General features: G+C 38.5%; 8 protein-coding genes, 1 long non-coding RNA gene and 3 pseudogenes across 10 annotated transcripts; 6 read left to right on the top strand and 6 right to left on the bottom strand.

Annotated features, from left to right (window-relative positions):
• Window positions 1-1481: 1481 nt before the first annotated feature.
• On the bottom strand, window positions 1482-6158 carry LOC145469454 (fibroblast growth factor receptor 1-like). The gene is made up of 8 exons (XM_081453174.1): window positions 6013-6158; window positions 5516-5700; window positions 4959-5051; window positions 4405-4569; window positions 2974-3188; window positions 2635-2675; window positions 2427-2523; window positions 1482-2350 (listed from the first exon to the last, which is right to left on the bottom strand). Exons 1-8 carry the CDS (start codon window positions 6110-6112, stop codon window positions 2155-2157), a joined length of 1092 nt encoding a protein of 363 aa, XP_081309300.1. The 5' UTR covers window positions 6113-6158; the 3' UTR covers window positions 1482-2154.
• Window positions 6159-24579: 18421 nt separating this feature from the next.
• Window positions 24580-29972, bottom strand: LOC145469453 (fibroblast growth factor receptor 3-like; annotated as a pseudogene). Its single transcript, XR_014042323.1, has 8 exons — window positions 29868-29972; window positions 28061-28245; window positions 27453-27543; window positions 26417-26583; window positions 26030-26244; window positions 25124-25164; window positions 24916-25012; window positions 24580-24839 (listed from the first exon to the last, which is right to left on the bottom strand). The product of XR_014042323.1 is annotated as a fibroblast growth factor receptor 3-like (transcript).
• Window positions 29973-36555: 6583 nt separating this feature from the next.
• LOC145469435 (uncharacterized) lies at window positions 36556-45815 on the bottom strand. The gene is made up of 13 exons (XM_081453156.1): window positions 45528-45815; window positions 43814-44131; window positions 42952-43122; window positions 42289-42603; window positions 41587-41757; window positions 40943-41117; window positions 39973-40193; window positions 39296-39480; window positions 38716-38808; window positions 38019-38150; window positions 37639-37853; window positions 37314-37354; window positions 36556-36602 (listed from the first exon to the last, which is right to left on the bottom strand). The coding sequence occupies exons 1-13, from the start codon at window positions 45667-45669 to the stop codon at window positions 36592-36594; spliced, it is 2190 nt and encodes a 729-aa protein (XP_081309282.1). The 5' UTR covers window positions 45670-45815; the 3' UTR covers window positions 36556-36591.
• A 4564-nt stretch (window positions 45816-50379) lies between these two features.
• On the bottom strand, window positions 50380-59589 carry LOC145469438 (fibroblast growth factor receptor 2-like). The gene is made up of 11 exons (XM_081453159.1): window positions 59082-59589; window positions 56236-56406; window positions 55710-55860; window positions 54909-55123; window positions 54385-54569; window positions 53829-53921; window positions 52047-52211; window positions 51499-51713; window positions 51072-51112; window positions 50865-50961; window positions 50380-50786 (listed from the first exon to the last, which is right to left on the bottom strand). The coding sequence occupies exons 1-11, from the start codon at window positions 59425-59427 to the stop codon at window positions 50591-50593; spliced, it is 1875 nt and encodes a 624-aa protein (XP_081309285.1). The 5' UTR covers window positions 59428-59589; the 3' UTR covers window positions 50380-50590.
• LOC145470418 (uncharacterized) lies at window positions 57080-58755 on the top strand (annotated as a pseudogene).
• Window positions 59590-69158: 9569 nt separating the features above from the next.
• Window positions 69159-70533, top strand: LOC145470787 (uncharacterized). Its single transcript, XM_081454626.1, has one exon. It carries the CDS (start codon window positions 69159-69161, stop codon window positions 69996-69998), a length of 840 nt encoding a protein of 279 aa, XP_081310752.1. The 3' UTR covers window positions 69999-70533.
• Window positions 70534-74404: 3871 nt separating this feature from the next.
• LOC145469273 (uncharacterized) lies at window positions 74405-75388 on the top strand (annotated as a pseudogene).
• Window positions 75389-77807: 2419 nt separating this feature from the next.
• LOC145470204 (uncharacterized) lies at window positions 77808-79832 on the bottom strand. The gene has a single exon (XM_081454036.1). The coding sequence runs from the start codon at window positions 79127-79129 to the stop codon at window positions 78347-78349; it is 783 nt and encodes a 260-aa protein (XP_081310162.1). The 5' UTR covers window positions 79130-79832; the 3' UTR covers window positions 77808-78346.
• Window positions 79833-81496: 1664 nt separating this feature from the next.
• Window positions 81497-85399, top strand: LOC145469881 (pyroglutamylated RF-amide peptide receptor-like). Its single transcript, XM_081453689.1, has one exon. The coding sequence runs from the start codon at window positions 83470-83472 to the stop codon at window positions 84493-84495; it is 1026 nt and encodes a 341-aa protein (XP_081309815.1). The 5' UTR covers window positions 81497-83469; the 3' UTR covers window positions 84496-85399.
• A 99-nt stretch (window positions 85400-85498) lies between these two features.
• LOC145469879 (E3 ubiquitin-protein ligase TRIM45-like) lies at window positions 85499-89942 on the bottom strand. The gene is made up of 2 exons (XM_081453688.1): window positions 87971-89942; window positions 85499-87668 (listed from the first exon to the last, which is right to left on the bottom strand). The coding sequence occupies exons 1-2, from the start codon at window positions 89375-89377 to the stop codon at window positions 86700-86702; spliced, it is 2376 nt and encodes a 791-aa protein (XP_081309814.1). The 5' UTR covers window positions 89378-89942; the 3' UTR covers window positions 85499-86699.
• Window positions 89943-91201: 1259 nt separating this feature from the next.
• Window positions 91202-102982, top strand: LOC145469498 (lupus La protein-like). The gene is made up of 14 exons (XM_081453239.1): window positions 91202-91421; window positions 92487-92556; window positions 94038-94078; window positions 94294-94359; window positions 95416-95517; window positions 96912-96974; window positions 97539-97684; window positions 98456-98527; window positions 98626-98671; window positions 99172-99249; window positions 100026-100085; window positions 101112-101229; window positions 101394-101459; window positions 102538-102982. Exons 1-14 carry the CDS (start codon window positions 91344-91346, stop codon window positions 102723-102725), a joined length of 1194 nt encoding a protein of 397 aa, XP_081309365.1. The 5' UTR covers window positions 91202-91343; the 3' UTR covers window positions 102726-102982.
• An 8815-nt stretch (window positions 102983-111797) lies between these two features.
• Window positions 111798-114950, top strand: LOC145470219 (uncharacterized). Its single transcript, XR_014042457.1, has 4 exons — window positions 111798-112760; window positions 113553-113620; window positions 114048-114116; window positions 114309-114950. It is a non-coding gene; the product is annotated as an uncharacterized LOC145470219 (long non-coding RNA).
• The last annotated feature ends 50 nt before the right edge of the window (window positions 114951-115000 follow it).

Raw genomic sequence — 115000 nt, 5'->3', positions numbered from 1 at the left:
ATACTCTATACTCGTCACACAAATTATTGCAGCAAACCAAAAACGAACTTAAAGATTTTGGCAGAAAATTCAACGCTCTCCAAATCTATAGGTGATTGTGAAGCATATGGATACCATACGCTTCACAATCACAAAATAGATTTGGACAGTGTTGAAACTGTTGACAGGTCATTGGCATGGCGACAAAGACTAATCCTTAGTTGAAGCTTGGCATTCCATGCGGGATAGGAAAGCTATTGTTAAAAACGAACACAAAGCGCTTCCAGACATTAACAATAATGTTAAGAATTTTTAGAGTCATTAAGAATACCCTAGAGACTATTGTTACACTCCTTCGGAGCGTGAGTTAGTTTTATCACACATTGTCTACATATAGCAAGCAGGACGCCGTAAGACATTTGCATTTTTATCTTTGTTGAAGAAGGCAACAGTGGTAGCCGAAACGTCCAGTATATATTTTTAGCTGGTGTCAACTTCTTATTTCTTTTTACCAAAATCTTTGACATGCCTGGCTACACATCGAATATTTTTAACAAAAACAAACTTCCTGTGGTTCGTTGTTTTAAAACAGGTGATATCGGGAAAACGATTTCTTAATTTGGGTCGGCTGGCTGAGTGGACAGCTATCAACAATAATGCAATATGCTGGTGAATTGTTTGTTTAACCGACTACAAGACGTCCAGTATCAAAGACATTAATATTTTAGTCGTTCATTTCTCAAAGATACTGAGGTGTTACCGTCGACGCGCTTTTGAGATCTTACTTGAGAGCGGAAATAAAAAGAAAAAAATTTGACAAGTGGATATTGAGTGGCCATGGCCAATATTACTAGTTCTCTAAGGATGGTGGCTTAATGGAAGTTTGCCTGTTATATGTTCAAACCTCATTATTTAAAATTGATTAGCTAGTTTTAAAAGTTATAAAGGCAGAAGCCCCCGCAAGAGAGGAGATTTAAATCCTTTCTGGAGACAATAACAGCTAGAAATGAATGAAAGCATCCTACTGTTACTTTGCGCGAGAATTAACTTCTTTAATCAATACAAAGTGAAATAAAGATAGACTGAGAGGAGTAAAATGAAGAACTAATACAAATACTGGTTATTCATGTGTTTTTTACATTCTATTATTATATCTTTGGGAGGCGCAGTGGCCTCATTGGTAATGCTCCTCTCCGGATCGAGCGGTCCTGGTTCGTGCCCTGGCCGGGGACATTGTGTTGTGTACTTGGGCAAGACACTTTAGTCTCTCACAGTGCCTCTCTCTACCCAGGTGTATAAATGGGTACCGGCGAACTTAATGCTGGGGGTAACCCTGCGGTGGACTAGCATCCCATCCAGGGGGAGCAGAAATACTCCTAGTCTCTTCATGCTACGGAAACCGGGATAAGCTCCGGCCTGATGGGCCACTTGGCTCGTACACATACTTTACCAATATACCTTTCCTGACACCCTAAGAGAGTGATAAATTCCAGGATGGTGTATTCAAGATGGCGTATTATCACCTTGCAGAGCAAGTTGGGGACCAGTAAAAACCCGCAAATAAGAACCTAGTGATTTAATAGCCTACAGACTGAAATTTGGCATTTAAATACTCAGAAATATAAGAGCCTGTTCAGCATGGCCAAGAAAAGTAGCTTCGTATACAAAAAAAAAATCACTCCAATATTGATGGTCTAAATTCTGGATTTTAACTCAGTGTGAAACTTCTGACAAAAAGTTATTCTGCATCAGTTTTCTTTGATTTACTTTTTTTTTTTTTTGGATTTTTACTAGAAATATGTTTCCCATAAAGCTACGGTGCAATAAAGACAATTTAAAATCTATAATCTTATGAAATAAAATATAGAAATGTATCGGTGTTCCTCTGGAAAGTAAGAACCTATTAAGAACCTAATCAGCCTGAATTGTGAAAAACTGCCCTAAAAGATAAGAACCTGTTCAGCGTGACCTGGAAAATTCTAGGTTCTTGGGTCGGGATTTTTACTGTACTGAATTTGAAGTAATCTTGATATGTCTAGAACGAAAACTCAAAAACCGAACCCCCTATTTTATTCTATTAAAAGTATCAATTTACTTGTGCTGCTGAGAAAAGTATATACAAAATGCCAACTTCTCATCATGTCGAAAAATCTTACACTCAAATCAGCACGTAAGTTACACGGCAGTATTTTCGAGTTCCGTTCCTTTGTCAGTGTCAACGTCATAACAGGGTGCGTAACTATAGTTTGCGTCAGCCATATCCAAATAAGGACAATGCTTTAACATCATCCGTTCAAGTTGCTTCCGGATGACAGTAAATGAAGGACGTTCAGCCGGGTTTTCTTTCCAACACTGTCGCATCAGTTCATACCTGGATGGGAGAATGAGTGGTAAGTGTCAGTTATCATTTCATGAACAGAACGAGGCGAGATAAAAAGAAAGCTTACATCTCATCGGAGCACATCTGTGGTTTGTCCATTCTGTATCCAGATTTAAGAGCCCTCAGAAGTTCATGATTACTTATGGTAGGGTATGGACTCCCACCTAGAAACAAAGAAGAAGGAAAAATTAGATGTCATACTCTATCAACTTAGCTAGGAAGCCAAAAGGATATATCTTCCAAACTGGCAAGGCGAAAGTGGAAATGCTACTCACCGATTGTTAAAATCTCCCAAAGTAGAATGCCCTTCGACCACCTGTTGATATGAATGACATCATGACACTATAAGATTTATGGTTATTGGTAAACAACTCCAAGCAGAAAAGAAAATGAGTACCATACATTAAGCTAAGCACCTTACCTAAATTGAAAAATTTGCCTGAAGCAAACTTTTGTCCCCAAATTATTCACAAAGATTAACTGCGAACCAAAACTAATTTTGTTTGAGCACCTGTACAAATCACTAGATTTCCCTAAACAGCGGTTAACTTGGATTTGCTTAACCGCTTATTAGAAACCTCGCCGACTCCTCTCACGTGATATTTTTAACTTACACGTCGCTCTCTGTCGTGAATACTTGATCATGAATTGCTTCCGGTGACATCCATTTGATTGGCAATTTTCTGGTCTTTGTAGCATGGTACACTTTCGCAACGTACACGTTACGCGACAATCCAAAGTCGGCTGTCTTCACCAGCTTGCCTTCAGAAACGAGAACATTTCTCGCCGCTAGATCACGATGGACGAATCCTTCACCTGACAAAAACTCCTATGTGAAATAAGAAAGGGGCGTTTTGGTCACTGCTACAGAAATTGTTAATGAAAGCTATATCTTTCAGCGGGAACTTGAACCAGCGATATGTTAACACGTAGGGGCCAAACCACCCCCCAAATGTTTCGTCAGTTCTTGGATATTTCACATTATTTCGCATTACTTAAAAAGTGTTGACTCTTTCTACACCAAACTTGGCAGATGAGCAGGAGACCTATTGCCAATTATATTTACGTGAAAAATGTCAGTAAATGTCAAAGTTGTGACGTCGCAGTGATGACGTCATGTTTTTTGCCACTTTTGAAGTTTTTAATATGCATATTTTTTACAATTTGTTCGAAAGAGCACATCAAGGGGAGTTGAAACCTGAAAAAATTTTGTCCATATCACAAAAATTGAATGAAATATGGCATTTTTAAATATGAAAAATAACTCTGCAAAATATGGGTTCCCCCCTTGACAAAAATCCCCAAACTGGAGCCGTAGTTTTGTTCCAGCAAATGCAGCTATGTTGCACATGTGATGTGCCAGATGACTAAAGCAAAAATAAAGAAGAAAATTGGAATAAAAAATTATCCCTCTAGTGTTATTGCGTTAAAATTAGTTTTGTTACGTCATAACCTGTGACGTCACCCGTTTTTTTACTGTTAATACCATCCTAACAAAGCCGAAAATCAAATTTCTAAAACCATACGATTTTTCACAACATCAAGCTTTCTATTTTTCTAGATTATTAGCCTTCCTAGAATAAAACTGAAAAAAAATAAACCAGAGAGACTGACTTAAGAAGGACAGTATGGTTAAGCAAATTCCGGGGAGACACCAAAAAAAATATTTAATGTACCATATCTCAAAAAATAATCATCATAGCAAAAAACGGTTTCCGGCATTTTACCCCTCAAATCAAGGCCTTTCCAATGACATAATCTTTACATCAGATTTTACAAAAAAGTATAGCACGTTTCGGTGACGTCATCAATGATGACGTCATAATCTGACATTCTGTCACAGCTTCCACATTAAAATAAATTGGAGAACAAAGAAAGCTCATCTGCCAAACTTGGTTCAGAAATATATAAACCAAGCAAATATAGCCTTTATGAAACATTAGGGGGGTGGTTTGGCCCCTACGTGTAATATAGGACGGTCAAAGTATCAATCTAAATATTGCAATTTGCAAACACATTTATCTCTACAATCATTTCAATCATACCATTCCCTTCGCTATCTGCCATGCGAACGTCATGAGGTCAGCGGGTGTGAGAATATCATCGTCATGTAAGTTGTCTCTGTTAGTCATGAATTCCCTTTCTGGTCCATTGTTATCCCGAATACTCCGATGAGCGATTGTTTCACATCGGTTTTTGTCGCTGGTGCACTGAAAAGGGAACAAACACTTATTTAAAGACCGCTTTTTCTTTTATTAACTGTAGTCCCCCTGTAAACTCAGTGTGGCTGCCTATTTCGTCTAAATAAATGCATGCAATCAAAGTAGTTTCCAAATGAAACGAACTTCCAGTTTTTAAACAGCCGAGAAACGTCTAGTCTTGCGAGTTTCACTGATTGCAAATATCGAGCCGACAAGGGTCGATCTCAAATCCAGCATTTGGATAGTCATCAAGCCCAAGCACAAGGTCTAAAATCTCAAACATTCAGTGGATTATATAATTTGAGTCCAGCGCCCTAACCAATTACCACCTCCGTCTCTCTTCTCTGCAGAAGGTGCAAATTAAAGCGAATACAATGAGTCAAAAATGTATACTTTACCTCATATAAGCTCACTTCTTTTATGACCTCTTTGTTTTGATATCTGGAGTTGAGGGGTGCTGCTTCTGCTGTCGCTTCAAAAGCTTGTTTGATCTTAAAAGTAAAACAATGTAAAAGAATTAAGCTCTATGGCGTGTGAGGCGATCTCTTCGACATGCAAGAGTCTGTACTTTCGCAATGTCTAGCTCTCTCCATGCGCTTAAATAAATGGGTAAAGGCAAATTATATAATTTACGGCAACCTTTCTATGTTATACTGGCGAGAAGTTATCTTGAAATTCATATTTATAAATCTTGCTGTATAACAAGCTCAGAGATATAAACTGTTTCTAAAATGTTTTCATGTTCCCCCCCCCCTCTCAAAAAAAAAAGAAAAAAAAAACTATGATTAAACAATCAGATGGAAAAGGAAGCTCAAAACAATTTGAAGCACAGTCTGAGGGATCTTCGTGCCTTATCTTTCTCATTTACTCGTGTTCGAATAAGAACAATACAAAGAGTTGCTCAGTAGGTCTTTTTACCAACAAGGAGGTGAGATTTTCAGTTATCTTATTGCACCTGCTCTCTTCTTTTCCTGAGGTAGTGAAGTAAATCGCCATTCTTTGCGAACTCCACTACAAGGAACATGGGACTTGTCATAGTACAGCAGGCCAATAAATTCAATATGTTCAGGTAATACCCGATTTGTTTCATGAGCTGTATTTCCTCGAGGAATTCTTGAATTTGTTCTTCTGTGGCGCCATCTAGTAGACCAAAAACAAAACTTGCAGTGACTACTCATCTGAAGATCGTTTAAGCAAACAAGAATGGAGGAAAAACCGAAAACCAAGCTTATAGGAAGTTTCAGAAACGTATATCAGACGATTTTGACATGCGTATATACTGCGAGTTGTCTAGCCACATAGATGAGAGGGAGCTTTGCCGGAACTAATAGCTATACCTTGTACACCCGCGCCTGCACGCGAACACGTCGGAAACCTCTTTAGAGGAGAGAATAAAAAGCTATATACAGTTATATTTATAGGTTCTAAAAAGCTGACAAAAGCAAATCTTACTTTGTAACATTTTCACAGCAACGGTCAGGCCCTTATTCGTTTGCTGTTGTTCCTTGTCCGTTTTACGCTGCAAAGATTTCCTTCCTTTTCCAACCTCCATGAGTTCTTTTAGAAGCTCGCCCCTGTATACTTTCCCAAACGCTCCTTCTCCGATGATTCTATGCAAGGAGATGTCATCAAAAAGGACTTCCCAAGGATCCAGGAGTTGTGACTTAGATCTGAAAAATATCCATATAAGAATCAAGAGCTCAAGCCTTCCTAAGATAACATCATCTAAAGAATACGTCCTTGAAATTTCTTTGGGTATCCTTCTGAGAAATTTTAAATGCCGAGGCTGGGAATGTGTTGAAATAACGAGAAGAACACAATATCACAAAATCTTAGAAATAATATAAAAAATGTCTTAAAATCGCGGTTGTTCGATATAAAAACTGTTAAAGTCGATGTATATTGTAATGTAAATGAACCTTCTCTGTCGTCTGTAATATTTTGAAAAAAGTCAAATTGTAGCACGAGAATTGGATCAATATTCATTTTTGCTTTTTTTTTATTAGCAACTGGTATTACCTGTGTGATCTAGACCGCAACTACTGTACTGTTCATTGCACTATGGCTTGCTTTACACCTCACTCAAATGAACTTCTTACGTGCAAGAAACAATGGTAGGTAACCGTCTTCCGTCCCCTGAACATGTGTTAATAAATCATATTACAGATTATGCAGCCCTGTAAATTCATTAACTTTTTCTTAGCATTGCAATCTAAAGGAGACAAAGAGTATTCTTCATACTCACCGACTCTTTCTAAGATATCTCAAAGCAAACCATAACACTCCACTTAAACATAGCAAAGCCAAAAGCGAGCTGCCCACAATCTTCGCTACCAGTGGCAAAGAGGATTCCCCCGTGCTCTGATCATCAGAAGTTTCATTTCCACCTGCGGAGGTTAGATACAATAAAGAGGGAAATAGAACAACGCCATAATGACAATGAATTTAATTTTTTGACAGGAGTATTTTACCTTATATATATATATATATATATATTTTATAACACAAACAGGTCTGATTTAACTTGTTGTTTTCACTACTATTATTGTTATCATGATTCTTATTACTATTATTATTATTATTATCATCATCATCATCATCATCGTATCTACAACAAATTTTCGATCGTAATTGGTTCTCCGCGCGCCTATTTGTCATGTAATCGGCGCGCTATCACGCGGGTGTCTAATTACAGGTTTCCAGTTTGAACTTTTTGTAATTGGATACCTGTAATGGGATAACCACGTGAATCGCACGTCAATTACCCGCTTTGATGAATTTCTTCTTAGTATTTCCTATAGTTATGGAATGCCCTATTCCCTCTTTTTCTCAAAAGAAGTTTTCAAAAGACTTTTTTAATTTCGAAATTTGTTATATATGCGATTAATTAGTAATTGGACCTCGAGTCGTACAATTCAGGAAGTAATCGTGCTTGTAATTTGTAATCGGTCTCGCGCTTCGCGCTCGTCCGATTTTGAAATAACTGGCGCACTAGGCTCAATTATTATTAGTAGTAGTAGTAGTAGTAGTAGTAGTAGTATCATTACTGTTGTTATTATTACTATTATTATTATTTTAGCGTTGCATCTTTTATTTTACTATGGTACAATATTTAATAGACTATTATTGTTTATAAGAGGAGGAGCTCATCATGCATTATCATTAATTAATGACAGTTTGCTTTGTCAGAAAACAATATGAATTCTGAACTGGTTACTGTGGCAACAATATTTATGCTAAAAGAATTACAAACGCTTTTGCTTCTACATTCATATTGCTGTACACCCTAACAACACTTTGACAAGCACATAAACAATATACAGGCAAAACTCTCCTTATGAGTATTTATAATAAAGTTTCCATATAACGCACGCTCTGATTGGCTGAAACGGCGTGCTTTATCAGAGAACAGAGCACGGGTCTATGACGGCAAGCTGGCTTTCAAATTTTTGCTTGGTAATCTTGACAAATTTGACCCAAATTAAGCATCCCCTGTGACTCAGACAAACGCAATGGAAACGAGCTGCTTGTCTGAAGCAAATATGGATTTTTCTTAAGTCTTTGTTAAGTGGCATATTAATGTAAGTTAATATAATGTTAGGATTTGGATTTTTAGTCACCATTATGTAAATTTTTTTGTACCTGATGTTTTACCGTGTATAAATAATGATTAAAGATTAAAGATTAAAGATTAAAGATGAAAGAAAGATGGCTCATAGAGACCATTGTTAGCAACAGTGGTGCTAAAACTGTACCAAAATAACAAGTTTTGCTAGATTCCCGCCGACAAAACACGTAGCGAAATAAACAAATTCTTAACCTACAGTCAAGGTCAAGGTCAAGGTCAACTTTATTTAGGCAGGGTGGCCCAATCAGCACTTGGCTGGTATCAAAAGGGGCCCTGCGTAAATTAAGACTACATTCAATTTCTATACATAGAGATTAACGTTTACAATTATAAAAAATTAAAAATAAAAACTACTCTCTAAAATAAAGTCTAAGAAGATTTTTAAAAATGGGGAGCGATGTTGCTTCTTTTATTGTAGTGGGTAAATTATTAAAATGAAGCGCACCAGAGTATCTGAAAGTCCTTTTCCCTAGCGTTAACTTGGGTTTCGGCAAGTGCATGTCGTTCCTTGTCCTCGTGTTGTAAGAATGAACGTTGCAATTTCTAATAAAATAATCCGACAAATATGGAGGAGCTAAATTATTTAAACATTTAAAAACTAAAATGCATTTGTGGGCTTTTCTTTGGGTTTCCAAATCCACCCACCCTAACATTTTAAAAGATCCTTCGGTTGTTGCCCTCCTTTGTATAATGCGTGCTGCTCTGTTTTGCAGACGTTGCAAGCTGTTACTGCAACCGATTGACAGCCCATCCCATACCGTGTTAGTGTAATCAAAAATCGGCTGAACTAAACAATTATACACGCATTTAGCAGCTTTTAGAGTAAGGTAGGGTCGTACAGTGCTTCGATGAAAGACAATATCTTTGTTGCGAAGGCAGAAATTATACTTAAGACGTAAAACAACGACAGAAAACAACAATCGAACTGTCTCTGTTTATGATGAGAGGCTTTATTTTTGTAAAAATGCTCAATTGCTGAAACAACACTCACATGCAGTGTAGTAACGCTCGTTCTCCGGTCATCTCAGCGAAGTGAAACGACGAGTGGTCAGTGTGCAAAGCTTGCTCTGATATTCTCTTCTGTGCTCGGAGTAGAACCAGTGGGAGCCGTTTAGTCTTTCTAACTTTTACGCTAGTTCGGGTAATCTTGCTGCATGCGGCTACAAGCCGTAAATAACTGTAGCTCCTTTCAAATTCAACTCGGCATTTCGCATTTTCATCCACTTTTCCACTGGAAAAGTGCACGTATTCATGGGCCACAATATGGCCGGATTCCTCTGGACTATGAACCTTTACCTGCCTTTAGATCCGTATTTATAAATTAACTTAAAAGCGAACTTTGAAGGCACCGTTCTTCTCTCGAAAGCCGCTCAAACTACTCAAAACTGAAAGCTTAGCTGAAGTCCAGCTGGTGATTGACAGCTGGCGCTTCGTTAACTAATCAAATTATTTGAAGAATTCTAACAAGGATTGTGATTGGCTTATTTCAGCGTGCTTTATCAGAGAACAGTGCATGGCTGAAAATGCAGCCGAATGTGTGGAGAAATTACCGAATTCTTTATCATAAAACAAATAAAGAAGCCTTGACTGTGCTCTGTTCTGTTGTAAAGCACTTAGGACGCGGTACAGCACTCAAGAAGTAGAGAAAAACACTCGACTACGTCTCGTGTTTTCCCCTACACTTCTTTAGTGCTCTACCGCTTCCTGCGTGCTTTACAACAGAACTGAGCACAGTCGAGGCTTCTTTGTTTGTTAACTACATAGTACGAACGCTCAGCTCTGGCCCTATTTGTGACCGTATTAAAGAGCTTCGGGGTCCGTCACTAGGAGCGTGAAACTACCCCATGTTCCTGTCACGGCGTTTGCACAGTCCGATCTATTTTAAGCTTGAAGTTAAGGCGAATTCAGACCCCCCTAGGAACCTCAGTGGCCAATCACAAGCACGGACTTAATTTTTTACTGACGTCATCATTTTACCGAAATAATTTTGAAACAATGAAGTCGCCTTTTTTTTTCCTTACCGATAGGGGCTCGTGACCGGAACTGACCTATTTTGCGGGAAAAGAAGCATAAAAATAGACCGGTCTGTAAAAATGCCGTGACATAGGCTTAGTATGGGAGTTGTAGGCTCCTAGTGATGGGCTCGTAAGAGGTTTCATTGTATTCTTAAGACTCAGAAACACTACCTCAGCTACCAGAAACGAGAAGCAAGAAACACACTAGAGTATCAAAGTAAACCAGGATCAATTTCAGGAGAGAAAAAAAAAGCTCTCAAATAGGGACATTTACCAATACATTTCTGCAAACTACAGCTCTCTGTGGACAAATTTGTCCCAGGGCAATCATTTCTCCATTTTGGCGCTGGATTAGAGCATGCTCGGGTACGTGTTCTGTTTCCCACTCCACACGTCACACTGCATGGTTGCCATGACGACCACTGGCTCCACTTTCCGTTCGCTAATGATTAAAAGAAACAAAGAAACAAGGAAACCAAAAAAACGTACTCAAGTATCAAATGCATTTAGCACAGTTGAGGTAATTGGGGCATTGTTTAACAATTTGACGTCAGTTTTTCATCCATCTGTCCCGTTACTGATCATGAATTTCGTCATAACATTCTCAAAGTAGCTGTGGATCCGTAGACATAATTTGACAATGTTATGACGAAATTCCTTGAAAAAAAAATTAACAAATATTGCAAATATAGAACATAACCTATTAAGAACCTCATTTTTGGATCCTGCTTTGGACACTAGTAAATTAAACTGAGATATCATCTCATTTACAGTGAATTGTTATCTCAAACGTAAATTTACTACTCTTGGATGTTATTGTTCACTCATCTATGGTTGATTATTTTTGATCTCCCACTTCTTTATACTTGTTTTCCTTTCAATGTTGCTAGTAGTGGGAGACTTCAAATAGGCTTAAATCAATAAATAATAAGCTTTTTATGTGTATTACACAAAAATGTAAATCCACCTAGAGGCATCTTCAACAAGAGGACAAAGGGAAACTAGCTTTGTATTATCAAATGTGCAAAGATAAATTATATACCAGAACCATCCAAAATGTTTAAAGCAAATGCTAAATTACCAACTGGTATTTTGACAGACCATGGGCTTGGCGTCAACTTTGCTATATTTCTCAAGAACTAAATTTATTCACCTACACTGTAGTTATCAAAAAAGGAAAGCTACAGCCTGCTTCAGTTTACGATATTGAATTTAGAATAGAATAGACCAAAACAGAATACTTAATGACATAATGCAAGTCAGACTACTTAGAAAGCTACATGGCAATCCCAAGTTTTAAGAGCTAATGCAAGTTTTCAATATGGTACATTTGTTTTTATTTCAAAATGTTGCTGCAATTTAGTTATCTCAGTCAAGATATCCCAGTATAAATGATCTAGGATACAGCTATGTACTGATTATTCTTAATTCATTTGGTTACAGTCATCGCGAGTCGACATGAGGAAGTGCTGTGGAGACTGTTTTTGGCAAAATACAATGTAGAAAATATTAAAATGATCACTATGCTGTTACGTTGACCACAAGACTTACAGTGAATAATAAAATTTTAAACTGACAGATACTAATCGCATATCGTACCTGACGCTGAAAATGATTTTTCCCATTTTAGGGCGAAATATCAATTTTGTTGTTTTTAAAAAATAAATCACACAGCCATCAATATCTCTATCTGCCCAAAAAGTAAAAGGATTTTGAGCAAGTTGGAGATTTTACATTCTAGCTGCTCTTTGCGGATTTCTTTTGATTCTTGCAGATAATTATTTTTAGGTGTTTTGTTAATCCTAACATTATTCCAATGCTTACCACAATTTTCCCAGGCTCCGTTGTAGACAGCGTCCAGCGAACACCACAACTTGTTGTGATCAGTTTTGGTACAGTAATGGTATGTTACTCCTTTGTAAGTGAAAGGTATACTGCAGCATCGGCCAGACGTTGTCTTTTGGACACATTCTGCTTCATTTAATACAAAGATGAAAGGAACATATATTAATACAGCGTGAACTTAGCTGTCGAAGGAAACGGTCTTGCCAGAATATTATTAGCTATTATTTTGTCCTTTGAAAATGCCGAGATACCAATTGCTTTTACTATGAACTACAAAGCAAGTGGTAAATCCCACTAAGAAAGTGCCATGTTTAAGGACCTCTGCGCAACTTTTGGTGCGTAACCGTACTGTGCACGCAATATATTATTAAAGGCGGCTGCAGAGAAAGAGTAAATGATTGTAGGGTTAGCGACCGTTGCAATAGCTTAGCGTGGATGAAATGATTTTCAAGACCCGATGGCCACCGATCTTGGCCTGAAAGAGTCCGTTACCTCTTGCAATTCTGTTAACTCCTTTAATATCAAACTTTCAAATGGTGTTATATACTTTTGAGCTTGGCTTACTTTTGATCTCTTTGCACTAGCTTTGACTATGTTAATAGGTAGGTGATGGCATATCTAAATTGTTCAGTTGTGCAAACTTCAAATTGTGTAATCTAAACTTTAAAACATTGTCTAACTGAAGAAAATGTTTTTTGAAAATAAGGGCGTCTCTGGATTTTTAGCGCCAACTTCGTTACGCTTGATATTACCTAGATGTAAATAGGACTCCTTTTAAAAACTGTCAAATGTTCATGCCGGCTGGTTTTCTTTCTAAATGTCATTTAATTTCTGATAAACAATTATTGGATAAGGTCTTTGTGATCCAGAATAATTAAGGTCGAGGTAGGGATTATCAGCCGAAGCCGAAGGCTGAGGTTGATAATCCTTACCGAGGGTCCGTGGGTCATTCGTCCAATCGTATTCAATTTTCGTTTAAAATCAAAAATTGAAAATTGATGTCAATTTTTGATTTTCATGCTTTTTTGTCATAAAAAATAAAAGTGGCAAATTGAAAATATTTGACTTTTTTCCTTTTCAGTAGAACGTTGAAACAGGACTTATATATATTTTTACTTTAATCCTGTTAACAATGACAAAAACGAAATACGCTTATACGTATTCTTATGTCACAAGAACTGAACAACCTTAAAAGTAAATTATTTGCATGATATATACAAATTAAAGAAACAGCTCTCGAGCGTCGACACAAGATGTCTTGGATATTGAGTCGGCCTTTGTTACCAAAACGTCGAATTCAGTGGCTTGAACTATATCGTCGTCTTTCTCAGTAACAGCCCTCATCGCTGACATGTCAATATTATTCCCAATAGTAACAGCAAAGATATGAGCAGCTTTAGAACGAAGGAGCTGTACTGTATCCTCTATTGGAATATAAGAGGGGAAAGGACTTTGTTTTCCATCAGTCAACAACGTTACAAAAAATCATAATGTTCTCCCAGTTCTCTTGCGTATAAACTTCTGATATAAAGAAAGGAGCTGGATATCACCTTGGTCATAAAAAGACCTAAATTTGAAAACAACAACCTGCTCGATGCATGCTTATGTTTGCTTACCAGCCTTATCCTGACGTTGACGCTAGACTTTATCCGTTTATTAGGCATTTGCACTTTTTTGTTACTCTTCTTGTAATTTAGATTTTTAGGTATACTGAATAATTGATGGAGTTTATTGATGGCTTTCTCCTTGTATTAATCGGAAACGAAAGACGGTAGAGTAGCCATTCTCATTCATATTCAAGGCTCTATATTGCAATTCGCATACCTAAGTCACTCTCGATAGAGGACTCTAACCATTCGGAGGACTCGCGTCTCAAAATTACATAGAATAGAGTGGTGAAATCACGAATATCGGTTAATTATTCAAGTTCTTCACGGGTCACGGAAAACCTTCAGGTCACGGATCACGAAGAATAAATTCCTAAATTTACGTTTCACGGAAAATAAAATCAGCTAATCACGCATCACGAGAATACCCCTGTACGACCCTCATTGAAGTGGGGCATGCTTCTGCCAAATGCATCTACGCGAGGTTTGGCTTGTAAAAGATTATAGGGTGCTCAAAGATGAATTAGTCTACCACAGGACCAAGGTTGTTTTAATAAGATTGCTATACTTTCGACGAGATAGTCTAGACTTCATATGAGCTATCTCCTTAAACGAAAGTCAAGAGTTTGAGCGAGAGTGGCCTCCTTCTTGTTTCGTTTCGCAGGGTACTTTATTCTACTTGTCAATCCTTATAACTGTGAATCTTTTGTAAACGAAACTGTAGTAGTACTCGGTAGTTTCTGTAATATTCATTCCCTTTTATAAAGATATTAAAAGTCGCTTACACATCGGAGGTCTCAATCAAGCGTCAGCATTACATGTTTCAAAAGACTCGTCCGGCACGGCGTGTAAAGTAAGAATTTTTTGTCTGAGAGTTTGCTTAAAGGAAGAGGTTTTAGAAGAAAACAAACTTCGTCGTAAAGGAAATATTCTTCAGTGTATTATGTTGAAAAATGTTTTCTTTATACTTCACCTGCCTTTAAATATTTGTTTGACGTTTTCAAAGTTGAATATTAATGTTATCAAGCAATAACGAAGCGAGCAAAGTCTAAAACTTGAAGGCAAATTATTGAAACCCAGCGAGAGTCAGACAACATTAGCGTGTTCTGAGAGAAATAGGAGGAAAATAAAGTCCAAATTTTCGTTTTAAAAATTGTTTTAGGAACACTTGCTTACGCTTAGAGATATTGACGTTTTTCTATTATGCGAATTATATCAGTGATGACGTCATATTGTTTGCAACTAAAAAGTGGTAAAATACTGAATACTGGAAATATTGAAGCAGTGTTCTTGAAACTGGGCACCACATTTGGCATTTCCTTGTAACTTGTCTCTTAACCGCACCACAAAAAAAAGCAAAGCACTTAAATGTCTTCAAACATTCGAGTTAAAATTATTAAGTCAACAAAGATCTAGCATCTAACCTGGAGAACAATTAGCCCTTGTTATCAGAGAGGACAGCAAGGTGAAAACGCAATGGGAGGAAACGGTAGGCATGATTGATCACTAACACGAGGAAGGTCGGTAAATTGCCAAGTTTCAAAGAAAACGATATGTTTGTGGTTTACAACTGTAAAACATAAATGGCAATTTATAACTCGTTCGTGAATTAGTTTCCACCTACGTAGGTTCTACTTTAGCCAATAATTTTCAGTTAGCTTATAATATCTTAATCTCATTGGCAATATAGACAAAGAGCTGTCTACTGTTGTGGCTGGCATGGTTGGCTAAATAAAGCAAAAACGAGCATCGTCATAAGCTGGAGATCAGATAATTCATTAAATATTAAGAGATGTACCGTTGTTTAAATTTTGTAAAATGTGTTATTAAGAGTGAATGTCGGTAAGAATCGAAGAAAATTAATTTAAAAAAAATGTAGCCACAAGGATCAAAATCCGGTGGTATCTCAAATCTGCTGATATGATTTGAAAATCAAGATCTTTAAGAGCCTAATTCTGAATGCACAGGCCTTTGCCTAATTCAGTTTTTATGTTTTTATTCCTTGCCTTGTTTCTATGCGCTGTTGACTGGAGCGCGGTGGTTGATGGTTAGGTAGCAACCGGTAGTAGCAAGCGTTCTTGTACAAACACTCAGCATTCTGCTGGCCACGTGAAAATTGGGTCTAGAAGCAAAAATATCGAAAAGCTACCCCCCTTCTCCATCTGTTTTTTTTCCCTAGTTTTTTCCCCTAGTTTTGCCCCTAGTTTCGTGCGAGCCGGACTTTACTCGGCCGCAGTTTACTACGGAATCTCTTGCATTCTGTGGAATAAAAATTCATGGTAGGAAAGTTTGAGGCTAGCTCCCAAAGTCTTTCTAGCAAAGAGCCAATTTTACTACGTTTCATGTAATTGATTGGAGGCTCGTAGCAAAACAAAAATAAAATGAAGGAAAACTATTTCTGGTCCCGAAGTCGAGTGGACCGCTTTTAGCGGAACTGCGACTTAATTTTTGAAATAATTGTTTCTGATTATTCTATTTTATCTGTGTTCCCAATTAGTGCCCTTGTCGCTAGAACGACCAGACACTTAAATAAAGAATAAGTATGTATGTATGTTTTACCTCTTGATCATAGTTTTGTAGAGAGCGTCTATGTCATTATGACTCAAGAATATATTTGTGTCGTCTGCAAATAGTATAAAAGATAATCATTGAGAGCACAGCATATAGCTCTGCTTTCTGATATAGATCAAGTAACAAAGAAACTAGAATTTTTCATCCTATTAGTTCTGTTTTTCAGTTTCCATTTTTTCTCGTTGTCACTACTAAGTCAATATAGTTCATAAATGGACACGATACCGTCTAGGAGATTTTGCCCATTTTTGGCCAAAGCGAAAATACGCTTATAGACATCAAGTGAACTGTCTTAAGGAGAGCAAATTGTAACTAGCGACGTTTCCAAGACAAAAAGGCAGAATTTGATGAAATCTGCCCTCCATTTTCAATTTGAGGTCAAAACCTGTTACATGCATCACTCAACTTTTTAACATAGCTTTAGTCTAGTACCATATAGTAATTGGTAACCATAAAAGATCACTATTTTAGGTCTCTATATATTGAAGTAAAACGTCTGTTTGCTTTCGAAAATTCGAAGTAGTTTTCACGATAGTCCCCTTTGAGTTGTTTGCTCGAAATTAATCGAGCGTCTTTGTGGTAATATAAACAGACCCATCAAATGACCGCATATCTAAAACTAAAAATGACCGCCACTAAGTTAAACTTCGTCGATCTTTATTCGTGCCCTAAATGGATTCGAGGAGCCCCTGTGGTGTGCAACCAGAGACTTATCACACAAGAGTCTGGCCCAAAAAAATGAATGAAACCAAGCCACACAAATCCACAGGGAATCTAGGCTTGAATACATACTCAGTGTTTGATCGCTTGTGAACGTACAGCACCTCAAGAGTCTTCTAATTTGAGAGCGTTCTAATTTGCAGCCACATAAACTGCGTACCTCTCGTGAATGGTGATCTCTGCTGAGGTCAGAAAGCGGAGCCACACGACAACCAACAATGGAATAAAACTAAGACTAGGTTTCCACTAGAGATAATTGTTCCGGATTCGTGACGAATCCGGAACGTTTTGGTACCGGATTGGTTTTGCCGTTTACACGCAAGTGGACGAATCCGAAATACAAACTTCTCGGTTTGAATCCGGATTTTGAATCCGGGATTTAAGTGGGAACTTTGAATTCGGACACTTGTGAATCCGGAGAGTTTTGTCGAGTAAACGATTTTCTCTCGAATCCGGATATTTTTCCGGCAGCCAACTTTCGAGTTTGCAGTAGAACCAAAATGGCGGATCTAATAATGATATCGATGGAGTCACGGTCGTAGCCAAATTGATGGCGATTGATAGCGGTCGCTGGCTGCCTCATTCTGTGACAGCTCCAGAGGCAATCTCATATAATGGGTTAATGATGATATTCCTCAGAAACCAAAATTATCGTCGCAAACAATGTTGGCGACCTCCGCAATTTATCGGGATGACGATGGCACGATCGACCGAAAACCTCGACGATTCAGGATAAGATCAGGGCAAATGCTTGGTGGGATAACATGATTGCCAACAATTGCGTGGTGACCGACTGGAAAGAAAACTTCAGATTGTCTCAACCTAACCCTAGCCTTTTTTGGCGGCATTTTGTTTCTCGTTGTCGAGGCAACAAACAGCTTGTTAACCATTTCATCATGAATGTTCCTAGAGTTGTCGTTGTATGTAAACGTCCAGGAATCCTAATTTCCTTTCAGTGTAAACGTCTACGAATCCGAACACTCTAAAATTGATGAATCCGGAAAAATTTACGAATCCGAAAAAGTCTCCTCTAGTGTAAACCTAGTCTAACAAGACAGACCCCTACACACCATGAGGAGCTTCAGAGTTAAAAAAAAAAAAACATTCCCAGCAGGGAAGATTACAAATGTGTTTGGTTGCGTCAATTTTTTTTTAGATATGATGATCATATTGGTACTTGCGGTCAAAGGTGTTTTCTCAAAATGACATTTTCTGTTTCATGTTTTAGACATCCAAGTCTTTCCTTTTGTTATACATCATGTCAATTATACAGAGGCCTGCTAGAATAAATTAATATAGAACAATATGTGAAAAAAAAAAAAAAAAACATCGCGGCTGGGTAAGGCTTTCTTTAACACGAAAACAAGAACCAGAGCCGTGATTTCAAAAATTCTCATAGTGTGTCCATCTTTTTATAGGACACTGTTTAGAAACCGAAGCGGTCAAAAGAAGGCTGGCGTATCATCTAATATTAAAAACAACTGAATGGAAACGTGAGCCACGAGCGAGGAGCGACAGAAGCCCCACTCGGTGAAATTTTTGCGCCGAAGTTAATAATAGAAAACCGCCCTGGAGATTATCAAACAAGTAACGCAGTGTTTCCGCCAGTTTCCCGAATACTTTCTCTTGCTACTTGAAAACAGAAATATAAAACAATGATGCAAACAGGTATGTTTAGTGAACTTGTTTTAGTAGGGATCGACTAACCCCAGATTATTTTATTGTTTTGGACAATTACTGGTGTAATATCAGCCACCGAGAAGTTAACTATTAAGTCAAAAGCGCGCCACCTTTTAGGGCGGCATTTCGATCGAGTGTTCGGCGCAGTGCAGTCGTCATTCTGTTTCAAGGGTACATGTACAGCACACTTCGACTTGACTGAATTGAAAACTGGTAGGTTTTGAACGAAAACGATTTAGCTCAACGTTTCGAAATCACAAAGATAGCGCTTGATTTTGCATCTTTCAGAAGTAGTTCAACAAGAATGGTCTTTACGGATTGAGGGATAATAACTGAAATGCTGTTGACATGAACCTGATCGGAGACAAATACATTGTGCCGAAAATGCGCCGTTTTGGTTGCTTCAACCCATGGGCCTTGGCAAGTTAAAAAGCTAAAGCGAATTATACGATCAAAGCTACTTGGCCAGTAATTCTACCCTGCGCGATCACTGCTCCACGACGAAATAGTGCAAGTTCAAGTTATGTTGACATGAGGTCAAGAATGAAGCCAAGAAGAACGTCAGCGAAGTGCAAAGCCTTCTGGGTATACAAAATCCCATATCCAGGCAGCTATTGTGGGTAGAATATACTTGCCATCATATCAACATGATGGCGTGACTGATCGTAATTCAATGTGCAGCCAGGTAATTTGCACAACATTTTTTCGCGCCTCAAAGCTCCTCACTTGTTTCCTAAATCTGTGTTATGGTGCAACAGGGAAAATAACCCCACTAGCTGGGCTGGGCCACTCCCGTCATTAGAAATGTTTGCTGGGGGCCGAGTTTTCGCTTCTCCTGAGATGCTTTGATTTCGTCTTCCAGTTTTGTTTGTGGCGGGAAACCTTACCTTCTATGAGAAAAGTGAAATGAGGAACCCCTCTCTAGCTTTTCCTTAGGGTTTGTTGGGCTTTAAAAAGGGGTTTTTTAAGTTTTAGGGAAAAGTCTCTTCTGTGGTCCTATCATGGCCCGCAGGCCCGTAATAAGCGCTAGCTCCTGTTGCAGAAAATATACAGATCCTAGTCAGAGGCTGATACTTTCCGATATTTTTCATCAATGAAAATGATAATTGCCAAAGTAAAGCAAAGTGCTAAAGTAAGCTATATAAGCACTGGTTCACTTGTAAGCGACCTACATTTGTTGTACTTTCAGAAAGTACAACAAATGACAACAAACTTTGAGAAAGAGTTCATGGACAATGTTTCCGAGTGAGCGATAGAATAAATATACCCACGACGAAACTTGCACGAGAAGCGTTTTATAGGAAGTTTTCTATGGCTGAAATATGAACTTTGTTGCTTGCAGATGCGGATATCGACAAATAACACCTACTTGATGTCAGCGATGCCTGTAGTATAACAACTCCGATGAACATCAATCCGCAATGAACGATTCCTTGCTTGAAATGTTCTCGGGAATGAAGCCTCATCGCGTTAGCTTTGAGAAGAAAAATACTTTACTTGTCACAAATTATTGCAGCAAACCTAAAACGAACTTAAAGATTTGGGTAAAAGATTCAACACTCTCCAAATCTATCATGAAGCATATGGACACCATCTGCTTCAAAAACTCCAAATAGATTTGGAGAGTGTTGAAATTGCTGACAAGTCATCGGCGTGGCGACAAAGACTAATCCTTAATTGAAGTTTGGTATTCCATGCGGAATAGGAAAGCTATTATTAAAAACGAACACAAAGCGCTACCAAACATTTAATATAACATTAAGAATTTTTATAGTCATTAACAATACCCTAGAAACTATTGTTACACTCCTTCGAGGCGTGATTTAGTTTTATCACACATTGTTTACATATACCAAGCAGGACGTCGTTAGACATTTGCATTTTTATCTTTGCAGAGAAAGGCAACGGTAGTAGCTGGAACGTCCAGTACAGTTGTATATATTTTTAGCCGGTGTCAACTTCTTATTTCTTTTTACCAAAATCTTTAACGTGCCTGGCTATACACCGAATATTTTTAACTAAAACAACTTCCTGTCATTCGTTGTTTTAAAACAGGTGATATCGGGAGAAGGATTTCTTAATTTGGGTCGACTGGCTGAGCGGGCAGCTATCAACAATAATGCAATACGCTGGTGAATTGTTTGTTTAAGAGAGAGCGGAAATAAAAAGGAAAAAAATGTGACAAGTGGATAATGTTGACACTATGTGGAAATGTAGCAAAATTCAGCTGTGTTACCCGCGGAAAACTACTAGCTTCTCATATCTTCAGGGGAAATATAATGTGATCTTTTTTGGGGGTAATTTTTTCTCCGGTCCCATGAGATTCGGTCCCCCCCCCCCCAAAAAAAAAAAACTATTAGAGTATTGGGTTTAGAAAAAAAGGAGAAAGGGCTAATTACTCATCATGCGATCACGATTCACAATGGCTGGTGATCAGTTAAAATAGTCAGATATATCAGTAAAATTGGGCACCCGTTTATTATGATAAAAATTATCTATAACTTTTACCGTTGAATTTCAAACTTTTTCAAATTTTAAATTTTTTTGTTAATATGTTATAATATTTACTTTCAAATTTATTTTTCATTATGTCAGTCAGTCAGCCCGTTAGCCGTTAGTCCGTTCGTCAGTCAGTCAGTCAGTCAGTCAGTCAGTCAGTCCGTTAGTCAGTCTGTTAGGCCGTCCGTCAGCCAGTCAGTCAGTCTGTTAGTCTGTCACTCAGTCAGTCAGTCAGTCAGTCACTCAGCCAGTCAGTCAGTCAATCAGTCCGTCCGTTACTCTGTCAGTCAGTCAGTCCGTTAGTCTGTCAGTCAGTCAGTCAGTCAGTCCGTTAGTCCGTTAGTCCGTTAGTCCGTTAGTCCGTTAGTCCGTTAGTCCGTTAGTCCGTTAGTCCGTTAGTCCGTTAGTCCGTTAGTCCGTTAGTCCGTTAGTCCGTCCGTTAGTCATTCAGTCATTCCGTTAGTCCGTCAGTCACTCAGTCAGTCAGTCAGCAAGGTGGTCCCCGACTTTTCGGAAGCTTTCGGAAGAATCTCGCTAAGCGAGGCCGAAAATAACTCGAGATTCACTCGGGTTCTTTTGACCGATTATCGCCTTTAAAACGCGAGTTAGTTGTAATGAAAATAACTACTTCTACTGTTTAAAGTTGGTTCCGTTTAATTTGATATCACTATTGGAGTGAAAAAAATTACGAATTTACTAGCAGAAACACAGCGTTACGGAGCATTACGAATGACAACGATCTCCAACCGGTGAGCGCACGTAGGACATTGGAGACTCGTTTCCCGACGCTCTTCGAAGTGACGCAAATTGATGATTAGAATACGTTTTGAATTTTTTTTCTCATATAACCAGACACAGCTATCACCGAATGTGCCAAAATATTGTTCTCGAACAATCTTGCAGGATTTAAATTTTGTGCAGGTTCCGAAAGGTTTTGATCGGAAATACGATTGTTACGTGCATCGAAATTAAAGCAGCTATCGAGCTAATAAAAGGCACATTTGCAAATTAAACTTTATTTCGTGTTTTTATACTACCAGAACTTAATTTAAGGTTTATTTTACTATAAATATTTGTTTCAGTTACAGACAGGATCGATTCTAAAACGCTCCGCTGGCGAAAAGATATCTAAACCAGGTCGATATAAAGATCGTTCACATAATTTCTTCATACGGAAATTCTGGATTCTTTCAATATCAACTACCTACTGATCAGGAATGTTTGCTTCACATATACACCTGATTGAAGAAACGTTGTCCGCGCTAAAGTACCAGCCATAAACTATGCGACTTTATAGAATTATAGGAAGACTGAAAAAGTGTGCACATGACCACGAATATTCAAGAATTTTAATTTTCCTCGTGGCATTTAATAATCATTGGTCAGCTGCCCGAAGTGGTGATTTAGAAAAACATAGAAAATTTCCATGCCTTCCTAAAGGTAGCTAACCTAGAAAACAAAAGAAAATTAAACGCTAAGAGCTTAGAGATATGCTTAAGTTTGCAACAGTTAGTGAATACAAGATCCGTTTTGATGCCTTCACACAGTCCGTAAGAATACAAATTACTCTGAGTTCGCAAGTTTCCCAGAAAACCACTGTGTTGTATCGTTTTTGGTTTATACCTTTTTCATGACAACGTTTCTTCAATTAGGTGTACACAGACGAGTAAGTTCAGTGTCGTCTGTTCACCATCGTTTAAGCTTAACAGGATAATATTTCTGTACTATCTCTAAGGGATGTCATTGGTTTTATGAAAAGCCTTTATGAAGCTAGAGCTATTAACGTCGCCGTCCTATATGAAAATCACACAACTTTAAGCATTTTGTCTTTGGCGACACGCAAAAGCTGCCCGCGTCCCACTGCCGTTTCTATCTTGGCCTTCCCGTCCTTGCATCGTATAAAGCTAGGTCCCTAATGTTGTTCACAATGATACAGAGGACATTCATGCCAAGCAATCAAATTTTAAAACAATACTTCGCAATAAGACCAAAACTCCGCAACTCTTTTTTTGCACTCTTGTGCTATTCGCTATCCAATAACCACATGTCCTCTTAGAGGGCTCTTGTTTAATGTTACGTATGTAAGTAGTTTATCGATCGTCTGCCGTAACTGTTGTTATAAGCTTTATTTTGTTTTTTTTTCTTTTGTCAATGACAAACCGATATTGAGTGGCCGTGGCCAATATTACTAGTTCTCTAAGGATGGTGGCTTAATGGAAGTTTGCCTGTTATATGTTCAAACCTCATTATTTAAAATTGATTAGCTAGTTTTAAAAGTTATAAAGGTAAAAGCCCCCGCAAGAGAGGAGATCGCAATCCTTTCTGGAGACAATAACAGCTAGAAATGAATGAAAGCATCCTACTGTTACTTTGCGCGAGAATTAACTTCTTTAATCAATACAAAGTGAAATAAAGATAGACTGAGAGGAATGAAATGAAGAACTAATACAAATACTGGTTATTCATGTGTTTTTTGCATTCTATTATTATACCTTTGGGAGGCGCAGTGGCATCATTGGTAGTGCTCCTCTCCGGATCGAGCGGTCCTGGTTCGTGCCCTGGCCGGGGACATTGTGCTGTGTACTTGGGCAAGACACTTTAGTCTCTCACAGTGCCTCTCTCTACCCAGGTGTATAAATGGGTACCGGCGAACTTAATGCTGCGGGTAACCCTGCGGTGGACTAGCATCCCATCCAGGGGGAGCAGAAATACTCCTAGTCGCTTCATACTACGGAAACCGGGATAAGCTCCGGCCTGATGGGCCACTTGGCTCGTACACATACTTTACCAATATACCTTTCCTGACACCCTAAGAGAGTGATAAATTCCAGGATGGTGTATTCAAGATGGCGTATGTATCACCTTGCAGAGCAAGTTGGGGACCAGTAAAAACCCGCAAATAAGAACCTAGTGATTTGATAGCCTACAGACTGAAATTTGGCATTTAAATACTCAGAAATATAAGAGCCTGCTCAGCATGGCCAAGAAAAGTAGCTTCGTATACAAAAAAAAAAATCACTCCAATATTGATGGTCTAAATTCTGGATTTTAATTCAGTGTGAAACTTATGACAAAAAGTTATTCTGCATCAGTTTTCTTTGATTTACTTTTTTTTTTTTTTTTTTGGATTTTTACTAGAAATATGTTTCCCATAAAGCTACGGTGCAATAAAGACAATTTAAAATCTATAATCTTATGAAATAAAATATAGATCTGTATCGGTGTTCCTCTAAAAAGTAAGAACCTATTAAGAACCTAATCAGCCTGAATTGTGAAAAACTGCCCTAAAAGATAAGAACCTGTTCAGCGTGACCTGGAAAATTCTAGGTTCTTGGGTCGGGATTTTTACTGTACTGAATTTAAAGTAATCTTGATATGTCTAGAACGAAAACTCAAAAACCGAACCCCCTATTTTATTCTATTAAAAGTATAAATTTTCTTGTGCTACTGAGAAAAGTATATACAAAATGCCAACTTCTCATCATGTCGAAAAATCTTACACTCAAATCAGCACGTAAGTTACACGGCAGTATTTTCGAGTTCCGTTCCTTTGTCAGGTCAACGTCATAACAGGGTGCGTAACTATAGTTTGCGTCAGCCATATCCAAATAAGGACAATGCTTTAACATCATCCGTTCAAGTTGCTTCCGGATGACAGCAAATGAAGGCCGTTCAGTCGGGTTTTCTTTCCAACACTGTCGCATCAGTTCATACCTGGATGGGAGAATGAGTGGTAAGTGTCAGTTATCATTTCATGAATATAACGGGGCGAGATAAAAAGAAAGCTTACATCTCATCGGAGCACATCTGTGGTTTGTCCATTCTGTATCCAGATTTAAGAGCCCCCAGAAGTTCATGATTACTTATGGTAGGATATGGAGTCCCACCTAGAAACAAAGAAGAAGGGAAAATTAGATGTAACACTCTATCAACTTATCTAGGAAGCCAAAAGGATATATCTTCCAAACTGGCAAGGCGAAAGTGGAAATGCTACTCACCGATTGTTAAAATCTCCCAAAGTAGAATACCATTCGACCACCTGTTGATATGAATGACATCATGACACTATAAGATTTATGGTTACTGGTAAACAACTCCAAGCAGAAAAGAAAATGAGTACCATACATTAAGCTAAGCACCTTACCTAAATTGAAAAATTTGCCTGAAGCAAACTTTTGTCACCAAATTATTCACAAAGATTAACTGCGAACCAAAATAAATTTTATTTGCCACCAAATAAAAGGCGTTTATGGCTTCTACCCACGCTTCTGTCGTTACTGTAAACACTGTTAATTTTCAACCAGGAGTTTAAGATAATGAGGAAAGGCTGGGAGTACAGAAGGGTCGAACTAAATGGGGACGGGATCACCTAGTACAAACTTGATTGGGCAATAATCACAAGACCATGACAAGACAATCTTATGGCTTCGATGACAATAGCGAATTCATTGGTAATAGTCACGAGTTTCACTGGAAAATAACTTAGCTTCGCTTTCAGCGATCGGTATAAGACGTGGCATGTTTTCCGAGTTCGTCCTCTTTGTCTCCAGACCTGACACACTCAGCGAGTTCGAAAAACAAATAATTCGTTATATCGTATTTCATATTAGTTTTAATCAATAAATCGGCCATTCTGCGTGGCCAAAATTTATCCCAACAACGACTTGTCTGGTTTCGATTTCTTTAAGCGCTCTAGCAAACAAAGCTCGACTGTTGACCTAGAAAATTTGACATAGGTACAACTTCATAGTTACAATTTCGAAAACAAGGGAAGAAGATATAAACTAATTTTATTTGGGCACCTATATAAATCACTAGATTTCCAACACAGCGGTAAACTTGGATTTGATTCACCGCTCATTAGAAACCTCGCCGACTCCTCTCACGTGATATTTTTAACTTACACGTCGCTCTCTGTCGTGAATACTTGATCATGAATAGCTTCCGGTGACATCCATTTGATTGGCAATTTTCTGGTCTTTGTAGCATGGTACCCTTTCTCAGCGTGCACGTTACGCGACAATCCAAAGTCGGCTATCTTCACTAACTTGCCTTCACAAACGAGGACATTTCTCGCCGCTAGGTCACGATGGACGAATCCTTTACATGACAAAAACTCCTATGTAAAATAAGAAAGGGACGTTTTGGTCATTGCTACAGAAATTGTTAATGAAAGCTATTTCTTTCAGCAGGAACTTGAAGCAGCGATATGTTAATATGGCACGGTCAAAGTATCAATCCAAATATTGCAAATTGCAAACATATTGATCTCTCAATGATCTAAATCATACCATTCCCTTCGCTATCTGCCAAGCCAACGTCATTAGGTCAGCGGGTGTGAGAATATCATTGTCATGTAAGATGTCTCTGTTAGTCATGAAATCCCTTTCTGGTCCACAGTTATCCCGGATACTCCGATGAGCGATTGTTGCACATCTCCTTTTGTCGCTGGTACACTGAAAAGGGAACAACCCTTATTTAAAGGCTGCTTTTTCTTTTATCAACTTTAGTCCCCCTGTAAACTCAGTGCGGCTGCCTACTTCGTCTAAATAAATGCATGCAATCAAAATGGTTTCCAACTGAAACGAACGTTCAGTTATTAAACAGCCGAGGAACGTCCAGTCATGCGAGTTTCATTGAAAAAATTGAGCCGAGAAGGATCTCAAGTCTAGCAGTTAGTATAGTCATCAAGCCCAAGCACATGGTCTAAAATCTCAAGCATTCAGTGGATTATATAGTTTGAGACCAGCATCCTAACCAGTAATTGCTTTTATCTCTCTTCTCTGCACAAGGTGCAAATTAAAGCGAATACATACATACATACACACATACACACATACATACATAATTTATTTGATAAAGCAGGTTGGAGATCAAAATTGGCAAGACGCTAAGTCCTGATGTGGACCTGCACTATCTCAAATTATAAATTAATAAAATCCTACGTAATACATAATCCTACTTAATTAAGACAATGGCTGAATAAATAGTGATAGCTAAAAATAGATAAGTAGTAACAATATACAATAAAATTTTAAAAGTAATTGAAGTCTAAGGATTTGTTTGAAATACAGCAGGACGCTTTTGTAAAACTGATAGATTTTAGAAGGTTCTTGTTTGCCTTAAGTTTTTTCTTGAAAGAACCCAGGTTAGAGCAGGTCTTGATGTCAACGGGAAGGAGATTCCAAGATAGCGCAGCACGGTGTTTAAAGGAAGATCTTCCCATTTCTGTTCTTGGTTTATCGACCTCAACATTGAAAGATTTTCTTAAGTTATAAGTAGTCTTGGGTTTCACTAGTAAGTTAGTTAAAAGTGTATACTTAAGTTCATATAAGCTCCCTTCATTTATGACCTCTATGTTTTGATATCTTGAGTGGTGGGGCGCTGTTTCTCCTGTCGCTTCGAAAGCTTGTTTGATCTTAAAGGTAAAACAATGTAGAAGAATTAAGCTCTATGACGTGTGAGCCGATCTCTTCGTCATGCAAGAGTCTGCACTTTCTCAATGTCTAGCTCTCTCCATGCGGTTAAAAGTATTAATGGGTAAATGCAAATTATATAATTTAAGGCAACCTTTCTGTGTTATACTGGCGAGAAGTTTTCTTGAAAATTCATATTTATAAACCTTGTGGTATAACAAGCTCAGAGGAATGTTCTTAAATGTTTGCACTTCCCCCCCCCACCCCCCCCCCCCAAAAAAAGAAAAAAAAACTATGACTAATCAACCAGATGGAAGGAAGGAAAGGAAGGAAGGAAGCTCAAAACAATGCAACTTGTCTGAGGGATCGTAATTATGTTTCTGTATCCGTTCAACGGTGCCTTATCTTTCTCATTTGCTAATGTTTGAATAAGATCAATACAAAGAGTTGGTCATGCAGTAGGTTTATCAAAACTTACTTACCAACAAGAAGGTGAGATTTTCAATTATCTTATAGTACCTGCTCTCTTCTTTTCCTGAGGTAGTGAAGTAAATCCCCGTTCTTTGCAAACTCCACTACAAGGAACATGGGACTTGTCATAGTACAGCAGGCCAATAAATTCAATATGTTCCGGTGATACCCGATTTGTTTCATGAGCTGTATTTCCTCGCAGAATTCTTGAATCTGTTCTTCTGTGGCGCCATCTAGTAGACCAAACACAAAGCTTGCAGTGACTACTCATCTGAAGATCGTTTAAGCCAACAAGAATGAAGGAAAAACCGAAAACCAGGCTTATAGGAAGTTTCAGAAACGTATATCAGACGATTTTGACATGCGTATATACTGCGAGTTGTCTAGCTACATAGATAAGAGGTAGTTTTGCCGGAACTAATAGTTACACCTTGTACACCCGCGCCTGCACGCGAACATGTCAGAAACCTCATTAGAGGAGAGAATAAACAATGGTAATTGAACTGAGTGGAGTGCAATTTGGTCTGAAATCATACGCGTCATTTCAAAATCGAACGAACGCGCAGCGCGAGCTCGATTTGAAATCACAAGTATGATCTCAGGCCAAAATTGCACGACCCGAAGTTCAATTGCCACTTTATTAGATCCATTTTGAAATCACACAATTTTTTTTTTAGATTTTTGGTTTATTGTTCCAGTAGCCGGTTTGTTAAAAAAAGCGGAACCGGAAACGCCTTTACGTCTCATTTAGTACGCAAAACGATGTCATGTAACGAAAACTCATTCGAGCATGACAAAGAAACAAGCAGTTCTGAAGTCAGAACGAAAATAGTCTACTTCAGGTATAAAAGTTCAATTCTCGTCACCTGAATCAATTATGGAAGGCCTTCCTTTCTTCTGTGGTTGAGGCTCAGGCTTTTGAGTTGTGAGACTTTTGAGGCTGATTTCTTTTGAGTTGTGAAACTCCCTCGAGTGCACGATGCCCAGTGGATAGTACGTTTTTTCCTTTTAAAAACTCTTCAATGGCATGATTTTAAGGGAGTCCAGCTCGTTATCATCTCCGTTTCCTTTTGTGACCTCCGTGTAAGACTAAATACTCAGGACCTTGTTAAGTTCTTGCGGCGCCATTTGTTTTAAGATATTTCCAAGATGGCGGGACTGGCACGGGCTTCGTAAGACGTTCCTTCATTCACTATTTTATGCACTGTGGCATATTTTGACTATGTTTATTCACAGCGATGGAGTTGAGCTCTTTCGTTGCTTCGTTTGAAACTACCGGAAACCTGGAAACATCAACCTTCTTGAGATGGCTATCAATTTGTTGTTGTGTGGTTTTCGTTTGTGTTTATGTTTTACTGGACTCGGTATCATACGGATCTTGAGCAGATGTTGAAGAAAAATCACCAAAATATTCGTCAAAATGGACACTGAAAGTTGGAAACTTCCATTAAAGTAGGTCTTCAGCCTGAAGGAGCTCATAATCGTCATTCAGAAACTGTAATTAATTAAATTCGTCAATTTTTTTGGAAAAAACTACAATAACAACAAAGTTTTGGCAATAGCAATTGCAAAATTCTCCACACAATGGCTTTTTGCCTTTCATTTTCCTGAAATTTTATCGATTACTTTAAACCAATCTTGAAATCTGATTGGTTGTTTTGTTTTACTGTCCCATTCTCATTGGCTGAGAAAAAGATGCGATTTAGAGCAAAAAATAGTGCGATTCGTGAATAAATCGCACCACTGAGAGCCGATCAGATTGCAAGGATAACCAGTGATTTCAAAATGGATTTAATAAAAAGCTATATATAGTTATATTTATAGGTTTTAAAAAGCTGACAAAAGCAAATCTAACTTTTTAACATTTTCACAGCAACGGTCAGGCCCTTATTCGTTTGCTGTTGTTCCTTGTCCGTCTTACGCTGCAAAGATTTCCTTCCCTTTCCAACCTCCATGCGTTCTTTTAGAAGCTCGCCCCTGTATACTTTCCCAAACGCTCCTTCTCCGATGATTCTATGCAAGGAAATGTCATCAAAAAGGGCTTGTCACGGTTCCAAGAGTTCTGAATTATACCTGAAAAATAAGAATCAAGAGTTTAAGCCTTCCTAAGATAACATCATCTATAGAATACTTTCTTGAAATTTCTTTGGCTATCCTTCTGAGAAATTTTAAAAGCCGAGGCCTGGGATGTGTTGAAATAACGAGGATAACACAATATCACAAAATCTTAGAAATAATTAAAAAAATGTTTTAAAATGGCGGTAGTTCGATACAAAAACTGTTAAAGGCGATGTATATTGTAATGTAAATGAACCTCTTCTGACGTCAGTAATATTTTGAAAAAAGTCAAATTGTAGCACGAGAATTGGATCAGTATATATTTTTGCTTTTTTTTTAAATTGCGATTGGTATTATTTGTGTGATCTAGACCACAACTATTGTGCTGTTTATTGCGTTGCACTATATCTTACTCTACACCTCACTCAAAGGAACTTCTTACGTGCAAAAAACGATGGTAGGTGACCGTCTTCAGTCCCATCATGTGTTAATAAATCATTCTACAGATTATGCAGCCCTGTCCATTTATTAACTTTTTCTGAGCATTACCATCTAAAGGAGACAAAGAGTATTCTGCATACTCACCGACTCTTTCTAAGATATCTCAAGGCAAACCATAGTACTCCACTTAAACAACGCAGAGTTAAAAGGGAGCTGCCCACAATCTTCGCTACCAGTGGCAAGAGGGATTCCCCCGCACTCGTCTCATTTCCACCTTTAGAGATTAGATACAATAAAGAGAGAAGTAGAACAACGCCATGCTGAAAATGAATTTATTTCTTTGACAGGAGTATTTTACCTTATATTTTTGTGTTTTTTTTTTTAAACTCGAACAAGTCTGTTTTAAACTTGTCGTTTTCATTACTTTTATTACTATTATTACTATTATTATTACTGTTGGTTTTGATGAACCACAAGATATTTTTGAAGTTCATTATTTAATGAAAACAATACATGTTTCGGATGAGACATCATCCATCGTCAGTTGTACAGTGAAAAAATATAAAAATATATGCAATAAATAGTGTAACAAAGTGAGATTCTGTTGTTATTATTATTATTATTATTATTATTATTATTATTATCGTATCTATAGCCAAATTATCGATCATGATTGGTTCTCCGCGCGCCTATTTGTCTTGTTATCCCCGCGCGATCACGTGAGTGTCTAATTACAGGTATCCAATTTGAACTTTTTGTAATTGGATACCTACGTGATTCGCACGTCAATTACGCGCTTTGTTGAATTTCGTCTTAGTACTTCCTATAGTATGGAAGGCGCTACTCACGTTTTTTCTCAAAAGAAGTTCTCAAAACACTTTTAATTTCGAAATTGGTTATAGATACGATTAATTAGTAACTGGACCTCGGGTCGTACAATTCAGGGAGTAATCGTGATTGTAATTTGAAATCGGTCTTGCGCTTCGCGCTCGTCCGATTTTGAAATTACTCGCGCGATTACTCCCTTAATTGTGCTCCACTCGGTCCAATTACTATTACTTATTATTACTATTTTAACGTTGCATCATTTATTTTACTATGGAACAATATTTAATACTGTTTTATTATTTATATGTCTTTGAAAGAGGCACTAGTCATGCATTATCATTAATGACAGTTTGCTGTGGTCAGGAAACAAAATGAATTTTACAAAGTCTAAACTGGTTACTGTGGCAACAATATTTATGCTAAAACAATTACAAACGCTTTTGCTTCTACATTTCAGTGCTGTACACCTTAAAAACACCTTGACAAGCATATAAACAATACACAGCAAAACTCTCCTTATGAGTATCTACATAATGCGAACACTCAGCTCTGGCCCTATTGGTGACCGTATTAAAGAGGTTCGGGAGTCTATCACTAGGAGTGTGCAACTACCTCATATTCCTATCACGGTGTTTGCACAGACCGATCTATTTTAAGTTTGAATTTACCGCGAATTCAGACTCTGGCAGGAACCTCAGTGACCAATCACAAGCACGGACTTAATTTTTAACTGACGTCATCATTTCACCGAAATATTTTTAAAAAATGAGGTGACCATTTTTTTCCTAACCGATGGGCGCTAATGTAGACCGGAATTGACCTATTTCACGGGGAAAGAAGCCTAACCATAGACCGGTTTGTGTAGCCTGGTTCTCATATGCTGCCGACAACCCTGGGACACCGGTACGGCATATGTGAACATTTATCGCCGAATCATAATCTTTCCCAGGCATTGACGGCGTCGGCTTGCTTGTGAAGCTGAGCTGAGTTCAACTTCGCAGGCAAACCGGCGGTTGTCGGCGATTGTCGGCGATGAAAATATTTTATGTGAACATCATCTGGACCATCTTTAGACACGATGTATGACGTAACAACTCGATTTTTTCCCACAGTTCCATTCTTTACAGATGAAATGGTTGAAAATTACGCCAATTCGATATGCGTTTCGCGCTAATTTGAGTATGTCGGTGATCCATCGCAGATGCGCCGGGGAACCACTGGAACAGATCACCGAGCGTTTTCACTTGCAACCGGCAACTGCGTAAAATGACAGGTAGGTCGGCGGTATATGAGAACCAGGCTTAAAAATGCCATGACATAGGCTTAGTATGGGAGTTGCACGCTCCTAGTGATGGACTCCTGAGAGGTTTCATTATATTCTTAAGACTCATCAAAAAAAATACCTCAGCTACCAGAAACGAAAAGCAAGAAACACACTAGAGTATCAAAGTAAACCAGAATCAATTTAAGGAGCAAAAATGCTTTCAAAAAAAGACATCTACCTTTACATTTGTGCAAATTGCATCTCTCTGTGGAGATATTTGTCCCAGGGCAATCCTTTCCGTTCCATTTTGGCGCTGGATTAGAACATGTGCGAGCACGTGTCCTGTGTCCCCCTCCACACGTTACACTGCATGGTTGCCATGACGACCACTGGCTCCAACTACCGTTTACTGATGATTGCAAGAAACAAAATCCATGACATGAAATCTTTAAAAAGTACCAAACTGCTGAATTTTGGAATTGTTAAAAAGTGATCGGCTTATGCTCTAAAGCGGCGTTTTCAGATAGCATTTTTGTACAAAAAGAATTCAGTGTTCACACAAGCGGCTCAAGTTCATGATGCGAGGAGTTCAAACGTTCAGCGAAAACGTGACATATACGGCCGACATCTACTATTACATAACGACCGAGTTTGATCCGCGAAACGTGACTTTCGCCCTCGTAGCATATGGAAGAAACTTGAAATAGCTTAAACCAAGAAAGTTCTTGGCCATACCGGCAAAAGAAATGAAAAAAGATCTCAGAGGGCAAAAAATTAAATATCTGGTTAAAATCCAACACTAATCATGAAGAATCGGCTTTGATCATTATATGACATGCTCTTACGAATCTATGACACAAGTTCCCAGACTCTCATACTTGTCATGAAGCTAAATTTCCCGTGAGGTGGTCAACTGGTAACTAACCTTCAACAAAGCGGTAAACAAATATGGTCCAATAACCTCCCACGCTATAATCGAATAAACAATTGTCGGATCGCCCATGTCTGTTATATGTCATGTCACCGTTCACCCCAGTCCAGCACTCGTGGCGATATTCCACGCCGAAATACCAGAGGCCAATTTCATACACTTTAGTAGCACACGCGTGAATTATGCTGGCGAATGAATTGGCCAAATCTGTCTCGTTGACAGAGTACTTTGTGACTAATACCGGTAGGGCGCGTAGATAATTGTCTTTGAAACAACCAACTGGTTCATACGGATGCATTGCCGATGTATCTGTGTAGAAAAAACCGTTTAGTAGAGAAGTCAAGCTATGAATTAGTAACCTGGGTAGCTGGTGGTTCCTGATGTGCATTTCACGAAATGCTCTAAAGTCTCCACCGTCCCATTTGTCTTGCGGCATTTACTGCTAAAGGTCGCTCGTTTACCCCTTTGCTGCTGCTTTCTTTATTATTTTGCACCCGGGCAAATAATTGTCATAGCCATTTGGTACAAATCATCAAACATCCTGAAAATGAAAGGTAACTCAGCTCCGAAATGAAAAGGAAGAAACGTACTAGAGCGTCAAAATAAGCTAAAATAAATTTAGGGGAAAATCTTCAAACAAAGACATCTACCTGTACATTTTTGTAAATTGCAGCTCTCTGTAGAGATATTTTTCCCTAATCGAGCTGAGTATAGTAAAATTAAATAGTGAACTGTTTGTTTAACCGACTACAAGATGTCCAGTGTCAAAGACATTAATATTTTAGTCGTTCATTTCTCAAAGATACTGACGTGATACCGTCGACGCGCTTTCAAGATCTTACTTGACAGCGGAAATAAAAAGAAAAAAAATGTGACATGTAGATAATGTTGACACTATGTGGAAATGCAGCAAAATTCAGCTGTATTACCCGCGGAAAACTACTAGCTTCTCATATCCTCAGGGGAAACGTAATGTGATCTTTTTTGAGGGAAATTTTTTTCTCCGGTCCCATGAGAATCGGTCCCAAGTAAGAGCTATTAAAGTATTAGGTTTAGAAAAAAAAGGAAAAAGAGCTAATTACTCATCATGCGATCACGATTCACAATGGCTGGTGATCACTTAAAATATTCAGATATGTCAATAAAATTGGGCACCCGTTTATTACGATAAAAATTGTCTATAACTTTTACCGCTGAATTTCAAACTTTTTCAAATTTTAATTTTTTTTTATTCATATGTTATAATATTTACCTTTAAATTTATTTTTCATTTATGTGGAATACCTGTGAATTAGTTGATGTGTCGACATTCTATTGTGTAATGTCACACCTGGATAGCTAAGCGAGCTACACATTATAATATAGATAGGACCCTGTGCGCGCTCTGATTGGTCAAAAACCCATGTTTTATCAGAGTATAAAACATAGAAAAAGCGTGTTTTATTGTTTTTCGCCACATTACCGCTACATCATATAGCAAATGAAGAAGCGTAAGCCGTGTATTACACTGTAATAAAACACTCCGAACATTTGAGAACACTCGAGAAAATGTAGAAAACACTTTCCTGTGGTTCGTGTTTTCTACATTTTCCTCGTGTTCTCAAATGCCCGTCGTGTTTTAACACAGGGTTATACACAGCTTAGGCTTCTTTATTTGTTAAATAAACTTGTATTGTATTATTGTATTATATTTTATTGCGAAAGTAATATGATTTATAAGTAATTACAAATCTATTGGAAGAAAATGTTTTGGGTTCCGATTCTAATCAAGTGCAAGATCAATATTCAGATTTAGTCAAGACTAAAAGCAGAGCTCCCATAAATTACTAACCATCTACTTGACACAATAACCTTGAAAGAATTTCATCAATAAGTATTTCACCAAACCGATGCCCTTTGATATATTGGGAGCCTAAATGATTAAAAAGTAAGTATTTTACCAAACCGATGAATTAAAGAACAACAAAAAATCTCCTTTTCATAGCCCTGACTCGCTTAATTACTCCACGACATTGTTCAGTACTCTTTCGCCTCCTTTCTCTAGCCCTGTCTCTCTCTCTTTTACGATCTTCTTGGCTACTTCTTTGCCTGTTAATTCTTGCTCGCCGGCTGTTCTCTTTCATGTTCTGCTTCACTTAAACCCTGTCTTGAAAACGTAATATCAACTGCACTATCGTTTGTTGATATAACAATAGAAGTAAGTTTTCTTTTCTTAAAACGGAAATTTCTGTTTTCCATAACGATGGTTAATGTGATTTTCATGCTATTTCCCGCCAGAAAAACGCTGGCTGCCCAAAATGGATTTCCTGCCAAATGGTTAAATTTCGGGAAAGGGCCTCTGCAACTGTTATGAAGGCGAGAGTCTGTTCTCACCCGGTCAGCTTGAAAAGTTGCCAAAGTTAGAAATTTCAGAGCGGTCCGTACTCGGGGTCCAGATGGGAAAATCTGGACCGCTGGAGCACATGCGATTAGCCAATCAGTTTCAAGAATTTAGGATTCCTGACCGCTGAGAAGCTGGAGAAAAGATCAGAAATGAAGATTTAAAAATACTGAAAAACAGACGTGTTTTTTACATTCTGTTATAACTTTCTTGACTTTCTGTGAAAGTGGTCGTGTAGTGGAGGTCGGTGGATCCAAGATAGCGTATGTTTTGGCGTCATGTGATCATAGCCAACGTAAAAAAATGTCACCTTGCAGAGTAAATTGATGGTTATCTACTAAATTCAAAATAATCTAGATATGCCAAAACGAAAGCCCGATGGGCAGATCCCCTTTTGTATGATGGTGGGGGTATGAATCTACTTGTACGGCTGAGAAACGCACAGTGTCAACTCGTCATCATGTCGAAATATCTTACATGGAAATCAACATGTAGTTACAAAGTGCTTTCTAACTCCGTTTCTTTGTCACCGTCAACGTCATAACAGGGTGCGTAACTATAGTTTGCGTCAGCCATATCCAAATAAGGACAATGGTGTAACATCATCCGTTCAAGTTGTTTCCGGATTACAGTGAATGAAGGCCTTTCCGCGGGTTTTTCTCTCCAACACTGTCGCATCAATTCATACCTGGGAAAATGAGTGGCATGTGTCAGTGATCATTTCATGAAAAGAACGGGGTGAGGTAAAAAGGAAGCTTACATCTCATCCGAGCACATCTGTGGTTTTTCCATTCGGTATCCAGCTTTAAGAGCCCCAAAAAGTTCATGATTACTTATGGTAGGATATGGCGTCCCACCTAGATACAAAGAAAGAAGGATATTACAGAAAAAGATCACTTTTGGGGGCACGAGAGCACGTTGTTTAGGGCGCTGGTAGTGTTATAACCTTGCGTTCCCGAACTCAAGTCCACTCCCCTTTCCACCAGCTACATTTGTGATCGGTTGCACCGATTTTAATCCCTCCGTCATGTTTGTAAATATCCAACTGGTTAGCCTCTAGTAAGCTGGGATTACAATGATCTCGTCAGTTTGAGTGGCAAACTTGAAAACTTGCCTACTAGTCATAACTGGATGAATTTAAGTACACTGATTGCTATAATCATGCATCGATATTAATTCCATATAGTGGGTCATGCAGGCTAGATTATTGAATATGCCTGACAAGTGATCTACAAATGAAGTCATATAATTAATTATAACCCCCTGAACTGCAGTCGTGTGAAACATGGAGTGACAAACGTCGTGAACTGATCCTAGCCATGATCTAGGAGCAGCTAGGATGCAAAATTTTTGTCAATCCACCGAAATAGCTAGTCAAAAGTGGACATGATGTACGCACCGATTGTGAAAATCTCCCAAAGTAGAATACCATACGCCCACCTGTTGAGATAAATAACACAGACATTGGTAAATACGTACCTCGAAGAGGAAAGGAAAAAACGGAACTGTCGATCAAGCTAAGCAACTTGCCTAACTTGGAAAATTTGCCTGAAAATACAGGTTCATTTTCAAGTAAATTAAACTCATTTTCACATGAAAGGCTTTAAGCGAGGACTTGTTTTTAAACAGAAGCACAAGGTAACTCGAAAATGGCCTACTGGATTTGATTAAAACCGCTGACTTAGAACTTTGGGACTTCCCTCGCGGGATATTTTTAAACTTACACGTCGTTCTCTGCGTTGAACACTTGATCATGAATGGCTTCCGGTGACATCCATTTGACTGGCAGTTTTCTGTTCTTTGTAGCATGGTACCCTTTCTCGGCGTACACGTTACGCGACAATCCAAAGTCGGCTACCTTGACTAACTTGCCTTCACAAACAAGAACATTTCTCGCCGCAAGGTCACGGTGGACGAATCCTTTCCGTGACAGAAACTCCTATGCAAAATAAGAATGAGGTTTCGATCACTGCAACAGAAGTTGTTAGTGAAAAGGAAAACAACAATCTGCGAAAAGGGCCATCAAAGGATGAATCTTAATATTACAAATTGCAAACAATTTGGCAAATCTTGACATTATGCATGCACGTAATCCAGTTCGTACCATTCCCTTCGCTATCTGCCATGCGAACGTCATTAGGTCAGCAGGTGTGAGAGTATCATCGTCATGTAAGTTATCAGTATCAGTCTTGAGGGCTAATGTTGCACATCCAGCTCTGCTTTTGTCCATGGTGCACTAAAAAGTTATAACACCTATTTAACGATTAATTAGCCTCCACAGCTTTCAGCTGTAATCCTCCTGCAAACTTTGAGTGGCATGCACCCTGAAAAACCTTAGAGAAGATAAATTCCAACAACTGCTTCTAAATAAGCGTACGCAAAAAAATACGGAGCGTTTCCATGGAAACGTTCATAAGCCGTGTAATTGTTACTTTCGAAAGCCAGAACATGCAGTGCCACATAGCAAAACTACTTAATAACCTAGTTTGCTCGAGCCCTGCTGGGGAATATTGGTCCTCGTTCATTTATTTACAGAATTCGTTGCTCTCGGTCCGTACTACCACGACCTTGGGCCAATATTCGCAAGTACGTCATCCGTGCTCGTTTAGTAAGAGGTTATTAGACCGTTATGCCTTTCACTCAGAATAACTTGGAGAAGGAGTTGAATTCGCCATTACCGAGCACAAATCGATTTAGTGGGAGGAACCGGAGGATTTGAACTTCAGACCACCACTGGTTACCTCAGTCTCTCTTTTTGCATGGAACAAAAAGTGCAAATCGAATAAAACGAGAATAATTACTTCACATAAGTTCCCCTCATTTAACACTCCTGTGTTTTGATAACTTGAGTGGTGGGGCGCTGCTTCTCCCGTCGCTTTAAAAGCTTGTTTGATCTAAAAAGTAAATTAACGTGGTAAAACGGTCTATGGATTTTCAGGCGTTCTGTTCGACAAGAGTATTAACTCTCACAATTTCTCTCTCCACCTTAAAGTGTTAATGGCGTGGATACTGGCAAATTAGTAAAGCTAGGGCAACTTTTCTATGTTGTAGGGGCGTAAAATTTTCTTAAAATTCTACTTTATAACGTTTTGGTATAAAGCGAGCTCAAGGAAATAGATTGCTTATGAAACCCTCTCACGTTTTCCATAAAAAAAAACTATGATTAAACTACCATGTAAAGAAGGCAGCCCAAAGCAACTTAAAGAAGCAAAAGAGAGTCTGATCGAGGGATTGGAATTACTTTTCTGCACCCGTTCAATTCGGAGCCATATATTTCTAATTGGCTCGTATTTTCATATTTTCTGAACTTATAGATCATATTGAATTAGGACAGTACTGAGTTCAAGACTAGTTTGTTTAAAACCAGTTATCTTATTGTACCTGCTCTCTTCTTTTCCTGAGATATTGAAGTAAATCCCCGTTCATTGCAAACTCCACTACAAGGAACATGGGATTTGCCATAGTGCAGCAGGCCAATAAATTCAATATGTTCAGGTGATACCCGATTTGTTTCATGAGTAGTATTTCCTCTAGGAATTCTTGCATTTGTTCTTCTGTGGCACCATCTGGTGTAGCAAAAACAAAACGCGCTTGCCACGATAAGTTTTCGAAAAGGATATTAAACAAGATCAGAAATTTACGACTATTTCTAAATGTATCACTATCTGTGACATTTCGTTTTGTGTATTTTTAAAAAGACTTTGAATGGCTCTTAGAATAACCTCATCCACTATGCTCTAATGAAGGAAAAATCAAACATGCACCAATGCCTCTCCCGCCAGATTTTCCAGCCCTTTTTTCCAGCTTATAAGGTCTTGCGGAAACATGTCGCTCAGAAGATTATTAAACCGGTAATTGAGCTCATAAATTCAGAACGACGTGGTACTTGTATAGACTGCAAGATGTTTAGATATTGCTAGTTTTGCTCTAATATAATAGACATACAGTGTGAAGGCACACTTGTATGCAAATATGTCAGTAACTTCTTTGGAAGTGAAAATCGAAGCTGTATACAGTTGTATTACAGGTTGTAATAAGCTGAAATAACCAAATCATACTTTGTAACATTTTCACAGCAACGGTGAGGTCCATCTTCATTTGCTGCTGTTCCTTGTCCGTCTTGCGCTGGGGAGACTTCATCCGTGTTCCAGCCTCCATAGTTTGTTTCAAAAGCCTGCCACTGTATACTTTCCCAAACGCTCCTTCTCCGATAATCCTGTGCAAGGTAATGTCATCAAAAAGGACTTCCCACGGATCCTGGAACTGTTCTGAATTGGAACTGAAGACATGTACTTAAGAATCGATCAAGTGCCCAAGCTTTCAGCATTTATTGCGTAACACGCGCTAGTTTATGTAGCTTTATTTGTGATTTTCCTATATTTCTTTCTGTGAAATCCTTAACAGAACGAAGAAGCCGGCCGCTAAACACGATGAAAGTAGAGTCTGTACTGGTGGTTTTAATTTGTAGATGTTTGCGAATTCATGTCTTACATTACACCAGTGTGGAAATTTTCTCAGAATTTTGTAGACACGTTGAAGCCATAAAAGTAGGTTTTCCTTCGAGCTTGCGTAGATTACTAAAGTTTTCGCCCTAAGCGCGAGTGCGGTCGTACAGGTACAACTACATGGAGCCACCTTAAAATCATAAAGCAATCGATTTAAGGTGATATAACTTTTCTTTGTAATGTTTTCTTGAAATTTTTTTGGCTATGCGCCTCGAGAGTGGGAAAGTATTCAGTTTGCTTTTTTGTAGATTCATATTTATTGTAGTTTAGACCCGAACCTTATACTGCTTCAAGTAGTGTTACAACAACTTTATACCTCAGAACAAGTGGCCTCCGTAAGATTGTTTTCAGTCAAATCTTTGATATTACTTCTTGTGGTCTAGACAACAACCTTGTATTGTTTATTGTATTGCAACAAGTTTTTTACGTCACACAAGTGACCTGCAAGTTGCCCTGCACGTTCCTATTTTTTGTTAAATGAACCACACGTATGACGCCGACCAAGAGTATTCTTTATACTCACCGATTTTTTTTACGATATCTAAAAGCAAACCATAATACTCCACTTAAACATAGCAGAGCCAAAAGCGAGCTGCCCACAATCTTCGCTACCAGTGGCAAGGAGAATTCCCCAGTGCTCTGACCATGATAAGTCTCATTGTTGTGAAGGAGATTACCTCCTGTAGAGTCTGAGTACACTGAAAGAACGAAATACGACAACACCATGCTGAAAATGAATTTATTTTACACGAATATTTTATGAAATGTCTACTTAAAGGTGAACCACACTATTTTAAACTTGCTGTTATCATTTATATTATTTTAGAACGTCGCTTGTAAATTGCCTAGGAAGCTCGCAACAAGAATGTTGATATACCTTAATTTACAAAAACTTTGACAAACGCTATAGCTTAGTATCAACATTCCGACACGCATGCTAAATGATATTTTAAGGTGGAAATGACGTCTCCATATAATACGGACCTTAATATTCAGCTCTGGCCCTTTGGTGTTGTTACAAAAGAGGTTCGAGTGTATCCTTAAGACTAAGATTCACCTTAAAAGTCACATAATAACTCAGCTGCGAAATCAAAAGCAAGGAACATACTAAGCATCGAAATGAACCGGAATCATTTTAAGGAAAATCTTACAAATGAAGTCATCTACCTTTACATTTGTGCAAATTGCATCTCTCTGTGGAGATATTTGTCCCTGGGCAATCCTTTCCGTTCCATTTTGGCACTGGATTAGAGCATGTGCGAGCACGTGTCCTGTGTCCCCCTCCACACGTTACACTGCATGGTTTCCATGACGACCACTGGCTCCAACTGCCGTTCACTGATGATTGCAAGAAACAAAATCCGTGACATGAAGTGCCAAACTGCTGAATTTTGGAATTGTTAAAAAGTGATCGGCTTACGCTCCTAAGCGGCGTTTTCAGATAGAATTTTTGTACAAATAGAATTCGGTGTTCACACAGATGGCCAAAGCTCACGATGCGAGGAGTCAGTTATTTGTATAAATCTTTATGCGAACGTTCAGAGAAAACGTGACGTCTACGGCCGACATCTACTATTACATAACGACCGAGTTTTATTTCGCGAAACGTGACTCTCGCCTTGCAGCATTTGTAAGAAACGTGAAATAGCTTAAACAAAGAAAGTTCTTGGCCATACCGGTAAAAGAAATTACAAAAAAGCTGATCTCAGAGGGCAAAAAAATTAAATATCTGGTTAAAATCCAACACTAATCATGAAGAATCTTTCATCATTATACGACATGCCCTTACGAATTTATGACACAAGTTCCCAGACTCTCAGACTTGTCATGAAGCTAAATTTCCTATAAAGTGATCAACTGGTAACTAACCTTCAACAAAGCGGTAAACAAATATGGTCCATCTATCTCCCACGCTATAATTCCATAAACAATTGTCGGATCGCCCATGTCTGTTATATGTCTTGTCACCGTTCACCCCACTCCAGCACTCGTGGCGATATTCGACGCCAAAATACCGGAAGCCATTCTCATACACATTAGTAGCGCACGCTTGAATTATCTCGGCGAATGAATTGGCCAAATCTGTCTCGTTGACAGAGTACTTTCTGACTAATACTGGTAGAGCGCGTGGATAATCGTCTTTGAAACAACCGACTGGTTCATACGGATGCAGTACCATTGTATCTGTGTAGAAAAGACCGTTAAGTAAAAAATTCAAGCTATGAATTAGTAACCTAGATAGCTAGTGATTCGTGCTGTGCATTTCACGAGATGATCTAGGTCTCCACCGTCCCATTTGTCTTGCGGCATTAACTGCTAAAGGTCGCTCGTTTACCCCTTTGCTGCTGCTTTTTTTAAATTATTTTGCACCCAGATAATTAGACGTCACAGTCACATTGGTACAAATCATAAAACATCCCGAAAATAAAAAAAAAAGTGACGCAGCTTCGAAATGAAAAGCAAGGAACATACTAGAGCGTGAAAGTAAGCCAGAATCAATTTAGAGAAAAATCTTCAAACAAAGGCATCTACCTTTACATTTGTGAAAATTGCATCTCTCTGTAGAGATATTTGTCCCAGGGCAATCCTTTCCGTTCCGTTTTGGCGCTGGATTATAACATGTGCGAGCTCGTGTCCTGTGCCCCCCTCCACATGTCACGCTGCATGGCTGCCAGGAAGACCACAGGCTCCAACTGCCATTCACTGGTTATTAGAAGAAGCAATCAATTAATGACATAAAAGCTTGAAAAGTGTATATAAGCTGCTGATTTTTTTTACGGAATTGTTAAAAAAGTGATCGACGTATGCTCTAAAACGGCAATTTAAGATGGCGTTCTTGTTGGTACAAAACCGGACTTAACTGTTCACGACAAAAGGTATAGAGTTTTTATTCAATATTCCAATCCAATGGACTAATCCAAACCTACATATATGATATTAGTTAGCAAACAAACGATTTACATTCGTTTTAAAACAGCTCGCAAGAAAATTGTTATCCCATGGATTGGAATTATATTTGCCAGATCGATCAACAACACTCGCCAACCACTGATTCAAAAGACCAAACAAACCTGAAATAACTTAAACAAAGGAAGTTCTAGGCCATGAAGGTAAAAGAATGAAACAAGCTAATCTCAAATGGCAAAAAGAAACTAAATATCTGGGTAAAAGTCGACAATAATTTGGAACCGTGAAAAATCTTGGTTCATTTGACAAAGCAGAAACATTTCTTTACCTACGAAACTAATGTTTTTTAAAACCTTCATGCGCAGAAGCATGGGAACCATTATACGGCATGCTCTTACGAATCCATCGTGACACGAGTTCTCAGACTCTCAGCCATGTAAATGTCAGAGAGCTAAATTCCCTGTGAAGTGATCAACTGGTAACTAACCTTCAACAAAGCGGTAAACAAATATGGTCCATGTAGCTCCCACGCTATAATTCCGTAAGCAATTGTTGGATCGCCCATGTATGTTGTAAGTCAAGCCACCGTTCACTCCACTCCAGCATTCGTAGCGATATTCGACCCCAAAATACCGGAAGCCATTCTTAAACGCTTCAGAAGCACAGGCGTGAATTATGGATGCCAGTGAATTGGCCAGATCTGTCTCGCTGACAGGGTAGTTTTTGATGAATGTTGGTAGAGCGCGGGAATTGTTTTTATCGTTAAAACAACCGACTGGTTCATACGGTTGCAGCCCGGTGTCATCTGTGTAGAAAAGAGCAGATCATCATTAAGTAGATAAGTCAAGATATAAACTACAACCTGTATAGCTAGTGGTTCTTGCTGCGCATTTCACGAGAAGATGTTATGTCTCCACTTCCCCATTTACCTTGCGACATCAATAGTCGCTCGTGTTATCTCTTCGCAGTTTTTATTATTATTATTATTATTATTATTTTGCCATCTTGCGAAAACGGGGCGCCAAGGCAAATGGCCATACCGTTGCAATCATAAAACACAGTTCATGCAGCCGCGAGTTTCTCCCGCCTGCATATATGCAACAAGCGGTATAGCGGCTTCACAAAAAGTCCAGAGCCTTAATTAATTTAGGAAACTGTATTTTGATTAATTATTTCATTTATTTTATTTACTTACTGTTATTAGAAATATTTTATAGGATTTAGCTAATTTATTTTTATTGTAATGTAAGCGCATTGAGTTTGTTTAAATGCGCCCAAAATCTTTATTGTTATTATTATTATTATTATTATTATTATTATTATTATTATTATTATTAAAGATTCGCACAGCTATTGATGATATTGAAGCTGGTTTCGTCATTAGCTCCGGGCAACAAGAAGTTGCCTAGGGAAGCCAAGAAACACCCCTTGTTTGCTTTTTCTCTTCTTTCTACATCTCCAGCACCTTTCTAAGAATTCTTGCCGACCCCAGCAATGCACATCTCTGGATCAGTCCAACAGGAATGCCCACCTCAATGGCTCTCAGATTGTCATTTAATCTCAGTGGTATTGATCCCAATGCTCCCACTACCACTGGAATAACCTTTGTCCTCACACCCCACATTATTATTATTATTATTATTATTATTATTATTATTATTATTATTATTGCCTAATTTTTGAACTCTGTGAGAGATCCTCTAGAGAAACAAGCACGATGTATGACAGTAGCTTGCGACTACGATTTTGAAATTTTGGCACGTTGAAGTAGTTAGTATAGAGAGGGGCCTTAAAATATTGGCTCTAAACTTTGAAAACAGTAATTGAAACCAAAGTAACGTTAGAGTATATTAACAGCACTAGCTTTTCGTTGAAGTCAATTAATAATATTTCGTGACAGACTTATCAATTTTATTTCCGTTGGGTACTCCTTGATATTTAGCTTGTAAAAAAAGGCGAGTTTCTGTTGTGCAGATCCGAACCAGAGATATATTTTTCCTCTCGTTAATCACACAAAAAATAATCATCTATAATATTAAATGTTTCGAGAAAAAAATGTTTCCATGGACAATATTTCTGAGTGAGTCATGGAATAAAGATATAAAACTGACACAAAAAAGAACGCTTGACAGGAACTTTTCTATGGCCAAAATTTCAACATCATCGTTACTTGCAAAACCGTGTCTTATGATAATACTTACTTGACTGTGATGTCTTGTACTGCGAGATGCCTTCATTCGGCCGGGCTTGTAGTGTTACGATTCCGATGAAAATCAAAGCGCAGTGAAAAATTGGATTGGAAACGGTTCCTCGCTTGAAATTACCTCGGGAAAGAGTCCTCATTGCGATAGCTCTGAGGAGAAAAACAGCCGTTGTCGTAATTAACAGCAAACCTGAAACAAACCTCTTTTAATTTGCTGTTTAACAAGTGTTGCTGGGTTAATATTTCATTCAATCAACAATAATAAAATACGCTAGCAGTTGTTTATTTAACCGACTACAAGATGTTGTATCGAGGACTTTACGACGACTTAGTCAGTCAGGTTTCAAGAGCTGAAATATAAGAAGGCAAACTATAATAGGCTGGCGATAATATTTTTAATGTGGTTTCCCGCAGACTCTTTCAAAGTGTAAACAGGTTGGAAAACCAGACAAATTCAGCTGTGTTGTCCTGCGTCGGTCACCAAGCTTCTAATGCATTTGGGGGAAATTGCCGTTCGATTTTTTAGCTAGTCTTTATGCGACTTGGACCTAATTGGAAAATAATACAGTTTTCGCCCAGGTTGTAGACGAAAAGGATCTCACTAATTTTCAGTTTTTGTCGGCACGATTGATTCAAATGTATGACCGCAATCAATATTCAGATTTGTCACTAGACAACCACGTTATCAGTGAAACAATCAGAAAGATAGTTGTACTGTGTAGCTGTTCATTCTTATTATAATCTTCGTTCGCATTTTTTACGCCTTATCCAGCTAGGCTGGCCAATATGCTACAAGACTTCTAAAAAGACTTGGTAATCCAACGTTACACACAGTGCAATATAAAAAATGAAAACTTGGTCCACGGTCAAATATCCGTACATTTTTTTGAGCCAAATGTAGCCTATTGTTTGCATGTTTGTAATGGAAGAAACCGGTTAAACAAGTTAGTTAACCTCAACACAAAACACGGTTCAATGTACGTTTCCCGGGAAAGAGAAAAGTTGGACAATTTCTTATTTATATTGGTACCGTCAATTCAGCAGTTGGAGATCAGAATAATAAAGCAAGTTGAGGCAAAAACTCACCATGGTGACTTTTTTGGCCATTCTTCATGGTTTGACTTGATTTGTGAGTGCTACAAAAGCTCCGGCTTCATGTATAGACAGCGCTCTAGATCTTGCATGGAAAGGCAGACCTTCGAACGCTTAGCAACTATCAGAACAGCCATCAAAACGTGGCGGATAGTTGGATAATATTACGAGCCCATATAGATGATCCACCTATTTTTGAAGAGCTAAGTGAGTAAAATGAGCCCCTGACTCAGATAACTAACCTGAATTAAATCAACCACCTAAATCAGATACCCAGCTGATTCAAATAATCCAACTAAATTAGATGACCAACCTTCTCAGATCAACCAACTACCTCAGATGTCCCAAATTACTCAACCTGCCTAAATCAGATGACCAACCTCTGATTAACCAACTGACTAAAGTGATCCACCCAAATGAAATGGTCCACCTGACTCCGATGACCCACCTGAATCAGAGACCAGCATCACATAGCCTAACCAGCTAGCTCAGATGACCCACCTGAATCAGAGACAAACATAGGTCTAAGATGTTGTGATGTCATTTAACTTTATAAAAAAAAAAAAGGCAAATCGGTACTTGACGACTTTCTTAGCCTTGAAAAAAATCGAGACTGCGAGACGCACATAACCGCTAAAAAACGAGATTGCGAGACCCGTGAAATTTGGCGAAATTTTGCGAGACCATTGGTTTTTAAAGGACCATTCGCCACCCCTTGAATTAGATGATTCGCCTTACTTATATCGCATAAGTCAGATTGACCGACCTGATTCAAATGATCCACCTTCTTCAGATTTCCCATTTGAATCAGATGACTCACCTGACTCAGAGAGCTTGAAACAGATTACCCACTTGCGTCAGATGACAAATCTGGCTTAGATGGCCTCTGATTCAGAAGGCACACTTCTCCCAGCTGGATCAAATAACCTACTTGAATCAGGTAAATCAAACCAACTAATTAAGATGGCGGTCACTAGATGACCAACTTTAATCAGATGTTTCAGCTTACCTAAATGACCCTCCTAACTCAAATGAACGATCTGACTCACATGATCTACATAACTCAGATGAACCAACTGATTGAGACGACCCAACTAACTCAGATGACTCGCCTGATTAAGATGACTCCCTGAGTTAGCAACTGCATGATTAAAAAATATTCAAACACATTTTTTGGCCACATCTTAAGGGTGGTTTTTTAGTGGTTTTTCGTATCTGGCGTAGCACAGGTTCTAAACTGCATGTTAGAGCGGTTTTCATTTGAGTGTCGAAAGTAATTAGACAATTACTTTGGTTTTGGTTTTGGTTTTGGTTTTACTACGGTTTGAGATTGGCTGAGTAATCTAATTGGTATGTAACTGGTTTGGTTTTGGTTTTACGACACTCAATTGAAAACCGCTCTAAAACCAATAGTTGTAATTAGCAAGGATAAAGATTGTGTTATAAGACGGAATACGTCTACGTTAGATGACTGACTGACGCATCCTTAATAAACTATTCACATTGAATGTCTCGTGTTAGTGTAGTCAGAATCCATATCATCCTGCAGAGCAAGTTGAGGGCTATCTACTAAACTAGGTTATCTAATAGGTACATTCTGAGATCCATTTACCTGCCTGTCCCAATATTTAGGTTAAAGAACCATTATTTCTTAAAATAATCACAATCGTGTCGTGTTACGCTCGAGGCTTAAGGCCACTTCATGAATGAATTGGTTTAATAAGAAGATTGTTGAAAATTAGTAAAATGAAGGAAAGGAGTAAGTGGGTTGAAATAGATATTTTGATATTAAGCTTTGGCTGTTTTTTTTCTGTCCAGGAATCCTCTACTGTGCTTTAAGATTTTTTGAAGCATGTCAGTTTTAGCCCTATTTCGGATCTCCACGCGTGCAACACACGCGTGAACATTTCTCGAACTGGCCAGTGTCTGGATTGGAGATTCCCGCTCATGTCATTTTGCCTTCGTCTCGCGCATCCTAGCGCGTTTAGCAATGTGCCCCAGTCGCGTCTTAGGTCTCGCAATCCTTAGCTACATCTAATGGGTTTTCGATAGATGTCAGTTTTGGCCTTCCTTAAAAACTTTATATGTATTTTGCACGCGTAGAATTCTACCGAACTGGACAGTGGGTGAGTTAGAGATTCTTGCCCGCCCATGCCATTTTTGTTTCTTCTGGTGCGTCCTCGCGCGTTTGGCGATGTGCCACAGTCGCGACTTCGGCGTCCGGATTCTGAACTATGCTTAACAGGTTTTTGAAAGATACTAGTTTTGGCCATTCCTTAAATCTACACACCTGTATTTTACGCGTGGAAGTCTATCGGATTAAAGAGTGCCTTGTTTATAGATTCTCGCACATGTCATTTGTCTTTCATTTCGTGCGACCTCGCGAGTTTGGCTTTGCCCCACGCTGGTGTTTTCAGTGTCGGGATCCTTGAGACGATTAAGAAGGATTTCTCGTTTTCCAAGATTTGGCGTTACTAGCCGTTTTTAAGGCGAAGGTCGACGTCATTCCTATCAGGGACTTTTTTTTCTCACCTCTTGTAAAATTTAAAATTGCACAGTGCATAGGTTAAAGATTCTCGCCCATGGCATTTTTTTTGTTCTGGCGCATCCTCGCGCTTTTGGCGATGTGCCATACTTGCGCTTTTGGTGTCTTCATCCTAAACTATGCTTAATGTATTTTTTAAAGATGCTAGTTTTGGCCCTTACTCAAATCTCCACACGGGTATATCACTCATGGAAGTCTATCAAATTGAACATTGCGTTGAATGGAGATTCTCACTCATGCCATTTTTTTTTTTTTTTCATCTTCTGCGTCGTCGCTCGTTTAACGATGTGCCACAATCGCATTTTGAAGTGTTTTTGTTGAAAGACGCCATTTTAAACCCTGCGTCAACTCTACACGTGCTTTTCACCCAGAGAATTCTACCAAATTGAACAGTGCTTAAGATGGCAATTCTCGCTAATGTAATTTATCTTTCATTTCGCACTCCGTTCTCATGCGCTTAGAGATGTGCCACACTCCTGTTCTCGGTGTCGAGATCCTTAACTATGCTTAATGGGTTTTTGAAAGAGGCAAGTTTTGGCCCTCCGTAAAATATCTACACGAGTTTTTCACGCACAGAACTCTACCAAATTGGATAATGCGTGAGATGGCGATTTTCGCAGACGTAATTTTCCTTTCATTTCGGGCGTCGTCACGCGTTTAATTTAGAAATGTGCCACACTCGCGTTCTCGGTGTCGAGATCCTTAACTATGCTCTTTGCGTGTACGAAGCTCGCGCAATGGTTACTTTAAAATTTCACAAACCAGAAGATTACGCAGCTTTACAATTCAAATTCTGATAGTTATTTGAATCAACCCAAAACCTTCTGTTAAACAACACTTTTAAGACATAACAACACTTAAAAGTAATATTTACCGGGCCGTGGAATAGTCCAAATGTCGCAAACCTTCAACTGAGGTTAGCAAGTCCACTAGCTGCTGTAATTCGCATCGCTTTTGAGAATAGAAGGGTTGTGAACTTAAAAGTTCATTTAATCGCTTTTAAAAGTTTGATGCCCATTTTTTTCGGCGATTCGAGTTTTCTTTAGAATATTTTCTTTTATTTTAATTAAGCTCCGTGTTTTATTTGAGTTTTTCGTGGCGCAATGAACTCTGGTGAAAATGGCTCAGTGTACTCTGGTTAAATGCAATGCCTTCTGGTAAAAAGTGATGAATTTGAGAATTCTCCCCCCCCCCCCCCCCACCCTTTCCCGCCTTATATATTGTTCTAAAATTTTGACCATTTTGCTGCTCGCTCTCTACGCTCGCTCTCAGCAATAAACTTGATATGTCTAGGGCGTAAACAAAATGGGTGGACCCCCTTTGTGTCCTGGAAGGAGTATAAATTTACTTGTACTGCTGGGAGAAAGATCATGTCGAAAAATTTTACACGCAAGTTAACTGTAACTTGCAAGTCAACGTGTAAGTTACAAAGCAGTATTTTCCAGTCCCGTTTCTTTGTTACTGTCAGCGTCATAACAGGGTGCGTAACTATAGTTTGTGTCAGCCATATCCAAATAAGGACAATGGTTTAACATCATCCGTTCCAGTTGTCCCCGGATGACAGTGAATGAAAGCCTTTCAGCGGGATTTTCTTTCCAACACTGTCGCATCAATTCATACCTGAGAAAAAATGAGTGGCGTGTTTCAGTTAACATTTCATGAACAGAACGGAGTGAGATAAAAAAAAAGTAAGCTTACATCTCATCCGAGCACATTTGTGGTTTGTCCATTCTGTATCCAGATTTCAGAGCCCCCAAAAGTTTATGATTGCTGATGGTAGGATATGGAGTCCCACCTAGATACAGAGGAGAAGGGAAAATAGATATAATATTATATCAACTTAGCTAGGAAGCCAAAAGGATATATCTCCCAAAATAGCAAGGCGAAAGCAGAGAGGCTACGCACCGATTGTTAAAATCTCCCAAAGTAGAATACCATACGCCCACCTGTTGATATGAATGACATCATGGCACTATCAGATTTAGGGTTTTTGGAAAACAACTTCAAGGAGAAAAGAAAACGACTACCATCCATAAGGCTAAGCATCTCAACCAGCTTAGAAAATTTGCCTTTAGCAACTTTTCTATATATCCTGAGCCGTAATACCAGTGTCATACCTCACAATAGCAAATGAAAAACCGAAGCTCCGTGGTAAAAAAAAAAAACAAACTATTGTCACCAAATGATTAAAAAAGATTAACTGCGAACCAAAACTAATTTTATTTGAGTACCTAAATCAGGAGACTCCACTAACTTTGGCTAGATTGGATTTGATTAAACCCACTGATTAGGAACCTCGCCGTCTCCCCTCACGTGATATTTTTAAACTTACACGTCGCTCTCTGCGTTAAACACTTGATCATGAATGGCTTCCGGTGACATCCATTTGATTGGCAGCTTTCTGGACTTTGTAGCATGGTACACTTTCCCAACGTACACGTTACGCGACAATCCAAAGTCAGCTACCTTCACTAGCTTGCCTTCACAAACGAGAACATTTCTCGCCGCTAGGTCACGATGGACGAATCCTTTACCTGACAAAAACTCCTATGCAAAATAAGAAAGGGAAATTTTGGTCACTTCAACAACAATTGCTTAACCAACAAAAATCTTTTTAGCAGACAAAAACAGCAATATTCAATAGATCATCAAAGTATCATTCTTAATATTGCAAATATAAATAAGTAGCTGTTATTACAGTTGAACCTGCGGTCAAATATTCTTTTGTTAAAAAAGGCATATAAACGAGGCGAACGGGTCAATACAAAGCAGAATTGACCCTTTCGACTCGTTTGCATGTCAAACCACTGATACCTGTAATAACAGCTATCGCAAACACTTTGGTCAATCTCTACATTATAAACGTAATCTAACTCATACCATTCCCTTCGCTATCTGCCATGCGAACGTCGTTAGGTCAGCGGGTGTGAGAGTATCATCGTCATGTAAGTTGTCTCTATTTGTCATGAAATCCCTTTCTGGTTCACTGTCATCTCGGATACTCCGATGAGCGATTGTTTCGCATCTGTTTTTTCCACTGGTGAACTGAAAAGGGACGAAACACTCACAAGGCTGTTGGAATGCATTAAACACTAATTTGAATATTTTAATACAATTTTTTAAATCGTAAATTTTTAACGGTTTGTCGGTTCAAGGGCCTCTTTCACTGATAAATTTGAAAGTGTTCCAGTGTATCAATATTAATAAATCTTTGGAATAAAACTTTGTGTTTTATGGCACACACATCACTAACGTTTCAGGAAAATCTATCGAGCCGTGTTTTAGATATTTGAAAAAGCACTAAAAATCAAAACTTACCCGAAAACTATAATGGGCGTGACCTTAAGAGAGTGTATCAATATTAATAAATCTTTGGAATAAAACTTTGTGTTTTATGGCACACACATCACTAACGTTTCAGGAAAATCTATCGAGCCGTGTTTTAGATATTTGAAAAAGCACTAAAAATCAAAACTTACCCGAAAACTATAATGGGCGTGACCTTAAGAGAAAGTCTCGTTCTTGAAATCGCGATAAAGAAAACAAACAAAATTTTCATAGTTTCGTAACATAACTTAAAGACGCATTTTAGTATTATCATTGCATGGTAAAACATAAAAGAATGGAACAAATTTCTACCCTGCTTCAGTTAATTTAGTCTTTTTGTGATGGTGTATGTTGAGATCTATTTAATAGGCTTCTCTCCTTCATTTCTTTTTGTTTTTTGTTTGTGTCAGTCCTTTTCATTTTTTTTTCGCTTTAATGCAAAATTGTGAAACTAGCATTATAGTAACTTTCAAAAAGAACAAAATACAAAAAAATTGAAAACAATAGCGCTCAGCTGTCGGTTCATTGCTATTATGCTGAAAAAAGTATAATTTGAAAAGTCTTGCGATTTACTCTGGATCAAAGATTCCGAACTTTTTATTTTTGTATATTCTATTTGCCATACAGCATAACTTAAGGCATTGATATTAGCTTTTTCATATCAGATCTGGTTCGATCAAAATTTGTATTTTATCGATTTTTAAATTTTTGGCTTATCGTTTCCATGGAAATATCGATTGTCTTAAACATAACTTATACCAAACTTCAATCCATTTCAAATATTGGTGCAATTTTCATATCGATCCGACTTAAGGAAGACTTTTAAAAAGCTGATTGAAAATGGTTGGTATAGTCGAGAAAAAGCTGTATCGAGACACCTGATATACAGCAAATGGTAACATTAAAACTACTTTTTACATGCTTTTAATAACAAAATCGTCGCAATAGCATTATTACGCCTCTGTCTAAGTTGCTTTTGCACACAACCATAAATTAATCTCGTGTCGAGAAGGCCCGCCCTTTCCATTTCCAACCACGCGAATTTGAAAGTGAAATTAGTTAAGTTGCTTTTGATGGATATCAATTACATTTTTTGATGTCAGCTCACTGTTACTGTTTCGGAGAATTCAGAGTATTTACAAAGAATGGAGGAGCTGAATTCCGCGCTAACGTAACGAACGCAAATTCAACCAATGTTCGGGACAAACATTTGAAGACGGGGGCTATGGATCTCATTCTGTTTCCAGCTCCCTAACCAGTAACCGCCTCCGTCTCCCTTCTCTACAGAACGTGCAAATTAAAGCGAATACAATGAGTTGAAAATGTATACTTTACGTCATATAAGCTTCCTTCATTTATGACCTCCATGTTTTGATATCTTGAGTGCTGAGGCGCTGCTTCTCCCATCGCTTCAAAAGCTTGCTTGATCTAAAATTCAAAACAAAAGCGATTTCTTCGGCAGGAGCCTGTACTTTTACAATGTCTCAGTCTACTTAAAAGAATTAGCAGATTGTAGAACCTAGGGCAATCTTTCAATGTTATACGGACAAGACATTTTAATGAAATTCATAGTTATATAATATTGGTATATAAAGAGCTCAGGGAAATAAATTGTTTATAAAAATCTTCGCACGTTTCCACCCTCTCCTCCAAAATTAAAAAAAGAAAACGATAATTGAAAAAACCGGAAGGAAAAGGCATTTCAAAACAACGTGAAGAAACAAAACACAATGTGAGGGATCGTAATTATGTTTCAGTACCCGTTCAACGGCGCCTCATCTCTTTCATTTGCTAATGCTTCAATTAGAACAAAACAAGGTATTGTTGGTAAGTAGGCTTTTAAGACTTACTTACCAAATAGGAAGTAAGATTATCAGTTATCTTACAGTACCTGCTCTCTTCTTTTCCTGAGGTAGTGAAGTAAATCCCCATTCTTTGCAAACTCCACTACAAGGAACATGGGATTTGTCATAGTACAGCAGGCCAATAAATTCAATATGTTTCGGTGATACCCGATTTGTTTCATGAGCTGTATTTCCTCTCGAAATTCTTGTATTTGTTCTTCCGCAGCGCCATCTAGTAGAGCAAAAACAAAAAAATATTTTTGTTACCAAATAGTTTTTTTTTTTTTAACGATATGTTTACCTTCTAATACTTTTAACGTGTTAACCGGTATTTAAACTGTTCAACAACCTTTCGTATAAACTGCAAGTTGTCTAGTGACAAAGATATAATGTTCCTTAGTTCTTCACGGCTTTCTCCCAGGTCTCCACGGTCAATTGATTTGGTACAGTGCAAATCCGGGCCTGTACGCAAACATGTAACAAACCTCTTTAGAGAAGAGAATGAAAAAAAGATATAATTACATAACTATATTTATAGGCTATAGAAAGCTGACAGAAGCAAATCGTATACTTTGCAACATTTTCACAGCAACGGTCAGGCCCTCTTTCGTTTGTTGTTGTTTCTTGTCCGTCTTACGCGGCGATTTCCTTCCTTTTCCCACCTCCATAGTTTGTTTTAGAAGCTGGCCTCTGTACACTTTTCCAAAAGCCCCTTCTCCAATGATTCTATGCAAGGAAATGTCATCAAAAAAGACTTCCCACGGATCTAAGAGTTCTGAATTAGATCTGAAAAATATCCATAGAAGAATCAAGAGCTCAGGCCTTGCTAAGATAATATCCTCTATAGAATACTTTCTCGAAATTTCTTTTGTTATGCTTCTGAGAAATTTTAAATGTTGAGGCTAGGAATGTGTTGGAATAAAGAGAAAAAAAAATCGTTTTTATACACACCCGACGCACTTAAAAAGAAATTTCAGAAACGATATTAAAACTGTTTTCAAATCGCAGTAGTTTGATATACAAACTATGAGACTCGATGTAAATTTCGCCCTTCGAGCCTCGCCCGCCATATTTTGCTTTTCAACAAAGTCACATTGTACCCATTGTAGCACGAGAATTGGATCAACATTTAATTTTCCTTTTGTATTTATTGATATTGGTATGTTACTCTACGTAGTATACACCACAGCCTTATACTGTTTATTGTGCTGCAACAACTTTATACCGCTCTCAAATGAACTTCATAACTGACTTTTTTCACTCCTTTCATTCAGATTAAATAGCCCTGCCCTGTCCTAATTCATAACATTTTTTTTTTTGAAAAGCGAGTATTATATCATCTAAAGCAGACCAAGCTGTCAAAGATACTTACCGAGTTCTTCTGCGATATCTTAAGGCAAACCACAGTAATCCACTTAAACAAAGTAAAGCCAAAAGGGAGCTGCCCACAATCTTCGCTACCAGTAGCAAAGAGGATTCACCAGTACCATGATAAGTCTCATTGTTGTGGAGAAAATTACCTTCTACAAAGAAAGAGGAAAATGCAGCAAAGCCATGTTGAGAATGAATCTATTTCTTTGACACGAAATTTTACCGCATCAGTTTTGCTTTTGCTTTATTTATAAACAGGAGAAGTCTATTTTAAAATTGTTGTTATTGTTATCATTATTATTTCAGTCTATCTGCAAATTACTCTGGAAGCTCCAAACAATGTCATTTTATTACAATTAACATGCCTTTGAGAGAGTAATTAACTCAAAACATCAACACCGTTACAGCATTTTTCAGTGATTACAAAACAACAAGAATCATACAAAGTCTACACTGGTTGTCATGGCAACAATTATAAAAAAAATTTGAAATGACTTTAAGGAAAAAATATAAATAAAGGCACGTACCTTTACATTTGTGCAAATTGCAGCTCCCTGTGAAGATATTTGTCCCATGGCAATCCTTTCCATTCCATTTTGGCGCTGGATTAGAACATGTGCGATTACGTGTTCTGTTTCCCCCTCCACACGTCATGCTGCATGGTTGCCATGACGACCACTGGCTCCAGCTACCATTCACTGATGATTAAAAGAAACAATCCATGACATGAAAGCCCTAAAAAAGTGTATAAACTGTTGACGATTTGACTTTTAAAAAATTGATCGGCTTATACTCTAAAATGGTGTTTCAAGATGCAGCTTTTTAAAAAAATATGTCTTCACGGATCACCATAAAAAAAGATGGTTTTAAGGTTTTCATTCAGTGCCCTAATTCAATGGACTGGAGCAGCCAAGCCTCATCAAGGAAGGTAATTAAATACTAGTAGTTTATTCACAAATTTTAAGAACTAATTACGAAAATTAATGTTTAGATCAGTTGACTGGGGACTCAGTGAAACGCTAATGATCTTACAGAACATTATAATTAGTTAGCAAATATAAGGGTTTAAGTCTGTTTTAACACAGATCACAAGAAAACTTTTCTATTATTACAATTTGCCAGATCGATCAACAACACTGATCCGAACAATTACCGTGTCATAACAACCCTGAAATGGCCTGAACGCAGATAGTTCCTGGTAATACCGACACACTCTTTATTATTTATTTGTTTTATTTATTATTATTTAAAAAAAAAAACATTTTATAAGAATATCGAGGCTGTAATTTGCACAATTTTAGAATATTTTAAGAATAAACCCGAAGCTGAGATCTTAAAAAGAACATTAATTAAGCGGCCCTCCCCGGAGAAATGGGAGGTGACTGCCCAATTAGTGGGTTTCACGTGACGTCACAAGCTTTGATCAAATCAGTGTCCGCCATGTTGGTGTCCCTCGGGTGTCAAAGTTATGCTAATGATGTAGTCCATTTCTACAGTGAAGCTTCTCTATTATCGCTCTATTATTTCGACAACTATATTAATTAATTTCCAGAAAGAAAAAACGATAAAAGTACCGGGGATTCATCTTAAGGTACCCCAGTGTTCTCTGAGTATGCCAAAAGCTTAGAGAGTCGAGAAAAGGAAAGATATTCGCAAAAGAGCTCGGTCATCGGGGTTGACCTCGCAAACATAACAGCCAAGCAGTTCAGTCCAGAATACTTGCCTCCTGTGGAAGTCTCGGAGTTGCTGAGTTGCCTCGTTCTTGAGACGAGCCTCTACACCAAAAAGCAGTTCAAGGCGTTCAAGAGTCTGGAGGCGTTTAATCAAATGGTGTCGGGATTTGTAACCTCAGTTGTAGGCAAAGTAATCGCCGCGGCAAGTATGTCGTGAGAGCAAATGTTCAGCATTCACAGCGTCTGAATGATCCTTTAGAGAACATTTGGGTCATTTCTGAAAACGATGAGACTATTTTTCCAGCCCATTGCTTGGGATGCAAAGCTGGACTGGCTGAGTCATGCTCACATATCGCGAGTGTTTTATTTTATTTAGAGGCAACTACACGAATTCATGGCAAGCTCGCTTGCACACAGGTAAATTGCTCATGGATTTTGCCGACATATGTCAATGAAGTGCCGGATGCCAGGGCCAAGGACATCGATTTTTTATCGGCTAACAAGCTCAAAGAAACGTTCGACCAGAAATTTGAGGATCTACAATAGCCGCAAGCCTTGAACCATGCAGCAGCCGGCGCCTCAGCGCATGCAGCGCGCATCGGCGCCTTCAAAGAGGAAATGGATCAGCTTTATGCCAAACTCAACCAGTGCAAAATTAAAGCAGTAGCTTTAAATTTAATTGATCCTTTTGCCGACCAATTTATCGACCAAAGCCGCTCTGTTCCGGTAGTTTCAGAGCGAAGTGTTTGCTACAAACTGGTTCACTCTCTAGCACGGTCTTGTTTGTAGCGTCGCTGCGACTCACCGCAGAAATCCACTCGTTTCTCCTCCTAATAGTGAGTTCCTCCAGTTCTTCCCTTTGATTTGTAATAATCTTAGGTATACGAAAAAACCCTTAGCCTTTACGACTTCCACTTTTGCTCGAACAGCCAACAACAACGCATAAAACCATCCCTTCTTTCTCACATGAACCCTTCTTTGATTGGATACGCTTTGTTTGCGCTTGAGGGATCGACACCAAGATGGCGGAGAGTAACCGTTGTTAAGCTATTGGTCACGTGGGTGAAACCCAAGAATAGGGGTTGGCCGGCCGCAGCATAGAGGTTGGTGTACCTTGAATATTCTTCACCATCGGGTTAATTTCTGAGTAAACATGATGCCACTTCAAGACAATCACTTTCTATTTCAGACTCTTATCTGACATTGCCTTTTCCAAAACAAAGGTAATTTATGTATCACGACTTTACAGTATTTTACTGACAATAATTTCGGAACATTGATAACTGGCCGCTTAATAGATGTTCAACTGAAGTGTTTTTTAACTTTCGTGTGCAAGAGCCTGGAAACTATTCTACAATCTTTACTTTTTATGAGAATGTGTTTTATAAGAATATCGACGCTTAAATTTGCGAAATGTTAAGAATACTTTAAGATTAATAAACCTGAAATTTTGAAAAGAATATAGTTTTGTGTTGAAAATTTGTAAATACTTTACAATTATATGTTTTTAACCAAACCGCTTGCTTGTTTATGCATAACTAAATCCTTATTAACAAAAAGCAATGAGTGATTTGTTTTTACTTTCATGTTCATAACTCTGGGAACCATTCTACTACATCACGGCACTAGCGCCCAGACTCTTAGACTTGCCAGGTGTTAGGAGGCTGAATTCCCTGTAAAGTGATCAACTCATAACTAACCTTCAACAAAGCGGTAAACAAATATGGTCCATTCAGCTCCCACGCTATAATTCATGAAACATTTGTTGGATCGTCCATGTCTGTTGTATGTCATGCTACCGTTCACTCCACTCCAGCACTCCTTGTAATTTTCCACGCCGAAATACCAACAATCATTTTGAAACACCTTAGCAGCACATGCGTGAATTATGGTTGCAAATGAATTGGCCATGTCATGCCAGTTCACAGACTGATTCATTTTTATCTGTTTCGGAAATGCACGTGGTTTTCTTTTATCCCTGAAACATCCGACTGGTTCATACGGATCAAGAATCGTTGCACCTGCGTATAAAAGCCCAGAGATCATCGTTTAGTAGAGAAGTCAAGGCGCAAAGTTTTTAGCTTTTATTACTATATATCACCGCTGTTACTTTAATGTATTTTATACTTTTAATTAACATATTTTAGACCTTAATTTTTAAAGGGCCCTCCTGAAAACCAACACCAGGTGACTGGAGGGCTCTTCTTAACTTCAAAGATATGTTTGGACAGATTAATTCCCCTTTCATCTTCAGTTGATTGATGTACTTAGCGTTGGAAGTAGAATTTGTAAGTAGAAACATGCTAATTGTGACAACAAAATGACCACAAACATGAAAGTGTGAGAATTATAAGGAGTTTTAGATTTACATGGTGTAGTTGTTGATTCAAACTTAAGAGGGTTGTACTCTTTGAATATGAATAGCCTCTCTTGTATTAAGTTCGAAACTACTGGAGGTGTGATCCAAAATATAGAAACAATCTGCTGAACAAAGGGTGCGACATTAATATTGAGAATTCTGCAGATGTTTGAAAATGAGAGAGGCCTTATCACTGGATAAATGCTCTCTCACAAATATTATTATTTTGCATGAAACCTCGCTTCTTAAACTCGCCAGCTCCGTATTCTTCTTGCGGCTTTAACTGTGGCCCGTTTATTAATGCTTCGCTGCTACTGTTTAAGTTTCTGTCATGCGAGAAATGGCACCCTGCCCAAGCAAATAAATTAACTGTCATAAGCATATCGCACAATTATAAAACACAGCTCAGTCAGTTCTTGGTGATGTACAATCGTATGCAATGAGCTGTTTATCGACTTAACAAAAAGCCCACAGCTCTGCGCAAAATTGTTCACGGCTGTCATATTTATGAACTCTATGAGAAATCCTCTAAAAGAACAAAAACGGTGCTCAAAAAGTTTAGGACAAAACCTTTCAAAAATAGAAAGTAATTCAGGCTTTAAAAATATTCCAGTTATATACGTAATTGAGGGGGGAAGGCTGGCAAGGTTGGCACGTTGGTGTCCGCTTTGAAACCATGGCAACGCTAATGCATTAGAGTGAAGGAAAAATAATGTCAAAAACACTTTTCCCCCTTTAATAATATTCCAATAATTGGTTAAATGATTCGGCAGTTTCGCCTTTGTACCCTAAAGAGTATTAGCCCGTAAAAGGGATAGTTCCTGTTCTAGAATATATACTGCTTCTGGTCAGAGGTAAATGGGAGATAAACCTTTCGATGCTTTAATCTAAAACGAATTAATCATCTATGAAATTATAAGTGCCAAAGTAAAGTAAAGTGTTAAAGTAAACTACATAAGCGCTGGTTCACTTGCAGGCGAAAATGTTTTCAGGGACAATGCGACTGAGTGAGTGATGGAATAAAAGACGTTTTCTATGGCTGAAATTAGAACATTGTTGCTTTCAGAATGGTATCTTCTGGAACTATCGATGAATAACACCTACTTGACTGCGAAGTCTTGCTCTGCAAAAAGCCGCCACTCGGCCTAGCCTGTAGTATAACCATTCCGAGGAAAATCAATCTGCAATGAAATATCGCGCTGAAAACAATTCCTCGCTTGAAATGTTCTCGGGAAAGAAGCCTCATCGTGATGGCTTTGCCGGAAAAACGATCATCGCAGAAATTATTGCAGGAAATCTAAAACAAACGTCCAACTTTACAGGTGATATCGGGGAAAGGAATTGTTAATTTGGGTCGGCTGGTTGAGCGGACATCTATCAATCAACAAAAACGTAATCAATTATGTTGGTGAATTGTTTACTTCAACCGACTTCAATATGTCCATATGCCAGTACCAAAGACATTAAAACACACGGTTTTTAGGTCCGAGTAGTTGAGAGCGGAAACATAAACAAGGAAAATCCGATAAGTGGACAATGTTGAGTAAATAGAAATGCAGGCAAATTCAGCTGTGTTCCCTCGGTAACTTACCAGCTTCGCATATCCGTAATTGGGGGGGGGGGGGGGATACCCATATAAAAAGGATGGGGGTGCTCGTCGGAAATTTTGAAAAGAGCCCCTAAAGGGTACCAAGATTCTGTTTTGTGGCCGTAGTTTGAATATTTTTCACACCTAAGAGGTACCAATTCTAAACCAACGCATTAACTGACACTTTCATAATTTTTAACTGCGATAAAGACGATTGCATCGAATATCTTCTGCTCGCAAAGTTGATCGTCAAATATCTCCCGTCATATTTTTTTGCGGTTCAATACCGTAGGGCCTCAGTAAAAGGTATCGCGAAAGCCCCCCGCTGTTGACCTTATAGGGTGAACACCCCAAGAGGTACCAAAAGCTCCTTTTTTTTTTTTTGACTCCTAAAAGGAACACCCCGTTCTTTTTACAAGGGATATCCCGGATCATATCTGCAGGGGGGAATACACTGTGATTTGTTTTTGTCAATGGAAGTTTTCTCAATTCTTTCTCTCCTGTCAGAATCGGTCCAGAGTTAGAACAATTTAAGTATTGGCCTTGGAAAAAGAATTAAAAAAAGCTAATTACTCTTTACGCGATCACGATTCACAATGGTTGGTGCTCAGTAAAAACAGTCAGATATGTCACTAACTGAATAACAACTACTTAATTAAAATATGTCTTGCACGCTCACATATATTATTATAATGAAAATTACATATAGCTTGGATCGTCTACCGTTGGATTTCTAACTGGGGACGGTTGTAAAAAACATGGTAATCTACGTAAAACAAAGTTTATTGGAAAAAAAATGTTATTAATTTGGTTCTGTGTATAATCAAGTACAAAACTAATATATAGATTTAGCTAAGTTTAAAAGCGAAGCTCCCATAAAATGCTAATTAATCATCTACTCGACACAATAACTTTAAATTAAAGAAATTTATCAATAATAATTTCACGAAACCTGCGCTCTGTAGGATTAAGGAGTAAGTATTTTACCAAACCGATGAATTGAACAACAAATTAAAAAACGAAGCAAAACAAAGCAAAAATCGAGGAATCTAGCTACATCAACACAATATGCATATCACTACATCTAAGCACCAAACATCAAATCCCGTCTCAACGAAAGGATGGCCGAATAAAAAAAATCTTAAAGGAAATTCGTTTAAGATCGATTATCATTTAAGATTATTAAGTCAAGAAATGCATTTAGAAGCTTGTGTAACGTCCCAAATTTTAAATGCTTGTGGTGTTCAAGTTTAATAATAAGCCATGATCACGCCAAAGCGTGATTTGAATGTTATTTTTGCGGACGGTTTTGCGGTCATTTTATCGGCCTTAGCTTTACCAGTCTTTTACTAATAACCTTTATCAATAAAATTCACCCGAAAAAACTGAACGAACAAAACGAGAGAATCTCCATACTTTGTAAACACAATATGCAAATCACCACATACGAGCGTCAAATATAAACTTCACTTTTAAAGCATAAAATGGTTCCTGACCTTTCTTGGTTTCCATCCGTAACAGAAGAAATTTATAGCATTTTACGAAGCGGCGGAAGACTTTAACTGACTCCTGTCGAAGATAAGGCCATCTCACCTAAACAACTTGATATCTTTTATAGAAAACGCGATGAAAATTTCAACAACTGACAAAGAAGTTCAAAGAGTGCTTACCGTAATTTGGGAATTCATCTTCCATGCAAAAACATCCAGCAGAAGTTGTGAAGACTGAACTGAACTAATCTTTTCACCACCATTCTCTATTTATAGTTTGCTCCACTTCTCGGCGTCTCTTACTAATATTTTTAGCCTCCATCCTCTATTCCTCGCTTGGCGTCATTCCCGGCTTACATTTCGCCTCCATTCTCTAGCTCTCGCTCGCTCTACTTCACAGCATTGTTCAGTACTGTTTCACCTCCTTTCTCTGGCCATGGTCCACTCTTTTTTTCGATCTTCTTGGCTACTTCTTTGCCTGTTAATTCTTGCTCGCCGGCCGTTCTCTTTTATGTTCTGCCTCAGTTAAATCCTGTCTTGAAAACGTAATATCAACTTCACTATCGTTGGTTGACACTATAATAGAGATAAATTTTCTCTTCGAATTCTAAAATAATGGAAAACTTCTGTTTTAGGGAACAGTTGTACGAGTCGCTCAAAAACACTTTCTCTTCCAGAATGGTTGATGTGATTTTCATTCTATTTCCAGCCAGAAAAACGCGGGCTGCCCCGGCAAAAGCACAATATCACGTACGCGCGATATTGCGCTTTTAGGCAGCCCGCTTTTCTCCGCGGGAAATGGTAAAACTTGATCTAACCATTTCCTATCTTCGCCATAACCTAGCAACCCGCGGGAAATGGTTAAGAGGGGCGGGGGAGAAAACTCTGCGGCGTCTGTCACTTTTTATGTAATTGAATTAGCTATCGAAAGATGACGTCACATCCGGTGCCTTCTCTATGAAAGTTTACATCAAGACATTTGAAAAACAAGGAATAAGAGAAAACTAGCAATTCTGACTTCTAGAGTTCAATTTTAATTTATCATTCTTTCAATGAGCCATCTTAACAAACTGTTCGGAAACAGCATGCCCCTACACGGCAGCCATAAAAGGAAGTCTGGGAACAGGTAATAGCAACGGTGACACTGCGAGGCTGGGGAATTTTACAAGATAATGAACTCATGTCTGACAATGATGAGTGACCATGAAACATGGTGCAGTGGAACTGAAGAATCAGACTGTGAGTGACATTGTTAGTGCTGTGTTGTGAGAGTGATGTTAATGACCGTGAACTTGGACCAGATCAGAAAGGAAAGGTCAAGTGTATTGACAAGTTGACAGAGAGCAATAAGTTTGTGCTCAAGAACTGAAAAAGCTGGCTCATACCAGTCTTTAGGCTGCGGCTTCATCACTACAGGTCAAGAGCTACTGACTTGTGTATGAGGAGGGAGTGATCCCCATAATGACTTCTACAGGAGCAATTAAGCTCCACCCAAAAGGGGTACCTTTCTTAGGCTTCAGGTTAACAAAAGGGCAGGGATTTCACAATCCAAGAACTCTATCTTTTAGGTATTTCCATTCTTCTGGTTCTAGAATCTTGTTAAAAGTCTCCTATCTACCCTTACCTCAGCCGGAATGAGGGAATTCCGTAACTTCTTTCCAAAGGTTCAGAAAAGACATTCATTGAAATGTGAAAACCTACCTCTTGACGTTTAAAATGCGAGTCGAAAACCTCAAACGTGACATCTGACTCTCATCACGTGACCCCTAGCGGTTCGCCGTTCGCGGGAAAAGTCTCCAGTATTTTCCCCATACCCTAGCACCCTCGCGCTTGGGATATTGCTGGTTTTCAGTATCACGCAATTCAAAATAGATCAAAATATAAATCAAAACCGGTCAATAGATAAATTCCAGAATCTGGAAAATGTAAGAACATAAATATGCAAAGACTTTCGCCAAAATTCTGGTCACAGCAATTTTTCTCATGCGAGAAATGCGGAGAAATTTTTTACCCAAATTTATAGAGATTTGTATGGAGACGCCATGCTGGTGCCCATCCGTATGGGCACCAACATGGCGGCCGGAAACTAACAGAAACATCTGTCACTGAGTTTTGCTACAAAAGCGTGAATTTATCCCTCGAGGAACTCAAAAACATTAAAATAATACTTTTTCTAAGACGTGAACTGTTCAGATAGCCAAGTTCTCCGAAATAAGTCACTCTTTTAACCATCATGACAGCTCTCTAGGCCGTCATGTAAATTCCGCGTCACGCAAAAGCTTAGAAATTCAAGCGTAGTTTATCACAAAACCAAGAACCCATTCGGAGAGAAAATTTGTATGAATATTAATTTTAAGCTGCTCTTATACATCATTTAAGTAAAATCTCAGGAAGATCAATAGTTTTGTAGTTCGAATTTTAGTGACGTCATGTGAAAACCAGCTATAGAAATTAGAGAGTTTAAGCATGACGTTTGCGGTAAACAGCAAACGGCAAATATGAAACTTTTGCCGTCTCTCTTCAGCTGTGTGTACAGTTAAGTGAAGTTATTTGTATTTGCAATGAACAGTAAGAGACATTATTCCATTTTTGTGTCCTTTATTTACGGATTAGAAGAAAAGAACTCAAAATCAGAAGTTATCTTTGCCGTTTGCCGTCTGCCGTTAACGTCATGCTTAACCTCTCTATTATCACACGGCGGCGCGAAGTGGTAAAAACAGTATTTCAACATCGAGCGCAGCGAGTAAATAAAATATTGTTCTTAACTGCCAGTGACGGGAAAACAAAAGTTATATCTGCAAGCTTAATCACTTAGACTATTTCAATCGAAGAAAGCTGCCATTTTCAATGAAGAAGGGCAATACAAGAGATATTTTAATGCAAGTTTGGAGGGCGAATAGCATAAAATTATTAAAAATTTCTCTGCTAGTGTTTTGACTGTGTTTTCATCCACAAACTAAAATTACAGCAATGCCCTTGGTTGCATTTTTCTAACAGACAGCCCATGCATTTGCTATTTTCATGTATTTATGTGCGAAAGATAGCATAGAACTTTAGGCCTCTCGACAAGAATTTGTTAAATTTAAGGTGTTCTTGTTTTTGCTTAATTATACATTCTTATATAGAAACAAACCTTAGTGTCGACAAGGCCGAGCGTTGACGAGGCCCAAACATAAGCACAAGTAAAAGAGATAAGTAAAGGCTATTGCTTAAGACAGGTTGATACCACAGTTTTGCATATAAAGTTTATTTAAAAATCATAGATATAGATATGTATGTATGCATATAAATAGGGTTATTACATCTTCGAAAGGGTGTTTGATATTTTCCATGTAGGGTTGACAAAAAAGGATATTATCGGTGTACCTGTTGTGAAATTTACCTTGATCATTTACGAAATGACTGCCAAATCAGTTGTGTTTGAGACTTTAGGAAATGGCACTTCAAGATCACTTGCGCAATGGTGCTTTGTAAATTGTGATGTGTTAGTATTTTAAACTGGCTTAATCGTGTTTACCGCTAATACGAAATGCCACTTCCACTGAGATACTCTGCGAAGTGTAAGTTGAGCTTCGAAATTGATTTTTTTCGCTGATTCTTTGCAAATGTTACTTTGGTACCGCAGAAAATGGTACCTGAAGTTGCAATTTGCGAAATTTGAACATATTGAATTTGCGAAGTTGTGTTGAAAGGTTAAAGTTGTATCGTACGAAATGGAGTCGAGTTTTTCATTTTAAGATCGGAAATATAACTTAATAAGATGCTTTGCGAAATGTTTTTTTGTCTTTTTGTACCATAGGAAATGGTACCTCAAGATAGTTCACCAAATGATTCTTTGCAATTTGTGACATTAGGGTATATTCAATTTGTAAAATTGTGCTTGCCATTTAGGAAATGATACTTCAAAATACTTTACAAAATTTTTTACGGCTTAAAAGTTGTATCTTCCGAAATAGATTTTTTCAATTTAAGAGAAATATAACTCAAGATAAATTTCGAAATGTTACTTTGTTATTATGTTAAGTTACCATTTCCTACAGGAAATGGTACCTTAACATAGCATAGTAACTTTGTACATTGATAAATATTGCCTGGTGCTTTACGAAATGGTACCTCCCGTTACTTTGTGAAATATCACTTTACACTCCGTAAAGTACTGTTTGAAGCGGGAACTTCAATCAACTTTGTGAAGCGTTGATTTTGCTTTATGAGGCCTCTCGTGGAGTGACCTTGTTAGGCACATTTCGTTAAGAACATGACGTTTGCGTTGTGTTAAAATCTCCATCCACCTGCAAAGCAGCTACAATGAATGAAGGCGACGAATTCTGTAGTTTCTGTATTAACCATACAATAGCCGTACGTGTTGAAAATCACACTGCAGCAAACTACTTGAAGCCTGCATTTTACACAGAGCTCCGAGGATCAACGTACCAGTTAACTACGGCATTTTGCGGTCGAGAATTGACTGGGCCCGGGTGCAATTTTCATCTCATACTACAACGTGCCGTAAAACGTACCTCACTGCACATGCTCGTACTACAGTCTTTGTAGTTTTCGTGGGCTTTGATTGGACAATGCAAATCGGAGAGTTTTCGAGTGCTTTTACGAATATTTGTCGAAAACGACGCTGGTTCCCCGACTGTTTGCGCTGGATAGAATCAGTCAGAAAGCAAAGTTGTGTTTAGCTAAAGTGCTTTGAACACTCTTTCGTACGAGCGATGTAAAATACTTTGCGATTTGAAGAAGAAAATTAAAATATACTCTCGCAAAGAAATGCAATTTGCATGTAGTTTTCTTAGTGTCGGGAACTCTCTCTTCAGCTCGGGAAAGCCAAGAGGGCGAGGATCAGATTCCATGGCGTGCAAATTTTGCGAAAACTTAATGAATGATATGTGTGCTCTCTCGGTAATTCAGATTCAAACACAGTCAATGGTAAATGATCCAAAAATAAACCAAGCGAGGGGATTCTCGGGAAGGATTAATTTATATCCAAAACGACTTAAATCGTAACTTAAAGTGATGTTCTTTAAGTCACCTTGCGTTCTTGCTTAAGGAAAAATCTCAATTTTGTCAAAGCGAGAGGGCTAAATTACTCTTAATGCCTGTGCATGAAATGTACAAGCTTTCAGCTTTTAAATTATTTGTGAAACATTGTAAAACAATGACAAGGTTTATAAATTTGAAATGTCAAAGGTTTGTTTCCGTTTCAAGGTGAGAGCAACCTCAAACAAAAGCATCGCTGTTTAATATTTGTAAATTGTAGTCCAATGATTTAATCGACCGAATATCCGTCCCAAATTACCTTTTTTAGAATTTGTAAAACGTGAATTGCATAATCAGTGTATTGCATTAAATAACATAGAAGAATGCAATGGCATGGGTTAATTTCTGGTTTCGTATCTAAAGAAACCATTCTAGAACACTTTTCAAAACAAGTGCAAAGGTTTTTTAGATCGTGAAGTCTCTCACGACCTCGATGCATCTGAAGAACAATCTGAGTGACTGACAATCAACTTCGTTTTACAAAACCGGAGGTAAAAGCAGCTTGAATTGGTTACTTTCCGGTTAGAAGCTCACGTTTTAAAACACGTGAAAAACGTCATTAAGTTTAAAAATATCTGCCGCATCTCAGTGTAATAATGCATAGCACAGACGTCATTTCGCAATCACGGTGATTTTTTGCATACATGCTGCCGCTATTTTCTTAATGACCACTTTTGAAGCTTGAAATAAAGATGTTTAATTTAACTCTTTACCTACCAGTATGTTAACATTTTAGCATATGTTTGTTGAGTCTAATTCTAAATGCAAGCTTCTTAAACAACTCAAGTATTTCGATTCAGTTAAAGAATGCGAGGCAAAAATCGCGGGGAAAGATGAGTTTATTTACGAAATGTAATTTGCTGTTTGTAAAGCATTTAGCCCCGTGTTTTAGTATTACATAACGGGGAAAAAACAGTTTTTGACAAATATTTTCCTTTTATTGTCTGGAGAGTCACCTCACGCCTTCGCAACTCCATATCAGAGCCATTTGGAAAATCATTGTTATATAACATTTATGTGCGTGCATTGAAAGGCTCATTGAAACAAGTCACGTTACCTAAGGGTTGCGCTTCCATGTGAAAACAATTTTCAAACCGTTACGTAAAACATCACTTGCTATGAACGAAGTGGGCAGGTTAGAGACGAAGGAAAACAGCGTCGATAACCCCAGATTTGCATGTTTTGCCCAGTTTTCATTTAATTGATTGAATGAATACAAGCCTTTTATATAAATTATAGCAATGGAACTTTTTTTATGACTCATCTCAACAACGTTTTTTGTGTGTTACATAACAAAATGAAAACTCACGTGTACAGCTGTTCAGTTTCCGCTGTTTCCAAATGCAGAGAGCATATAAAAAATCCAAAAAACTGCAGTCTCCACATTACAATTGAGATAAAAGCCACAGGAATAGAGAAGAGATGGCGAGACAGCGAGACTAGCAGCCCGACACGCTTACAAGATCCCACGTCCTCCAGATTTCTTAACAGTTTTCAAGAAATGTTTCACTCCCACGAGAGCCTAGGGAGTGAGGAGAATAAACAAATCCGTTCGTTATACAGTGAGTTATTGTCAGCAGCCAAGACCAACATTGACAGTCAGCGTCGAACGTCTGAGGAGAAATCGTGGGCGCTGGCGTTTGAAGACGGGAATTATGGTGGGCAACAAGAAGATACGAAACTCTCATCGCCTTTCTTGGTTTGCACGGAAAACAAAGACTGCAGTTTCTCCGCCAAAAGAAATGACTTCGAGGGAGAAATGACCGCCTTCGAGAGCGCAGCACAAGCGGTATCCAACAGAGTCAACAAGAAAAACAATTTTAAAATGACAGTTGATGAGCATCATGAAAAACGAGAAGATTTAAGCGACGAACCAGCAGGAAAGAAAAGAAAAGACAATGCTTTAGGAGACGATCACACAGGTAAAAGACCAAAAGAAAGGGAAACTTACTGGGAACGTAGAAAGAAAAACAATGCTTCGGCGAAAAAGTCAAGGGACGCGAGAAAAACCCGAGAACTGCAAACACAAATAAAAGCAGCTTTCCTTGAGAGAGAGAACCTGAGAATACATGCACAGCTTATGATTGTTCAACAAGAAAATGCGTGTTTAAAACGAGTTTTATGCGCCAAAATGTAAAGAACGTTCTGACTGTAGACATTTGTGTTTGTAGACTGTATTAGCTAACGCGTTTGGAAAGCCTCAGAATTTCATCAGTCGTTCAGTGTTTTCTCTAACAACACGGAAAAATAGTCTATTGTTGTTTAAAAATAGTTTTTGTCCCTAATATGATTATGTACTTGAATATGAGTATGCATGTGACCTTTCATGGCCAGGAATCTTTGTCAATTGATTTGTGAATTTGAGTCGGATATTTGCTCACCGCGTTGTCTTCAAAATGTAATAAATTGAATTACTTCGTATCATGTAGGAATTTGTCATTAAACAGTTAAGAATATGTACTCGGTTTATTTATTTTGTGAAGTTTTTATTCTACCGTGACGCTCTGTAAACCCTGTCACACAATCCTCTTGCGTGGCGAGCTTTAAAACTGTCTACGGGTTCCCGGGCCGTTCTGCTGTTAAACTGTACTGTGCTTGGTGTTTCTCTGTCTTGCTTTCGCAGAATCCACTAACTAACGAGAACTAGAACAGTTATGGACACAAAATGTAACATTTACCCGAAATGTAACAACTTTTGACGCTATGGTGAACTTTTTTAAAAATTTTGGGCTTAATTATAAGCCAATTTAATGCTTTTACAACGGAAAGTTTCTGTTATTTTGATCTTTTTAAGCCTCTTTTTTATGCAGGATATAAAAAAGAAATCTTTAAACTGATCATGATAAATACAACTTCTAAAAACGTTTCTCGTAAATGAAGATTGTGTATCAATTTTCGTTGTCCACCCCTTAAAAACGAATGTATTTGTGCAACCTGTATTATCCGATCACATAACCGCTCGATCGAATTTTAATCGAATTATTCCACCGAAATGAATGGCATCGGCTGAACTGAACCCTCTGTAAAAATGTTTAGGTCCTGAAGTGGGAGGTGAAATGGTTAAATAAATCCCAATTCCCAGCTTATTTTTGCCAAAAAAAAAAATACAGTCCCTTTCCCATTTTTTTTTTGTTTCTAGTGATCCAAATCCCATTTTCACGGTGACGGAAACAAAGGGCAAATTCAGGTTGCCATTTTCTCCCTTCAGGCCCCTCGTATGTAATAAGGAGTACTGGAAATGATTTTATAAGATACTGAGTTTAAAAATCTATTTTAAACTATATCAAAGAGACTCAAGTTCACCGTGTTTTGTTTTAACCCATTTTCTTGTCTTAGGACCCAGGTAAAGCAACATAAAAGATAACACAGAGTACTTTTTTTAGCTTTATGTATTTTGGGGGCGTTTTTTTAACCCTTTGAATACCAACTACGCATATATGCGTAATTAATGGTCGTGCTCTTTGTACCACTTGTGACGTCATCAATTTAAATGTCATCAGATATTCTTGATAAGCAGATAGTAGTGCTAGGCTAGCCCTTTCCGCACAATGGTCAGGTTTAGATATCGACGACATTCCGACGTCGCAAATCGAAAAACAAGGTTATCAGTTTTGGTGCAAAAACGGTGGTAAAATGGTCCACAACACCTATGATTGATCAAGGTCCATTTCTAGGCTTCGCCCGTAATTAACATCCAACTTTTCACTGCAGCCAGAAAGAACATACAATGCGAAAGGTAGCCAGTGTAAAAGGGCAGAGAAAAACAGAAAGGAAAGGGCCAACAAACGAAATTGAGAACGGTTAATGGCAAAAAAAAATTTAAAAAATAAAAGAAGTCCAAATTTTGGCTTATGCGCGTGCCCGTAATTGAAGTTTTGCTCAATTTTGTACCTAATCCTCGAAAAGTCTCTCCTTTTAGTAAAAAAACGCTTTTTTAGCAAAACTTAGGCTTATTTAGCGTCATGGCAGCTAAAAAGTCTGACTAAACGGTTAAAAACGGTATTTTTTGGCGAAAGTTTGATATTCAAAGGGTTAATAAAACGATTATTGCACTCGCTCTTGTTGGATATAAGATGATTATAGCCAACTGATATCCAATGCGCACGCGTGGAATACTCGTTAATAACCGGCGAAGTGAGTCAAATGAGAGTCCTTTGTTGCAAAAATAGCTTAAGAGACTAATTGCATGAGATTGCAGGTTTGTCCAACATCCTTGATAATCCACCAATTTGAGAAAAGCCGACATGATTTCGAAATTTCAGTCAGTTGTAGCTAAATCTTTTCAGTAGCATCTGAAAATTATAATCTGTTCACAGCTGTTTCTGTAGGGAGAAAATAATAATTAAAAAAACTGGTGTTTTCTGGCTCAATTTACCAAATGTTCTGCGAGGACGTTTTTCAAAAACTTGAGCTTGTTATATAAAGTAAAGATAGGTCACAACATTCACAATGACGCTGTTTTCATCTATGACTGAAAAACGTAGCCTGTGTACATGCCCCCTCTCTTCTCAAAAAAAAAAATCGGGAAGAGGGACGTCTGGGTAGCGGCGCCGCTAATCCTTCTCGACTTTTATAGAAGGGATGCGGCGGGTGAACACAGGCTAAGAAAAGCGGAGATAAGCGAACAGACTGTGAAATTTGCGCTAAAATTGACCAATAGCTATAAATAGGAGCCTAAATTTTAAGTCAGCTGTTAAATTCTTGTTATATAATCTGCCAAGGACGATCGACATTTCTTAACAACTCACCTGGTTTTCGTTGTCGCGTGATCTTTCTCCTCTTTTCTTCTCTTTCTCCTCTTGTGTCGTTCCGGTGAAGGCTTTTAATCGAATGTTACTAAATATAATGCCAATTGTAAGAGCTCGTCCACACTACACCGTACAAATTTGAAATGGAGCTTTATTTCCGGCAATTTAAGAGAAGCCAAGAAAATTTCGAAATTCCACTCATAGCTGTGTCCGTGCCCAGAAACTAAAGAGTTTTAAGGCTCATTTTTCCTAAAAATGTTTTGCGCGTACGTTTTCCAAAAACTTGAGCTTGTTACATAGCGTAACGATAAATTACGCCATTCACAATGACGTTGTTTTCTTGCTTTGGGCCACCTGGCAGACGTGAGGGGTGCCGGGGGACAGGGGAGGTACCCCTGGGGAAACACGCAGGTAACAGTGCATAACATACGTCACTAATCTATGAAAAAAGCGGAAATAAACAAATAGACTGAGAAATTCGCGCTAAAATTGACCATCAGCTAAAAAGGAGTCTAAATTTAAAGTCAGCTGTAAGCTGAAATTCCTTTCATAAAATCTACCACAGACGATCGACATTTCATAATAACTCATTGCTTTTCGTTGTCGCGTGATGTTTTCACTGATCCCCACGTGAGCACGTGAGCCTTCGAAAATAACATGTTAGAGGAAACCATTAACAAATTCAATTTGCAAATCAAGAATGTCTCTGCTTGATTTTTATCCCTGAAATTATCGAAATTTGGGTGTAAATTTGATTAATTACTGTTAACTGTAAAGATGAGTTTATCTATGAATTGTAATTTGCTCTTTGTAAAACTTTCAGCCCTGTGTTTTAATATTCACGCATAATTACAGGGGAAAAAAAGCTGTGGATAAAATGATATTTTCCAATCAGTTTGTCTGGAGACAGTCACTTCACGCTTTCGCAACTCCATATGAGAGCCAGTTGTAAAATAATTGTTATATAACATTTACGGTGCGTTAACTTAAACCGGGACAACCCAGAAAATGAAAACTAATCAGATATTTAATTCAAGTTACCAAAAGTCTTATCCGGCTTTACAAATTTGGAGATCGACATATTTCGCGCGGTGCAAGAAACAAGTCGCATGTTTTTAATGAGCTACCAGTCCAAAAACGTTTTCGTATTTAGCTCGTTTTATTGCAATAAGATTTGTTTTACTGCAATGTTCTAAACAATAACAGCAGAAGCCACATGCAGTCATTGACTGCCTATTTTTCTGTCAGTGTTTTCACAGTTTGAACTCATACCGCGATCAGCTCATTTGTTATCTCACGAGGACGTTTCGAGCGTGAACTTTGCTTACCCGGTTTTCAAGCAATATAATTCGTGGACCGACCTTTTCTGAAAACGATGACATCTTTGTATGTGAGATGAACGTATAAGGCGCGATTCTTGCTAAAACTTTCTTCGCAAAACACCGCATTCTGTCACGAAGAGCGAGCAATGTCGCGTTCCTCGTCCCCAGTTTCCACGGTCTACGCATAGAACGTCTAGGACCATGGTGCTTACCATTTACAGAAACCATCCGGTTGGAAATTTCAGGCAAAAACATTAAACAGTTGAATGCCATGTTGCGAGAGAAGGAATCGCTTTAAAGTATATCCACATCAGTTAGCAACTTCATATGAGAGCCATTTGTAAAATAATTGTTATACTGAACATTTAAATACGTGCATCGAAAGGCTCATTGAAACGAGTCACGTTATAGAATCATGGTTGCGCTTTGGAGTGGAAACAACTTTCAAACCGTTACATAAAATATTAGTTCTCATGAACGAAGTAGGGCGGGCTAGAGACCAGGGAAAACAGCGTCGGTAATTTTTAACCGCAGATTTGCATGTTTTACCCAGTTTTCACTTAATTAATTGAATAAATACAAGCCTCTTATATAAATAATAGCATTGGAACTTTTTTACTACTGATCTAGACAACGTTTCTTTTGTGTTACATAACAAAATCAAAACTCACGTGTACAGCTGTTCAGTTTCCGTTGTTGCCAAATGCAGAGAGCATATAAAAAGAGTCCAAAACACCGCAGTATTCACATTAGAATTGAGATCAAAACCACAGGAATGGAGAAAGGAATTAAGGCGAGACAGCGAGACTAGCAGCCCAACACGCTCACACGAGGCCACGTCCTCCAGATTTCTTAACAATTTTCAAGGAATGTTTCACCCCCACGAAAGCCCCATCTGTTATACAGTGAGTTATTGTCAGCAGCCAAAGAGAACATTGACAGTCAGCGTCGAACGCATAAGGGGAAATCGTGGGCTCTGCCGTTTGAAGACGGGAATTATGGTGGGCAACAGGAAGACGCGAAACTCTCATCGCCTTTCTTAGTTTACACGGAAAACAAAGACTGTAGTTTCCCCGCCAAGAGAAGGGACTTCGAGTGAGAAATGACCGCCTTCGAGAGCGCAGCACAAGCGCACAGAGTCAACAAGGAGAACAATTTTAAAATGACACTTGAAAAGCATCATGAAAAACGAGAGGATTTAAGCAGAAAAGAAAAGAAGACGCTTTAGGAGACGATCACACAGGTAACGGACCGAAAGGAAGAGAAACTTATTGGGAGCGAAGAAAGAAAAATAATGCTTCGGCGAAAAAGTCAAGGGACGCGAGAAAAACCTGAGAACTGCAAACACAAACAAAGGCAGCTTTCCTTGAGAAAGAGAACCTGAGAATACATGCACAACTTATGATTATGCGTGTTTAAAACGAGTTTTATGCGCCAAAATGAAAAGAACGTTGTGACTGTAGACATTTGTGTTTGTAAACAGTACTAGCAGCCTCGGAAACTCGTTCATCCTTGAGGGTTTTCTCTGAAAATACGCAAAAATAGTGTCTTATTTTTGATTAAAAATAGTTTTTGTCCCTAATATGATTATGTACTTGAATATGAGTATGCATGTGACCTTTCATGGTACAGGGATCCTTGGTCATTTGATTTGTTAATTTGAGTTGAATATTTGCACGTCGTGTTGTCTTCAAAATGCAATAAATTGAAATACTTTGTATGATGAAGGAATTTGTTATTAAACAGTTGAGAATAAGTCCTCGGGCGACTTATTGTTGAAGTTTTTATTCTACTGTGACGCCCTATAAGCCCTGTTACACAATCCTCTTGCGTGACGAGTCTTAAAACTGTCTACGTAGATTCCCGGGCCGTTCTACTCTCAACTGTGCTTGATATTTCTATGTCTTGCACTCGTAAAATGTAACAACTAACGCAAAATGTGACAATCTTGGGCACAACATTAACCCGAAATGTAACAACGTTTGACGCTCTGAAGAAGTTTTTTTCAGTAAAAAATTTTGGGCTTATTTAAGGTAACAATGCTTTTATAACGGAAAGCTTCTCTTATTTTGCTCATTTTCAAGCCTCTTTTTTCAGGAAGGATAAACAAAAGGAAATCTTTAAACTGATCATAATCAGTAATGAAGATTATGTATCAATTTTCGTTGTCCATTCCTTAAAAACAAGTGTATTCGTGCAATTTGTATTATCCAATCACAGAACTGCTCGATTGAATCTAAATCGAGTCATTGCTTTCAAATGAAATGACATGGGTAGAACCCTCTGTAGCAGATAGGGTACTTTGTTAAAAGCAATAACAATGGGCTGATTAATAAATTACAATAAATTACAATATTTTAAGAGGAAGACGTAATCAACCTTGGCTGGATTTCATGCGGGTTCCCTATCCTGGTCGAATTGGAATTCGGAGAAGTTGGCTTTTGTGGAGCGAGGAAACCCGGAGAACTCTCGGAGCAAGACGAAAACCAACAACAAACTCTACCCACATATGGCACTAGGCCGAAATTGAATCCAGGCCACATTGGTCAGAGGCGAGCGCTCTGACCGCTGTACCATCCCTACTCCCCAAGCTCCCCGTCCTGTAGCGGGAGGGGACGGGGATTCTAAAAATCTATTTTAAATTATATCAAAGCACCTCAGCTTCACTGTGTTCTGTTTTAACCCATTTTCTTGTCGGCTTAGGTCTCAGGCAAAGCCTGGCATAAAATGTAGCAGATAGGGTACTTTGTTAAAAGAAATAACAATGGGCTGAGTAAGGGTGACACGCCTTGTAGGGGGACAAAATGTACTTTTGCTTCCCACCTGCCTTTGGCAAATTAATTAAATTAAATAAAATATGATGATGTTGAAAAAATAAAGAAATCTATGCGTGTCCCTCCACGCGAACGCAATATGAAATCATGTAATTTATTGCCACTTATTTTGCGGGACTTAATCTTCATAATTTTCGCGATAGCAATTCATAAAAATACCGCAATCAAAGGCCCGCGAAAAAATTAGTGAGGTGACGTTAGCAACGAGAAACTTAATTCCCTGCAACGAAACGTCGACGCTTTTTTCCATGATTAAGTGGCGTTTATGTTTTTCTTCTATTTAAAATTCCGTACTGATGCTCTCGAACACTTCCTGTGAATCACGGTTACTGAGAAAATTCATAACGAAAATGCTGACCTTTGTACTAAAATACACCGTGCCACAAATTAACTTATCAACCTGTGTTAAGTTTTGTTTTGTTAGGGTTCCGTCCATTGTCATCGTAGAATATGGCTTTGCAAAGTTAAAATCTGTAGGCGGATTCTAAGAGTTTGGTTGTAAATATTGATTAATAATATTAAAAAGCGTTGGCTAAATTTTGTTTTTTTTAACAGGATTTTTCTGTAAATTGGCAAAATTTAAGGCTTTCGTCCACTCCACGCCGGAGAAATTTAAAAACGGCGTTTTCGTTCTAAAAACGTATCAAATGTTGTTTTCTGTCCACACCACGCCGGAGAAATCCGAAAACGCAACAATCATCGGTCTATCGCGGTGCCATCGTTTTCGAAAAGCTCCATTTTCAAAATGTTTTCCGTCCGCACTAGTACTAAAACGAAAAGCCCTCATTTTCAAAATCCTGCGGTGTGAAGAGCTTTTACGAAAAGCTCCGTTTTCGTGTCGGATTAGCGTGGACGGCGGACCTAACCGTAGAAACAGTCCTCGTTTTCAAATTTCTCCGGCGTGATGAGGACGGGGTTAAGTCCCACGACATTTACTTCTTCCATTATTGCGAAATTAAAATTAAGTAGAGACCACGCTTTTCTCCTCACGTAGTCTTTCACTCCTAACCCTCCACATCCTCCTCCCCCTCCACCCCCTGTCCACCCCCCTCCACCATTTCAGCCCCACAGGCAGGAAAGATTTGCACACAGATAGATGATGGATGACATCTGCGAAGACGAATAAAAAATAAGCAGTATGTGAAGTAAGCAATTTTTCTTAACTGTTTAATGACAAATTGTCAGATAGTACATGGTGTCGACGTTTGAATCGATTACATTTTAAACGCAATGTGTGATGCGAAATATCAGCACACCTAACAGTAAATGACCAATACTGTAGCCAGATAAAAAGTTTTGACTGAGGCAATGTTCGTGGTCAAATTCTCTTCTTAGGTATTTAGGCTGTTTATGATAACTATAAACAGCAAAGGCGAAAAACTGACTGAGGCAAGGGCCCGGGTTAATGTTTAACTGTTACTAGCTACGTCCCTGAAAACTGCTCAAAGGCTCATGCATTAAGAGGGAGTTTTATACATAGTTATATCAAGAAAAAACTATTTCTAAGCAACGGCAAGGCATTTTTTAAACGCGTCAGCTCGTACAGTTTACAAACGCAAATGTCTACAGTCACAGTGTTCTTTACATTTTGGCGCATAAAACTCGTTTTAAACACGCATTTTCCTGTTGAACAATCATAAGCTGTGCATGAATTTTCAGGTTTTCCCTCTCAAGAAAAGCTGCCTTTATTTGTGTTTGCAGTTCTCGGGCTTTTCTCGCGTCCCTTGACTTTTTTGCCGAAGCATTATTTTTCTTTCTTCGCTCCCAATAAGTTTCTCTTTCTTTTGGTCCGTTACGTGTGTGATCGTCTTCTAAAGCGTCTTCTTTTCTCTTCTTTCCAGCAGGTTCGTCGCTTAACTTGTCTTGTTTTTCAGGTCTCTGAGCGATTGTTTTTTCTAACTTGTATTCCTTGTTGTCTTTGTTGGATACCGCTTGAGCTGCGCTCTCAAAGGTGGTAATTTCCTTCGAGTAGTCCCTCGAAACGGGGGAGTTGCCCTCTGTGCTTTTTGTGTGCACCAAGAAAGGCAATATCATTTTCGTGTCTTCATGATGCCCACCATAATTCCCGCCTTCACATGCCAGTGCCCACGATTTCCCCTCACGCGTTCGATGCTGACTGCCCACTTGGAATAACTTCGTCTTTGCTGATAGTGACGAAAGCAACTCACTGCATATCTGGCGGACTCTGTTAGCCTCGCTACTTTCTGGAATGTCTTGAATTAAAACTCTTTTATCTACGAAAGGAGCATTAGCATTTGCAGGGTGAAATATTCCTTGAAAGCTGTACAGAAATCTGGAAGATGTAGCAGCATCGGGTAGGAATGTTGCACTGCTTATCTTGCCGTCTTGTCTTCCTTTCTCCATGTCTATCGCTTTAAATTCAAGTCTAATGTGAAGATTACAGTGTTATTGATTTCTTTTTATCCTCTCTTGTTCAGGAAGCCACCAAAGCTGAACAGGTGTTACAGGTGCACGTGAGTTTTCGTTTCGTTATATAACACACGGAATAATGCGTAGATGGTGTTTTTCTAGGCGAGTTTTGTGTCGTTATATGCTGTAAGTTCCTGTCAATGTTATTATTACAAGGAATTAGGGGGGTAGTTTGCTATAACAAAAAATAATACTTAACAACGTTAGCTTTTACCAAGCTAAAAGTGTAGAACATCAAGTTGATAAATCTACGCAGCTTTCTCCCTAGCTCACCTCACCTTACCATACAACATTCGCTGGGCCTCATATTTTTTGTAATTGTCATGTAGAACGCCGTAGCGATTTTCACCGTCACTTCACAACACCCGTCTACTCCCCCCAGGAAACAATGCAAGACGCAGTTTATTTAACCTTATATAACAAGCATTTTGAAAATTGCTTTCACATGGCGTCGGGAAAACGTGAGGTCGACCATTTTGAAAAAAAAAAAAGAGGAAAATATTTCTCGTTTTAGTTAACTCACAGCTGTGCAACTGGTTTCACAAGATTCACCGAGAACAACATTGAGAAATTCAATATTCAAAACAAAAAAAGATGATTTTGTTGACTCCACGTGGATTTAAAACACCTCAGAGCATTGTAGAGTAACTATGATTTTTGGAGAGAACTAATTGGCAGTATTCTCAGAAAATCTTTTACTTTAAGAGTCACAGGGCATGGAAAAGCTGAAATCGCTGCAGCGGGCAAAGCAACTGCAAAGGATGTTTAAGAAAGCCACAAAGGCAACGGGGACGACAACGCCACTAACCAAAAGGTTTAATGAGTAATACACTGGTTGTGCTCGCATGGTATAATTCTTGGTTCATTTCTTTGCAACATGAACTGACCCAGTTGTGCGTTATCTAGAGAACGTGAGCTTATACGCGTAAATTTCTAATTTTTCTTTTCGACTTTAAACGCCGTGTACCATATTCAGTTTCAGACAATCAAACTAAACGACCTCACTGTATCGCGAGATTCGTACGCGAAATCTAAATTCATTTTAATTATTAATGCACGTTTTCCCTGGCGTCGCTTGCAATCGTGGTTACTCAAATTGCCTAATCATTGCAAACGTCTGCGATAGCTTGCAACTGATGTTATGTAACAAACCCTTTGGAAACACGTGAGTTCAGTATTTTAGAGCGAAGGGAACATCCGTCAGGAACATGCTCTTATCTCAAATCTAGTTTCCTTACACCTTGCGCAAACGCACCCAAGTGGTTCACAAAGGAACTGAAAAGTGTATATCTAAATTTGATTATTTTAACAGACAAAAAGTTCCACCGAAAGCTGTTGATTTGCAAATTAAATTTGCAAATCTTCTAGACTTCTCTGGAGATAGACTGTCGGGAATTAATGATATGCCATTCCTTCGTTGAATATCCAGTGTGTTTTCGTAAAATACCTTCTGTCCTTCTTTTAATTTCTCTAGTTTCGCCTAGTTCGCTTCGTTATCGTAAAACGACCATGGTGATATATTCGTCACAACGTAATATTAACACTGTTTAACCTTTTAATATACCCAATCGTACTTTTAAAAGGAGAAACCAAACATGAATTGTTTTATAATCAACAAATGTTTATCAAAACCTCTTACATGAATGTAAAGTGAGTGAGCTCTTCTTTAATTTAAGGCTGAACAAGGGATGAAACGATCACACACACAAAAAAAAAACAGATTGTTTTATAAAATGACGTCTATTGCAGATACCATTAGCAGAATTTACCGACTGCATACAGGAACTAGTTGTAGACATTTTAAAAGTTCAGAGCAGTTTACTTTAGCCTTTCCTCAGTTTATCTTTGAGTTTCTTCATAATTTTGAACTTGATTTTGAGCCCCAGTTTTTATACTCTTGCCTGCATTTTCCCGTACCTCCCCACCCTCACGTTAGCCGAATCGCCCTCAGCGGAAAAACAAGCTCGTAATGTTGTTTGTGAGTTCATGCACGTAGTTTAACGTTATATAACAAGCTTTAATTTGTGATTCTCACGCTTTTGGAAAACGTGAGACAGACGTTTTAGGAAATTTAAAAAGAAAGAGAGGAGAGCAAAAGCAACAGCATTTCTCTTTTTAATTTGTCCAAGCAGGGACATATCTTGGCAGGTAATCAAAATTGAAATGATAAAGTGAATTTAGTTTACCAAAACTGCAAATATGCTACTGAAAAATGAATTACTGTATAAAGCATTTTTAATTTGACTGCAATCTTATTCAATAGTTCGCCATTCACTGAATATCAAGCCATGATTTCGGTTTAAAATACTCTCATTTTGACTTGTTTGTTCTGCAGAAAATACTGCTGTTATTTTCCTTTATTTCCTCGAGCGGTCTGTGTTATAATTTTTATTTTGACATGGATATGAAGAGGTGAAATGGGAAGTAGAATTTACACAGTGTTTTTTTTTTTTTTTTTTTTTCGTTAACTGTTAAAATTGGATTTGGGTCATTGGGACTGGAAAATATAAACCAAAAATAAGAACTGCACTGGACTTGGGTATGAAATAAGCTGGCGATGGGATATGGGCAAAAACTGGGCTGAGAAATGGGATTTACAGTGTATACCCTCTCTTCAAGCCCCTCTGGTGAGTTGCCTGTTTACAAAGGGCAAAGGCGAGACGAGCGTCTAATAGATAGCTATAGGTTGACATCTAGTCATTTCCCAGTGCCGATGCATTATGCTTTGTGATTGGCTAATCGCTGTTTGAGAATTAAAAAATATACCATGAAAAGGTTTTGTGAGAAGTGCAGTCCCGGTGGCTCTAGTATTTCATACACAAAATACACAGAAAAGAATGAAAATAAGTAGGAGTGCCGCACCTCGTGTTACGGACACCTGACCGGTTGATACGGACACCCGCCTGGTTAATGTAATTTGTGATAATCGGTATTGACATAAAGTAATATTATGCCGACACGGGACAGAGAACTGGGTGCGAGCGTAGTACGCGAAGGCTCATGGATAGTATGTTTGTATAAAGAGACGCTTGAGAAACTTGTGACATTCTACGGTCAGCCTTGCCACTAGCACTTTCCCATAAGGTTTATTTTTATGGTGTAATTAGCGTTATATGATTTGTTTTTTCATTCTGTTGTTTATAGATCAACCTTAAAACCCCAAAGGTGGCGCCACTGCATTTGGTCGGGGGTACACGGTCCCTATTTTTCCTAACAAGAGGTTTTTTGCGGTTTACGTGTCCGGCTTAGGCGCATGTAGGGCGTTACTTGATATATCCCTTATCCACTTTAATGCAAGCTTATTGTCGCAATTAAAACATATCTCGGGCCTGGCTGACCAACGCGCCCATGCCTCAACCTTTGACTGTGTTCGGTTGTGTAGTGAGGGCAAAATTGTACACCTGTCTGATTTCCGAGTGAACCTGTGCACAGGATCAGATCACGTGATCACGAGACCAGTATTAACCAATCGGCAGCCTTTGACGAAATTACTGGTAAAGGTAATTAATAAAATCCCTGTTTGAGACCACCTATTGGACATGTTCCTTGAGGTCAAACAATGTTGATATGTCGATGGAAATAAGTTTTCCTTTTGTCTGCAATGGAAAAGTCTTTAATTGTCTTCTCTTCAAGATACTCCATCAAAGCCTCGTAAGGTTATAAGAGCACTTTGAATCTCTCAAACGACGATTTAAACGAGTAGAACAGGTTGGTTTTCCTGTTAGTTTTTTACCATTACGATGTTATAGTTTTGTTTGATGGCGGCAAAAACTCATTTTAAACAGAGCACACACCTTGTGTAATAGCAAACTCTTAGTAAAAAGTACACATTGAATAATGAGGTGACAAATGATAATGCTTAGGTTATTTCTGTTATTTACTCAAATTTGACAAGAAAGAGAATGCAGAAATGAAAAATAAATATATTTTACCGTAAAAAGACAGACCGGGGGCTTTATAATTGATTTTCATTGTACTTGTCCCAAAGTTTCCTTTTTGCCGTTCGTTGTAATCAAACTCTTGATTTTTCGCAGTGGGTTTTATTGACTTAGCTGCACACCAACCTGTGTCCGGAACAGTTAAGAGAAAATTAATATGGCTTTCATCAGACGAGCTATTTCAAGGGGCTATAAGGCTTGCATTTAATCAACGACGTTTGGTAGAGAAAAGCGTGAAATTTCAAGATTTTGAGTCGGATAACAGCGTTTTCTCGCGTTCTGCTAATCGGTGGGTTCGAGACGAAACTCAAAGGACAATCAATTGAAGACACGAAAATGAATCACACTGTAGAAAGCTGGAGTAACACAAGTGAAAAAAATTCTTCATCGCCGCGTCTCTATCGCACAGACTACGTTTTCTTATGGAGCGTCGCTTACTACACGTTGCTTTCATGTGGTGGAGTTCTCAACATCATGGTGGTCTTTGTTATGGTTCGAAGTGGCAAGATACGGCAGAATATTTCAAGCTTTCTGATTTTCCATTTGTCTCTCACGCATCTACTGCTTCACTTGAGCGTTCCAATTTTTTGGAACATTCAATTCTCCAAGGGCAACTCTTCATCATGCAAGGCTCTCGTGCTCATCGACTACGCATGCGCCGCGGCCATTTTTAATAGTTTGGTCGCGATCGCCTGGGATCGACAAAGAAACGTCTTACGACCTTTCGATAGCTTGGCGCCGAGACATTTGAAGACGTATTTTAAACTGGTTGCTGCCATTTGGATTTACGCCTTCATAACGTCTGTTCCTTTTATTTATAGCGTTAGGACACACATTGAAGTAATTTGCTCTAAAGGGAACAACGGCACGGAAACTTGTAAAGAATATAGCTTCTGTGATTTGCCTTCAAAATGGAAAACTCAGCTATCCAAAACAATCTACTTTTTGCTGGCGTTTGTTATTCCATTAATGTACATGTTCCTCACCTACACAAAGGTTGCCGTTAGTTTGTGGAAAAGAAGCAAAAATGGAACAATTCACGGAGCAGTTGCCAAGTGTAAAGTGAAATCAACTCGTTTAATGGTCGTTGCAGTTCTTGGATTTGTCCTTTGCTGGGGGCCGACGTTTTGGGTGGATTTACTGAACGTCTATGGAGTTAGAAGTGAAAACAACTTCGCTCTTCGTATCTGGTGTTACCTAGCGCAGATATCAAGCTCGTGCCTAAACCCTACTATTTACGCATTTTTGAGCCTTGAATTTAGGAAACTTGTTTTCAAATTCTGTTGCTGCTGTTGTACGAGGCGTGTTTTTAGCCGTCGTTGCCGCCATAGTCACACAAATCAGGTGCAACCGGTAATGTGAATTTACCAAGCGACGAGCAAACGGCATCAAGCCCCGTCCACACTACGCCGGAGAAATTTGAAAACGAGGTTTCACTCTGAAAACGCATCAAATGTTTTCCGTTCACACTACGCCGGACGAATTTAAAAACGCATCAATAACCGGTCATTTTGGATTTGTGTTTCAGGAAAACTCGGTCAGGAAAATCACATGATTATCGTGACGCAATCGTTTTCGACAAGATCCGTTTTCAAAATGTTATCCGTCCACACGAAAACGATTCCGGCTCCGGTTTGAAGAGCGTTTTCGAAAAGCTCCGTTTTCGTGACGGATTAGTGTGGACGGTAGGTCTAACCGTAGAAATAAAGCTGCCTTTTCAAACTTCTCTGGCGTAGTGTGGACGCTGCCTCTGAGTCTGCAGAAAAGTACGTTTACACGAATTTCTCTAAGCAGCCACTTAATAAACAGATGCCTTGAGTTGATCTGTTTTGTTCTTCGGTCATTGCAATTGTCGTCATTGTACTAGGGGTCGGCTAGCAGCTCTCGCAAGGTCTCACATGATTGAATGGCTTTCAGATACCCTTTAAGAGGACAATAGAACAAAAAAAAAATGCCCCTAGCTCCAAAACAACAGCAGCTTCTAATCACAAGTCAATCTAACGTTACACGCTTAGACTATTGATTTTGGATTGACTCGCCTCTTCAACTGTTCTTCACCCTGTCTTTAGCCTACTGCTGTATGACGAAGCAAGTGTCATATCCTTACTACTACAAAGAAGGAGGTTTTGAAAAATATATAACAGCGCGCATGCAAAATAGTATCTGTACAAAAGTCATATGATACACAAAGTATAAAGCAACTTCAATCAAGGTCATTCCTCACATTTGCATTGCGCATCCTTACTGCGCATAGTTTATGGCGTCATTAGCGCGCGCTTGTGCACGCGCATATTGAACCTGGAAAACATGACGGATTTGTCTTGTTCTACAAAGTTTGAACAAAAATCTATTGTCACTTTTATTTCAGAGGAATTACCTTAAGACTCGAACAATCTTTATTGAAAACTTTACATAAAAATTACACAAGAGTTTGAAACGGCTAGAAACTATTAACTTGTTTCAATGAAATATAAACCTTTTTTCCTAAAATGTTATTCAGTTGGTAAAACAACAGAAACAGCAAATTATTGAATAACTTTAAATTATTGATATGCGCAAAACTAACGATATTATTAGCATAACCTCTTATCGACTATCGGGGGGGGGGGATTAAAGATTAACAGACGGTACTTGTACAGGATTAATCTTACAAAATAGCTTCGTGGAGTTTCTGAAATATAATTTTTTTTCTTGTGATAGATGGGTCAGTAGCGTTATGCTTAAACAGTTAGACAGCTTTGTTTTGGTTTCTATTGACTTTGATACTGAGTTGGCATGGCTTAGATAGAGCTTCGTCTCTCGCTGACTATCAGCCGATAGATAGCTTTACGTAAAAAAAGTAAAACTATTTTACCCAAATTAAATTATCCACACCAGGCAATGTTATTTCTTATACAAGATAAAATATTCTTTTCATACACTAAACCGAATCTTCAAATGCATCATTGCAGTATATTCCTATGTTTCTAATATACCATTTTTAACTGAAGCTTCAATGGTACATTCACAGGCCTTGTATATCTCTATACAAGCATATTAATAAAATTGATTAAACAATATCACCATGCATATTACTGATTAAACTGAGAAATTTGGTAAATCAATCAACTGACTAATTAAGTACAATCCTTATAAAATTTTCTTGTCAATCACCTTGTGAAAAGTATAACAAAGTAGATCATTGAATGCTGTGATGCTTTATATGTTTGAAAGTGAAAATATTATTCAAGCGGTTTAAGCTGAATATTAAATATTGCGTATACTAGCTCAAAATCATACTCTAGAATATATAAAAACATTTTGGAATAATGGGTACTTGTCACAAATTTAATTTGAACTCGCGAATATTTTCATCCATCTTCACTGCTTACAAAAACAGTGCAAATCTCATTTTTCCTCCTACGTTTCAATATAAAATTGACAAAATAATCACCTTTTTCTGCATTGGGATTATGGACATAATAATATTTTGTCCCTCTGAGGTTGAATTTCTTTTCTTCGTCATCAGCTTAACCTAATGCTTTAACTGACAAAATAATCAGGCTTATGTTGGAGAAGACATCGTTTCACTCAAATATCTGTATACGATGGTTATTGTATTCAGACACAACAATTCGGCCATTACTTAAAACTGCCGCTGACCATGGAAATTTCAATTCTCCTAAATTGCTGCACTTTGTTCCAAACTTGCCAACAAACTTTCCAGTTAGTTCAAATAGTTGTATTCTATTATTACCTGTATCACAGACCATCAGATGTCCTGACTTGTTCACTGACAAACAATGGGGCTGATTAAACTCCCCGTCTCCTCCACCCTGGTTTCCAAACTGGTACTGAAAGTTTCCATTCCGGTCGTAAACTTTCACGCAGTGTTCATTCAAGTCTGACACTATGAGATATCTATCACACTGAACGCAGTGCAAAGGATAAGTAAAAGAACCCTGCCCACCTATCTTCATTAGAAACTTGCCGTCTGGAGAAAAGATCTTAATCTGTTTGTTACGTGCATCAGCAACAATGATATTTCCATCACTGTCTACAGATAAACCACAAGGATCAGAGAGCTGACTATCAAAGCTTCCCTTCCCACCAAACGAACTTACGTACTCACCCTCCCCACTGAAAATCTGAACCCTAGAATTACTATTGTCAACCACGAAAATGTTTCCATTTCTATGAAATGCTATTCCCGTTGGATGATTAAATTCCCCGGTTTTGTTCCCTTGCCGACCAAAGGATCTCAAGTAATTTCCATCACTGCTGAAGATTTTAACTCTGTTGTTCGCATATTCAGTTACAGCTATCTCGTCCCTGGCATTCGCTGCCACCCCCCAGGGACGGTTAATCATTCCAACAGAGGAACCATAAGTTCCAAAAGATAATACAGGTCTGACCTGAAATGGCTGTACTTTAACAGTAAAAGGACTCCCGAGAACATGCCCTCCGTTTACTTTTACTGTCACTTGGTATCTGCCCGTTTCTTTTGGAGAATAACTGATCTTGCAGCTTCCATCCTTATTGTCATTTAGTATATTCTCAGCTCCGACTATTGCATTTCTAGCTCTCTGATTGGCTCAAAAACTCCGACTATGAGCCATTAGTCGGAGTTTTACCTTATATGGAAAACAGTGCGCCAAGTTTAAAAATTTTCCGCTCTGTAAAATTGTTGAAATAAAAATCGGCGGCAAAAACCCGATTAAGAATATACTAAAACAATTATTCCATTCGACCTTGTTGGATATGAAGTGATCATAACCAACTCGCGCTACGCGCTCGTTGGTTATTTATCACTTCATATCCAACGCGGTTTCATGGAATAATTGTTAATTATTCGTACTTCCGTCACGCATTCTCGTCCTTGTTCGTCTCTGATCTCTACCTTTACATGGTCATGTTTGTTGAAACACTTTCTACCTTGAGCATTTCTTGTCGTCAGAACAAATTGTGCTTCACCTCCAACAGTTCCTTCTTGGAGTCCTTTGCCTTCAGCGATGCACTGACTTGCTTTTGTTTGGTGTGGAATTTCCAAAGAACCAATTTCTTCGGTGTTGACTGTGTTTAAAAACTTTTGATTTTCCACAAAAGTTAAACGCACTAGAAGACCTTCAGGGTCACCATCAATTGGTCCGGTTTGATCAACTCCTTCGAAGATTATCTCCAATGATTTCTTGAGTTGTACAAATTCAGCCGTACTTCTCATCAGAAGTTTTTCAGCCTTTTCCAGCGATGATTCTATGACCGCTATTTGTTCCTCGATTTTGGTCTTACGCTTTGTTAGACTTCCAAGCGATTTCATTGTTTGATTTTCGACGGCTGTGAAAATATTTTGCTTCTTCGCTTCAATGACGGCAATCAAATTGTCAACAATTTTTTGAACATCTCTCTTCACGTCTTCGCCTTGTTGTATGAGCTTAGCGTAGTCTTCATCAAGCTGACGAATGATGTTCATCTTTGCTTTTAAATTGTTCCTTTGTGTTTCAACCATAGATTTCATCTGAATCTTCTGTGTTTCTGCTTCTTCTTGCATTAAGTTCATTGTATGGGTTTTGTGGCCTAATGTGACACAAGTTTGGCAAACTGCCGTTTCACAGTCCTTGCAAAAGAATTTCAGTTCTTCTTCCGCATGTCCCTGTTTAGGACAAAACACAGGCCGCTTCAACACATCTTCATAGTCCTTGTCTTGAAAGTCTTTAAGCGCCAGAACACGGTGATCTTTATTGCGTCGCATGATGTCGTGGGCAGTTACGCACGCTTGACAATAAAATATGCAACATTGGAAACAGTAAGAAGTCTCGGAGCTTTTCTTCTCACAATTTCCACATTTTACTTGGCTGTCTTTACACTCTTTAATAGCCAGCACATCAATCAAGCCATTCAGGTAAAAACTGGTTGGAAGATCTTTCAGATCGCCACTTTCAGGTACTCTGCTAACGGCTTGACACTTTGGGCATCTGATTGTGTTGCGGCCATGGCTTGTCTTATGCCATTGTTTCAAGCAGTGCAGACAAAAACTGTGTAAGCATGGCAGATGTTTTGGATCAGTAAATATGTCGGAACACACCGAGCAAGACACTTCTTCACGGAGATTTTGAAGCAACGTTTTGATATCCATGTTGTCTTCAGAGACAAGCGAGCTAGTAAAGCAAGGTTTTCGTGGAATGCAACTCGAAAGAATGAAGTCTTGTGACTTTCTTTTTTTAGCTCTTCTAAGAATCTGCTGTTTATTATGATAAATGTTTTTCATTGCACGAACCAATCATGATCGTTGTTTTTGACGGGTGTTCTTCGGTTTCTGATTCCAAGGAATGCGACCAAGCCACACCCAGTTTCGTGGTCTTGTGCATTTAACAACTGAGTCAATTCATTTTAGGACGACATGGTTAAAAGAGTTCTGAAAGTTGATTTCATAAACGCAGCATGAATAATATTACTTAGACTACGAGGAGTAGTCCCTCTTTCGTTTAGTCCGCGGAGCGTTGTGACCGACTCGATAAGGCCAGGACTTTGCGTGGCCATTTCCTCGAGGTTTTCTTTCGCGTCACGCACGAAGGACTAAGCGAAAGAGGGACTACTCGTAGTCGATGAAATACTACGGTTGATCGTATAGTTGACATGTCCAAATGGAAGAAAATGAACTGGGCTGCGACTCTAAGAGGACTGCACTATATACATGTAGCCAGCAAACATGGCAAAGGTAAACCCAAGCACCCCTGGGAGGACTGGAACACGTAATTAAGGGAGACATCCTAAGGGTATATTATATTGTCAGTGTCCTTGAATCGGCTGTACTACCTGATTGCTTTGAGTAAACGTGTAACTTTGCATATTTTGATTGCTTGGGTGGGTTTGCTATTGTATATTTTATTATATCTCTCAGTTAGTACGCGCGCCGTTATTGGTCAATTTAGCGGGCCGTATTCTACTTATAACCTGCTTAAATTTAAAGCTGTTTTTGTTGCCAAAATGTTTCGTGATTTATCGCCAAGTGTTGTTAACCTTTTTAGCAAGTAAAAGTTTAAAGCTTTCTTTGACTTCTGAAATTGTGTATTAAAACCTGTTAATGACTTAAGAGTCACTTAACAACGATTTCCAATTGACTCGTTTTGCTTTCGAGCTGTTCAGAAATTTGAAGCCGTGGATAGCATGGATAGAAAATTGTTCCCGAACCCATCAGACACACAGTAGATATATAATAAATATCTTTCTATCCTTCGTTTTCTGGATTCGTACTGTAAGTTACGGATCCTCGTTTTCCCCTTCGAATTATGGCCAGCGCGCTTAGCGCTTGGGCCATAAATCGGTGACTGATATTTTGCCTCATTAATTTTCAATTTTTTAGAAGGTGACGTTTTCCTTATCGTCCTGTGGTATTCAAGCAGATCAAGTGATGGCAAGCAGTATTTAAAGATTATGAGATGATTCTATTCGGCTGACTCGCAACTCTTGTTTATTGCTAAAATCAACATTTTTATAGGAACATGAACCGAAGTTTTACAGACAGATATAACATATTAACAGAGTCCACTTTCGCTTTTCGTGTGGTCCCCTCTCTATTAACTACGATTTGTTGACACGTTGCATATGGCTTGTTTTTGTTTATAATATTTGATATAACGCGCGCTCTGATTGGCTTATTCTAGCGCATTAGATTAGCCTCCCGTTATAATCCATCAAATCTTTTCCCCGGCACGCGATTAGTCTTAACACGTCACGTGACTGAATATTCCCAGCAAAAACTGAGGAAAATCTGAGAGATATTCCCCAATTTTCAAAACCGCGCGTGTTGCGAAAAATATTAGGATAATAAACACAATAGCCTCTATTTGAGCTCATTTGGAGCGAAAATATGCTCAGATATTTGTCACTGGACATTATCGGTTCCTCAAAACTCGTTTCTCGGAGCATATAATGTCCGCGCCGCGGACAAATGTCGGAGCATATTTTTGTACCGTTACATCGTCGTCACGCGTTAGTTGTAACACAACGTTCAGTTGAGCCTAACTTGTCAGCGGCTAGTCGCTTCAAAGTGTATGATAAAATGTGGTGAAATCCGAAAAGTGTTCAATTCTACTCCACGTGCAGTTTTTCAGTCAATAGTTCTTCGTTTTAGTTTCTATTTACCTGGTTTTAATACGCAAACAAATTGCTTTTGAGGCTATCATAAGTTTTGAACCGAGTTTTATTCAAAAAATTTTACAAATTCCTGCAAAATGGCTGAAAACGATGCGACGAATGGACACACGGAAGCTGCGACAGACTTGGAAAAGAAGATTATCAAGCAAATTGAAGTAAGTAAAACAATTACACGACGTTCGGGGACTTTTATATCTTGTTTACTCCATCAGAAATAAGATTTGCAGGCTATTCTGTTATTGTCCGAGTCGGTATTTAAGCTTAACTCTTGTGCATGGAAAGTCCTAAATGTAGTCATGTGCGCAAGCTTTCATTTTGATTTGATTCTTCTCACAAAGCTTTTTTGCATGCATCAACGGATTCCATAACTTTACAGTATATCCTGACACTTAACTACAGTATTCCTACGGTTTCTATCATGTTTTTCCTCTCACACGAACTGCAATTATGTATAGAATAGGACCAAATATAATACAAAGTGCATTGACCACGGTGACCGGAGTGGGGTGTCATTTGTACACTGTAAAGGTGCTGTTGTTAGCGAGGTGACGTTCAAGTCCTTGCTCTTACAAATGGGTAACGCTCGAAACATCTTCATCACAAACTTACGACAAATACAACATGAGTTGGCCTTTATCAACCTTGAGTTGAAAACATTAAATGCTGAGTGTTTCATTTGTCTGCTGACGCAACCCTACTGTTTATTAGAACTGTCTAATAATTTTACCTTACACCGTTATTCTGGAATCACTCAATGCGTGTGTCTGTATCTGAAATGCAACAGCTTGCAGACCTCGCCACTTTTCTGGGAGACTGCTGTTGAAGTGTTCTTTCCCACCAGTGAGATAGAGGAAATATTGCATTGCAAGTCCATCTCTGGGTTATGGTTTTCCTAAAATTAAAAAACGAAAAATGAAAATCCTTTTTATTGTCATAGCCTCAGACTAATTGCCAAACTTAAGAAACTTCTGTGTGGTTGTGGTTTATTTTTCTTTTATGTGACTAATTTCCTTTTTTGACACAACATACACGTAAACTTTTCACATGTTCACATTCACAACTCACACCTTTAACCTAGACACTGTACTTCTACCCTGAATGTTATAGATAAATTTGGTTTCGATTCTCATTAGAAAAATTAATTTAAAATATATATCGACCTCATTCTCTGCTGATCCTACTATTTCTTAGTCAGTTTTGTTGGAATCTTCTCATTGCAGTATTATTTTGGTGACAAGAATCTTCCTAGGGACAGATTTCTAAGACAGAAAGCAGATGAAGATGATGGATGTATCCTGAACTGTTGAATCCTAATAATGCCTCTCTCTCTTATCTTCCTTTTTGTATTGTTCTACATCACTCGGGGTGATTTTTAGGCCTTGCATGGAGGATTTGTAAAATCACAATGCACAGGTCACTTGATGCAAAGGAATGTATTATTCGTTAATCACCATTTTCATAAATCCATATTTTGGCATAGATTGTTAGAAATGATGAGGAAATGCGCTGTTCAGACTCCAAATGCATTATACAGACCTAGAGAACTTCAAGATGCTCATTCTTGGTCTTTCAAGCTCATTCAGTTGTGTTCCAGAGAAATGTATGTCTGGACTGATTTTATGAAAAATATAAGCGTTACAGAAAATCTCTCCCTAGTCAAACATTTTGCACCAAGTGTGTGGCTCATATGGGTTGACAAAAGAGTGCGTTTTCATTGACACTGTTTTCATTAATCCAGTCATATTTTCATTAGCTTTATACATGTAAGTGTCCCTTCCTAATAAGAACCCCTCGTTGAACATGACTTTGTTAACAAGCACCTCCATCCCAACTAGTGCCCCAGTACCAGTATGCACCCCTATGTATGTGATTGAAGCCTACCTAATTCTTTTTTTGAGTATTAGCGTGTTGGATGTAAAAGTCAGAAAAGAAATTATCTAGCATCCTGTCTCCAATAACCATCCCCTTTGAGTTCTTAAAAGAAGTAATACTCCTCTCACACTTGATGTAAATCAAGTCTTTGCAGTTTAATAGACTGATTTCAATATAGTTGACAGTTACTTGACAAGTGATAAATTACATTGTTCATTACGCAGCTCGTTTCGTCCCAGCCAAGGGACTCATCAGAGACCTTTCTGCTTGGCAAACTTGTTGGGCATCGTACCCAAAGTCCCATTAGCTAAGAAAATGATGACAGCAATCTCACCTTATATCGCATAAGGATTCCCGACCGCACAAATTCGCGAGTGAAAATTGATAGTAAAGTTGACAGTTACTTGTAATAATACATTGTTCGTGGCTAGTCTTACACAGCTCGTTTTGTCCCGGCCGAGGGACTCATCCCTTTCTGCTTGGCAAACTCGTTGGGCATCGGGCCCAAAGTCCCATTCGCTAACAATATTAAAATTACTACTTTGCTCCAAGGCCTAGGGGGAAAAAACGAAAGAATTCCTTTCAAGGTTGAGGGATAAATAATTTAGTTCTTCGAATTTGTTTCATTTCCCTAAGCCTCAGAGCAAAGCTAGAATTTTAAGATATCAAAATTGGCTTTGATTACATGTATCACAGCAGTACTCTTAATCACATCATGCTGCAGTTTGAAAAAGGGAAGCAAGTAAACTCCAGTGACAGTGCAGAGCACCAGCCCCAAATACCATGAGACTAAGCATATTGACATTTAAAATAGACACTTTCGTGTTCCCAATTTTCGGGATGTCTTGAAAAATATAGGTTTGATATTAAATTTCTTGACTTCATATAATGGCCACTAGGGGTCACCTTAGAGTGCCTGGGAACTTTTAACAGACTCAAGGTGAGAGATTTTTGATTTACTTATACATTTAAAATTTGCAAATGTACATGTAGATAAGAAGTGTTAAATGGTCTAAATTTCATTACTCAACCCCACTAGCCTTTGGCTATTAACACTTGGTGTCTGAAGCTACAAAAGGTAATTAATTATTTATTTTTCTCAACATTATATTTTCTGTGAAAATACTTAATGGTTAATAAAAACCTCTTTTTCAGGCCTTATCAGAAGATGCAGATGTCATTGCTAAAGCTTTAAGAAAGTCAGATTCTGGACTAGTTGAGGTAAAATTTTGTTTGTAGCAGTTATTTCTCTTGTAATTTACAGTACATTGTGTATAATTGTGCAAAAACAATGCAAGCAAATTTTGATAAAATTCCTGGCTTTTTGGGGCTTTTTAAAGAAGTTTTACAGGAAATGATATTTCAACAAAAATTTCCCCCTTTCTGGTGATGCCTATTGTGCCAGTCCATGTGAATTTTTGAACAATAATTTGCTGTGCTCAATAATCCGCTGCAAATTTTTAAGCAATGATTTGCTGTTCCCAAAAATTCACTGCGATTTTTCAAATGATAATTCGCTGTTCCCAAAAATTTCATGCAATTTTGTGAACAATCTTCTGTGAATCTCTATTCAGTATATATACCGACACTGTCCTTTAAAGGTAACACCTTTAGAATATTATCTACTATCATGAGTTGCCCTAAACTGAGGCCACTGAGGCCACACTATGCCGGAGATATATAATTATTCATTACGTTATACACACAGGGCAAATTAAACTCTTAAGCCAACTGATACATTGGAGGGTAGGTTCCTTAAAGGTAGCAGAAGAGGAGAACAGTAATCTCCTCTGCAGCAAGAATGTCACCATGGCAACCCAGACACAGCCCACTGCCAGGCACCTGTCAACATAGCTTTGTGAAGAAACAGTGTATAGAAGATATATGTTTACTTAGTATCTAAAGGGGAGGGAGGGAGGGAAATCCAAACAAGCAAGTGAACAAAGCACTGCAAGCAAAGCACGTGGCATTGCCGCTGGAACTCTTCCTGGTACCCCCCACATAACAGATTGACCACTGTCCTGTGATGGCTTCATTTAAACAAGAAAAATTCTGAGTTGCAAAAGGGTGGGTGGGGGAAGGGGGTGTTTGAACCCATGATCTTTCAGATACTACATGTGGGCATCCGCCCTGATTAGCAAGCTATGGTGCGATTCTTGGTGAGCCAGGCCATTTACTAGCTCCATACTCTGTGATGTATTTCCTCTATATTGCTAGGATTAGCGATGTGGAAAGGGTAAATTTTGAGCTTATTGAAAAATATAATATATATTCCAGGTCAGTGAAGACAACAAAAAAGTTAGAAGAATGACAACGAAGCCTCTGCCAAAAGACTCTATGGAAGCAAGACAAGAGGCTAAAAGCAGAACTATTTATTGTGTATGTTTGTTACGTGTAAATGTACTGCACCTTTCTTTAACATGCGAACTCTGCTTAATGAACAGTTTCATGTTTCGCTGTCATCAGTCATCTAGGGGTTGTGAATGTTAAAATGTGAGACTTTTTTCTTTTGCAAGCCCAAGACATTTTGACTACTTCAAGTGCAATTGCGAGACTGCCAAGTGTTTTAAATGCGAGCTCAAGATGTTCAGACATCATTTATACAAGAAAAACAAAGAAATAAAATAATACTTCAGTAAGACCTTCCTAGCCTTCCAAAAAGTGAGACTGTGAGACAGCTTTGTCAAAAAATCAAGACGGCAAGATGCACATATCTGCTAAAACAACAAGACTACAAGACCGGTGAAATTCAACACAAATTTCACCAAATCCATGGTTTTTTAAGGAACGTTTGCCATTTAACCCTTCATCTCAAAAGCCCTCGCAGGAAACAGTAGTTTACAGTACTTCAACAAGTTAAATTAAGAGTTCATGTCTGTAGGTTTTGTTTGCTACATGTAAATGTAGATTTTGATCCGTTTCATTGTTTGTCATCATAATAATAATTGATGGCAGCCAAACAAAGCAACTGTTAGTCAGGTTTGAACTTCAGAACACTTATTTATTGAAAGGTGCAGTAATATTTATAAAATAAGTTATTTGTCAAATTACATTGTAACTAAACTGTTAAGACCTAAGAATGAAAATGTTAATGAGCTTACTTTGAATCTTATAACTACAGTGTGAAACTTGTATGGAAAAAAAGGATGGTTGTGATACAGCTGTAGCTAGCTATAGCCTGAAAACATTACCCAGATAGTGCATTTATCCAGATATACCAGTCAACACTGTTTTTGTTGTTGTTGTTGTTTTCTCTGTCAGTTGAATTTGGTAGTAGTACTGTTAATACAATGACACAAAAGTGAAAACACAAAATTAATGTATTTTGTTCTGCCATGTTGTTAATTATTGGACGAAATTGAAGCAGTACTAGGGCAGCTGACTGGTGAAAGCGGCAGCTGAGACCTGGTTTAAAAATCCAAGACTGAGACACTCGCTAAGACTTTGAGACAGAAAGTAACACTGGAAATCAAGACTTGGTGACTCATCACAAAGGATTGCAAGAATTTGAAATTAGATCAGGTTTCAGAGACTTCAGAAAGAATTCTTCAAGTACTATTCACCACCAGTAATTGATTCCATTGTGACTAAAGAGATGAGGACGTTTTTTGGTTTACAGTCAAATCAATGTTAATGTCACCTGTACATTTTGTACATTGTTAGTGTTTTACTTAGTTTTAGCTTCTCTTCATTCCTCTTCTTCATGCTATGTGGCGTGTAAGGCTTTACTTTGAACACTGTAGGTTAACTGACATTTTTTTATTTGAATACAGAAAGGATTTCCAAAAGATACAAGCCTTGATCAACTGGAGGAATTCTTTGCTGATAAAGGAAAGGTACAGACTGTACATATACATGTACACTGTAGTGTCACAATTTAATCAGTCATGTTTCACTCGGCATGTACAGGTATACAAAGTGTCAAGTGGATATTGCAATAACTGAACTTTCTTTATCATAAGGGAGGCAGGGCGCCTTATGGCTAGGACTTTGGAGTGCTGGACTCCCAGGATCAAGTGCTCTTGGTTTGAGCCTTGGGGTCATTGTGTAGGGATCTGGAGGAAGAAACGTTACTCTCAAGGGGCCTCTCTTCACCCACATGACTTGTATAAATGGGTACCAGCAAATTTAAAAGGGGTGGGGGGTGAAGGGGGGGTAATCCAGCAGTGGTCTATACATGGATACATGTACATGTATAGCATTCCATCCAAAGGATAGTAGAAATAATGCTAATTAACAGATAGAATCCATGTTGCTTTGTGTCTGTACTGTAACGGAGATGATGTCAAAATGTTGTTACTCAACAAGTTTGAAAAGCTTTTCTTAAATGTATTCATCAGTGACACAAGTGTTGGCCTTGTTACTTGAAGTGTTATTTGTTGTACCTTTCACACTTACAGGTGACTACCATCATCATGAGAAAAGACGTGGAACGTATATTCAAAGGATCTGTATTTGTGGAATTTGCATCAGTGGATGAAGCAAAAGCCGTTGTGGACCGGGAGTCTCTAAAGTACAATGAAGAAGATCTTATTAAAATGACAAAGTAAGTTATCGACAACACCGAACAATTCTTTACTACATGTATCATCTGAGGCCCTGTCCACACTATGTTTTTCACACTGAAAAAGCCTCAAAATTAATGTTTTCTGTCCACACTTCTTTGAAGAGATTCGAAAATGCAGCAATCACTGGTCATTTTGGATTTGTGTTTGAAGAAGACTCAGGCAGGGAAATCTCAAGATTATCAACTTTAACATTATCACAAAGCTTCATTTTCAGAATGTTTTCCATCCAAGCTAAAACATAAAACCAGCGTCTTAAAGTTCCACCAGTTTGAAGAGTGTTTTTGAAAAGCTCTGTTTTCATGATGGATTAGTGTGGAAATACAGCTACTTTTTCAAAGTTCTCTGGTTTAGTGTGGACGTGACCTACATCTAAGTGTGCTTAACAAGTACTCTGTAGTGCATATACTGCCAAAAGAAAGCACTGACAGTTCTTAATATAGGTACTGTAACTTACATCTTTCTACATTGTAAGATCATGCGAAAGTCCCTCAGTCTTTTTTGTATGGAACTTGCTGCACTCAGTCTGTACTGTCAAGACCACAGGTCGATATTCTTCTGGCATGGCCCTGAAATATACATGTACATGTATGAATTGACTTTCTGCATCACTGATGTCACAGCAGTTGGCCATGTCATCTAAAAATTCTGCATCCATTGTTGTTTGCATTGGAAATTTGTATGTGATTCTGGCAGTGTACACGATGGTAGTTATTCTCAAATTTCCTCGTGACTTGATTATTCTGCTGCAGGGATGAATATTTCAAGAACAAGGGAAAAGAAAAAGCACAGCATAAAGAAGAGGCAAATAAAGAGAAGAAAAAGTAAGCATGAATTTAACAGTGCTTTTTTGAATAACAAGGTGATGTGCCAGGCATTTGAGACCTTAATAATGTAAATACTTTGTATTTTATCATTTTAGAGAGAAAGAATCAAAAGAAGGAAAAGACAAGGAAGCAGAAAAAGAGGTGCAGGACATACTCCCAAGTGTGAATAACAACACCTTTGTATACGCTATCCAGAAACTAAGATGTTAGATCCACTTTGTACAGTACCACATGAAAGTACTGCTCAATAGCTTTCATTTGAATGGTCACACACTGGGGTTTCATCTACAGACTTAAAAGTTAAAACCACCTTGTACAGCATTATAAACAGTACTACATGAAAATACTGCTCAATAGCTTTCGTTTGAATGGTCACACAATAGGGTTTCATCCGCAGGCTTAAAAGTTCTAAAAAACCCACCTTGTACATGATAATAAACAGTGCCACATGAAAGTACTGCTCATTTGCTTTCATTTGAATGGTCATACATTAGGGTTTCATCCACAGACTTAAAAGTTAAGTACAATGTTGTACAATGTAAATGCACTTTCTCCTCTACATGGGAGGAAAAAATGTTTGCTATTGTTATGAAGACTCCTTTACAATTAATGTGCAATTTTCCATACACTGTATTTTGCAGGAACCTTTCAAGTACGATCATGGATGCGTTCTTCATTTCAAAAATGTAGGAGAACAGACATCTCGCGAAGACATCAGGGTAACGTTTTGTTTTCTTTAAATCAGTTATACATGTAAGCATTAGTGATGGCTGATATCAAGAGAGCAGGACAGGAAAAAACATTGAAGGCCACTTGGCCAGTGGGCCAGTAAATTTCAGTTTTCACTTGCCCCCACTTACATATTACTTGCCGACATGGCGGCAATCAGAGGACAAATGCGAACAGAGTATGCTTGGATTCAACTCAGTGGTTAACTAATCTTGCAGGTTTTGAAATAGCTTCTGCCTGGAAATTATCATTTATCAAGCTGACATTTTCATTCAGACTCACTAGACTACTGAGGCTAATTTCACGTGCCCATCGTGCTACTGAACTCCTATTTTCACTTACCCAAGAGCAAAATTTACTTGCCCCGGGCAATCGGACCTGGGTTTTTTCCTGCCCTGGAGAGGAAGAGGGGTACGAGAGTTACTGCAATTCCTCATATGGGCCTTACTCCTACGGCAATCCTTCTCAAGTTAATTTTACTACTAACCCCCGACTTAGGAATTGAAAATGCCAAGAATTTCAAAAAGTAGCTTACTTTTTAAAAGGAATGTGATGGTTTTGGCTTGGCTTTGTGGATTTTGGAGAAAAACATTAATCCTCGTCGATTCCTCCTCAAGACAATCCAGTTTTTGTTTTTACAAGCGTGCATGAAACTGATTGTGGTTTTTGTTTAAGATGGACGTAAAGTAGTTGTGTTTGCTTGTTTTCTAGTTACATGTATTGCCTTGGCTGGCAATGTTATGATTTCATTTGTATCTACCAACAGAGTCTGTTTGGTGAGAAGGAAGAAGTCGCCTGGGTTGATTTCAATAGAGGAGATAATGAGGTTTGTACGAATTCTGATCGACTGCGAGGTTAAATAAATGCAAACGTCAATATTAAAAGGATACTAACGAAAAGTTCAACAGACGTTACAGGAGAACTTACTTCTCAATTCTCATTTAACAACTGTAAATGCCCGTTCGTATTTGTTTTGTGGATGGCCCCATCTTTTATCTACATTTTGGTAGTTTTTATTTAAGCGTTTTTAGTTATTTTCTAAGCATATTTTTTGTTTTTCCCATGTTTAAAACTGTTTTTTGAATATTGGTTTTGAAAACCACGGACATGGTGAAGACACCCAGTGTTTGGATATCTGATCGTAATTACCATAGATTTTTACGGGTATTTTCCTTGTTTTCTCCGTAGTCTTTCTTTTGATTGAGAAGATATATCAAACACTCGGCACAGCGTCTTATCGCATGTCCAAACAGCGTGGTATTTTAGTTCGCGTGGTATTTTCAACTCTCTCTTCGGTGTTAAGAAATGTGGTAAAATACTGTCTTTAGTGTTTGATATGTTTCGTTTAAATTAGTTGAATCGGCGATGTTTTGTGTTTAAAGGTTAACATCTCTGCTATGCTACAACAGTTAAACTGCTCGCTTTTACGTTCTGTGAGCTTTCATAGTTGTAAGTGGATAAAAAACCTTGAGCGCCGACCATTAAATAGAAAATGCGATTCAAAAACAACATTATAGAAGTCCTTAATTTATGGCAGACTTAATGGTTAGCGTGCTGAACTCGCTGGATCAAGCGTTTCTGGTTCGAACCCTGGCCAAGGTCATTACCATGTATTCTTGGGCAAGACACTTAACTTTCAAAATGCCTCTCTCCGCCCAGGTTTGTAAATGGGTACTGCCGAATTTAATGTTGGGGGTAACCCTGCGATGGACTAGCATCCCATCCAAGGAAGAGTATAAATACTCCTAATCGCCTCATGCTACGGAAACCGGGATAAGCTCCGGCTGCACGGGCTACTGGCCTGACGCAGACTTTACCTTTTTACCTATATGTTCGGTCTCTTTCCTTGTAGGGTTTCGTTCGCTTTTCCGCTGAAGGAGGAGCCCAGCGAGCTGTGGATGCTTTGAAGGAAGCTAACGACGGTAAAGTACTCATCAGAGAAGTCGAATCAACTCTCCGGGTCCTAGAGGGTACGTAACCACGATTTATTGACTCTAACTCACCCTCCCGTCCCTTAAAGGATCCTCCTATTTGGAGACAGATAAACCTGTTAGTGACAAATTGCTGTAATATTTTTTCTTTCAGTCATTCCTTCATTTGTTCGTTTATTTGCGTACATTTATTTATTTTAAAGGTGATGAGGAAAATGATTATTGGGTTAAATCCAAACAACAGCAAGACAAAGGAAGACAAAAGAAAGGTAACTCCAGATCCCTTGTTATAATGCTATGAAATTAAGGAACTCCTATACCGTGATTGGTCCATCAACATGACCTGTTTTAAAGCGAAGCTGTGAATCTTGCTCGCTTAAAAGAACGCAGAAAAAATGTCTCAAGTAGTGGTTTTAGTCAGCCATAAATGATATTTAAGAAATTTGAAACATGAACGGTGTTTCTATCGAGTTTTAGTATAAATCTACTAGCGTTCTATCACGAATGCCGTGCTCTGATTGGCTGCGCTACTCATATATCTGTGATAGATAGTGAGTAGCGTAGCAGTGTGCCCTTGTTAACAAAATGACGGCCGCTTCTTGGTATTTTCGAAGTGTCTGTCAAGAGGATTTAAATAAAGTTTTGGACGACTAGTCGATTTATACTAAAACAATTAGATTATTCGCTCTCGATTTCTATGCGTGATAGTTGACTCGGGCTGCGCCTTCGTCAACTCACGCGATAGAAATCTCGAACTCATAATCTAATTGTTTAATAGAAACACGATTTTTAACCAGTCAGCGCGCGTATTTTCTTCGGGCTATTTCCTAATTAAATGTGCAAAACCCACTTTTGTCTGCAGGAACCCACGGTTTTAAGATAATTGTTGTATTTCGTCAGTCATAACTAATGAAAACTCGGCGTTTTCCATTTTTGTTGTGCCTTCTAAATACACAAGTCTCTCACCAGATTAGGACAATATAGAAAAAGTAGATCTTAGCAAGGGCTATTGGAATCCACAAAGAAAACTGGGGGTAGACACGCATTTTTCTGAGACAATTAGCCTTGAATCTCGAACGACGTTAGCATTTTTCTGATAAAGAAGGAAAAGATTTTTCTTCACAGATTTCTTTTGACTTTGCCTTGACATACATGTACAAAACCATGCTGGGATGAAGCGTTGCTTGACGATCTTAATAACAGCTGTGAAGGACAATTTTTGTTAGATTCTTCACGATGCTGTTTACGCTTTCCGCAACGTATCGCCCTTCAAAACAGGGCGCACAGAAGTCTCTTGTAGTGAATCAATTTTAAGAGCGAAACTTTTTGTTTCGTTATGTTTTGCAGGGAAGTATTTCAAAGGTGAACAAGGGGGTAGATGGGGTCGCGGAGGAGGTCGAAAACGACGAAACTTCGACAGACCACAGACGAAAAAACAAAGCGAGGGAAACGAGGACGAAACGAAAGCAACACACACGCGATTTGATGATGAAGAACCCACTGCAAAGAAAGTGAAGGCGGAGGATGATTCGTGATGCGATACACCACGTGTACATAATAGCCTGCGATTTTAGTTACTCTAGCTTTAATTTTTACATTATATTAACTTGATTTTTCTTTTTTTTTTACAATACTTCTCCTATTTCAAATCCTATTCTGTTGAGTCTGTGTGTTTCGTCGTGGAAGATCACGGGAGAAGTAAATAATGTAGCTATTTATAAAATTTAAGTTTCAGTTTGGAACTGATTGCAAAGTTCAATAAAATGTAGAGTGAGAAAGAGAGACGTAAAAATCCGTCCAAAATGGCTGACTTAGCACCGTTTCCTTTTGCATGCGTTGCTTCCCTGACGACTTATGTTGGCGAGGGTGAAATCCTCGCAGTCCATTGTGAGCTGAGACTGGGTACAGTTTGTTTCTTTAACGAGATCAGTTCCATCGGATCCCTTTGAACTCTTCTGCACAGCTGAAGGTTAAAAGAACGCGTAGGAAAGAGCCGAACAGCTGTCAGACGTAAGGGGAAAGTGTAGCAACGTAGTGATTTTTCATACTTTTTAAACAGGAAAAATATGCGATCATTGAAATAGAAACTCCTTGCACCTCCTTGTGTATACCCTTCTAGACTCGCAAGTACTTAAAAATAGCGAGTTTATCTCGCACTCTCAAATTTTCAATGTTTATCTTTCGTTTCCTTTTATAGATCTCTGGTGATTTCTGATTTAATTCATTCCTTTCTTTTAATTTAACTGTGTAACTTGGCGCTTTGCCAATTTGCCACAAAAGTGACCCTGAAAACTGACAATTTTAGACGACAGCTATTACATTTGATGTTTTAAGTTGTATACAGTAGCATACAAATATAGAAGACAAGGTAGCTTTGCTCTATCCATTTTACTCTGCAATTTATCGTTGCATGTGGAAGTTCGGTCTCAAAAAAAATTATAACTTACGCTATTACGAAAGTTATACAAAAAATTCAATGTCTATGAACTAATGGAAATTTGGCTAAAAGTTTAATTGGTTACAAAATTCGAAGGATCTATAACAAATGCACTGAAATTTAGTGTTCTAGCATACATTAGTCTGCTAAATCGCTCGTCGAGAGAACAGAGACAACGACTCAAAAGGTAACTACACAACCATGAAATTATCTATTAATTCTTATGGGGAAAAAGTCTATCAAGGAAGCTACCCTTCCCCTGGAAACGAGAATTCCTTCCCCTCTCATGTACAGGAAAGTGATTGCAAAGAAGTCTGGGTTCCTTGGGAAATCCTTCCGAAATCTTTTTCGGAAGAAAACGATTGATCCCGACTATTCCCGACCGACACCGAATCTCGCTCGTCCTCAGCTCGTTGAAGGAAGCATCCATGCTGGGCTACTTGTGTTAAACTTCCGCATGTAATTTTCTCAAATTAATAATTTCCGATTGTATTTAATTTCTACCAGGAGTCAACCCCCGGGGGGGGGGGTACTCCCATATAAGGGCTATATAGGTATGTGCGGCCCCAAAGGGTATTGTTTTTCAGCCGTTTTGGTCATAAATAGGGTATCGATTTCAGCTGAATTTGGCCATTTTGGTCATAAATAGGGTATGGGTTTTGCACTCTAGCCTTGATATGGGTATGTTTTTAAGAAGAAGCCACTTTTTCATCATTATCGAAAAGAAAATCAAAAATCCTTCACAAATTACGTTTACGGTAATTTAACACTGGTCTGCACTAGGGAACTACACCTTTTGCTGTTCATTTACAGAAAATAAACATTCATTTGTGTCCAAATTTCTTTCTTTATGGTCAATAAACTCTCATTAACACCAATATGACCTTCATTTGCGCGTAAGGAACGTTCAAGAATAACATTTACATATGCATTAACATTCAAAATCATCAAAAGAAAAACAATACCTTCATTTGACATTCATTGACTGTAAATGTATTTTCATTTTGGTCGAAAAAAAATTCGTTGTCGCGAAACGACAATCATTTACACTTTAGGACATTCAGTTTTCAACAAAAGACTTTCAATAACACAATTTGCATGAGAACTAACATTCAATTGCATTATTAGACAACCATATCCATGAAGGTAACAATCTTTAGTGTGGTAAGACAAACATTACCGTGTTTTCACCAAACGTTAAGAGAAAACAATCGCTCATTCGCGCAGTTCTTTTGAACAGAGATATCTCGCCCAATTTTCCTCGAAATTTTGATTATAGAACAAGGGACCATATGTACTTTTTTAAAACATATTGTCACAATCCTCCCCTTCCAGATATATGAAAATTCGGCCACTTATGAAACTCTTTGCGTACAACTCAGAGGGCGCACTACAGTATACGTGTGTCATAGTGACAGTTAGATTTCTCCAGAACTGCCACGAAGAAATACTGTAGAATCCCATTTGAACACCGCGAAAGGATAGTCAGGGCCTTTGAAGATGTCAAAAGAGACGAAGCAAGACGCCAGGGAATTGCTCTGTGAAATTATCGCACGCAGCTGTTGCAGCAAGCTCTACAACGAAATATGTATTGGTACCATTACGGCAGCTAAATGTGGACAGTGGTTTCGTTTCATGCAAACGTATTTGCCACGATGCCTCAATAGTGAGGCAATTGAAGGATAAATCGTTTAGCGAATTTGATATTCTATCTTTCAAAAATAAATGTTATTGTGGCTGTAATGTTTGTCTCGCCGCATTAAAGATTGTTACCTTCATGGATATGGTTGCCTAATAATGCAATTGAATGTTAGTGCTCATGCAAATTGTGTTATTGAAAGTCTTTTGTTGAAAACTGAATGTCCTAAAGTGTAAATGATTGTCGTTTCGCGACAACGAATTTTTTTTCGACCAAAATGAAAATACATTTACAGTGAATGAATGTCAAATGAAGGTGTTGTTTTTCTTTTGATGATTTTGAATGCTAATGCATATGTAACTGTTATTCTTGAACGTTCCTTACGCGCAAATGAAGGTCATATTGATGTTAATGAGAGTTTATTGACCATAAAGAAAGAAATTTGGACACAAATGAATGTTTATTTTCTGTAAATGAACAGCAAAAGGTGTAATTGTAAAGCAGGTCTGAAACAGGGTGTTGATTTAAGGGTCAGGTCATAAATAAGGTTTCGAATTTTTGGTCAGGTCATAAATAGGGTAGATAATATCGCAGATTTTGGTCATAAATAGAGTAAGGGTTTTGGGAAGCGGGCCGCACACCCCCACCCAATTTTTCTGGGAGTATCCCCCCGGGGGAGTCAACTACTGTTGCCAAATTTTTTTTTTCAGTCCTAGGCACGGTGATCACAGCCCAAAATGGTCGCAAAAATAATTAGCCCACAGTTTGAGTAAGCTATATTTAGGCCGCGATGCACTTAACCAAGCTTTCGATTATTTTTCGCTTGTCGATTTCACTAAAGGACAAGGTGGTCTTGAGTCAGTTCCAAGTCCCTGGGACTCGAAGAAAACGTCAAAGCTCTTGGAAATCAAGCCTAAGTGGGTGGAAATCAACGTCTGCGCAGCCTGGTCTCTGCTTCTTTCCAGTGTGTGAGTAAGTTTAACAGGAGCTATATTTCGGCCAGCATGTTCATAACCAAGCTTTTGATTATTTTTCGCTTGTCGATTTCACGGAAGGACAAGGTCTTCTCGAATTAGTTTCAAGTCCCTGGGACTCGGAAATATCGTCCAAGTTCTTGGAAATCAAGTCTAGGTAGGTCAAAATCAAAGTGTGCGCAGGCCGGTCTCTGAGTGCTTCTTTCCAGTGTCTGGGTAAGTTTAACAGAGGCTATATTTCGGCCAGCACGGACATAACCAAGCTTTCGATTATTTTTCGCTTGTCGATTTCACTTAAGGAGAAGGTCTTCTCGAGTTAGTTTCAAGTGCCTGGGACTCGGAAATATCGTCCAAGCTCTTGGTAATCAAGCCTAAGTAAGAAATAAGGACCATCAAAGAAGCCCTTTTTATCAAAACAAGCCCAGAACTGGGAGTCTGAAGAAGATTACAGTAATTGCAACAGTGATTGAAAATGTAACAAAGCTTCCTGTCGTCTTATTCGATTTTAGTGCAAATTCCTTCAGGAAAAAAAAAAATTACAACCACAACAAAATGCCTCTTGAACTGACGAGTGTTATGCAAGTTTGGTCAAAGCAAGCACACACATTCATATATGTCGGCATTTGTGAAAAATTAATAAAGATCGTTTTAAAAACAAATATATGTAGGTAGTCAAAAAAGCCGGTTTCCGTTTTCCTAGAACTATATCTAAAAAGGTCATTAAGGTATGTTTGTGCAGCGAAAGAGTCGAATAAACAAACTCAAAGATTCAGACTATCATTTACTTTTGTCGGCATTTGATTGAGACCTTATTTGTCTGTTCGGTTGCAATTGGTCTTGAAGAATAGGCCCTTTGCACGATCCGGTCACCTGGTACGGAATAAATTATGCTGGGACGCAAGTTACACAGTGGGACTTCTAAAACAAAGGAGGGTCGGGCTGGACTGGTACGAGTTCCTTTGGTTTGGAAGTCCCACTGTGTAACTTGCGTCCCAGCATAATTTATTCTGTACCATGTGACCGGATCGTGCAAAGGGCCTATTAGACATGCATGGGAATATTATTAAAAAGATATTAATGTCATTTGCATTAGCCTCAGTTGCAAGCTAGTTCCAGTCCAATACCGGGAATACGAATATGATCTATTTTCAACTTGGGTTGCCAAATTTCAGAGAGTGTCTCTCTTGCACGTTCTGCCTGTATATGAAGCAATAACCAACCGGCGCTGCGTCAAACCCCGGGTGAAGCTACGACACGCCACAAAACAAGTGAAAGACAACATCCGTAAGTGTTTCTCACTTCTTGACGTTAAGTTAGTAACTTTATTTTATTTCATCACTCTCAGAGCGTGATTATAAAGCTCGTAAAAGCATATACCCTGTACATTTGAAAGGTATTTACAGTTCTTCAAACCTTTATGTTGCTGATGCGACTTGACCTAATTTTAATTTGTTTTTACAATTTGTGAGCTGGGTAAGAGTGACACGCCTTTCAGGGGACGAAATATTCTGTTGCGTCTCGCCTGCCTTTGGAAAATTGTTTAAATAAACAAATAAATAACTCCTTGCGCTAGAGAGTGGCGCAAAAAGCCATTAACTGACCGGAAAGGATAAACGACCCAATATTTTTTTCCATGGTTTGAGATTAAACGTTCAAATGATATGATCCATAACATAAGGCGGACATTTACTGTGAGGAAATCAAATCTCACAGACTGCCTTTTATTACGGACTTAGAAAGCGGCTCAAAGTTACTTGTGACAAAATAAAACTGTAGAATTCTGAAAGTAACGCCCCGCGAAATTACCGTTGAAAAAATTTGCCCACCAATAAATCCCGAAAATGGCGACCCCCGGATGTAGCGAGCACATCTTCCACCGCCCTCACCGAAAATAACGAGACCATGGTCAAGGTTCAATAGCATATTTATTTTTCCAGTCAATTGTCAAGTGTACAACAGCAAGGGAAGGTATCGCTCATTGCACGAAACGCTGTGAAGTATCAGTACGTGTTTCATCAGGTCATGTTGCGTCGTGTTAGAATAAACGATATCTGACTAGTTTTCCATCCATAGACCACCGACAACAGGGCAATGAAGAGCCGCACCTATGTGGCAGCAACATAGATTTCAACTGAAATCAAGAATTTCATCTGATGCTTTAAGAAGTTAACTGTTTTTGCAAATGTCCGTCTTAGAAAAATTAAACGGAAAGTATGTTAAATGGTTTGTTTTAAAAACATGCCTTTGTTCGTTCATTTTTTTTAATATCAACGGAATCGATCTTTTCATAGATATTGTTTCACAGTCTTGTCGCTGCCGCTGAAAATGCTTTTCGTCGTATGTTTTTATTTTGGTCAGTAAAGTCTAAACTCTAAATGCGGGAAAAGAAGGCGACCTTGATATACAGCAAGAACTTTGAAAACTCAGCAAGTGCCTAGTGAACCCTACCCCATTTAAAACTTTATAAAGCTTTTTTCTTAATCTTGAACCCCTGTCGTGCAAGGCCTGATAGCGCGCAGTTAGTTCCATGCCACTCGCTACCAGCTTATTGTGAGGTAATATACAGTAAGAAGATTAAAGCTTGATTTGATGTGTTAAGCATCGATCAAAAATGGCGCCAAGATTACTAGGCGTGAAATGATATATCTTGCTGATATTTGTTGTTTTGTTAGTTTTGTTTTGGTCTCTTCTTCCTTGTTTTGTTTAGGCCTAACCACAGAGCCACGCAAAAGCGCCTAAGTATCTATCTGGAAATTCTCGATGATTTATCCAAATATCACAAACCCTCTTGATACTTTTTTATATTTTGTTTGAAAACAAACAAACTGAAACAATTAGGCCAAAATTTTCACTTGAGGAACCAAATAATTATATGGCAAAAGAACTCTAAAAAATCTTTTCAACGATCGACAAAGCTTTTCAGGAAGGCTTCGGGTGGATATTTCGGGTATCTTCGAAGTACCTCGGATGACCGTCGGTAGTCTTTTCAGGAAGGCTTTGGGTGGATATTTCGGGCATCTTCGAAGTACCTCGTCAGATCATCGGTAGTCTTCGAGGTCTATCGTACTTTGAAAATCTTCACTGCAATTTGCAGTCTTATGGCTACCTCTGAAAGCGGGCAAGGTGAACTAATATAGAGGACAAGACAGACAGAGATGTAATTGGCTACTAAGGATATTCAACCTGACCCTGAAAAACAATATTGTTATCAGTATAAAAAGACTGTACCGAGTGTAAGGTATTAATAACAGCTTTCCACTCGAGTTAAGCCGATTCATGTTACATGAAAACTGCATTTTTTTTTTTATCCGATAATAATTCAGCATTTTTACTATTAAAGCATAAATGTAACTCTTTTTAGAGATTACAGAAGTCGGTTACTTGCAAAAGATCTTCCAGTGGTATGAACATGGAGGAGATGATATGTCGACATAACATAAAGAAGACAGCAATATTTCTGGTCCTATCCTTCAACGCTTTTCGCGAACTAAGAGCTGCGTCTGTGAGGACAGCTTTTCGCCAACATCACGACCATAAAGGTAACACTTAACGTTCTTCCTCAATTCAAAGGACGGGTTAGCGTCGTCTGGTTTTAGGTAGTGCTAGTCTTTTTGTAGCCAAAATTGATCAACCTGCTAGTTGTCAGAACTGCCTTTCACAGTAATTTTACATTTGGCATGCGAAGAATCTTACATTACGAATGTCTTTCCACGTGACCGCTCGATCTGGAGTCGAGCGTACTAACCATGAAGCCACCGCGCCTCCCACACCCTGAAAAGAGTCCTGTAGAAATCTTTCTACCTTGAATATTTAACTTATGTTAAGTGTTTCAACTTGAAACACTTAACGGCTTCTCCTGATCATAAATTACTTTTTCTGCAGAGGGAAAATCCAACACTGAAGATTGGGTAAAGTCAGTAATCGCCAAAACGGGACCCTTGTCAGGCGAAACAATTGAGAAGTATCTACCTTCCCAAAGACCTTGCAGACTGCGTACATTGTACACCGCCACTTTGGCCGAGTTGAACCTGGCTCGTGTGTTCACAGCGCCGCAGTCGCCTATCACGTGGGCCTACTGTGATGGGTCATGTGATCCGCCGTACAGCACGGACGACAGAAACAGGAACTACGTCACTAATGATGACGTGTTATTGCGCCAGATGGCCGATTTAACCAATATCCCTATCCCCGACAGGAAAAAAAAGATGTTCAAGACTCCCTGCTGTGTTCCTGTAGAATACACGGGATTGTGGTTGGCCACTATGAGAAAAGGAAAATTTAAATGGGAGTTTTGGAGGAATGCGATTCCCTCAAGATGTGGCTGCCGTTAAGTTCGGATGTCCTCTGTTGAAAATAGCTTGAACATTAGTGCAAATTCAAAACTTAGATCAGCGACGAATAGCCTAGCTGGCGCCGGTGAGATGTCAAGAAACCTTTTAAACGAGTGCATCTTTTACCATTACAACTTACTAACTGAGAGAATGACAGAAAGAACTTAGTGAAGAGTGCCACCGGTTCTTATCGTAGACTTGCGCATGCGCACCTGAGTTTTGTTCTTTGCCAATGATTTAACTTTAGAGTCGACTTTTTTCGGAAGAACCTATTTTATTATCTAAAGAAATTTAAGGTTTGTAAGAAAATCTTTGGTAGAGCACATTTTGCCTCATTAGCATACTGGTTTGGGCATAAAAGAAGACATCAGCCACATACGAATTGACTCCAGACTTTGAAAGAGTTTTTGAAACTTCGTAACTGGTGGAATGTTTCGCTCATTCTTTCGCTTTCAAATACTTCAAAATTTCCGAGAACGGAAAGCGAGGGAGTGGTTATTTTTCAAACAACCTTTGAAAAAAAAATTGAGTGTATGAGGCCATTACACATACATAATTTACACGGGGCTCAAATTTGTGGCGTAAGTTAAGCTAAGAAGTCCTTTCAATATTCAGAGTTGCTAACGTTAAAGCTCGTTCAGATACTGAAGTTTACATGTTAATGACGCAAACAAAAACTCCTCCTTACTTTGGCGACTCTATAGTTACATTTTATCTTTTAACAGAGCGCAGCTTTCTACGGCCCTTGTTTCTCCAGCCAGTTTCTCACGTATGAACACGGTTTTCCATTAAATTCCCTTACCTTCCCTATCTCCAAGAGATAAAAAAAACGCGCGAATTTGTCCAAAATTCTCAACTTCCCCTCCCACCCTTTCTATATGAGGTCCAATTCCCGCCCCACCGGGCGCGGCAAAGACTCAAATGCTGGGAGTATAATTAGGGATGGGCATATTGCCGTTTCTATTTGATCAATACATAATTTTCCAACTGAAGAATGTTTTCGTTGAAGGGGACTAATCTGGAACTCGCTTTACTTTAACAAGAGATATCAGGATGATTGAGACTTGACATGGCTTTCAGCCTCACTCCCCTGCGTCTTCCAGTACTACACCTTCTTCTACTCTTCCTTCTAATTCTTCTTCTACTCGGCTATAAATGCACCTTAACAATGCGCCTACTCTTATGCTACGTTCGGGACTCAAGCCAAAGGTAAACCAGGTGGTACAGAACAAAGTACTCGGATGTAAATTCTAAACGAACGAAGCTGACTTGATAAGGCAAGCAGAGATTAACCAATTGAAAACTAGAAAAATAGAATAATCTTTAGCAAAAGCTATATTATAAATAACCGAGCGCTCCCTCATTGGTCGATAAGTGTATTTAGATGAGAGTATGTAAACACGGTTACGTTGTGACGTTTTAGATTCGCCCGTATTTTTGAGAATTATTTTATAAAAGCAATTCTCGAAAGTTATGCAAACCCTCGACTATGTCTCGGGTTTGCGTAACTGTCTCGAATTCTCCCAACCCGGCCTCCTCTTGTTTAGATGAGGCTAAGTGAACACGGAAAAAGTGCTCTATTGCTTAAATCTTGGGTCTTTTTAGGGGAAGTAGAAGCCAAGTGGTCGCAAGAACGACATTAGCATCATGGTACACAGGTGAACGTCTTAACACAAACTTCTAGAATGAAATGTTTCCAAGGCAAACTGGGGAGGCTTTGAAGAATTGAATGTTCCACATACGTGAGTTAACCTTGGCTTGACAAAACTAACTTTCTTCAAAAACATGATTTCTAAATATTTGACTCCACAACACTGTTGGTTAAAGATCAGCAAGTGGATATTTCAAGGAATGAAACCAGCGTTGTTGCTCGTTGTACTGAAACATGAGGTCTCCGAGCCGCCTTTTCCTCGCGCCAAGGCCCCGCCGGCTAAGAAAGACACGCGGCCCTGGGACTCAATTTGCATTACAAATTAGTTTTTCGCTCTTTGCATGAGGTGGTCGGAAGCTCCGTTTCTTCTTTCAAACTTTGCCTTTTGCCATTTCTACATTACAAGAAATGTTACCGAACGTGTTCCAGACACAATCCTTTTCCTGGTGGAACCTTCTGGAGGGAAATTCGGTCACTTATTCAAGTACCAGAAACAGCAAGCGACCTCAAGATGCAGTGTCCTCTTTGACCATCTTCGGTGTGTACATAAGCTTACGTAACAAAAACTTTATGTTTTGTTGCTGCTTTCTAGTACTTAAACGGTTGAAAATATATCAAATGCTGTAAGACATTTATTTAGCCAATAATATATCGATATTTCATGAATTAAAGCGCGGTAAATCGAATATTATATTTACATGAATTTCGGCTCACAATGTGCAGTTCCAGAAAATACCCACACTCTCCCCACAGAGGGGATTGGTATTTCCAGGGCGGGGGGGGGGGGGGGGGGATCAGTTCAGTAAGACCAAAAAACTGAAGGAATGTATAAAGCTTAATCAGAATTTCCAGATGGGTAGGAGGGTCTTAGAAAAAATCCTATCCGTGGGGGGGTTATGGATATTTTCTGGATCCACACAATATTTTTTTCCTCCTTCCATTCCTGGCCCCAGTTGTTTGAGGGCTGGATAACACTATCCACTGAATAAATCACTTTCCCGTGGATAAGTTTTAACAAAACAAACCATATTATCCACTGGATAGTGATTTATTCAGTGGATAGTCTTATCCACCTTTCGAACAACTGGGGCCTTCAGGAATTGTTTCTCATACCAGTTTAACATTCCTGTACCTCCTTTCTCCTTCTTTCTTTGAATTTCTCTCTCCCCTCTACCCAACAACAATCCAATGGATGACCCCTTACATTTGATTTGCTTGTTATAAATTTTCTTCAGTGATTGTTTGAACATATTTGTATGCATGATGTTACTATTGTACCTGAAAAAGTCAACAGTAAATCACTTATCATAGTGTCTGTATTACTTATCAGGCAAAACATGAAGCACATGAACATAATGTGGTGATATTGGACTTCAGATACAGCCAGATATATTAAAGGTAATTTGTGGTGTATATATGGGAATTAGGAACTCTACATAGTAGCTACCACATGTGCATGTAGTATCAGTTGGAATTCTGGCTCCTAAGAATTGATGAGGAAGACAACACCATTATTGAACATGGCATACATCTTATTGTAGAGATGTCAGGACTCCTTTATCAAACGTGTTAAACTTAGCTGTTAAAAGGGTTAAATTAAGAGCTTATCTACCTGGAGAAAGCAACTTTGCAATATTTATGATGCAGCATTTTTACAGATGTTTATTTTTGGATTATTTTCGTTAGTCCTGAAAATCTTCAGTACAATTCGTAACGACAAAATATGAACACTGGGAATTTTCCCTTTTCTAGGCAATTTGGGTTATTGGAAAAAATGTAAACAAAGCTGCTGTTGAAACAACCTCTTTTTTTTTTTAATTATCAGGCAAACAAGAAGCAAGCATCAGCATGGGACAACTAAGATCAATGGAGGAGACAGAAACAGCTGGATCAGGTTAGTTTATATTTCTGGTATCTGACTTGTTGTTGGCAAGTGTACTTTGAAACATTGTACTGTACACATGTATATATTACTACTTTCATTAGTTCTGAGTAACTCCATCAGTTAGACATGCAATGCTAAAGTATACTGGTCGACGGTAAGAAATCGTAAGTAACTCTACAATGTGTTTGTATCTCTTATCAGGGCAAACAGGAAACACAAAAACACCAAAATATCAGTGGAGGAAGTAAAATACATCAGACACGGCAGGTCAGTCAAAGTTTGATGTCAACATACTTATTGATAACTGACAGATGATTCCAAACGTAATCTGAGTCATGTTTTTATCTGAGCACCCTTACTAACTACTGATAGATAATTCCAAAGTTTAGCAGACAAATCATGTTTTGATCTCAACATTCTTACTGACAGTAGACAGGTTATTCCAAATTTTAACCAATAAGTAGTGTTTTGATCACAATGTTCTTTCTGACAACTGAACGATGATTCCAAATTTTATCAGAAAGCTCATGTTTCAATCTCAACATCCATACTGTGTAGACTTATATGTCTAGTAGAGACAAATTATCTGATGCCTAATTTATATTACAATAGGAGAATTTATCCATCTGGGACAACTGACAGATGATTCCAAATTTAAACGATAAATCATGTTTTGATCTTGGCATCTGCACTGAAAACTGACAAATGATTCCAAATTTTACCGACAAATCATGTTTTTATCTTGGCATCCATACTTACAACTGACAAATGATTCCAAATTTTACCGACAAATCATGTTTTTATCTTGGCATCCATACTTACAACTGTCAAATGATTCCAAATTTTACCAGCAAATCATGTTTTTATCTTGGCATCCATACTTACAACTGACA

Source organism: Orbicella franksi, chromosome 15 (genome assembly GCF_964199315.1).
Source record: "Orbicella franksi chromosome 15, jaOrbFran1.1, whole genome shotgun sequence".
In the NCBI taxonomy this organism is placed as follows: Eukaryota; Metazoa; Cnidaria; class Anthozoa; order Scleractinia; family Merulinidae; genus Orbicella; species Orbicella franksi.
Note: the sequence above shows the minus strand (reverse complement) of the source record. Positions and strands in the feature narration are given on the sequence as shown.

Excerpts from the sequence above, each read along its gene's own strand:
- LOC145469454 (XM_081453174.1), bottom strand. The coding sequence starts at position 6,112 with ATGGAGGTTGGAAAAGGAAGGAAATCTTTGCAGCGTAAAACGGACAAG. Across the intron at positions 4,570-4,958 it reads AAGAAGTGAGCTTATATGAG|TGCACCAGCGACAAAAACCG; the intron begins GTAAAGTATACA and ends TTCCCTTTTCAG. Across the intron at positions 3,189-4,404 it reads GGCAGATAGCGAAGGGAATG|GAGTTTTTGTCAGGTGAAGG; the intron begins GTATGATTGAAA and ends TATTTCACATAG.
- LOC145469435 (XM_081453156.1), bottom strand. The coding sequence starts at position 45,669 with ATGAGGACTCTTTCCCGAGGTAATTTCAAGCGAGGAACCGTTTCCAAT. Across the intron at positions 38,809-39,295 it reads TCAGGAAAAGAAGAGAGCAG|ATCAAACAAGCTTTTAAAGC; the intron begins GTACAATAAGAT and ends TTTACTTTTTAG. Across the intron at positions 37,854-38,018 it reads GGCAGATAGCGAAGGGAATG|GAGTTTCTGTCACGGAAAGG; the intron begins GTACGAACTGGA and ends TATTTTGCATAG.
- LOC145469438 (XM_081453159.1), bottom strand. The coding sequence starts at position 59,427 with ATGATCTCTGGGCTTTTATACGCAGGTGCAACGATTCTTGATCCGTAT. Across the intron at positions 55,861-56,235 it reads CAATTTGCACAAATGTAAAG|AAGGTAATTTTCTCCACAAC; the intron begins GTACGTGCCTTT and ends CTTTCTTTGTAG. Across the intron at positions 50,962-51,071 it reads TTGGGAGATTTTAACAATCG|GTGGGACTCCATATCCTACC; the intron begins GTGCGTAGCCTC and ends CTCTGTATCTAG.
- LOC145470787 (XM_081454626.1), top strand. The coding sequence starts at position 69,159 with ATGAAAACTCACGTGTACAGCTGTTCAGTTTCCGCTGTTTCCAAATGC.
- LOC145470204 (XM_081454036.1), bottom strand. The coding sequence starts at position 79,129 with ATGGAGAAAGGAAGACAAGACGGCAAGATAAGCAGTGCAACATTCCTA.
- LOC145469881 (XM_081453689.1), top strand. The coding sequence starts at position 83,470 with ATGAATCACACTGTAGAAAGCTGGAGTAACACAAGTGAAAAAAATTCT.
- LOC145469879 (XM_081453688.1), bottom strand. The coding sequence starts at position 89,377 with ATGAAAAACATTTATCATAATAAACAGCAGATTCTTAGAAGAGCTAAA. Across the intron at positions 87,669-87,970 it reads GACGAGAATGCGTGACGGAA|AATATACTAAATGACAATAA; the intron begins GTACGAATAATT and ends GTCGGAGCTGAG.
- LOC145469498 (XM_081453239.1), top strand. The coding sequence starts at position 91,344 with ATGGCTGAAAACGATGCGACGAATGGACACACGGAAGCTGCGACAGAC. Across the intron at positions 96,975-97,538 it reads TCTTTGCTGATAAAGGAAAG|GTGACTACCATCATCATGAG; the intron begins GTACAGACTGTA and ends TCACACTTACAG. Across the intron at positions 101,230-101,393 it reads AACTCTCCGGGTCCTAGAGG|GTGATGAGGAAAATGATTAT; the intron begins GTACGTAACCAC and ends TTTATTTTAAAG.